The 144,179-nt window shown below is 41.3% G+C and overlaps 3 protein-coding genes across 11 annotated transcripts; 1 reads left to right on the forward strand and 2 right to left on the reverse strand.

Annotated features, from left to right (window-relative positions):
* The first annotated feature begins 43,421 nt into the window (after positions 1-43,421).
* On the forward strand, positions 43,422-75,206 carry LOC101163147 (ATP-binding cassette sub-family A member 1). Of its 4 annotated transcripts, none has more exons than XM_004066268.4 (49): positions 43,422-43,557; positions 46,421-46,528; positions 47,603-47,696; positions 48,030-48,171; positions 48,467-48,585; positions 51,906-52,027; positions 53,054-53,245; positions 54,477-54,566; positions 59,352-59,595; positions 59,678-59,817; positions 59,899-60,015; positions 60,674-60,868; positions 61,751-61,959; positions 62,045-62,221; positions 62,305-62,527; positions 62,671-62,892; positions 62,986-63,190; positions 63,302-63,415; positions 63,502-63,676; positions 63,774-63,905; positions 64,005-64,144; positions 64,246-64,383; positions 64,470-64,699; positions 64,781-64,853; positions 64,973-65,175; positions 65,306-65,357; positions 66,101-66,214; positions 66,360-66,508; positions 66,668-66,792; positions 66,966-67,064; positions 67,190-67,379; positions 67,869-67,963; positions 68,072-68,104; positions 68,199-68,304; positions 68,444-68,518; positions 69,388-69,557; positions 69,644-69,821; positions 69,943-70,058; positions 70,143-70,287; positions 70,376-70,499; positions 70,593-70,722; positions 70,811-70,994; positions 71,380-71,486; positions 71,595-71,736; positions 72,229-72,363; positions 72,446-72,549; positions 72,637-72,729; positions 72,820-73,063; positions 73,145-75,206. In XM_004066268.4, exons 2-49 carry the CDS (start codon positions 46,463-46,465, stop codon positions 73,286-73,288), a joined length of 6,816 nt encoding a protein of 2,271 aa, XP_004066316.1. In that variant the 5' UTR covers positions 43,422-43,557; positions 46,421-46,462; the 3' UTR covers positions 73,289-75,206. The 4 variants fall into 4 exon arrangements, with proteins under 4 accessions (XP_004066316.1, XP_011478558.1, XP_011478552.1 ...); XM_011480256.3 differs by having other exon boundaries at positions 66,101-66,205; XM_011480250.3 differs by having other exon boundaries at positions 63,505-63,676.
* Positions 75,207-79,653: 4,447 nt separating this feature from the next.
* Positions 79,654-87,921, reverse strand: LOC101163390 (myosin-10). Its single transcript, XM_023960596.1, has 13 exons — positions 87,770-87,921; positions 84,950-85,062; positions 83,583-83,648; positions 83,346-83,507; positions 83,169-83,270; positions 81,900-82,025; positions 81,544-81,675; positions 81,259-81,396; positions 81,028-81,188; positions 80,798-80,954; positions 80,545-80,694; positions 79,908-80,001; positions 79,654-79,824 (listed from the first exon to the last, which is right to left on the reverse strand). The coding sequence occupies exons 1-13, from the start codon at positions 87,858-87,860 to the stop codon at positions 79,703-79,705; spliced, it is 1,614 nt and encodes a 537-aa protein (XP_023816364.1). The 5' UTR covers positions 87,861-87,921; the 3' UTR covers positions 79,654-79,702.
* Positions 87,922-90,462: 2,541 nt separating this feature from the next.
* On the reverse strand, positions 90,463-108,665 carry LOC105354911 (paramyosin). Of its 6 annotated transcripts, none has more exons than XM_023960602.1 (43): positions 108,469-108,661; positions 108,085-108,174; positions 107,075-107,134; positions 106,480-106,554; positions 106,253-106,321; positions 106,099-106,155; positions 105,909-105,977; positions 105,705-105,761; positions 105,088-105,156; positions 104,904-104,960; positions 104,203-104,265; positions 102,963-103,031; positions 102,614-102,670; positions 102,442-102,510; positions 101,974-102,030; positions 101,803-101,871; positions 101,640-101,696; positions 101,411-101,479; positions 101,175-101,237; positions 100,567-100,623; positions 99,901-99,969; positions 99,515-99,571; positions 99,344-99,412; positions 99,035-99,091; positions 98,809-98,877; positions 98,573-98,635; positions 97,965-98,021; positions 97,299-97,367; positions 96,913-96,969; positions 96,742-96,810; positions 96,579-96,635; positions 96,353-96,421; positions 96,117-96,179; positions 95,509-95,565; positions 94,839-94,907; positions 94,453-94,509; positions 94,282-94,350; positions 94,119-94,175; positions 93,893-93,961; positions 93,657-93,719; positions 93,249-93,391; positions 91,190-91,290; positions 90,463-91,069 (listed from the first exon to the last, which is right to left on the reverse strand). In XM_023960602.1, exons 1-43 carry the CDS (start codon positions 108,575-108,577, stop codon positions 90,922-90,924), a joined length of 3,000 nt encoding a protein of 999 aa, XP_023816370.1. In that variant the 5' UTR covers positions 108,578-108,661; the 3' UTR covers positions 90,463-90,921. The 6 variants fall into 6 exon arrangements, 5 of the variants coding, with proteins under 5 accessions (XP_023816370.1, XP_023816375.1, XP_023816385.1 ...); XR_002874259.1 differs by having other exon boundaries at positions 91,015-91,069; positions 91,190-91,294; positions 108,469-108,662; XM_023960607.1 differs by lacking the exons at positions 106,480-106,554; positions 107,075-107,134; positions 108,085-108,174; positions 108,469-108,661 and having other exon boundaries at positions 106,234-106,321.
* Between the last annotated feature and the right edge of the window lie 35,514 nt (positions 108,666-144,179).

The following is a 144,179-nucleotide window of genomic DNA, read 5'->3' on the forward strand; positions in this document are numbered from 1 at the left end:
TTTCAATATGTTCAGTTCCAGCCATGGATGAAGTTTACTGCAATATTTGCTTCAGATTTTGTCATAACAAGGCCACCAACAATAGGTTGTGTCGACATCCCATAATGATTTCTAAACGTATTTTATAGTCCAAAGCCTTGTGATCATTTTAATGTTTGAACGGTGTCTCTAGCTACAAGTATGTTGAAGTTATATTCGTTTAAAGAAACAAAGGCTTCTGATTTGAAAAACACAAAATGGCTGCCAAACAGGCTCCATCCCATAATGACTTCAAACTTTGATGTTGTAATCCAAAGCACTGATCATTTGACAGTAAAAGTGGAGTCACATCCAGCAGCAGGGGACATTCTGGCAAATGCTGAGCCTCAACATTAGTTCTCTCAACAAAGCATGTGCCATCATTGTAAGCACAGTCATCCACATATAATGAATGTGATATATGGATCATCAACTAGCTAGATGAATGACACAGCATTATTTTTGTCTTATAACCACCAACACGTATGGTGTAACAACATGATAGTCACTTCTCGTAACAGCCATCTAACTCATGGTGTGGGAATCAACACTTCCCATGAGCCGTATAGGCCGTGGGCGGGGCTAGGATTTTCAATGTGTTTCAATGAAGCAAAAAATCCTGAAATATCCTAAAATATCTTAAAAAGTACAAGGATTTGAAAAGCCAAAAGTCATAGCAGTAATAAAATGAAAGAGTTGAACATTTTAAAAGTTGAACGATTAAAATAAGTTAAAAATTGTAGAAGGAGTTAAGTGCCGAAAAACGGCGGAAGATAGCATAAGAGGAAAACAAATGTAACACTAGAAGGAGCTGCATTTCCAGAAGAAAATGCAGGGTTGAATGCTGTACTGCTGAATGAAAGCTAAATTTGCTGAAGAAATGTCTGAACTGTACTGGAAAAACCTTGAAAAGTTAAATGATCAAAAGTCCTAGTAGGAATAAGCTGAAAAAGGTGAACATTGTAATAGTAGAATGTCTAAAATAGGTTAAAATTTGTAGAAGGAGTTAAGCATTAAAGCTGAAATTGTTGAAAAAATGGCTGAACTGTTGAAAATTTGAAGATGTTGCTAAAAAAGCTAAAAGTGCTAGCATTGGAATCAGCATCAATAACCGACTCAAAAAAACACATTGTTTGAGAGTATCATATTGGTAAAAGCTACATGTCTAAGTTGATAGAAAATCCACTTTTTTCAAAATGGCGGCTTTTCTATTAATTCTATCTCCATAGCAACCATTTTATGTTTGGGTCGCCTGGGGATGACGAACCAATCGACGTCAGTTTCAGACAAATCAGAAAAAGTAAACCTTTGGACGTCCATAGCAACGAAGTTTGTTTGCTAACCACGCCCACATTCCTTATATGTCCAGATCCAGTGAATTTCAATATGTTCAGTTCCAGCCATGGATGAAGTTAAATGCAATATTTGCTTCAGATTTGGTCAAAAAATGGCCACCAAACAGTAGGTTGTGTCGACATCCCATAATGAATTCTAAACCTATTTTATAGTCCAAAGCCTTGTGATCAATTTAACGTTTGAACGGTATCTCTAGCTAAAGGCATGTTGAAGTTACAATGGTTGAAAGAACCAAAGGTTTTCAAGGATTCTCAATGTATTTAAATGGAGCGAAAATCTTGGAAAATCCTGTAATGTCTTGAAAAGTTCAAAGATTTGAAGGACCAAAAGTAATAGCTGAAAGGAATAAGCTGAAGGAGTTGAACATTGAAATAGTAGAATGATTGAAATAGGTGAAAGTTTGAAGAAGTTTAAAATTGCCTCACATTTTGGCAAAAAATGGCCGCCAAACTGTAGGTGGTGTTGCCATCCCATAATAATTTTGAGCCTTATATTGAAATCCAAAACCTTGTGAACATTTCAATGTTTGAACAGTGTCTCTAGCCAAAAGAATGTTAAAGTTACAATTGTTCAAAGAAGCAAAGGTGTGGCCAATGGAGCAAAAATATTGGAAAATCCGGGAATAACCGGGACTATCTGGAAAAGTTCAAGGATTTGAAGGACAAAATGTCATAGCTGGAATAAGATGAAAGAGCTGAACATTTTAATAGTTGAATGGTTAAAATAGGTGAAAAATTGTAGAAGAAGTTTAACTGTGAACTTCTGCACGAAAAATTCTCCATGTATTTCAATGGAGAAAAAATCATGGAAAATCCTGGAATATCTTAAAAAGTTCAAGGATTTGAAAAACCAAAAGTCATAGCAGTAATAAGCTGAAAGAGCTGAACAGTTTAATAGTTGAATGATTAAAATAGGTTGAAAATTGTAGAAGGAGTTAAGTGCCGAAAAACGGTGGAAGATAGCGTAAGAGGAAAACAAAGGGTTGAATGCTATACAGCATTCAACCAACTAGAAGGAGCTGCATTTCCAGAAGAAAATGCAGGGTTGAATGCTGTAGTGCTGAATGAAAGCTGAATTAGCTGAAGAAATGGCTGAACTGTACTGGAAAACCTTGAAAAGGTAAAGGTACAAAACTCCTAGCAGGAATAAGCTGAAAAAGTTGAACATTGTAATAGTAGAATGGCTAAAATAGGTCAAAGTTTGTAGATGGAGTTAAGCATTAAAGCTGAAATTGTTGAAAAAATGGCTAAACTTTTGAAAATGTGAAGATGTTGCTAATATGGCTAAAAGTGCTAGCACTGAAATCAGCATCATCAACTGACTCAAAAAAACACATTGTTTAAGAGTATCATATTGGTAAAACTACATGTTCTAAGTTGACAGAAAATCCACTTTTTTGAAAATGGCGGCTTTTCTATTAATTTTATCTCCATAGCAACCATTTTATGTTTGGGTCGCCTGGGGATGACGAACAAATCGACATTAGTTTCAGACAAATTGGAAAAAGTAAACCTTTGGACGTCCTTAGCAACAAAGTTTGTTTGCTAACCACACCCACATTCCTTATATGTCCAGATCCAGTGAATTTCAATATGTTCGGTTCTAGCCATGGATGAAGTTTATTGCAATATTTGCTTCAGATTTTGTAATGAAATTGCCACCAAACAGTAGGTTGTGTCGACATCCCATAATGATTTATAAACGTATTTTATATTCCAAAGCCTTGTGATCAATTTAATGTTTGAACAGTGTCTGTAGCTAAAGGCATGTTGAAGTTATGATGGTTGAAAGAACCAAAGGTTTTCAAGGATTCTCAATGTATTTTAATGGAGGAAAAATCTTGGAAAATCCTGGAAAACCTTGAAAGGTTCAAGGATTTGAAAGACCAAAAGTAATAGCTGAAAGGATTAGGCTGAAAGATCTTAACATAGCAACAGTAAAATGGTTAAAATAGGTTTAAAAAAACAGTTTAAAATCGCCTCACATTTAGGCACAAAATGGCCGCAAAACCGTAGTTGGTGTTGCCATCCCATAATAATTTCAAAACTAATATTGAAATACAAAGTCTTATGAGCAGTTTAATGTTTGAACGGTGTTTCTAGCTAAAGGCATGTCAAAGGTAGGAAAGTTAAAAGCAACAAAGGTATCAAATTTGAAAACACAAAAAGGCTGCCAAACCCTCCCTATCTCTTAATGATTTCAAACCTTGATGGTACAGTCTAATGCATTGATCATTTAAAACTAAAGTAGACATACAGTAAAATCATCCGGTAGGGGGCACCATGTACAATTCTGTGTCACATGATTAAATTTCCCAACTGTGCATGTATCATCAATCATAGCACAGTTATCCATGTATAGTGGAGAGACACATTGATCATCAGCTAGCTAGCTGAATGACACAGCATTATATTGTCATTTAACCAGTAACATATGTGGAGTAACAACATGATAGTCACTTCTCGTAACAGCCGCCTAACTCATGGGGTGGGAATCAACACTTCCCATGAGCCTTAGCGGCCGTGGGCGGGGCTAAGGCCAGGGTCCTGACGTTTGTTCACAAGATGGCTGGAGCACATGTTTGAACTGCAGCTTCCAGCTACGAGGAGGAAAATAAAAAATACATCAAAACTAACTTAGATTTGCTCCCACTGTTTTTTCTAACATACATCGAGTGTTTGTGTGTGTGCTTTAAGCTGCTCTGATCATTTTAACGTTTGAATGGTGTCTCTAGCTAAAATTGTGTGGAAGTTGTAAGGGTTGGAAGAATCAAAGGTTGTCAAAGATTGAATGCAGTACTGCTTAATGAAAGCTGAACTTGCTGATGAAATGGCTGAACTGTCCTGGAAAATCCCTAAAAGTTAAAGGATAAAAAGTCAAAACTTATGAGTAATACCACCTGAAAGAAAATTCTTCCATGTAACGAAATATATTTAAGTGAGTGGAACTGAATCTCATCAAGAAAGGCAAGGTAAAAAACCATGCAGAAAAAGTCGAATGCCAGAATCGAACTCAGAACCTCAGTATGATAAACCGTTCACCTTAGCCACTGAGCTAACACTTTAGTTACAATACAATGCAGCCGGTGTAAATAAATAAGGCTTGTCGTGTACAGTTCCAGTGGGCAAAGCCGAGTTGAAACGGTTTCATGCCACAGTTCGTATTTTACGTGGAAAAACGAACAAAAGTTTTCCCTTTTGAAAGGTAAAAGGATTTGAATGACCAAAATTGATGGTAAAAAAATTGTGGAGGTAAAAAAATTGTAGAAGGAGATGCATTTCCAGAAGAAAATACAGGATTCAATGCTGTATTGCTAGAAGAAAGTTTAATTTGTTAAAGACATGGCTGAACTGAGCTGAAAGAGCTCAACATTTTAAAAGTAAAATGGTTAAAAAGGGTAAAAACCTGTAAAAGAGGTTAAGCACAAGAATTCCCTATGTATTTTAATGGAGCAAAAATCCTGGAATATCTTAAAAAGTTCAATGATTTGAATGACCAAAAGTAATAACTGTAATAAGTTGAAAGAGTTGAACATTTTAAAAGTTGGTTGGAAGAAAATTTTAAGGGTCCAAACCGGGTGTCGAACAGGGCGCCTCGTGCACCATAACTTCCCAATGCATTTTAATAGGGCAAAAATTCCCGGAAAAACTGGAATATCTTAAAAAGTACAAGGAGTAGAAGTACCAAAAGTCATAGCAATAATGAGCTGAAAGAGCTGAACATTTTAAAAGTTGAATGGTTAAAATCGGTTAAAAATTGTAGAAGGAGTTAAGTGCCGAAAAACGGCGGAAGATGAGCGTAATAAAGAATAACTAGAAGGAGCTGCATTTCCAGAAGAAAATGCAGGGTTGAATGCTGTATTGCTGAAAGAAAGCTTAATTTGTAAAAGAAATGGCTGAACTGAGCTGAAAGAGATCAACATTTTAAAAGTAAAATGGTTAAAAAAGGTGAAAACCTGTAAAAAAGGTTAAGCACAAGAATTCCCTATGTATTTAAAGGAGCAAAAATCCTGCAAAATCTTGGAATGTCTTAAAAATTTTAATGATTTGAATGACCAAAAGTAATATCTGTAATAAGTTGAAAGAGTTGAACATTTAAAAAAGTGAATGGTAGAAAAATTTCAAGTGTCCGAACCTGGTGTCGATCCGGGAACCTCTTGCACCATAACTTTCCAATGCATTTTAATAGGGCAAAAATTCCCGGAAAAACTGGAATATCTTAAAAAGTACAAGGAGTAGAAGTACCAAAAGTCATAGCAATAATAAGCTGAAAGAGCTGAACATTTTAAAAGTTGAATGGTAAAAATAGGTTAAAAATTGTAGAAGTAGTTAAGTGTCAAAAAACGGCGGAAGATAGTATAAATAATAATAATAACTAGAAGGAGCTGCATTTCCAGAAGAAAATGCAGGGTTGAATGCTGTATTGCTGAAAGAAAGCTTAATTTGTAAAAGGAATGGCTGAACTGAGCTGAAAGAGCTTAACATTTTAAAAGTAAAATGGTTAAAATAGGTGAAAACCTGTAAAAGAGGTTAAGCACAGTGATTCCCTATGTATTTTAATGGAGCAAAAAATCCTGGGACATCTTAAAAAGTTCAATGATTTGAATGACCAAAAGTAATAACTGTAATAAGTTGAAAGATTTGAATATTTTCAAAGTTGAAAGGTAGAAAATTTTGAAGCGTCCGAACCGGGTGTCGAACCGCGAACCTCATGTACCATAAGTTCCCAATGCATTTTAATAGGGCAAAAATTCCCGGAAAAACTGGAATATCTTAAAAAGTACAAGGATTTGAAAAACCAAAAGTCATAGCTGGAATAAGCTGAAGGAGCTGAACATTTTAAAAGTTGAATGGTTAAAATAGGTTAAAAATTGTAGAAGTAGTTAAGTGTCAAAAAACGGCGGAAGATAGTGTAAATAATAATAATAATAAGAAATAAAGAGAAACAGGAAAACAAAGGGTTGAATGCTTTACAGCATTCAACCAATAAATAAAGAGAAACAGGAAAACAAAGGGTTGAATGCTTTACAGCATTCAACCAAATAAAGAGAAACAGGAAAACAAAGGGTTGAATGCTTTATAGCATTCAACCAATAAAGAAATAAAGAGAAACAGGAAAACAAAGGGTTGAATGCTTTACAGCATTCAACCAATGAATGCTTTACAGCATTCAACCAATAAAGAGAAACAGGAAAACAAAGGGTTGAATGCTTTACAGCATTCAACCAATAATAATAAATAAAGAGAAACAGGAAAACAAAGGGTTGAATGCTTTACAGCATTCAACCAATAAAATAGGTAATAGTAAGATAAAAATAGTAGTTAAAATAGTAAACATGGTAAAATAAATAAATAAATAAAACATATTAATAATAAAATAGGTAATAGTAAGATAAAAAATTAGTAGTTAAAATAGTAAACATGGTAAAATAAATGAATAAATAAAACATATTAATAATAAAATAGGTAATAGTAAGATAAAAAATTAGTAGTTAAAATAGTAAACATGGTAAAATAAATAAATAAATAAAACATATTAATAATAAAATAGGTAATAGTAAGATAAAATATTAGTTAAAATAGTAAACATGGTAAAATAAATAAATAAATAAAACATATTAATAATAAAATAGGTAATAGTAAGATAAAAATAGTAGTTAAAATAGAAAACATGGTAAAAAAAATTCCAGGGCGGCTGTTCCACGGCGAGCCCCACGGTGCTGAAATGAGGCCTCGTCGTGGGTTTTTGTCCTGACTTTTGGGACCACCAGCAGACCTGCACTTGCGGACTTGAGGGCTCTTGGAGAGTCACAAATTAAAAGTAAATCTAATAAAAATGAGGGGCCAGTTTCATTTAAATTATTTAAAAAATCATTAAAGTCATAAACGTTGTGGAATGGAAGACCAGCAAATAGAGATAACATTCATGTCCTCAAATAACAAATACAAACAATAACCTCACAAATTGGTTAAAGCTTGTGGATTCGAGAAAATTTCCCCGATAGTCATATTCTACAGCACTGTGATGTTGGAAGGCGACTCAAACCCTTAGAGAAGAAAGATTTAGCAGGATGATATGTCAGCACACAGTGTGACATTTGAACCTTCCAGTGGAATTCGGGAAAATGCCAATGATTTTTCAGCAACAGAAAACCAACTTGTCAACGGCTTCATGAGAAAGTTTGGACTTGATTGATGAAGCGTTTTAGCCTTTGCGAGAGTCAAAGTCCATGAATCCAAGAATTGTCGAAACAGCCCGAGGAAGTGCAGCAAAAACAGATTACTGCCCTTTGTTTCTCTGATGCTGTTTTTTCTCCTTTTGAATGAATCCCGTCACTTTTTCTTTTTCATCCATGGCCCTGGAACAAAATGACCTTAACCACTTGTGCTTTATTACATTTCTAAAGGTAAATGAAAAAAATAATAATAATATTGAAATAAGGATACTTACATCCTAAAATACAGCTTTTGTTATGCTGTCAATAAAACTAAAAGCTTCTTGAGAACTTGTTTTACAAACACTATTTTGTTACATTTGTCTTTTTGTAATAAAAAGCTTCAAACTTCTTTGTGTTGAGGTAAGAGTGTTGGGTGCGGAGTTGCTGTCAGTAGCCGCGGTTACGTGTGCAAAACATCTTGACTGAATCAAAGATCGGATTAAAATTTAACCGTGTACATGGGCGCAGAAAAACATTTTCCTATTAGAAGAAACGTTTACATGCGCAGCACTTTCGGTCGGAATCAATCGTTTTGACATGTGCAGAACTGTTTAATAAACTGGAAATGGGCGTGGAATAAGAACAAGCGGATATCTGTTGCCGTTAAACAAACATGGCTGTGGTTGGCCTGGAGCGTGACGAGCTGCTGAGCGTTCTTTTGGTTTTTCTGGACATAATTTAACATGCTCAAGCTAAACATTATTCATTTTAGCATTTTTTGATTTGGGCAAGAGGATAATTTAAGTCCTATTTTTTTACTTGTCCTGTCCAACAGCTGAGCAGACAGATGAGAGCTGAAAGCCTCTTGTGGTGGACATATGTTATGTTATTGGACCAAAGAAAGGAGGGGAAGAAGATAGAGGGATGCCCGGGGGGGGGGGGGTAGGAGGGTGATTAAAGAGGAGGCGGGGTAGAACCGTGAAACAGCATAAAGCAACAAGTTGCTGGATGTTTACAAACATTACAGTCAGGCTTTTAAGCAATGTAAATCCAAAAGGGGGCGGGGCCCGTGCACACATACACCCAAATGCCTCATCCATACCTGTGGGCTCCAGGAGAGCACCGCCAGCCCCAGACAAGCAACCCACCACCACCCAGGAGTTCTGGGCATCCCCCGACCCCTGTTATGTCCAGACCCCCCCAAGAGAGACCCGCCCCACACTCCGGACAATCACCCACCCAGTCCACGGTTGGTCCAGGTGAGAGCAAGGCAGGGGCCAGCCACCCCTGCCCAGGAGGAAGACGCCCCAGAGCGGTGGGGTCCACAAGGAGTGTTGTTACCATGGCCCAACCAGGCTCACCCATCGATGGAACTTGGAGAAGGCCAGCGCTTGAGAGTTAGGACCAGAACCCACACCACAGAGACACGGACACCCCCAGGCTCAGATGTAATTTGAACTCCGGCCCCCTGTCTTGCCAGAGAGCACAGGGATCCCTGTCCCCACGTGGGGTGAGGGTCGCCGGGCTCAGGAAGCCAACACCCAAGGAACACGGCCGCCGTTGCCCAGGGCCTGGTACCCCTTACCAGGGATGAGGTAGAGGACAGATGGTCCAAGGGCCCACCTCCCTTGTATAATGTATATGTGTGTGTTTGTAAGCATGTGTGTGTGCTCGCATGTATGTGTGTTGGACGGTATTAAAATTCGGATAATTTAATCCACCTGCTATCACTTTAGTCCACCCTCCTCTGCCACAGACAAGGATCAACTGGATGAAGGTGAGGAGTAAAGACTGGTGGGAGGGGGTGGTACTTCTAGAGATCAACAATGAAGAATGGAAGCAGAATTTCCGCATGACACGGCTGTTGTTCATGAAGCTTTGCTCATTAATGGAGAGTCATTTGGCCCCAGAAGACTTGACCGTGCGAGCTCCAGTTCCTCTCATCATGCGGGTTGCAGTATGGCTGCATAAACTGGGCAGCTGTGCAGAATATAGAGTTGTGGCAAACCAATTCAGAATAAGCAGAAGTAGCGTCAAGAAGTTTGTTTTTCTGGTAAAAAAAAGACTTTATATATATATATATATATATATATATATATATATATATATATATATATATATATATATATATATATATATATATATATATATATATATATATATATATATATATATATATGTATATGTATATATATATATATACATATATATATATGTATATATATAAAGTCTTATATATAATATTATTATGTATGACTATGCAAATTGTAGATTCACATTGAAGGCATCAAGACTATGAATTATCACATGTGGAATTATATACATAACAAAAAAGTGTAAAACAACTGAAAATATGTCATATTGTAGGTTCTTTAAAGTTGCCAGCTTTTGATTTGATTACTGCGTTGCACACTCTTGGCATTCTCTTGATGAGCGGTAGTCATCTGAAATGGATCTTCCAACAGTCTTGAAGGAGTTCCCAGAGATGCTTAGCACTTGTTGGCCCTTTTGCCTTCACAATGCGGTCCAGCTCACCCCAAACCATCTCGATGGTGCAGCCCCCCATCACTCTCTTTCTTGGTCAAATAGCCCTTACACAGCCTGGAGGTGTGTTCGGGACCATTGTCCTGTTGAAAAATAAATGATGGTCCAACTAAACACGTACCGATGAAATAGCATGCCGCTGCAAGATGCTGTGGTAGCCATACTGGTTCAGTATGCCTTCAATTTGGAATAAATCCCCAACAGCATCACCAGCACAGCACCCCCACACCATCACACCTCCTCCTCCATGCTTCACGGTGGGAACCAGGAATGTAGAGTCATCCGTTCACCTTTTCTGTGTCGCACAAAGACACGGTGGTTGGAACCAAAAATCTCTTTGGACTCATCAGACCAAAGCACAGATTTCCACTGATCTAATGTCCATTCCTTGTGTTCTTTAGCCCAAACAAGTCTCTTCTGCTTGTTGCCTTTCTTTAGCAGTGGTTTCCTAGCAGATATTCAACCATGAAGGCCTGATTCACACTGTCTCCTTTGAACAGCTGTTGTAGAGATGTGTCTGCTGCTAGAACTCTGTGTCCCATTGACCTGCTCTCTAATCTGAGCTGCTGTTAACCTGCCATTTCTGAGGCTGGTGACTCGGATGAACTTATCCTCTGCAGCAGAGGTGACTCTTGGTCTTCCTTTACTGGGGCGGTCCGCATGTGCGCCAGTTATTTGTAGCGCTTGATGGTTTTGTGACTGCACTTGGGGACACTTTCAAAGTTTTCCCAATTTTTCAGGCTGACTGACTTTCATTTCTTAAAGTAATGATGGCCACTCGTTTTTCACCTGTGAAGTGAAAAACATTTCAGGTGACTACCTCTTGAAGCTCATCAAGAGAACCTAGAATATGACATTTTTTCAGTTTTTTCACACTTTTTTGTTATGTATATAATTCCACATGTGTTACTTCACAGTTTTGATGCCTTCAGTGTGAATCTACAATTTTCATAGTCGTGAAAATAAAGAAAACTCTGAATGAGAAGGTGTGTCCAAGCTTTTGGTCTGTACTGTACATTTCCTTTTTCTAAGAACATCCCATGCTTAATAAAGCTATGTTACATTTGTTTCACCTATTTCATGCCTCTCTATATGGCCGCTGCGTTCCCACTCCAAGGCACGAGCACTAAATCTTTCTTGCTTTCACGTTCACCAAAAAAATGTTCACCTTACTTTCTTTGGAGTTCTTTTCACAAATGCAATTGAGGGTGTTAATAATCAGGTTTGTAAATATCAGCAATAAAAGAACAGAGCCTTGTTTTGTGCATCAAGGAAAGTTTAAAAAAATGAAATTCAAAGAAATGAACAATTTGATTTTTTGTAGATGTATGCAAATGTGTGGCTACAACTGTTCCACGTATGTCTTATGGACTTTTCATGCATGTACCACCAATGTGTAACTTTATATTGCGTATATGGCACACATATTCCATTAAAATGACGTAATTGAGGCATAAATCACTACTGAATTGCATACAAAAGGCGTTGAGATCACGCACACAATTCATGTTCTTTGTAGATTTGCGTGTTCTTTTCGTGGTTTATTCTAATTCTGTGGTTTTAGGGTGGTTCATTCGTGATAAATCTGAAAATTTCCTGTAAAGACAACAACTTTTGTTGCTTTTTCAACGTATATTCACATATGACTCATTTTCACCAATATGTACTGAATGTACGTAGTGGCTGTATGACACAACCTTTAGAAATGACAAAGTTTACATCAAAAATCAAAATGTTTGCAGTCTGGATGACCAGAAAACGTGTTTTAATGTTTATTGCTATACTTTAATTTACAGCAATTTAAGCACAATGATGACTTTTAAGCCAAAGTTGTCTGTTTATCTGAGCCATGCTTGCAGATGAAAGATGTGGAGCATTTTTATGAAGCTTTATTTCCAGATAGGTTTCAAAAACAAAGAAATTCTGAACCTTTTGGTGACTCAAAATCAAATTCTTGTTGGTTTAGCCAGTTTTATCGGGGTTCGGTGTCGGTAATGCGGTATTTCATATGGACTGGTTCTTTATCCTCCCTTTTCATTCAAATACCTAGAAGTCCATTTTTCATCTTAAGTCATGACCCGGTCATGTGTTGAAGAAACACCAAAGGGGAAGGAAAACAGTGTTACTACATCCCTTCCTTCAGATGAAACGTCTCGTTTCAACAAAAAACAACAAAGAGGAATGAAAATGGTCTGTTTTATTATAAGAATGTTGAAAATGCCAAAAAAGTGCTCTTACTTAGACGGAAGCATCACACAGACTTAGGTATCTTGTTTTTGGTGGAGGAAGAAAGAATTGAAGTAGACATCTGCAGGGATATTCTGACAAATATGACTGACTAATAGTTGTTCATTTCTCTACAGAATTCTAAGATTTTCCCTTCTTGGAACCAGCAGGTTCTTCCTGTTTGGAACGTGAGGGGAAGGGGTCAGTCACTCAGTCCAGGAGGACAAAACACTTCCAAATGATCAATCTTATGCCATTTCAGGGATTTGGGGTGTTAGGCGTAACAAATGAGCACTTGGAGGAAAACGACAGATATTTGATTATCATCAACAGTTCTTATCTAATAAAATACACAGATTGAAGGGCCACGACATGTTTTCATCTTTAAAAAAGAAAAGAAAACCTTTTTAACCCTTGTGCTATCCATGTCCATGGATTACATGAAATCCTTCCACCTTTATCCACCTTTGTCATGGTAGGGATAACACGTCAATGTAAGGGTGGGGTCATCTAAGATAGCACAAGGGTTAAAAATGAACTGCTTCAAAAGTACAATAATGAACCATGTTGCTTAATTCCTTGAATGACATAGTGGTGGCTGGATAGCACAGTTGGTTAAATGCAGGACTGGCATAAAGGAAATCAGGATCCTTGGGCAAGACCTAAAAATCTACTACCTATACCTCCCTATACCTATAGACCTATAAGAACAAGTAGACAACATGGAGCCAAAGCGTGGTACCCGGTGGTCATCTGACTATAGACCACGTCAGGAGGCAATAGAATGCATTCTCTGCCCTTCTCTGCCCTTTTCACTTTCTAAAGCTCATCTCGACAGGCCGGCTATGACAACCTAAACCAATCCTTGTCTTCGCTGGCTTTTTTTTCTCCCACAGATGTTCTAACCACCTATGTTGAGTCTTTGCAGAGTTTAGGAACGGTTCCTTCTAAACACGTTCCTCTCAGATCCCTTTACCCAAAAAGGAAACTAAGATACTTTTTGAGGAAAGATGATGTGAAGTACAGCCTTGTCATTTTGCTCAGTTCTCTGTTCTCACCAACACTCGGCCTGCGTGTTCTGCTGCTCAACGGGAAGTGGGCATCCTAACCTCCTCTGACTCCCAGGGATGAGGTTTAATTTAGAAACTGCCAAATGGATGACTGGACTATGAAGGAGATTTGGTTGTGGGTAAAATCCTTTGCTTTGTAAAAAGCTCTCCGACATGAATGGACTTTTCTATCTAACGAAATATGACCATCTGGACATGACAGAAAAGAGACGTTTTAACTGTATGTGTGTTGTTTTCCAAGCAGATTTTTTTTTAATTAAACCATTGTGATATCCTATGCGTCCCGGTGACCTGATCCTTATATTGACGTGTTCTCCCTACCATGACAAAGGTGGATAAAGGTGAAGAGGATTTCATGTAATAAATGGACACCAGTGAAGATTAAACACAAATCATTGAAGAAAAAAGGTTTAGCGCACTGTCTAGTGGGTCTAGATGACCCAACTCCCAACGTTAAAGTGCCTAGGATAGCACAAGGGTTCAAAAGAATATTCATTTCAAAGATTTTTGATGAATTTCACACAACAGATAAATTATTTCATGTTAAAGGCAGTGATTGTGTTCCAGGAACAAAACAATTTTTATTTTGGCTTAAGTTTAACAAATAATTTTTCCTCCATTTGAGAGTTGTAGCATCATTTTTTTATTTTATTTTATTTACGTCTTTACAATGTTTTAATTTGGTTTTATGCTTTGAATTCTTTTATGTTTTGTTCTTCATGTGTACAGCACTTTGGGTCTCCTTGGCTGGTGGTGGAAGGTGGTTTTTTAAATAAATAAATAATGGTGACGATTAAAATATATATATTTTTTAATATAGCTACTTTTTCACACACACTAGAATGAAGGAGGGAAGAAGAGGATGAATATAAATTGTAAGGTAATATAAACCAAGTGGCCTCATGTTTTAAATCACAGTTGCATTTCTCCACTAGATGGTGGTAGAATCCAGTTTTTAAAGGAGCAGCTGCAGGTCGTGTTGATGGGCTGCCAGAAGAGGGTGAGTCACTACCATGATGCTGACCTTCATAAGATTTTGCCACGAGAAAAAAAAACTGACTTCAAGAGAGAGCATAGAGCTCATAAGTGTGACTTTTTTTAAGTTTTTTTTAAAGATCACACATTCAGTTTCATCACACAAAAACAAAACGAAACTAAACAGCAGAAATATATATCCAAACACAGATATATAAGGATAATTAGTCATTAGAAAATACATATACATACGCATATACTTGTAAATAATTGCTACTCTTAAACATAAAAAGACGCGATAAATGTTAATATTAATATTTTATATTAATATTATAATAATATTAAATATAAAGTTTCTCAAAAGGAGTTTCATTACAGTATAATTGCTTGAAAAGAGGTGGGAGGAAGCAAATTAATATAAATACACCCCAATTGTTGCTTTATTGATTATAAAGGTTGTTTAATCAATTATTTTTCTGTATTTGTCTTTCTTTTTCTCTGAGTGTTATTCATTTTATAAATCTATTGTATTGTCTTGCTATTCAAGCCCCGTCTATACGTGTATACACAGTCATCGGCATTACCAATGAAGCATGCAGTCCGGTTCCTCATGCTTTAAAATTCCTATTACACTGAAACATCAGCCTGATGGTGTGTTTGCATCTTGACCTAAAATCTGTGGCGTTTCATGCACATCGCCATGTTTATACAGCGGAAACCACATGATGTGAATCAATTTGTACCAGAAAAAGACGAATTTCATTAACATTAGCCGACTGAATGGCTCTGAAGCGGTGCTGCTTCTTTCCCCGCTCCCTGGGCCGGTGCCATCCCATAACAGATTTAATTCCATCTCCAAAATCCCAAACTCATTAAAATGAAGATCACCCAACCAGCTTACCCTGCTTCTCCATAAACTCTGACTCCAAGCACGTGTGTTTGGTTGTGGACGTTGGTCTGCACGCGTGTGCTTGAATGTGTTTCTGTGCTCGTGGCGTTATTTTTTATTAATTCACCTTCCACTCATTTTTTAACTTTAGGCTTAATGAAGAAAATTACACTTTTCTCTGTTTTTTTTAGCTGTCATGTAAATACAGTGTTCTTTAAATTCTATTGACCTGTTCCACTTTACACCTTTCTTAAAAACAAATGGAGCGGGTGAATTTTAGAAAAGGAGTCAGCTGTGCTCCTCTTCCTCATGTCTCTGCCCAACTTGTCAGCCTCCTCCCCTCCTCTCTTTCTGTCTCACGTGGATGCAGCATTAGCCACATGAGGAGGAACGTAAAGGAGGCTCATCTCTTCTGTTCTGGGGCATTCGCTCCCGCTTGCTCTGCCCCATTTGTCTCCGTCCTGCATTCTTTCCTTCATACATCTCTGTTCTTGGTTTTTCTTTTTTCTTTTAAATCAGTGTCTTCTTGCTCTTTCCCTCCCCATTTAGAGGCATCTCCTGTTCTTTATTTTCATTTCTTTTGACCGTAAAACAGATGAAATCATATATTTCTGGGAAATGATTGTATCATACTGTTTATTACTGTAACTACTTTGTTTCTCTTTTCCATTATATCAGCGCTGCAGTAAGTTATGATCCATGTTTTTCAGGTTGTAGCAAGATTTTGTGCTTTTGTGCTTCCCTTCCCAGTTGTTGCCACAGAGCTTGAAGACATTTACAAAGACGGTTATCCTCTCCTGATATTTGGACATTACATTTCTCTGAGAAACACAGCAAAGCTGCTGAACCTTTCTTTGGAAAGACTGTTGTCGTGCAATAGGAGCAGCAGCAAATCTGGCTCCCACTCAGTCCACCGAGAAGATGTCTGCTGTTATTCAATCCTCTCCTCTTCCTCTCTCCCCCAGTATTAAGTCCTTTGCGCTGCCAAAAATAGCAGTGGGTTCCTCTTTGGGAATTACAGCTCAGCTTTTTTGTAAGAATCTCAATGTCTGTGTGTGGTTAGGAGCGTCTCTCCATTACATGACTTCACAAAAATCAATTTTAGTCTAAACCTGAAACTATATCTTTCCTTTGATGCTTTGCTGCAACAGTAAGAACAGGTGTGTCCTGCACCCGGAGACATCTTTAATCCTTATGGAATATGAATGAAAATGTTTGAGTCCCAGACTGTTAGAAATGAATGAAATGTATTTCTGAGCCCAGCGTGGAGCAAAGAGATAGCTCCGTGTTCTGTGGTGTGTACCGGTGTATGTGATGTGTGCATGTGTGTGTGTGGGGGGGGGTGTTGTATGATCAACTTGCACGGGCCATGAAATAATGCTTGATCAGCAGAAGCAGAGAAAAGCCTATGGGCAGGAGAAAAAAAAAACAACCGCCGCCGCAGCAGAAAGACAAAAAATGTTGGGCCCAGCTCATGCAGGACCCAGCCTGAGAAATGCAACAACACAAAGGAAAGGAATATTTCACAAACAGAAGTCAGCATATCTAAGCTTCAGACCGTTGTGGTTCTTTAAGCAGAGGCCGAAACTGTCAAAGAAACAAGACTTTTGTCAAAACCTATTGTCTAATTTTGTCCATTGTTCTGTGATGAGAGATTGCGATTACAGTATATTCAGTCAAATCTCAACAAGTGCCCCTGACACACACACACGCAGACACAATAAAGAAGCACTTCTGCTCACAAGCCCCCACTGTCATCAGCTGCTTCGATATCAGAGAGCATGTGCCACAATCTCCCTCACTTGTTATGAGTGCGCTGTTACATTCGGTCCTTGGCTGCAACACAAGTCACATTCCCACATGAATCTCTCATCTCTCTCACTGCTGGGGGGGGGCAACCTTCATGCCTTTTCTGTGTGAACTGTGACTTATTTTGTCTCCTGAGACTGAAAAAACAAACCTGCCCACATTTGTAATGCAATAGATGAAGGACAGCGTCAGAGAAACACCCCGACACCACAAAAACCATTTAGAATCTGCTCACTGGACACAGTGTTTTCTCAAAATAACATCCATGGTTGTCTTTCTAAATTGTTACGATCTATTCTCCTTCTTTTACATCGAATCCGGCTTTCAAAAGTATGATACCTTTTTCAATTCTTTCACAAGTTTATCCAAAGAAGCATCTTTAACAAAATAATAAAAAATAAAAAAAAGCTGTGGGAGTGAACAGAACAGCAAAAAGACAGTTGGAAAGAATTCACAGAGTCAGCATGGCCGCCAGCTGTTGGAAATGAATAGACCATTATGGTGAACAGAGGGCAGCAGATGGCTAGTCAGCACACAAATGCACTTGCACACAGATACAATTTCAAAAGGTTTGCTAAGGTCAGTCATATGACCAAGCAAGGAAATAATCTGCTTGGATGATAAGCTCTCATTTCTTTCGACTGGGTAATGATGACTTCATGAGGGGGAAACCTAAATGAAACCATTTTAAGAATATTTCAGGCTTTGTTGATTATGTTTAATCCTTGTGCTATCCTATGACATTGACATGTTTATCCCTACCTTGACAAAGGTGAAGAAGATTTCATGTAATCCATGGACACCAGTGAAGATCACAAATCATTGAAGAAAAAAGGTTCAGCGCACTGTCTAGTGGGTCTAAATGACCCAACTCCCAATATTAAAGTGCCTAGGATAGCACAAGGGTCAACCATGTGCATGGATGTCTGCATGTCAAAGACATTTTTAACTTTTTTTAAAAATCTTCAGTTCTTACGACAGAGTATTAGGGCCACAAGAATAAAATATTAATAGATTTATGTGATTAAAGTCATAAATTTATAAGAAAAAAATGTGTAGTTTACAGAATAAAGTTGTATCACCAAGAATTTCCTGAATCGATTCGATTTGATTAACCAGAGCCTGGATCGATTTGATTTTTCGATTCGTTTGATCTGCTCAATTCGATTGGATTTAAGTTTGAATTTACACAGTTTATGCATTTAAAATTTATTTGTATTGAAATAAATGATTAATCTATATGTTTTGAAGATATTCATCTTTGATCAGCATAGTATTTTTAGCGCCGTCCTGTGGGAAATTCCATTATATGCCAGCATCAAGTGAGCATACTTCAGCTTTCCTGTTACTAAGCGTTAGGTCACCAGAAAAGGAAAATCAGAAAAGATCAATCTCTACTTTAATAGATCGATTGTTGATTTATTAAGCGCGGATCAATTCAGATTGATTTAAAAATTTTATCAACCCTGCCCTAAAAAGTTATGAGAAAAAGTTGCAATTTGACAAAGGCCATGCCTTTTTTAATATGCTTCATAAATGTAAGAAATTAAATTTGTAAATTCTCAACTTATAAGAAATTATAAGTTTATCATTGTAAAATATCGACTCTTATACTACAAGCTTATCTCATAAAATTAAGACTTTTTTGTCATAGTTGTATGACTCTATTCTCGTAAATTTATTATTTTTTCTATTTTTATCGGGACCCTAACTCCGTCGTAAATTCTAGTTCTGTGACTTGCTTTGAAAAAGTACATAAAATTAAAGAGCAAATATTTAAGAATATTTGCTATTATGATGTATTTTTTTAATCCACAAATGGAATACCATAGAAACCATCACAAACGCGTCACCAGGCCTTTCAACATCATTCCGTTTATTTAAATCTAAAAGATATTCAGGTCCAACAAAAACACACATTAACCTGCCCCACACAAACAACACAGGTCCCTTCAGGCATACATTTATGATGTCCTTCCACTGTTACATGAAAGGGTGTTACGCAACAATCCACGTTCAAAACAATTCTGCTAGTCAACACTGTTTGTTTTGGATCCGGTCCCTTCAATTCCTTTGTTTCAAATCACTCCTGTGTTTTGGGGCTTTAGTTAGAGCTACTTGCGATGCGCAATTTGAGATAGTAGAACAAAGGGATTTCTGTCATGATCCTGCCTCCTGTCTCTACCTGTGAGGAGCTGAAAGGTAGTCTGCACAATCAATCCTTCCCCTGTCACTGTCCATTTATGCAGGCTCTCTCCAGAGGCCCTCTGCCAACCATTTACAAAGACACCATCACCAAGTATGAATGAGGAGTGAATAAGTAATGGATACAATGGAAGCGTTTTGAGCGTCTGGAAAAGCGCAGATGAATCCAATACAATATTATTATTATTATTATTATTACTCAAGATACACTGGGATTTACTGGAACTTCCTTCCTCTCAGCCTCAGATCTGTAGACTCAGTGTTTTCTTTTGAAAAGCAGCTAAAACATATCTTTTTAAAATTGCTTTTTCAGAATCATTTTTTATATTCTGTGTTTACTGTGAAGCACTTTGTGATTTTTATCTTGAAAAGTGCTAATAAAGTTTATTATTATTATTACTATTATTATTATTATATTATGTAGTCAAGCTGCTTATGATTTTTTTATAAACAAGTTGGGCATAATTTAGGTGCAGGATTAAAAAAGGTATTATAGGGCTTAATATATTTAGGCCTAAACTCTAGTATGGGACATAGTATAGCTCTCCTGATCCTCACTCCAGACCAGGTGGTTGCCGTATCTGCACCAACCAGTTGTTTGCCAACTGCCAAATAAAAGCTAATAAAAATTCATCTGCTGCCGGTGACTCTCCAGCTGCCTGCTTTCAAGCACTTGTCGGTTTCCTGCTTTTGAGCTTTAATTCTGACTTTGAATCACGGTTATTGCCAGCCACGTCCCTGCACCTGAGATTCTTCTGAAGCTCCTCCCCTCGCTGTACACCTGACAACCTCTTTTGGATCAAAGACAGATCATACCAGATTCATTAGTTTGAGACTCTTAAATAAACCCTTGTGAACTCCTGGGATCTGTTTCTCACACCCTGACAATTTCCTTTAGACGTTTAAAAAAACCTCTTTGTCAGATTATTTTTATTTGAACTGTGTTCTCAGAAAATACCAGAATGTTCTATTTTCTTTAGCTCTACGTTCAGTAAACTGTCACAAAGGTTCTGTAACCGCTACTCTGGGGATTATTTTGATTATCATTCCTACTTTTATTCTAAATGCTAATATTTATTTTTAATATTAGAGACTGACATCATCTTTTCCAGAAATTCATATTGGCAAATTAAGGATTTGCATTTCCTAAGAATACGTTTGCAGAAGTGAAAATCGTTCAGCTAGCCCAAAAGAAAAAATGGGCGGACAAAAAATCAAATCAAAAGTCTGAAGCGCATTTGACAGACACCGGGACATTTCCAAGACAACATCTGCAAAAGGTGTTAGGTAATCATTATCTCATGCACATGTGAGTCACATCCACAGCAGAAACTGGTCATGTGCTTGAGTCTTATTTGAGTTTGAAGAGAAATAAAATGCCTTCCACAGCTTGTGTCAATAAAGCTACAGACTTTAGATGATATTGTTGGTTTGAATGGTGTGTCGTCACAAACAGCTACAGTCATGTGTCTTTGGCGTGACTTTGTTAATGTATCCCGTGTGGCTTACATGAATTTCCATCAGTTTTTGTGTTTGGTTGCACTTAAATTATTGCAAATTACATCATCGTCACTGAAATAAAGCTAAAAAAAATTAAATTCCATAGGTTGGTGAGTTTTTAAACATTATCCATATATTTGTTTTGTTTGCGGATTCAAACATTTTCACACCATAAGGATCTTGAGATGGCCTTCAAAAGAAGACAAACTCAGTGGAAAACAAGGTTTATTAACGACTCAGGGAAACTTCTCAGGGCAACTGGGAATAGACCACTGCAATAGGAGTAGGAGCAGTCAGTTAATATATGTACATCAATCCAGGGAGCATGAGGTGGACGTCCCAACGGGAGACTTAAATTAGAGCAGGAGGGCGGAATCCAACCAAATCCAGGCTCAATAAGCTTAGCAGGGGCCATAACACACATCCACCCCAAGAGGCGATTATTTGATCCATAATTCAAAAACCGGAGCAAAGTGCAGACACTTGGTCAGGACGTGAACAGGCAGGCTTGAAGACAGACAGGTGAACTAGTCTTTGACTAATAGTTTACTGAACCAATCTGGCAGAGACTGAATGAATGCAGACTCAGTATTAATCTCCCAGGTGTCTCTTATATGGCCTCAACCAGAACCAACTGATGAAGAAGAGCAGTTAATGAAACACATGGCCTTACATCAACATGGATGTCTGTTGTTTAAAATGTAGTTAGGTATTTTCTCATATATGCATGCTTAACCGAACCTCAATTGATTGGTCTTGTTTTTTTAAATTGGTACTGGTCAAAAAAGAACACTGTGTTTAAACAATATTTTATTAATAATATTTAAGTAAGGGTTAATGGCCGACAAAATATGCATTATCACTTTTTAACACACGTCGTGGAAGCCTGAACCGTCCTCCGTGTGCTTCTGCGAAGTGCGCTAACCCTTGTGTTATCTTAGATGACCCCACTCTTACATTGACGTGTTCTCCCTACCATGACAAAGGTGAATAAAGGTGGAAAAATTTAATGTAATCCATGGACACCAGTGAAGATCACAAATCATTGAAGAAAAAAAGGTTCAGCGCACCGTCTGGTGGGTCTAGATGACCCAACTCCCAATGTGAAAGTGCCTAGGATAGCACAAGGGTTACAAAGTGATGATGCATACTTCGAAGGCCATTAACCCGCTTATACCATGGTCACTTACAAAAGAAATTAATAGTAACCACTTTTTGGTCCTTAATTCTTGTAATTTTTTTTATTGCTTTTTTCACGAAAAGCAGACAATTTGTTAACGTGGTGCGTGACAAGGCACAGCACTACCGCTGCAGTCAAGATTTGGCAATATAAAGCGATGTGTATATGCTGATCTTTCTGATGGGTTGAATAAAGCATCAGTTCAGAGAGAAAGTTCACCTCTTACCGCTTGTTTTTGTCCAAATGATGAAGCAAAAGGATGTTTTAAAGAAGCTGGCACAGTGATACAGTACATAAGATTTAAGATAGGTAACCGGAACTTCTTTTTGGGGCATTCGGGTTCTCACTGTGCCTCATCACTTTTTAATGCACACCCAGCAGCCAATCAGAATCGAGTATTCCCCCGGACGATCGTATAATATTAAATATTTAATATTAACAACAAACACATCTCCTCTGTTTCAGTGGTTATTGCTTTGTCCTCCAACAGTTGCAGGACTAAGTTGAATTCAAATGAACAATACTGTGAGGATTATGAATTTTGGTTGGGTTTTGTCATCTATCTTGTGGTTTTGATCATGCTCTGTTTTAAATTGTCCTTCAGTCACACCAGTTTCAGGTTTTTCATGATTCACAGCTGTTTTCATTTCAGTTAATTACCCTCAGTCTATTTCTGGTCTGGTTTTCAGTTCTTCCTTGTCTGGTCATCTGCTCTGTTGTTGCTCCCAGGGCAATTTATTTAAAAAATTATTGTATTAAATGTTATAAGTTTCTGTCACCAAGCCTGGTCTCCTGCATTTTGGGTTCTCCAGCAGTTCCTGACAAACTTGCCCTGTTTGTCATATAACTGGTGCTATTTTCAGGTGATTATAGGATTGGGTGCTTCCTCTTTGTCATTTCCATTCATTAATTCATTCATTCATTCATTCATTCATTCATTCATTCATTCATTCATTCATTCATTCATTCATTCATTTTCTTCCGTTTTGTCCCTTACGGGGCCGAGGCCTAACCCTGGTCACTTACGGGCGAAGGCAGGGGACACCATGGACAGATCGCCAGGGCTGTCATTTCCATGGTAACTAAATTTACCTGTCTTGCTTGTAACAGATATACCTTTTCTTTCTGTTTTTGTAATGTGGCTGCAAACTCAGGAAGTCGTTCTAATTGAGAAATGGTTCTCAATCAACCTACCTAGATAAATGAGAATTCAACAACCAGTGTTTCTCAGTTTCTCTTTTTAATGGCCCCTTAGACCCCTGTCTTGTTTTTATTTCTGCTCTATTTCATCAATGAACCACCAGAGGCGGTCCTTCAAACACTGAAAAATCCGTCATGTACATGCGAAGTTTGAGAATTTACTGGCAACAAAGTCACCTGTGACCTCAGTGACCCACATGAGGCTATAAAGTCATGTGGCACCTGTGGCGTGGCCCCTAACTCTTCTCATGAGAACGCACGAAACCCAAGGAACTGGGAACTCTGGCGGTCATCTGGGATTCATGGAACTGTAGTTGTATACTGTACGTAACTCTTGTGTCCACTCTTTCCTTTTCACTGTCTAGTCTAGGGGTGGGAAAACTGGGGCCCAGTCAAACTATTTAATTTGGTCGCTAAATTAAAATAAATTACATTGAAGATCCTAATTAATGCTTTATTTTCCCTGTAATTCTAGTGTCTCCCTATAGATGGTGCACTACAGATAAATTGGCCTACGTTTAGATGCAAAAAGTTATTCTGCATTCATATGGTGTTGGAAGATTTGTTGTTTTTCTGACGTTTCCGTGTTCATCCGATAATTCCAACACCACATGAAAGGAGCATTTAACATATGCATTTTCCACTGAGGGACATCAACCCATTGGTGGAATTGGTACTATGAGAACAAAAGCCACAGTTTTCAAATTTATTTTCAATCAAAATTAAAGCATGTTTTCATCCAAATACCATGTTATTTCTTTTTATTATTAGGTGGTTCTTGGTGGTTGTTCTTGGTCCGGCCCTTCTGTCAAATTTTAGAATCCATTGTGGCCCAACGAATCAAAAAGGTGGCCCGCTTAGGTCCAGTCCAAGGTACTTTGACACATATGGGCGGGCAGAGTACAGAGTCCATCTTTGATCCCCTGACCAAAGGTGGACCGCTGTACCTCTGCGCCAAGCATTGTAATTCATTGGTCACAGCAGTCATAATTAAGCCACTCTGGCCTAGTTGGAATAATCTGGACTGAACTGAATTAGAATGAGCTGGAATGTTTGGAATCACTTGAGGATTTATAATGGCCAGACTTGATCTTTCTTTCTATGCAGCACATTGAGACCGCCTTGGATGTGAATTGGCGCTTTATGTTTAAAAAAATGGAATGGAATTGAACAGAATGAGTTCTCCTGGTTTCTGCTAAATCAGATGTACTTTGCCTTAATCTGTGAGCATTTGGGTATGACTAAAAGAGAGAGTACCTCACTCTTTTTTTTCAGGGGACCGTCAGAAAAGACATTTAGAGAATACTGGTTTACTGGTGCAGCTTTTGCATGTTTTTTTAGCCTCATTCTGCTGACTTACTTGTTGGCAGCAAAGCTTATCAATCCTGCTGTGACTTAGATTAGACTAGTTGTCTAAACTATGAAGAGAATGACCATTGGAGCCATTTAGTGCACCTAAACAGCTCAGACTTTCCCCGCCGTCTGAGGCTTTCTAGGAAAAGTGTGCTGAGGCCCCAGGCTTAACGGGACATACTTGATGGATTACAGTTGACTCGCCAGAGGACTCGTTATGAGTAACTGAAGAAAACTTAAGAGGCGTTAAAATCTGATGCTTCTCCCATATTTCAAGTGTTAAACTAAAGCCCTTTTCTCTGTTGGCTGAACTAGGTTAGCTTAGTTCCTTGCGTTGGCAGCTTGCAACCTCTGTGTGTGAGACGATTTGTTGGAACATTGAAAAATTCACATAAATCAGTAAAGTTGATGATCTTTATTCCAGGACCAAAGACTAATAACCATTAATTCATTCATCTTCTAAACCTTACAGGGTCACGGGACTGCTGGAGCCTGTCCCGGCCACTTATGGGCGATGGCTGAGGACAGGTCGCCAGTCTGTCGCAGTGCCACAATCGCACACCCACGCACTCTCACATTCACACTCACGGACAATTTAGACCAGAGTAACCTAAGCGTGTTTTTGGATGGTGGAAGGAAGCCGGCGTCCTCGGAGAAAACCCAAGCCTGCACGGGGGAGAACATGCAAACTCCACACAGAAAGTTCCCCCATTGGTGTTTTGTCCCCCAGCTTTGACTTGAACCGGGGGCCTTCTAGGCAAGAGCGCTAATCACTGTGGCACCATGCAGCCAAGTAGTACCGGTACTAGTTAAACTCTTAAAAAACCCTTGCAGCCTTAAAGAAATGAAGAAACCAAATGAATAAGTCGTACATGGCAATACAACATTAACATGACAGAAAATGAAACTAAACTATAAACTAAGTGAACGTTTGCCCTCAGGAAGGAACAGTGAACGGCTCTAGAGCAAGTTAGTTCACTCGCCTGAATTCTTGACTGTCACCCAGTCCTAAACACCGCCGCACCAGCAGCAACAATAACATCAGGGAACATAATGTGTACAGTTATGACATTCAACTTCACTAACATCAAAGCAGAGAAGACACAAAATGGGCTTTAGGAGCACTTTGTGCAAGCCTGTTTAGGTTTCCTCTGTCAGACATTAGAGCAGGAGTCCTGTGGGGAGGAATACCAATGGACTGAAATAGTAAACATTTCAGTATTTAAGGTCATAAAACAAGGTCATAAAGATGGAAAATGTGTTCTAAGATAGGTCACAGACGTGTATCTGCAGGGCTAACAGCAATGCTCTCATACACCGACTGCAAGGATCTGGGTCACTTCTATGGGAAGAGACATTCATCGCTGGCTCATGGGAAATCATTATTCACTGAGGGCTATTGCTCACACCAGTGATGTGGGCAAGGTAGAACAACTGCCACAGATGTAGAACTGCTGGGAGCATTAGATTTATTCTATAAAAAAAAAACCTTTTAGTCACAAAAGTCCAAACATTTGAAGTCATCTACAGATTTCTCTCAATGTCCTTCTTATAATTTAGTTTAATTTAGTTTAGTTTGTGTTTTGTAAATACAGACGTCACAATCACTTTTGTTCTTTTAGATTATAAGCAATAACCTTGATCATTTCACAAATCAGTTTGAGATTTTTTTCGAAAAACTAATATTTTTATTACTAGTTCTAGCCACAATAAGTTAGATCTAAAAATGTTACACAAAATTAAGAATTATTATTATTGTTTAATAAAGGTCTTGTTTAATCTGGGACAGCATTATTCTTTTCAGAAGAACAGTTTTTCTTCATATGGATCATACAGTATAAATTGAGAATCAATAAAAACACTTGTATAAATCGTTTTCTTAAATAAGTCAATGTGAGACATCACTACAGGAGTGATGCTTGAGCCTTTTAGTCCATATGACGGAAATCAGGTTTTCTTCGTCAAGCCTTTTGCTTTCTCAGCAGATCTTCTCTTTCTTGCCCTACAGATTTCTCGCAGCTTCCGCGCGGGTTTTGCACTCAGACAGGCTGTGACATCATTCCCCTTTCACCCAGTTCTCCGAGGGCTGCAGCGCGAGGTAACTCGCGGTCAAACCGTGCTGCGTTCAAAGGCTCCTACAAAGTTCCGTTACTCTAAGAACTACGGCAACATGAGAGAAAAACCGTCGGTTGGCTCTCTTTTTCTTTGAAATATTGTTACTATTCACCTTTTGATTTAACATTCAGAGTTAATCTGGGTAAAAAAAAAAAATTCTATAACGTTGTTTAATATTTTGTATTTTATTTTATAAATATCTCCGACTAGATGAACGCCACAGCAGTGTCGACGTTGCAAACTGGGTTGGAAATGTTTGCATGACACCTTGTCTGTATTCTAGAGCTTCAGTTTTTCTTTTACCGTCTTGATATTTTTATGTTGTTTTTTGACATTCAGCCAGTTCTATGCATTAATCTGTGTTTTCATATTTAGTGTTAGACTATTGAATTAGCCAAAGGAAAAATGAACCGTCACGACTCAAGAGACTGACATGGTGTTAAACCAGATGTGCCCTGAGGACAAGAACTTCAGTGTTCAGATGTAGGTCTAACACACTTTAGCAGTTAAATATAGGTGGTGTAATCTCTGCACAACCTCCCCCTCCCAGCTTGCTTTTCTCCTTCGTGCTGAGGTTACTATCGGACAAAGCTTCTCCTTCTCAGCGCGGGGTTACTCTAGGGCAAAACCATCCATGCTGCCCCCCCACATTATTCCTGCTGATCCACATCCACATTTCTCAAAAGGTGCAGTGGCCCACATATGATCACATAATACCATGAAACAGTGCTGCTGTTGTTTTACAGTTTGCTCCGACAGCTGATGCTCCTCTGCAGCTTTCAGAAATTGCTCCACATACATTTCTAGCAATAGCCAAAAAAAGTGCTGCGGCTTAATTAGCCTCGTTTCTCATTTTTACAATCTGAAAAGTCAAACCTTCTGATGTTTAAAAGGTCTCTGCAGCAGCACTGACTGAGCACAGGACCACACACAGATTAGATTCCAGTGGCAGGCTTTATCTTACGTTTCCTTTTGGCCAGCGGTAACAACTTCCTCTTTGCAAATTCTGCTTACATTTCTGCAACTCCATCTCACGATATGTTAACTCCAAAGGCAGTTCAACGATTCCATCTGAACAAATCTGTCCTCCCTCTCAGCAGCTCCGTGCTCATCAACAGGGTCAGTAAAACCAGCAGTTAATTGATGAAGACCAAATGTTCGTCTTTTCCCACACTTTTCACAAACACTTTTCAGATCCCACTATCTAATACAATATATTAAAAAATAATAATATGTTACACAATTTCTGTTGTTTGTTGTTTTGTTTCTTTGAGAGTACACAACGACACACAAAATGCATTCAACACAACCTCCAAAGCTGGCCCTGGGACAGAATGTCCTGTTGACGATGGATGGATGGATGGATGGATGGATGGATGGATGGATGGATGGATGGATGGATGGATGGATGGATGGATGGATGGATGGATGGATGGATGGATGGATGGATGGATGGATTATCAAAATGACTAGTTTCTGCAGTGAACACAACAGCATTACATTGGTTTTATAGGTTTTACCCTACACTTCTACTCAAAACTAAAACAAGGCAACATGACTGAGCAGCATGCTATTCTTATTGTGTAACTAGATAGAAAAGAGCGTGTGAAGCAATGTACCCAAAATGTGGAACAACCACCAAATGAAGGAAGGGGCTGTAACAAAGACTCCCTTTCTGCAAACAAGTGTCAGCGTTTCATCAGGAAATTTGCTGCAGAAACGACGGATGTGGAGAGTGCAGATGTACAGTTTGATTCGTGGTTGAAGTTTAAATGAAACTGTGTCTGAAAATTGCCACTTCTCTCTTACCACAATCAGATTTATGGATTGCTGTGTGGAATTAAGAAAAAACAATTTAAATAAAAACTAGACTTTGACAGACAACTAAAGACTATAAATATACAATTTATTTTACATTACGATTGGAATATTATAAAACGTTTTATATGTTTAGCTTTTTAAAAAGGCATGAAAACATTGAAATCATCGGTTTTCCCAAAGGAATCAGTGGTGCAAGAAGGCATTATTTTCCCTGGTAAAGGAAACAATCAGATAAAATATCAGCAAAAAATAAATTTGAAAGAAATGAAGATTTCAAATGAGTCATTCTCATTTTCTTAATGCTTTTAGAATTTCTCAACCAAACCCAATTTCTTCATGAACACAAGCAAACTTACTTACAGTGACCTAAAGGGTTTCAATTCCTCTTTGTTATTTGATAAAGGTTATAATCAAAGGCAAAAAATGTTGCAGCTAAAACACATAACTGAAGTTCTCTTATGGCATTTGTGGTAAATTGAAAACCTTTGAATTTTGTGTAATCGTCTTAAAACAAAAATACTGATGAGCAACATTGTTTTGTTTATTTTTGGAATTGGCAGGAATGGAGACGTTTTTTTTTTCCCCTTAAAATTCAACCTTTACTTATTTTGTAATGCCTTGTAGTTACCTGGACCAAATTAGTTGTATTCAGACTGGAAAAATGTTCTGGATCAAGTCCTGAACCTCGCATGTGGTCTGTAATCAGGCTGGGATCCAGTGGCCCATTCTGATACTGATCAAATGTTGTAAACAAAACCACGTGACTAAAGATCTCTTCAGTCATTGGCCAGGAACTATGAGGGTGGGTCAAAAGAGAAAGACAGACATAATGCACTTTGCAATCCTTATCAGGACAGGTAGCTGACCTACTTTAACTCAGAGGATGCTAGCAACTACAGTGACGATGAGGCGTCGGGGAAAGGTACACTGTTAAGTATTTATGACGTTGTCAGAAAAACGTTGTGTGGCGCAATAAAAATTGTTTTGATGAGCCCGCATTCATCCAAATTTCAATGAGTTGCTGTGTCTCATCGTTGTGATGTTATGGGATTATTTTGGAATTCTGTTGAGGAACTACAAGGTGGCTTTTACGGTGTTTTCAGCTGTGTTAAAATAAATGTTCTAACAAGTAAGGAGTTGGACTCTTTTTTTTCTGTTTGATAACACGACAATCGTTGCTTTATATTTGTCTGCGGCTCATCTCTTCCTTCATTCCTACTCTGTTTACCTCGGCTACGGTGGCCGATTTGGTTTAGTTGCTCCGCTCCGAGGACTAATTGTTCTCAGACTGAGGAATCTCAGAGCGAACCGAAGCTCAGTCCGATTGAAAAGAAACTGAGAACACCTTGAAAGATGGGTCCGAGAGTGGTTCCTGGTCCTGGACCAGGGTCCACTTGGCTGTAAAATTTGTTCCAGACTATCGGGGGAAAGGAACTCTGGTTCACTTAAAGCGGACCAAATGTGTTCCATCTGAGTCCACCCTTAGATTTTATTTTTAACTATAGAGCATTTTATCGAATGCTAATTCTAAAGTGAATGTTTTAGGAAGTTGGAAGAAAATAGTTTTCTGAGTTTTAAATTTAAATTTGAGACAGTAGACAGTAGATTAGGTCCAGATATAATGAGCTCAGTGCAGAGCTTAAGTATGCTGTGGTTGATTGAGTGAATTAGAGTCAGGTATGTGGCTAGCAGGAAGTGCATGCTGGGAGATGAAGTGCTTTCAGTACTCTGTAAACTGCTCCTGCCAGTGACCAGAGGGGGTGACAGAGTTCTGACTTCTGACAGAGCCCCCCTCTTGCGACCACCTCCGGAAAGAAAGGGCCCTCCGACGGCGAGGTCGGTTCGAGGTGCCGTACCCCTCACAATCCACCAGATACTAAAGACGGGAATTTAGGACCTCCCTAACGAGGTAGCGGCCTTGTCTTCGACCATCAAGGGAGGCGTGCCGACGTCAGAGGGCGCAGACCGCGACCCTCTATCTGAAGATCCACTGGCAGACTTCAGCAATGAGACGTAGAAGGTGGGACAGATGCGATATTAAGGGGTAACTGCAGATGGTAGGAGACAGGGGTGATCTGTTTAATTATCTGGAACGGACCCACATACCTGGGACTGAGTTTCTTGCGGGGGAGTTGTAGACGGAGGTCTCGGGTCAAAAGCCAGACCCACTGACCGTGACCTTATTGGGACCCTCTCGTCTGTGCCTATCAGCCAACTCTCGTGTTAGGCAAACGGCTTGCCGGAGCTGCTCATGAGCAGCCTCCCATGTCTTCTCACAATGACAGAACCACTTGTCCACTGCTGGCAGTGGGTTCACCTGCCCAGGGAAAGAACGGGGATTGAGCCCCCAGCACATACTGAAAGGGTGAAAGCCCCGTGGCCACCTTCTTTAAGGAATTCTGGGCATATTTGGCCCAAACTAGGAATCGGTTCCAGTCCTCCTGATGTTGACTGCATTGGGTTCGGAGGAAACGAGAGACCTCCTGGTCGAGGCGACTTAGCTATTTGGCAGGATGCACACTGGGTTACAACCTGACCTACGTCAGCCTGTAGCGTGAGCCACCAAAAAGAAGATGACGTTAGTGTTTGTGTGCTGGCCATACCTGGGTGTCTAGCTGCAGGTAAATTGTGCACAAAGTGGAGAACCCATTGCAGATAGAACAGGGGAACGTATACCCTCTCAGCCGGGCAGGACGGCGGGGATGGCTCTGTGGTAGTGATTTCAGACAACTCTATCATTATGCCCCACTGAACAGGAGCTAGGATCAATGATGAGGGCAAGACGGGTTCAGGTGCGATAGGTCGATAGGTCCTTCTGTAGAGGCAATGAGACAGGAAAATGAGACAGTGCATCAGTCTTTCTGTTCTTGGACCCTGGGCGATATGTGATCTGAAAATTGAAGTGTGAGAAAAACAGGGACCAACATGCCGGTCGTGGGTTCAACCGCTTGGCGGATTTAATGTACTCCAGGTTCTTGTGGTTTGTGAGAACCAGAAAGGGTTGAGCCGACACTTCAAGCCAAAGTCTCCACTCGGAAAATGCCCCAACCCCTGAGTTGGAGGCGTTCACCTCCACGATAAATTCTATGGGCGGGTCTGAGTGATGGAGGATGGGCGCCTGGATAAAACGGTGTTTAAGCCTCCGGATTGCTATTGTGGCTGCTGGAGTCCAAAGCAGGCATTTGGGAGTGCCCTTTAGCAGGGAGGTGAGAGGAGCCGCCACCATGCTGAAAGCCGCGAATGAAACGCAGGTAGAAATTGGCAAATCATGGAAACGGCTGAAGCTCCTTCACTGTGGTCAGCTGGTGTACTGGACCCTTGGCAACGGCGGCCGTCTCCCCTGGGTACTGGTTTCCTGGGCCCGGCGTCCCTCTCTCCACGCAGGGAGGGGGATCCCTGCGTGGGGGTGGGGCTGCTCTCCTTGTTGGGCTGGGGCAGCGCTCTCTTTCCCCCCATGCCTCCCTGCTCTCTGACTCTGGGGGCCTCGCGGCGTTCCTGCTGGCCCTGGCCTGGGTGGCGGATGTGGTCGCCCGGGGGCCGTTGTTCTCTGCCTGCTGCTGTGTTCCCTTGGGGGTTTTGGCTGCGGCGGCTGCGGCGGCTGCGGCGGCGGGGTTCTTTGTGTGGTGGTGGCTGGGCACTCTCCTTCCTTATTTTCTCATTCCACCATCCATTTTAGAAGAACATAAACAATCACTTAAGCACAGGTGTTAGCTCACCTTTGCACTAATAGTTTGCGTGATTGATTGAATAAAATATCTCACACTAGTTGTTTTGAAGGCATAAGTATGCATGTGTGGACACTATCTGAATTGTGTACATGTTGACATGTGGACATTTTTGCAGCTAGCAGGTGTGTTTATAACATTTGAGTGTATGTGTGGACAGGCCTTGCCCTTTGAGATTTGTATTACATCTGAACCTTACCGTAATGATAAACATCCAGTAGCTTGTTGCTTTATGCTGCTTCATGGTTTTATCCCCCCCCCTTCCCCCCTCCTATTATCATCCTCTTACCCCCCCCTCTCTAACATCCCTCTCTCTTCTTCCATTCTTTACTTTTCCGTCCGGTCCAACACAAAAGATTTTCAAATATGATTAAAATGAACAAAGTTTGGCCTCGAATACAAAAGGGGTTTATTCAGACATACCTTTGGTTTGTCTGAAGATTAATAACCCCTGTTGTTAAAGTAAAATATGTCCAACACAAGAGGCCTTTAGCTGTCTGCCCAGCTGTTGGACAGGACAAGTTAAAAAAAAGTATTTAAACCCGTGGTCCACAGCCAATCAGGTGCTCCAGAAGATTTGGGATCCAATCTGCACACCACTATAGGAGGGGAAGAAAAGGAAAGACAGAACCTCCCACTGCATCAGAAAACAAAAGAAAACAGACAGAAAAACATTCAAAAAATACAAACAAAACAATATTAAGGCCATAGCCGTAACATACAGTCACATCATTAAAGCTGCAGTAGTCAACACACGGCATCAGACCACCATCTTTCTTCTTGGGAAAGAAGAAGACGGCTGAGGCTGGGGATGTAGATGGTCTGATGAATCCCTTTGCTAACTCCTCTTGGATGTAGGCCTGCATGGCCTCAGACTCAGGCTGAGAAAGCGGGAACACCCGACCTCGGGTGGGCATAGCTGATGTTTTTATCTTTCTGAATACTTTTGCTTTTAAAAACATAAAAAGTCATGCAATACAAGCATAAAAAACAGTTGTTTCTAGAAATTTTAATGTTTTTAAATGTAAAAAATAGTCCAGACATTATGCAAGAGTTAACAATAGACGCTCACTGCAATTAATTAAAAGGAGTGGATAAGCTGAAAAATAAATGGTAGACTTCATAATCCTTTGCTGAACAAACATGGCAGAGGATGCAGGAAAATATTGCCTTTAGCAGGAGCCTTTTAGTGTAAATAAACTGTACCAGTTATTTGTGAAACAACTCGAAAAGAGTCATAGAAAAAAAAAGCTGTTCCAGACTTTTGCAGACAATGTTTTTGGCCATAGCAAAGCCTGGGGCAATATTTTCTTTAGTTTTTGTTAGTGTAGTAGAAACATATTTTCCAATTTGATGACTTGTCATTTTGTTGTTGCTTTCCTCTTGAAAACTTCAAATACAAAATGTATCACAGAAGTGTTGTTGTGGGCAGGTGAACATCTCTTCCAGAAATTAAACAAATTTGTTCTTTGTGGCTGGGGAAGGAAAACAAAAACAAAAAAACATTAAAAAATGAGTTACTCTGTTTGAACTTTTAAGTTGAATCAGAATTTTCTTTTGCATGTTTGCTCATATTGTAATTCAAATGCAACCATCAGACTCTTACTTGAACAGCATTAAACATTACAGTGACCTGCACAAGTGATTAAAGATGAAGAATTGTAGAGTTCTGTGTTTTCTTCCAGCGTCTGCTGCATAGAAGGGATAAAACGGAACGAAATTCGGCTCGATGGAGTATAAAACATCTCATGGTGGTCAAAGATGAACCAGTTTTATCTGCAGTGTAAATGTAGCCTTAAGCCCTTTAAGCAGATCCCATTCATTTCACTTCTCAGACCTCACAAACCAGAAAATTGTTCATTAATGGAAGAAAATGTTGCAAGACAAAACAGTCAAAATGACAAAAAAAAAAGTCGAATTTAATGAATCCAAGCAGAATACTGGGACCTTACAAATCTGTTATACAAAAACATAAATATTTGCTGAAATAAGAGTTATTTTCACAGCCAATTTTTCTACCTGGAAGTAAGATGACTTCTTTAAAAGATGGCTTCTTTTAGAGCAGGCCTCTTTGAGGCTCCAACTTTCCCTCCTTGTGGGTGCTGCCCAAATCATGACGTCAACTTAGATCCAACCTCTGCAGCGTGTCTGCGTTTTGCGAACAAAAACAAACAAAATTCAAACTTTTGCAAAGATGTTTGTGCATATAAAAGTAAAACGTTGAGCCAATCACCGTTAGGCTCGTGGAAAAATTACGTGTGTTACCCTGGGGCGGTGCTGACGACGCAGACTCTTCCTGGGTGGGGCTGTTCCTCACTTTGTGATGTCACAATGTGAGGATCCGGTAATTTTCGTGGATAGGGAGGGGCTGGTGCTCAGAGAGCAGGGTTTTAGAGGAATGCTCAGAGATGCATGAGTGGATCAAAATACCGCTTTGGGGTTGTTTGTAGTGAGAAATGAACATTAAAATACACTTAAAAGCCCTAAAAAGTTGGTTTTGCAGGACAAAGGCCCTTCAGATAAGTATGTTGTGTCTCTCTCCACATTTACTTTGTGCTGATGAACCCCACATTCACCATTTTCTTCCAATCCAGTTTTCTGTTTCATATATTTCAGTTACAACTCCTGATTTAGGAGAGTTCAAAACATTTAAACTCCCGATTGGTTTTAATCTAATCATCACATCAGGCCTAAAGACTTGAGCCGGCTCATGCTGCGCTAGCCATAACAAAAGCTTCTTCCTCACTCGGTGGGAATAATGTCTCCTGACAACTGGCTGCTCATAATTAATGTAAAAGTTCTGTCCTTCTAAATGCCATGATAAACACAGATGTTAACTTTTTACATACTTTTGCTATTCTGCTCCAAGAATGAAGCTGGTCTTTTAAAACTTTCTTTTAATTCTATCTTGGGAAATAATCAAGTTTTGAAAATGTTTCTTTGTTTAGATAATTTTCCTTCAAATAATTACTTTATTCTTGCAGTCTCAAAGTAAAGAACATTTTTAGTATGCCACTTGATGCTACAATTAGGAACCTGGAAAAGATGCTGTTAAAGTTAGAGATCACAGAAGCACATTTAATACAATGAAACATTTTTCTCCTGGCTAATTAATTGCAACCCTTTAACATGGCTCCAATGGCGTGTTTTGTTGCGTTTTTCCCCTCTCTTCATTCTTTAGTCTTAACTGAGTTAGATTAATTTTTATATGTAATCATTTAAAACATGCTTTTTTCTAAAGTAATTTTAGTTAAACCAATTTCTAACACAAACATATTGCAGTTAACTTTATCTCCCTAAAAACGTGTTTTGTAACTGATATTAATATTTCACTTTTTTCCCCTTTTAACTAAATTTGTGTCTCTATTGTCTTAATAAAAAAGTATAACTTCAAATAAGTTCACTCTCTCAAAATGAAAAAGGATTTCTCTGCTCTCAACTGACAATAAAGCTCATGGCAAAAGTGAAAATTAAACGCATTAACATTGGTAGAACACTAAAGCAGGCACTAATTGCAAGCAGTCAAAATCTGTCAAATTAACTTCTTAGGTTGGCACCAGTTAAATGATTCACTGTTCTGGTGTGGGAATTATTTGGAGAATCTTTAGAAATTCAAAAATAACTGGATGCACACTTACCAAGAATTTTATGAATAATCTTCACTGACTGTGATAATGTGCCGTCGTTTAAGTCGTAAACTCTGATTGACATAGCTTTGAAGTAATTATAAAAAAAAGAGGAAGCATCACTGCAGGTCGTATGATCGATTTACTGACTAATTCTTCTGATGACTCCTCAGTTTTAATGTGACCTCCTGCTGTGAAACTTTACTGTACATTATCTTGACTGAGCGAAAGAACAATTCTCAGTGAGCGACACTAATCTCTACATCAGTTGAAGTTAGCGCTCTTGCCTTACAGCAAGAAGGCCCCTGGTTCAAGTCCTGGCTGGGGGACCTGAACCAGAACACTAATGGGACTTTTCTGCAGGGTGTTTGCATGTTCTCCCCTTGCATGGGTGGGTTTTCTCCGGGGCATCCGGCTACATCCCACTGTCCAAAAACATGATTGATATCATAATTGGTTACTCTAAATTATCCTTAAGTGCGAATGCGAGTGTGTATGGATGTGTGAATGTGGCCCTGTGACAGACTGGCAACCTGTCCAGGATGTCCCCTGCCTTCACCCACGGGTGGCCAGGATAGTCCTGCAGCTGGACTGCAGTCCTATCTTCATCACATGAACTGGTAAATAGGAGTCTGGGAAAGATGTGATTGCACCTTTGGGTCATAAAAACGCTAATATATGGTTTTTATGTTCATATTTTTAACTCATCCAACAAATTAGCTCTGAACTCTACCAGTCAGCTGTGTAGATCTAAAAAGGATTTTGGCATTATTTGGTTGAAAAGATCAGGTTGTCTGGAGTTCTTGAGTTGGATATAAATTTCACATGCAGTACATGTGTAGTGCATATGTAATATACATATAGAAACAGCCCCCCCCCTCCCCCTCCGCAGGTGGTTACTCATACAAGCTCGGGTCCTCTACCAGAGGTCTAGGAGCTTGAGGGTCCTTCGCAGTATCTTAGCTGTTCCTAGCACTGCGCTTTTCCGGACTGAGAGGTCTGAGGTCTTTCCAGGGATCTGCTGTAGCCACTCCTCCAGCTTGGGGTTTACTGCCCTGAGTGGTTCAGTTACCACGGGCACCACTGTCACCTTCAACTTCCATGCTTTCTCCAGTTCTTCTCTGAGTTCCTGGTATTTCTCTTGTTTCTTACGTTTTCTCACCCCTTCTGTGTGGAGTACCTTACCATTCTTTGTCACCATCCGACTGCATTTCTCGAGCCCGAATGGCATCCCACTGTCAGTGCAGTAGATCCTGATGGTGTGAATCAGGGAGTCAATGTCACGCTCACGTTTAGCGTATAGCCTGATGTCATCCATGTAAAGGAGGTGACTGACGGTGGCTCCATTTCTGAGTCTGTATCCATAGCCGATCTTGTTGATTATTTGGCTGAGGGGGTTCAGACCTATGCAGAACAGCAGTGGGAACAGAGCGAGTTGGTGTTTGGCTCTCTGGTATCTACCACTGCCCATCTGTGCGTTGCTCATATTTTGATCCATGTGCCTATTTATCTTGGTTGCAATGATGCCTGACATGAGCTTGTGGAGAGACAGGTAATTGGCCGTTGAGCGCACACTTTCGCAGGTTAAGTTGCAAACAGCCTGTTTATTCGTCTGGCTTCATTGTCTCTTGTGTACTTCTCTAGGCGGCAACTCAAGGCCAGAAGCCTTTGTTTGGCAGTTTCCAGTGCTACAGGTATAGGCATCTGCCTGTATCTCTTAGGTACTTGCTTTTTCCTTGCACTTCTTTGAGCCTTTGTCAGCTGACTGACATCCCTCCAAGCTGCCTTGATTTTGGCCTCCAACCGTTGCTTCCATGGCAGGTATTGTTTTCTCCCATGGTTGCTTTTATAGCCTACCATCTTAAGGGATCACTGCTGCTGAAGTGTAGACCAGTTTATTGGTTCCTGTGATTGTTGTGGTAGGGATTGCCTTCAACGCTTCATTCACAGTTTCCAGGAGACCTTTGGGTGGTACATCACCTAATCGTTGTAGGTGGTGTCTGGGTTGCCTGGTGTTCATTCTAGACAGGATCTTGTTTTTCAGGTCAGTTGCTGCCTCGCTCAGCGTATCTGTAGTTATTGGGGCTGTATACCCAAGCTCAGGGTTGGAGTGTGGTACAGCCTCCTTTCTGACCTGGTGTTCTGGCTCTCACGTGGTGTTACAATTGTGTTGTACGGCTTCAATCTCAAGTTGTGATAGGAGTTGCCATTTGTGGATGTTAGAAGATTGAGCCACTAGTTGCTTGGGAGTTAGCCTTGACTGCGGGTTTCGAAGCATCCATTTACTACACATTCTCTGCATGTAACCTCTCTGAGTAGGATTATCTGAGTAGCATTCCAACAGAACCTTATTCTTACAACTAGTCCATTCCAGTCGTGTTGCAGTAGCTCAATTTCCATCAGGGTGGTCTGGTTCCCCAGCACCTGACACAGACCTTGTTTGGCGATGGTCTGACCCATGAGTAGGGCAAGACTATTGGCTGGACACACGTGAACCAGGTAATCACCCATGAGTAGGGCAAGACTATCTGGAAATCATGCAGACACACCGGCCCTCGAGGCCTGGAGTTGCCCATCCCTCGTGTGTGTGTGTGTATATATATATATATATATATATATATATATATATATATATATATATAATATACATATATATACATATATATATATATATATATATATATATATATATATATATATATATATATATATATATATATATATATATAATATACATATATATATATATATATATATATATATATATATATATATATATATATATATATATATATATATATATATATATATATATATATATATATATGTATATATAAAATGCCCCTCTCACCCTCCGCGGGTGGTTTCTCCTCCAAGCTCGGGTCCTCTACCAGAAGCCTGGGAGCTTGAGGGTCCTGCACAGTATGCGCTTTTCTGGACTGAGAGGTCTGAGGTCTTTCCAGGGATCTGTTGCAGCCACTCCTTTAGCTTGGGGGTTACTGCCCCAAGTGCTCCAAATACCACAGGCACCACTGTCACCTTCACTTTCCAGGCTTTCTCCAGTTCTTCTCTGATTCCCTGGTATTTCTCCAGTTTCTCATGTTCCTTCTTCCTGATGTTCCCATCGCTTGGCACTGCCACATCCACCACAACGGCTTTCCTCTGTTCTTTATCCACCACTACAATGTCTGGTTGGTTCCCCATTACCATCCTATCATTCTCTCTCCCATTTTGACCTTGGGGTTTCCAGTTCACATTCTGCACACATGTTCCTGTATATTATTCCAGCCACTTGAATACTCTCTATGATGTAAATTTAAAAATAATTCTGGCATTTTTTAGTTGAAGATATCAGACTTTCTTGAGTCGGCTATAAATGTTGCATGTGTAGTAAATATACATTTTTATATCTACATAAATACATACATGTGTGCATTGTGTTAGACTTAGAAAGGGTTTATGAAAACACTATATAGGTGATGTTTTAAGGAGCACAGTCAAGAAGCCTGCTACTAGTCTGTGATGGCTTTAGAGGACTGGGTTTTTCCAGTCAGAAAATCTACTCAAAATACTGTTTTAAATTGATCTGAAACTTTTTGAAGATCTGTAAAAGGAGGAATTGGTCTCTCACTTTTAACTGAGAATTTGCACAAATATGTTAAAGGTCATATCCATGTACATTCTTGGAAACTGAATAACTAACAACGTTATTAAGGAGGGAAAGGTCAAGACCACAACAACAGATATTTAGCACTTTGGAGATAAGACAAAAACATGTTTTTCTTTGTATTGTTTTTTCTTTTTGTTTGATTCTTCTTGCAATCCCCCCCTTTAAAATTGAGTTGGTTGTTTACACTTTACTCTGTTTCGAACTTCAAAAAAAATTGTCTGTATTTTATAACTCTTTAGTTTAATTGATAATGTTGTCACCACAAAGTGAATCAAACTTAGTAATTTGTGCTGCAAAAACGTTAGCCATTTTATTAACAAATTTTATTTTCTATGCAATTTTGTTAAGACTAGTTCTACATGTAATTTGTAAATGTGAAATATGAAAGGAAAAAACAAAACAAAAGGACAAACATGCACAATCATGAGATACCTGTTTTTTCTTGGGGTGAGGAACAGTTAGAAAATATTAAATTAAATTCAATTGACCTTATCATGACAGTATGACCCACGGGTCACTAACTAGCAGACCTCGGTCCGGATCCAGACGCTAGGTCATGTGGATCTGAACTAATACGATGGGTGCCTTTGTTTTAAATGGTGCAGCTCTTGTCATTGCAACCAGCACATTCTCTCTCTCCACTCATCATATATAGACGTATTTTTGGGGCCCCTTCCGCGCCACTTTTTGATGTTTTGGTGTCCCCAACTCCTCGTGTTTTGACGTGCTGCCTGTTCTCATTAAATTGGGGTCCCCAATCCCCGGCCCGCGAGCCAGTACTGGTCAACGGTCCGAGGGTCGCTTGTTACCGGGCTGCAGACAGGAAAAAAATGCATGTCTAACTTTGATTCTTTCCGTTTTTTTGGTTACTGATTCAGCAGGAAGATTTATTTTTGGATTCTGTTCACCACATCTGCCTGTCTTCCCGCATAGCGTGACATAAACCGGCTTCTCGCTCGGAGAGCTAGCTAAGTTATAACCCCAAAGCTAAAGGTTAACAAAATTGGGAAATCTTGTCATCACGGTCTTTGGAGAGAGGAGTTATACTCCCCAACACTGTCATATAGAAGTGGAAGCATCATGAAGAAATCATGGAGAAATTGTTTTTATAAGAACTCAATTGGTCAGAAAAGGCCAAAGAAATATTGAAAATTTCAACAAAATAACCAGATTTTTCACATGAACGTAAAAAGAGGATTCATAACTGACTCAAGATGTTATTTTTTCACTGCAAGGTTTTTTCCAACCTCTTTGGCTTCTTTTGTGACCCTGCATCTGCTGTGAATTTTGCTAAGTTGCAGAACTGAAGTACACAAAAGAGGTCTGCAAAGAAATGACAGGAGATGACTTTTTAGGATACAATAGGAATACTCTCAATAAATTAGGGATATTACTATTTGCTCATTTTCCTACATGGTCTGAATTTTAATTAAATACATAAATGTTCAATTTGAGTACTAATAATGAATGAGAATACATTTTCATTAGTTTGATTAACCCCAAAATTAAGACAATATTAAACATATTCCCAAATAGCAAAAATAGACCATGCCAATAGCAGGTATTTCCACCATTTGCTGCAGTGACAGCTTGACAACAATGCTCCTCACTAATCTCATAAGGTTGTTCTGAGGCAATGCATCTAACTCTTCCACAAGTGTCACATGCAGTTCTGCCAGGTCACTTGGGGGTCTGATCATCCAGTCTCTGCTTCAGCTGATCCCAGACGTGCTCTATGGGGTTCAGGTCAGGGGTCATTGCTGGCCGAACCAAATGAGGCACTCTGCATTCTTAAAGTCCAGCTGTGACAATTCTGGCACCATGTGGTGGAGTTTCATCCTCCATGAACAGAATGTTGGGTCTGTTCTGGTGGAATTGGGAGATGATGATGGTATCTATGATGTCTCTGAGGTGAGAATGTGCAGTGACTGGGCCATCTACCCTAACCAAATCGGTTTTGCACTGACTGGTGTTGCCTGTCCAGATCCCTGAGGGCCATGTTGACCTCTGCGAATCACTCATCTCGCCTTCAATGCTGACGACCATCATTTATGGGCAAGGTGACTCGACAGTCATCAGTAAACAGGACAGTGGGCTATTGCTGCATTGTCCAGGTCACATAGTCCAATGCAAACTTCACTGCAGTGTCTTGCTGTCAGTGGAGTCACCTGCAATGGTCATCTGCCATTCAAGTCAAAATGCTAGAGTTGGTTGCAAATAGTGTGGAATGACTTACCAGCAAAAAAACGGTTTTTATACACACAGAATCTTGAAACTAATGCCACACTGAAAAGGTTTTTCTTTTAGAATTCTTTGGTTTTGGCCTGCTGTACACATTAAGACCATTATGTTGAAAACACAAAATGAGATGTGTGTATCACCGCAATACAATTGCTTGTTGTTTATCCAGTTAAGAGTCGTGGAAAGCTGTGAGCCACATGTGGACAGGGCCTTTAATCCCTGCTAATAAATAATTTAGGAGTCGGCAAGAGAAGAAACTTAGCTCCATTTGTTTTCAGAGGAATCAGAAAATAGAACAGCATTTCAAAAATTAGGTATTCGATAACATTTAGATGTTTGGAGTGAATTGAAGTGTGCATCCGCTTCACATAAAACACGTGAAAAAATAAATATGTAGAGCACAGACTGAACAAGCAGCTGGGGAAAGCAATGGGCATTTTATCAGCATGAGTGGCCTTCAAATGGCCTTCTTCTTGTACAGAAATAGCAAGTTCCGTTGTAAACACACGAAGCTGCTGCAAAGAGCGAGATGATCTTCTAAACGTGATTTTAATATTGTTATGATTGTTATGATGTTATGAAGTGCCTGTTCACCTATGATTTTCTTAATATGTGCGGTCAGTGCTTTATTCTTGGCCGCACGTACCCGGAAGAAGTGTTAAGCTATCATGTGCCAACAACATTTAGCCGAGGATGAACTTAAAATCCATGCAATGTGCAGTTTGGCTGCACGTAAATATGTGGGAATGACATCAGCCTTTATTTTGTCTGGACACGATTAGAGACACACAAATTCACGATTCCGCAGGACTGTGCTGAGCGGCATTTCTGCGTTCAAAAGCCGCCTCCGGCAGATAACACATTGTCCCAAAGCCGCTGCTCTGCTTGGAGACACAGTTCTCCCAGGAGAGATGACGGACTGCGAAGTACCCTCCTTTGCCCGCTATCACGAAGCTACGAGTCCGGGTGCTCCGCTCAGAGACATTATTCGCTCGCGCGGAGCAGCCGGTCGGTGTCTGTTGGTGCGCCAAAACCTCCTCTGGAGCTCCAACACCATCTACGCATGACGTAAAAGCAAGCACAATAGTGACCCACAATTGGAATAAACTGTTTATATGCACGATCGGATCAATAATTGGCATAACTCACCTATCTCGATCGGAAGGAAATTTTGATCCGAATGCGCCTGATCGGGGCAGAGTATTCCGAACGGCATCTTTACATGAAACATTTTTCATTCTGATTAGCCGTTTATTCTGATCACTTTTGTCCATTGAACCCCAGCTATAGTTTCTGACACTTTTAGAAGACGAGGGTATATTCCTTTATATATTTCCAAGAGAAATGTTTTTAACGCCGTTGAGAAGATTTTAAAAAAGTAATATTTTCCCTGGTGACAAAATTTTGATTCATTGTTGGATTCTGGTCTTTTGAGCGAGATATACGATTATTATCTTTTGGGCATTAATGTGCATTTATTGACATAAACTAAACCATTTTAATGTCTTTTATTTTATTACTGGTGTGTTTTTTTATCAATTAGTTTTTAATGCCATTGGTATTAAATCCTCTTCAGCTTCACGGAGAGTTGAAGGAGCAGAGAGCAGCTGAGGTGGCGCTGGCCCTTTAAGAGATGTTTTTCCTGCGCACGTGCTTGCCTAATATGGGGGCAGCAACAAACGATGACCGTTAGTTACCTCTGCGCTGCTGCTCTCCGCATCGAGCGGAGCTATAAAACCTGGCGGAGGAGAAAAAACTGTTTTGTCACAACACACTGAGATAGACGAGCGAGACTCACCGCGAGTCCCGACAAGGGAAGTTTATTCCTCGTTTTTCTGGGACACCCTATGACACGAACAAGAGTGGATAGAAAAAAGGTAAAGTGGCTTTTTTGAAGGTTTTGTTTTGTTTTGGTTTTTAGAATTGTGTATGAATGTCTTTGTTAAACCATGACTTGTCTCTGAAAAAAAAAACATTTAGAACGTATTAACAATACTGTTATACGTTTTAAATCCGATTTTCCCTCTTTTTTTAACAAGCAAACAATGTCAAGACATTATATATTTTGGATAATTTCAGTATCAGCCAGTTGTCTAAAAAACAAACACAACAGTCATATTTGCAAGTTTTAACAGAAACAATATATAGCAGTTCGTTTACTGATATGTTTTTGGTTATACTTTTGTGCTAATAGACATCTAATGATGATTTTCTTTGTTTTTGCCTATTTTTGTTCTGTCTGGATCGGGCTGGTCTACTGATGGCAGCTAAGCTAGCAACTGTTAATATGTGAGCTTCCGGTACAGGTTAAAAAAATAAAAGTCTGCTAGTTGCAGCAGCTTCTTGTGCCCATGAACTAGAATCGTATACTTTTAGATTAAAAACAAATGTTTTCGTACAAATAATATTATTGGATTTCTGCGTATGTGAGTACCACAATAACGCGTAAAGCTGCAAATGGGTGTTCAAGCAGTTGGTGGGGAAGATTGTTGTAACAGAGCCTGCTTTTATTCTGAAGGTCTCTTCCAATTGTTGGTAGTTATAAATGTGCGGGCTTGACTCCTGCTCTGTGTTTCTAAAACGAATGACCGATGGTAACCCCTCATCAATAGAACAATGAAGCAGGATGAAAGTCAGACTCGAGGACTTTTAACAGCTTTTAGATGAAGTTTGATGCCCACGTTAAACAAGTATCCTAAAAAACAACAGTTGTCGCCCTGGCTTGTCGTGCATATTGTCTTGGTGAAAATGTTTTGCGGTTTTTTTTCAAATGTATTTTTAATACACATTAATACATGTCAGGAGACATCTATTGATGTTGACAAAATATCCCTTTCTCTCTTCATTTCAAATGTAAAAGCATTTCGTGCGAAAGACTATTCTTTTTTAAAGCGACCTTTCTTTGTCATGACTGCAGAAATGTTCTGCGCATTTAGTCTGCAGCTCATTTTGGGTCTAAAAAGCGAAACAGCGATGCATTTTGAAAGAGAAAGGAAGACAAAAGAGTTGAGGGGAAAATGGACCTGAGTGTGATGTAACACGTGAGCCAGAATTTGATAAACAACTTCATAAATGGGATTTTTGTGATTTTGCCACTAGGGGGCGCATGTGGTACTCTGCACCATTTGACTGGCTCAGAGAGAACCCCTTGTTTTCTGAACGTAGTGTTCAAATTGATCATGTTGTCCACATTCAGCAGATCTTGTGATTTATTAGTCCACCCAGCTTATTAAATATACATATAGATCTATATGATTGAAAATAGATATAGGTCTAAATCTATATTTAGTAACTGGACAATTGTGTTCATTTAAAATGTGCGTTTCCAAACGAGTGAGAGCATCTCTCAGCAAGAGAGAGGTCGTCTTACTGCTTTGTTTGCTGCTTGCTGCCAATAAATGGTGTGACTCACAGAGAAAACAGATGTACTTCGGGGTATTTGCAGGGGTCAGGGTGTTCTATGCTTATCCCAGCCCCACGCTCTTGTTCCAATTCTATTTCGACATTTTGAATACTCCAGTTAGGTTTGTTGCGCAAAAACATGTGTTGGGTATTAACTTTTTTTTTTTTGCGCAAAATCCCAACAGGCAATCTTTAAAAAGAAGATGCTTGCAGAGTAAAACCTAACCCAACATCTAGCAGCTTGGTTTTGAGGGAGATTGTTTAACTTCTTTGGTATTTCAGGGAGGTGAATAATTAAATTCCACAGCAGCTATCCAGGCAGCCTGGAGCCCGTGAAATGGGATGTTTAGACGTATCTTTTTAGGGTAAATGTGGTCAGAAGCCAAACAGAACAGGACTGACTGATTTGGGTTTTGTTTTTGGTACGGATGTCGTGTTTGAACATCACACTCCTTGACTTTGTTGCGTTCTCTCGTCTTCCCACGACGACCCGATCCAGAGTTTGTCTGTATAAAGGTCGTTCAGGGTAGCCTCTATTCTACTTTTCTTTCTCTGAAGACACTCAGATGCTTTTCAGAACCATTTCACTACATGGTAGAACATTTTTAGAAAGTAATGTTGCCTGATATTTACGTGCTTTTATGCCGCTGCAGTCCCTTAAATCTAAAAAAGCTTTAACAGAGACCACTGCTGAGGTCTTAGCAATTTTTAAGGGTGACACAGTTCTTTCATAAAATTAAGTATCTGTAATTGCGTTATCTACTGTCTTGCTGGAGTTAGTGCAAATGAGTGAATCAGCAGACACTTTCCCCACATCAGACCTTGGCTGCCCACGTCCACCCAGATGAAGTGTAGCCTGAACTTTGGCCAGATTGCATGAAGCTGCTCTGAATTGGTTGCAGTCGTCCTCAGTCAGAAGACAACTTTAGTTGCTGAGTGCTGCCGTTAATTTGTCTCGTCTGCAGTTCAGATCCAAACACTTTAACAGGTGAATATCATACAATTGTTTTTGGTAGTTTTTTTTATCCAAGGAATAATTCTTTTTCCTGAAATTACATAGGAAGCCAAATAATGGCTTTTTGCATGATGCTTTTACCGTTTTTTGCTTTAAAAAGATCTCATTGACTCCTCGTTGTATTTGCCACTATATTTGGCGCAGTTTTACTTGGTTTGGGTTTATCCACGTCACCAGTTTCTGTTCTGTTTTCAAATAATGTTCAGATGCTTAAGAAAAACCCTTCTGCCAACCACAGGTCAGCACGTCCAGAGGGTTGGGTCTGTGGCTTTTGCCCCACTTGCGTGGAGCAACTACTGATCTGGTCTTTTTGGGCTTTTCAGTGAGGATCAGGAGTTTGCTTGTGAAGGTGGGGAGAAGACAACATGGCAGTCTCCACTCAGTTGGGTTTGCTGCTGTGGAAGAACTTTACCTACCGACGGAGACAAACTGTAAGTGATCATAATGTTCCTTTAGCCATAACTGATCTGCATTTGCCATGTTGATTTCTAGAATGGTTATTTTTACATAATAATTAAGTAATTCATCTTTTTTATGTGCTTTATTGATACCTAAGGATTCTTAATTCTGTCTGATAAAAGCTAGGAACCGGATATTGATAAATCATGTAATAAAATGGTTACGGTATGACGGGGTGGGATTATATAAGTTCGCTTCCTTCCACTCCCTTTCAAGCAATATTTATTAATCAGTTTGATTCGTCATTGTATGAATGTATAACTGATGATTATATTGTTTTTGTGTATTACTCTTATTTGATTGCTTGAAATAAACCATTTCAAATCAAATAAAAAAAATCAAAAACTTACAGATTTGTATATTTATTTTTGAAATATTACATGTTTGTGGAACAATATTGTTTTATCTAAACTTTTTGCTGGGGGTTTAAGGTTTCATTTGTGGCCCATATGTCAGAGATTTAATGAAGTTACTGTCCTCCTTTGTGTTTGTTCTCCCAGTCAAAGTGATGCTAATGACATTCAGTCTGGCACTGCAGCACTGGGCTTCTTTATGTGTAGCTCATCTGCATACAATCAGGCTGTTTGTCCTCCAAGTGGTTGCGGTTCCTCAAAGTGACGCTGTGGCTGCTCGACTTTCAGTCTAGTGACTTCCAACCGAAGGACACTGAGAGTCTCTAAGACAGTAGCTTTATTCTTAATCCCCCACAATGCACGTCTGTCCTGCTGTTTCAGGCTGAGACAGGGTCAGCAGAACTGCACAGACGATGAGAAGGTGCAGACGGAAAAGCTTGTAATCATTTAAACCCAGCAGATCCGTCTCACTCGGTTACAAGTCCTTCACCGAAATGCTTTACCCAGAATTCACATGGGCTCGCGATAGGGCCATTTTTGATTAGTAAAACATTGCTACTAAAAAGTGTAGCATTCAAAACATTGGAGTAAATAAGAAAGTGTTGACTTTAGTGCACTAATTCTTGTGCATTTGATGCATTTGTGTGTCAAGAATGTTGTGTAAATCAGTGTTTCTTCTCCTCTGTGCCACAGATCCAGCTGCTCATTGAGATCATCTGGCCCCTGTTCATTTTCTTTATTTTGATATCAGTCCGGATGTATTACCCACCCTATGAACAACATGAATGTAAGTCCTTGTGTTTCAGAAAACAAACCTTTTTCAGTAGAGATTGGTAGAAACTGATAGAGTTCCAATACACCATCTATATTTAGGCGCAGTGTTTGGCACAAAGTCTCAGGAAAGATCAACATGCTTTTTACCAAAGGTCCTTTTGACTGACAAACAGTGTTGATGTGTTGAATTTGTCAATATTAGAACTGTGACTTAGTGATATCACCTCACGTCCTGGAAAATGATTTTCTGGTGCAGCTGGTTTGTGCAGCGCGCCTGCGAATGGCAACTTATTTGTTTTGAACCCGAAGGGCGTTATGAAAACCGGATTCTTCTCTGTTTTTCCAGGCCACTTCCCCAACAAAGCCATGCCCTCTGCAGGCACCCTGCCATGGGTTCAAGGCATCATCTGTAACGCCAACAACCCCTGCTTCCGTCATCCCACTCCGGGAGAGAGTCCAGGAGTTGTGGGGAATTTTAATGACTCAATGTGAGTGAAATGCTTTTTTCATGGATGAATATTCACGAGTTCCATTCTGTTCTAATCATCGTCATTTTGGCTTTGAGTCATCGTTCTCTTTTTGCATTTACTCAGGTAAACAGGTCTGAAACAGAAAATGCACAAAGCTGATACCAATGTTGTGTTTCAGGCTTCAAAACCAGAGTAGAAACAGGCACCTATTCCAGGAGAAAAAATCTAGCTTGTCTAAATCAAAATGAAACAAAACAGCTTTGTGAAACCTTCTGCTTGATGAATTTCTTCTTTTCTTTCTTAACATCACCAGAATCTCTCGTTTATTGACTGATGCCAAGAAGATCCTGCTCTACTCTCAGAACGATAAGAGCTACGAAGGCTACAAAGGACTGCTGAGGGCCCTCAGGAAACTTCAGAAGAACACTGCCCGTAAGAACAACCCTTTCAGTAAAACTGGAATTCTCATTCAGTTTTCTTCACTTTTAGCAAATTTATCAAATAAAATAAAATAAAGGAAAACAACAATAGAAAAACAAAAAGTACAGTACACACAGTACACACAGTACACACAGTGCACACACACTTTAAGAAGCTAGAAAAAAAATCCTGCTCATTTAAAACATGCTCAACCGTTCTGCTTTGTTTAAAGCGTCACTCCAGTTGTCTTTTGAAGTGTTCCCAGTGGTTTTTTAATTATGATTATGCCAGTTTTAGGCAAAACCCAAAAGCCTGTGTCGTATTCTAGGACATAGTTTCTGCAGAGCGACAGGGAACCCGCCTCTGAAATGTGGGCGGGGACTGTTTTGTGCAGATTCATGAGACTGGAGAACTTGAATGATGTTCCATGTTTTTACGTAACACTGCATGAACACATTCAGGTGCCATAAAGTACAGCATGAGGTTTTGCTGATTCCTTGATGCTGAATCCAGATATAGTTTGTTCTGTGAAAGCTAATGTCGCTCATCTTATCAGCAGTTAGGAAGTGATAAGATGGCGTCCCCTGTACATGGCCTTTGTGATTAGTTGCACAAGATGGGAACAAATGGGGTTAGCGCTGGTAGAATCAAAGAGACGTTTTTTATCTACTGCCTGTTTTTCTGGTCCTGTATTCAGACGTTTTCTCTGTATTTCAATTGTCTTAAGTGATTTGCCAAAAGGTTTTAGTTATTTTATTTCAGGTGCAGAGTTGTTGGGCAGTAATTTCAGATCCTCAGACCTCAGGTGGTAAAATGCAGAGAGTGTTGAAGCAAACAGCTGACGTCTCTTCAATACCGGCTTGAATTAAAAAGCTGAAAATGGACTCCCTCTTGTGTTGCTTGATAATGTGGTGATTATCAGGATGAGCAATGAGGTTTAAATAGGAAAGCCAGGGGAGTTGGTGCAGAGAAGGCAACCTTTACATAGGCAGAGAACCCAATGCACGTCCCTGCTTTATCAGATGAAAGAGGGCAGAGTTCATATAGGTAAAAGTCAGCAGAAATATGGAGAAGGAGAAGTCATTACTTGCTTTTTGCGTCCATCACAGCATCATGGAGGCGAGATTCCATTCCTGCAAACTGCAGCCGCAGCTGACACTTGCTGATTTGAATGTATGTCAGCACTTCCTGTTCTTTGGGATAAAGTTGCTGTCGATTCTGGAATTTTCAGCCCCTTGGGCCAGTTTTCCCAGAGATCACGCTGGTGTCTGTTGTTTGTCACGTCAGGATGGTTAAATGACTAATGACAGACAAAAGGTTGCATGTTCAGACTGGTGTTGATGAAGGGCTCAGCTGTTGACAGACAAGTAAACATGAAAGAATACTGTCCAACTCAGCACAGCTCCAGATGAGACAAATAAGGACATAAAACGCAAACATTTCACACAATCCATTTATTTGTTGCAGTCGCTGCTGGTCTTTCAGTTTGAACACTTATGCGTGACAGTTTTGTATTTCCTCAAGAGGATTTGAGCTCATGTCCGTGGGGCTTTAAAGTCTGGCTGGGAGACTTCTTTAATTCTATTTAGTAATCCCTGCAGTAAAACCCCCTGATAGTTGAAGTTGTATAGAAAACCGCAGAGGACGGCAGACGCACAAAGGTGAAAACAGAATATCAAAACGTCCACGTTTAACTCAATTTGTACAAATGGTTCTTTCCAAGAAGATAAACAAGTGCTGGTATTAAAACCCCCAAAAACAAGCAGCGTGACTTTTGAGCAAACAGAAACGCACTGTTCTCTTTCACTTCCTCCTAAGGGATGTTCAGCTGAAGTGTGTTTCCTGTGGCTGTAGATGTCATCTGGTACTGAGCAAAAAGACACAAGGATACACTTTAATGAAGGGGAACAGCAAGAAAACACCACTATAGCTGTGATAGTAAAAAACTTTCCAGATCTAACTCATTGATGGCAAAGTTAGAGCCCCCTTCAGGGATCCAGAGGAAGACAGTAGTCAGGTGCACGGTTGGAAGGATGCACATTAGATGGAAAAGCATAGAGGAGATTATTGATATTTGCAATTGGTCTTTGTTTGGAAAATGTATTTACTGAAGATTAGGGTCATTGACAGAATGCTACAGTATCCTGGGTCTCAGAAAAATCAATACAGTTCCATGCATCAAGCTGTGCGGACGCAAAGCACATGCGGTCTCTTTGGAACCGCTAATCTTTTTCGGGTTCACAGAAAGTTTAAGAAAGGTTTTCCTGACAGAGATAAAGGATAAGTTGAAGCAAAAAGCAGGTGTGAGACAGATAGGGAGCAGTATCCGGGTTAAGGTTGAACGCTCTGTTGTAACCTCTGCTGACAAGAACAGCTACAGTAACAGTGCAGATGTAGAACTGGAACTGGAACAGCAGCCACTTTATGCAATGGCTTCAGTGCAATGCAGACAGCAGACACGGCTGTTATTAGTGCTCCCAGTGATTCAGGATCCGTCATTTAATGAGACGCTTTATGTCAAACGACTGTGAGACACTCGCACGAAGGGTTTTTCCTCAAAGTGTCTGCAGGGGAGGTTCCAGGGGAAAAAGAAGAATTCTACGATTATTTGGGCAGGTTGTCGGCACAACCTACGCTGAGTTTGGTAAAGCAAGGGATGATGGCTGATCATGGTGTTCGTTATCAGAAATCAACAGACGCCACAGAGCCCTGAAGGCTGCTTTCGCAAAGTGCGTTCATTTCTGATAATGTACACTTCTTATATACCACTGTAACTTACTACAGAAATAAATATTTGATCAATGTTTAGTATTTTAATCTTTTTTAGTTTAAATGGTTTATTCACAAAAAGAAGACTATTTGATATGCGGTGCCGTGCGTTGTCATGGCACGATCTTTGCTGATCGTCATGATGGGTTAAGGAAAGCATCGGTTCAGAAAGAAAGTTTACCTCTTACAGCTTGTTTTTTCCAGATGATGAAGCTAAAGTTTGTTTTATAGAAGTGATGTAGAACATTTAAGCGATGTGACTGGAACTTCTTTCTTAGGTGTACATTATCACTTTTTTTTAATCCACGCCCAGCAGCCAATCAGAATCGAGTTTTCACCTGGACCGTGTTATAATGTCTTTAAAGGGGCTACAAACCAACGACATTTACGACACAACCCTCTCTGCTTGTGTATTGCTGCCCATCAAACACACACTTTGCTAAACTGCAGAAACTAAGTCTGATGCCAGGAATCCATCACTGAAGACGCAGCCTCCTCGTTTGTTCTGATCTTCTTGAAAACCTCTGTTCCTGAATGATTGAACATCTGTTTTTTTTCTCCAGGTTTCAAGCTGAAGGACTTCTTACAAGACAATGAAACTCTTTCCCATTTTCTGCACCACAATGCATCTCTTCCTCACCACACGCTAAGGCACATTGTGGAGGCCGAAGTCAATCTTGAAAAGGTACGAAATTCCATTCCTAAAGTATCTATGGGGACGTATGATGAAATCCTCTGAGGCCTCCTGGTTGTGTCCATTTCATCCAGGAGATAATCGTATTCCCCCGGCCAACGTGCCTGTTCATAAATCTGATGACCTTGGCTTCACAGTCTCTGTTGGACCAAAGGATTTTTCTGTAGCACAGCTAAGCCGTTAATACCCAGCAGTAGAATCACAGAGGGTGGGGGTTGTGGCTGCACACTGTACCGGGCACTGACCCCTGTCCCATCTGTCTTTATATTGTTTGTTTGGATTTTTCCCTCTTTGAAATAACAGGATTTATTGTTCCCAACACATTAGGTGTATTTTTGTTTTAGTCAACTCCTCTCCTGATCATAGAACCTTCTTCTAAACTGACAAAGTGATGGTTTCTACACGGACCCTCCTGAACATTCTCCTTCCAGATGAAGTGTATCACATCCCCACAGCCTCCATTTCATCGCTGCTGCCTTACAGTTTCAAGGCTATCATCCACTCATTTCTCCTTTTTGCACTTCCCCCTCCCCCCCCTCACATTGCTCCTCACGTGCAGAGCCAGAGGCTCCAAGTCAAAAACATGTTACGCCATCTAATGCTGCGCCGCTCTCCCCGTCCGCTGGACGTCTATTGATCAGAGAGCAACATTCCCCCCACCAACATTTCAGGGCAAAAAGGAAAATAATGGGATTCCTAATCCCACTCTATCAGTGTCTTAAGTTAGTATTTTTCATCATTGAGAAAAACACTGACTAAGAATGAATGAATGAAGTTCCATTAAAATAGTTTCTAGGTTTTTATTGAACGAGTGCTTGAAATAAAAATTTGTGTCACATTTGTGAAACAAATAAAGTTGTCTCCTCTGCAAAAGCAAAGGTCGTCAACAAAAAGTGCCTTTACAAAAAGACTCAGCCTTTTTCCTCTAACTCTGTTCTTTCATAGCTTCCAGCACATTGTCATAACCCTGGAAAGTATTTCTTAATGTTTTTTCTCTGTTTATCTACAACCATTTAGGTGCTCACCAAAGGTTTTGGGTTCCATCTTCGCGACCTCTGCAACACCACCTCTCTGGAGGAGTTTGTCGTGATTGCTGACCCTAATGTTTCCCGTTTAACTCAACAAATAATCTGCAACTCATCAAGTGACTGGCTGAACAAAGCTCAAAGCCACTTCCTCTCCAACTTGGATTTCCTCAAACCCATCCGGGTAAGTCTGAGCACAGGAATGGACGGGGTTCACCCTGACAGTCAGTCATTTGTTTGTGGACGCTATCACAAGATGCTTTTGGACCAGAAGTACTCACAACCCTTTCCATTCCGCTTTAATCAAAGAGCGTGTGAACCACTTGTGACACAAACGCTCCGCGATTAACTGTAACTTTGTGTCGACCGGAGGAAAAAAAACCAAAAAAAACCTGCCATAACCCCCAGAGGTTGAAGCGGTTATACATACGACCAAAATACTCAAACGCGCCATCAAAAGTATGATTACATTCTGGGTAAAAGTACAGTTTATCAATAATATTTCCTAATAATTGCAGCATTTAGAGTGAATTATCAAAAGTACAAAAATAAGTTTTTATGCGACTGCGGGGGACTTGATATCAAAATAAATTCAGGAGTCAACCCCCTGCTCTCTGTCTTTGTATTTCAATCGTTCTTTTTTTTTAGTCCCTGATCCTGTCCTGATCCTTTACTAGTCAGGATCCCTGTCCTCTGCATGCATGCTTCTACCCGTAAAACCCATTCGCTGAATGTGAGTCACTGCAGCAAGAGGTGGACAGAATATTCGGAAGCATAAGACTTTCCTGGAATAAACTACCAAACAAAAAAAAAAGAAGACGTCAGGACTTTTCATGAAACATTTGTCTTAACATCCGCAATTTGCTGGCCAGCAGTTCTAATATGTTACAGCCTTGAAGCAATTGTGGAAATTCTCTGCAATCCAGTCCAAAGTTTAGGACTAAGAACTATTGCAAAACTTAGTTCCTGCCTTCTGTCCTGTGTGAGGAGGAGAAATAGTTAGGAAAGAAGTGGATAATAGAGAAACGGATGTAGCTGATGAGTAAATCTGTTCTCTCTTCAACAACACAAACGTCAGGCCTTCCAGCAGCCGACAGCTCAGTCTGTGATAAATGAGAACCCACACAGATAAACACTGACGGACCCACACAGCACTTTGACAAGAACATTGGATATCAACATTTATTTTCTCAACTCCCTCCTACCTTCCAGAACCACAATGTTTTATTTTCCCTCAACTCCCCAGTGACTTTTTTCACTCCACACGTTTATATGGGTTTAGAAAGCTGAGGTTCATTGTGGCATAAGGGTTGCACGAACAGAAAAGAACAAATCCTAAACTCCACCTAAAGACAATAGTGATGTCTGGTTTGTTGATTTTAATGTTTTTTTTTTGTTTGTTTGTTTTTTGACAGAGGGATGTGAAGTCAGACCCCAAAGTTGTTCAGGAAGTCTCCGCTGCAACTGACAACCTTCTGGAGAGCCTGGGAGCGTTGGCCGTGGAGGTAAACGATGCATGCAAATATGTTTTCTAGGGTCATGCCATTCAAAGTTCAGCCACCATGTTTGTGAGGAAAATCAATTCTTTCTCAGAATTGGATACATTGAGGTAATAAAACGTGTTGCATAGCAGGTAGAAGTCCAAGCGGGGGTGCCCAGGGTCAGGGCTTTATTGACTATACATAAGTGCACATACTGTATTTGTGCACAGTTTCACGCCACTTTGCGGACTTTCTGATTTTCCTTTGTGATGCAAGCTGTTGGTTTTTAGAAAAAAATAGACAAAAAAAATTGTTCTGAAATATTTTCTGAGCATTCAGGCGCATTTATTTTGGATTTATACCTTCATTCCACATTTCTAACCTGGTTTGCAGCAACGTAGAAGTTCCTGTTAGTTCTGTTTCACTGGAAGAGCTCATCCATCCATCCATCCATCCATACATCCATCCATCCATCCCTCCCTCCCTCGCTCCCTCCCTCCATCCATCCCTCCATCCATCCATCACAGGGTTGTCAGAGCCCAACCTGGCGTAGTACACCCTGGACGGGTCGCCAGCCTGTCACAAAGCCACACACTCTCAGTCACCCTTAGGGACAATGAAGTGAAGAACTCTTTTGGACTGTGGGAGGAATGGATTGCACAGAAAAAAACCCAACTGTATTTTTATAGATTTTTTAAAATATATTTTCTATATATGTATATAGTTTATATACAAAGTGTGACTCAGGAAATCCCAGTGCAATGCCCTCATTCTTTTCATTTTCACCCGCGGTACATGATCGCACACATACAGTACACACTAACACATTGGCCTGACTTAAGCTAATGTTACTCCGTCTACACTGCTGGAATGCACTGAGAAATCAGAGATGCAGCATTTGGTTGTGTTTCTGAAAAGCACACCACAGCTCCCTCTCTCTGAGGCGGGAGTTTTGATGACTCGGCAAAAAAGAAAAAGATCCAGCTGCATGTGTGTGCGTGTGTGCATGCATGTGTGTGCACGGGCGGCTGAAGGTTTCCTGTCCACATTTCATTTGTTTTCGACCAGTTTTCGTTTTGATTCAGCTTTTCAAAGCCTCAACACGGTTCTGATTGCTGCTGCAAAGTCAGGGCAGCTGTTGGAAAACATCCTCTCACGATAAATCTTCGAGCAAGAACAGAAATCTGTTTCTTGTTCATGTGAATTATTCTTGCCACGCTAAATGGCTGTTGATGATTGAGGAGCAACATGTAATCATGCTCAGATGTTAAGTGAAGCGTTCGGCGAGCGAGCAGCAGCTGGCACAGAGGCTCCGCTGTTTGGTTGCTGACAAAATCCCGCTGGCAGAATGAAAACATGCAACCCCGAAAGGACTGTGTTGGAATCTCAAACTCCTGAGAAGATCGTCAATGGAAGAAAATGTGCATTACCAGAAAACAAGGCAGAGCATAGAAGCTTGATTTTGTGTCTATAATAACATGTAACATATCTATAATGACTACAATAGAGCACGCATGATCTGAACTATGTCGGGTTGAAGTATGTCTGCACATTAGATTCACTATTCACCTAAATTGAGAGTGAACACACCAGCCTGCTTACAGGGATGCAGAACACGACTGGATAAATTAGTCTATTTTCTCTCCAGGCTCCTTTTTTTCTGTTTGTCAGAAGTTGTTTTGTTTTTTTAACATTACAAGTCTGACACTGCAGAGGTGGGAATGTGAATTTCCCTTAAATTTGCATTTAGAATAGTCATCATGCACACATATACGCTGTGTAATAATTCGTTTATATTTTAGCATGATCATAGTCATCTTCATGGAAGAAAATGTAGAAAAAACAGGGCATAAAAATATTTTTGCTTTATCTAAATTACTTGAGCAGTTGCTGAGAAAAGCAAAGGAGAACGTGTTTCCCCTCGGTCTAAACTGTACTGCAAATAAGTCCTACTCCAAGTGTTTGACTATCTGGAGTTTTATTTCCAAAAGAGAAAGCATGCATTAGGGAAAGCACGCACTTGGTGTAAACTCTTGGTATGTTTCTTTCTGTAGCCAGCTTACAACAGGCTCTGAGCAGAACAGCTGTGTGTCTCAGCAGAGACTTGAACTATAGTAACCTCACCTGGCTCTGCTGGGAGGTTACCCACGGCCAATCCTCTTCTACTGCCTGCCAGCGACTGTGTTACAGGAATCGGCTTGTCTCACAGGTTAACTTGAGGGAAAAAACAGGATCATCTCAGGACAGAAACCTGTACGATTCATAAACTCGGCGTATTTGAGGCAAGGCTGAGAGTTAGAGGAGATGGGGATGAACAACTTGACTCATTCAGCACAATTAAAGTATCACAAGACGTTTATGCAATGAAGACACACATATCATTAGAGTAGAATGATAAACAAGAATGCACAATGAAAGCCTCACAGCCAAACCTCCCACACAAAGAGCTAGCAATAAACACCACTGTGCACACAGAAGCCCTCAGATGTTTGCAGAGACAGCAGGAAAACGGGTCATAAATGCAGCTGCAACACGTGAAAGAAAAAAACCCACGCATCTCACTTTTCTGTTTCAAAACACGGCGAGAATCCTGCATTTCATTGATGTTCAAGAGGAAAAACTAAAACTGCATAGTTGAAACGACACAATGATGTTGTCCTTCAGAAGAAGAACAGATGGACCTGCTCTGAGGCGGTCCTCTCCTCTGCTGTTTGCGTGTCATCTTGCCTGTTTACGTCTGTATTGTCAGTTAGGGCGTATTTACCTTTAAATGTCGGAACATCGCCTCATTAGCTGGAGCATGTGTCAGCTTTCCTGGCACGAGAACGACCGATGATCATAACCCCTCTCTGTCCTGGCACCCTCCTCCCCCCGTTTACATTTCCTGCTCTAATTTCTAACTACAGCAGCCGCACAAAACTCTGCAAGTCCTTCAATTTGAGTTTTCCTGTTTAAGTATGCCATTGTGTCAAGGAAAGTAATAGAAATCCATCAAAATCTGTGAATTATGTTGGGGAAAATTGATATGTCATCAGGAAGAAAGCACCGAAAGCTACAAGTTAATAGTTTTCTCATCACTTTACCTTAATTTTGGTTAAATATTCTTACTGTTTCATGGTCTTCATATGTTTGACCAGCTTATGCTTACATTGCACTGTATTCAGAAAGGATCTTCTAGTCCAAACTCATTTTCACAGAGGGCCACATCAGCATAGTGGCTGTCCTCAAAGGGCCAGATATAACGTATACATGTAACTAAATGTAATGAAAATAAATGTAACTACTCCTTGATGTTGAATAACTCATTTATTTATTAATCTAACTTTTTAAAGTGACAATTACGGTTGCATAGAAAACATATTTATGCTTGTTACTCATATTACTTGTTACTCTTGTCACTCACTCTGCATGAATCCTTTTAAATTTTGTCTGCTTATTAAAACCCACATAACTCCATTAATGAAGGATCAAACTGTCCAAGTGAATAAAGAAAAATAACTTAAACTGAGCTGCAAAGAAGATGTATCACACGTGTAACATTTGACTAAAAAAGGCTGCACACAGCTTTGCATCCAACTGATGTTTTGATGACAACAATGTCTGCATACACACATAAGACCTGCAAACATTGAACAATTGCAACTGCAGCTACACATAAGTAATATGTACTCAACTAAAAAAAATGTATTTTAAGAAACTAAAAACTTTTATGCTCTCGCAGAGTCGTGGGCCACATAAAATGGCATGGCGGGCCACGGGCCTTGAGTTTGACACACACGTGTCTCATCAGCCTAATAAAACAAAAGCATTTTTTGTGACCCACAGTTTTTAAGCCTTGCCTCTATAAAAACAAAGCCCCCCCTCCTTTATTTCTCTGCTGTCACAAAGTAGCAGCACATTTGCGTAGATGTAACGTTCTTTGATAAAGAACTTGTTTCCTGACCGCCATTTACCTTGGTTTGAACCGCAGTAAACTTCCTCAATGATGTCATCATTCATATGACTGGAATCACAAAACCAGCCGCACAATTCCTCCTTTTTGCTGGTTTCTCTGGAGAGAAGAAGGAAATGGTCAGATGTTTTTTAATTCCTTCTGGGGGCATCATTAAATCCTAAAACAAAGAGCAGAGCTGTGGGGAGTTGTGTTGCTAAAAATCATTGTTGTGTCGACTCAAAGTGTGGCCGTTTGTGTACAAGGATTTGACCTTTTTATTACAAATTTCAAACAAAAGCGCTGCGACTACCCAGCAGCCACTGGGGAAAAGGGTTGGGCAGGGCATCCTGCTGCTCCATATGTATGTCACACGTGAGAAGCTGCCTCCTCTGCACTGTGATGCCCCCCCCCCCCCCCCCCCCCCCCACACACACACACACACATACGCACTCAGAGGTAGAACAACAGGACTGGGATCAGCAGTTAAATTTATCTTAGTCTAGCAGGCGCCAAGTGCTAAGTGCCTCCACCCCACCAGAGCAGCGCCTCACTTCCACGTATAGAATATCACTCGTGCCACAGATGTCGGCCTTGAATTTCTTCAGCGATCAAGGACTTTGTATTTAGTGCCAAAGTAATTTGCTGCTATTAACACAAGACACCCTTTCCCTAATTAAATGAGAATTCTAGAATTTCCTAGAAGAAGAAAAAAAGTTCCAAAGTGAAATCCTTCATACCTTCATAAAAAAGGAGATACTTCATAATATTTGACTTTATTATTTAAAAACAATATTCAATATTAGTAAGACTTTTTTGTTGCTTTTATCTGCTTTCAGCTGTAGTAACAGAGTTTTTTTCTACCTTTATCTTAACAGTTTTCCAGCATGAAGAGTTGGAAGGACATGAGGAAGGAGATCCTTTATCTGACTGCAAACCCCACGGGGTCTCCAAACCAAATGTACCAGGCCGTGTCCCGGATTGTGTGTGGACACCCAGAGGGAGGGGGCCTCAAAATCAAGTCTCTCAACTGGTACGAAGACAACAACTACAAGGCCCTGTTTGGAAACCACGGCAACGACAGTGACATCGAGCCAATGTCCATTTACGATAACTCCTCCAGTAAGCACCCAACAATCTGCAGCTTTTGCAAAACAGCATTTTTTACTTGAGTTAACTCTGGTCAACACTCTTATCCTTTCAGCCCCTTACTGTAACAACTTGATGAAGAGCCTGGAATCCAGCCCCATCTCCAGAATGATCTGGCGAGCACTAAAGCCTTTGCTCATGGGGAAGATTCTGTACACCCCAGACACTCCAGCGACACAGAGGATCATCCACGAGGTACAGAGAGGCCCCACACGGCAGAAAGCATCTTCACCTTATGACGGGAGAGGAATTATTGAACGTGTGTGTCTTTTTCAGGTTAATAAGACCTTCCAGGAGCTGGGCGTTCTGAGGGACCTGGGGGGAATGTGGGAAGAAATGAAGCCCCAATTCTGGAACTTCATGGAGAACAGTGAGGAAATGGACATGGTCAGGGTGAGTGACGTCATTCCATCAGACTAAACAGGACTGTGCTTACAGTACGGATCCTGTTTACATGGGAGGTTCACACGAGGGTGTCTTTGTTATGCCATCACTTATCAGAAGCGACCCTGACGAAGACAGAAAATTGTGTGGCTGATAAAAGTTCAAGGAAGAGACGAGCACAAACAGATAATTCAGCTTTAACCGGTCAAGATTTTTCTTGAAGAATAGGTCGACTCTCTTTATTAGAAAACGCAGCAGGAACAAGCACAAGACTGCATTAGTTGTTTGGGTTAAGGAGGCCTTAAAACACTACCACCTAGTGGTAAAGAACAGTTACTGTCAAACTGGAGACGTTTTGGTTTCCTACGTGTAAATTTGACCTTAGGAATGATTGTTTTTTGAGAGAAAAGCAGAAAATCAGAAGATAAGATAACTTAAAGTCAGAGAGAAGCTTTTAAAAAATGTGACAAAGCTATAAAATTAGGTCAAACCACTGGGACACTTCACCACCTCTGATATCAGTCAAAAACCAAACTGCACTGCATGCAGGTTTCTTTCCGCCCAGTTGAATGATTGACTTTTAATTTAGACGTTGCTTTGTTTTGGGCCATTTTTTCTTTCGGTGTCTGTGTAAACAGAGACATAAGAACTGGTGTTTTGATTGCAGAACTTGCTTCAGAGTAATGTCGGCGCTGCGTTCCTGAATGCACAGCTCAGTGGGACTGAGTGGCGCGTCTCAGATGTGGCAAACTTCCTGTCGAAAGCCTCAGAGGACAAAAGACCTGCAGGGACTGCATACACCTGGAGAGATGCCTTCAATGAGAGCGACCACGCCATCCAGACCATTTCCCGCTTCATGGAGGTTAGTGTGCGGCTGAAAAATATAGAGATTACCCAGAAGAGTTTCTGCCTTTGACTGTTTGCATCTCCACTGATAATAAGAGAGAGAAAAAACTGTGGAAAATTAGGATAAAGATTACTTGATCATCTAGGTCAGTAGGTTCCAATCCTTAAATCAAATGTTCTTTCTCTTTCCATGCTTAATATGTTTAACTTGTTGACATTCTGAAGTGCTTCGTTTCGGTCCAAGAGAGAAAAGGAAAATGTTCTGCTGCTAATTTTTAATCTATCTGTTTGAAAGCGTAACTTCAGAGGATTCTGGAAGAAAAGCAGGATTCATAGATCAGTAATTAGCGTTGTTATGTACATTAATGTCAAAGGCAAATGAGATGTTTTCATTTTGACAAACTCATTAGATCAAAAGCCGTTCTGACACCAATAGAAACAGACTCATATGATCAGATTTAAGTGGATTATGTGTTGTACAAATCTACTAAAAAGTTCAATAATTTACCAACTTCACAGAAAAACCAAACACTTTCAAACGTCTAACTAATGTTTAATAGACAACTACTGATGGACTTGCAGAGTAAGGACATCATGAATGTGTAAACCGATGTTTAAATCAGTGTTAAATCAGCATTTCTGTTACTTTTCTGGCATTTCCCGCATTTGGCAGCCAGTATCTCTCCTCCTCCCCCCGTTTACAACGCACCAACCCATCGGAGGCTCGTCTGTGGGAAGTCTTCAAATGTCACAAAAACAAGACCAGATTGCTTACTCCTTGTTCTAACTAGAACTGTTGGACTTTTTTGTTTTTGTTTGGAACAGCTTTTGAAACAAGTAAACGCTTCTTCTCATTCCGATTTTTAAAGACATACTCGACCCTCTCTGTCCTCTTCAGTGTGTGAACCTGGATAAACTGGAGCCGGTGGCAAACGAGGAGCGTTTGGTCAACAAGTCCATGAGTCTCCTGGACAACCAGAAGTTCTGGGCAGGAATTGTGTTTCCTGACATTGTGCACAGCGACAACAGCGACCTGCCCCCCAATGTCAACTACAAGATCCGCATGGACATCGACAACGTGGAGAGAACCAACAAGATTAAAGATGGGTAAGTGATTGCCCTCTCTGTCAATCCATTGTGGACCAAAATCTGCTCTTTTACCGACATTGGTGTCTTTTCTGAATATTTGCAGATATTGGGACCCCGGTCCCAGGGCAGACCCTTTCGAGGACCTTCGGTACGTCTGGGGCGGGTTCTCGTACCTGCAGGACGTCATAGAGCAGGGAATCATCAGAGCTGTCACTGGCTCAAAGGAGAAGACAGGCATCTACATTCAGCAGATGCCGTACCCGTGCTACGTTGACGACATGTAAGCCGGCTCTTTGTAGAACGAAACGTCTTTGAGCACAAATACCTCTGGAGGGTCACCCAAACATTTGATGGCCTTTTCAGTTTCTTGCGAGTGATGAGTCGCTCCATGCCGCTCTTCATGACTCTGGCCTGGATGTACTCGGTGGCCATCATAATCAAAGGCGTGGTGTACGAGAAGGAGGCCCGCCTGAAGGAGACCATGAGGATCATGGGGCTGAACAACGGCACCCTGTGGCTGAGCTGGTTCATCAGCAGCTTAATCCCGCTGCTGATCAGCGCAGGGCTGCTGGTGATGCTACTGAAGGTTGGTCTCAGCTCTGCCATCATGTGAGAGTGTCTGTGTTGGCTTTGGTATTCATGTCAAGTGTTTCTCTGTGACTTCAGCGAGTGAATTGTAGCTGTGGAAAACAGGTGATCTCACTCACTTTGGCCCCACTCTCTTCTCAGATGGGCAACCTGCTCCCGTACAGCGATCCTGGAGTAGTTTTCCTGTTCCTGGGATCCTTCGGCGTCGTAACCATCATGCAGTGCTTCCTCATCAGCACGCTGTTTTCTCGTGCCAACCTGGCGGCGGCGTGCGGTGGCATCATATACTTCACTCTCTACTTGCCTTACGTTCTGTGTGTGGCCTGGCAAGACTACGTGGGATTTGGAGCTAAAGTTTTAGTGGTATGCTCAAGAAGTTACATCTACACACAGTACATGTACGTACGTCAGCACCATTGCATTCACTAAACGGCAGGTGCTCTGTTTTTCTCCCAGAGTCTGCTGTCTCCAGTGGCTTTTGGCTTCGGCTGCGAGTACTTTGCCTTGTTTGAAGAGCAAGGAGTGGGAATCCAGTGGTCCAACTTGCTGGCAAGCCCCTTAGAGGAGGACAGCTACAACCTAACCACATCCATCTGCCTCATGCTGTTCGATGCCGTGTTGTACGGAATCATGACCTGGTACATTGAATCTGTTTTCCCTGGTAAGTCATTCAAATAGATCACAACATGTTTCCTTGCTTTTTTCAGACGGGTTATCTGAAAATTGATTTATAAGAAGGTATTTATGGTTGGTTATTTTTCGTGAATTACAGGTCAGTATGGGATCCCCAGGCCCTGGTATTTCCCTTTCACCAAATCCTATTGGTGTGGAGAAAAAGAAAATAAAAACATGTCTGCGTTGCTTTCAAAGAAGGGGAATGCTGAGGGTAAGAATCCTGTTTGGTACTATGAGTGTGTGCATTGGCATTTTCTGCTTATTGCAAAAACTGATTTTGCTTTATATTATGCATAGCAGTGTGCATTGAGGAGGAACCCGGCCACATTGAACCTGGTGTTTACATCGAGAACCTTGTGAAGGTCTACAGTCACGGAAACAAGCTGGCCGTCGATGGGCTGAGCCTGAAATTCTACGAAGGACAGATCACCTCCTTCCTGGGTCACAACGGAGCCGGCAAGACCACAACCATGTACGACAAGAATCATGCCATCAGTGATTACTCACACTTATTGAATCGCACCACAATACAGTGAATGTCATGTGTTGTCCCGCCTGGTTTCTGATAGGTCTATTCTGACTGGGTTGTTCCCACCCACCTCTGGCACCGCTTACATCCTCGGGAAGGACATCCGCTCCGAACTCAGCACCATCCGACAGAACCTGGGCATGTGCCCACAGCACAACGTGCTTTTCAGCATGTACGTTTGCAGTGTCAGCATCAGCTGTTAAGCCTCTTACTTCATTCGGTAGCTGGGAATATCTGATGGAATTGGGTGTGTGTGCTTGATCTAATCCAGGTTGACAGTAGAGGAACACATCTGGTTCTATGCTCGCCTGAAAGGGCTCTCAGAGGAGAAAGTAAAGGCGGAAATGGAACAGATTGTGAATGACGTTGGCCTTCCTCACAAACGAAAGTCTCGCACAAACACCCTGTCAGGTCAGAGTCTTTACCTCACTTTTTCTTATCACACAACTCTCCTTGTATGTTAAATTGTGGGAGATTTTGAATTTGCATTTGTGACTCTGTTTCCGTGTTAGGTGGGATGCAGAGGAAGCTGTCAGTGGCTCTAGCTTTTGTCGGGGGCTCCAAAGTTGTGATTCTTGATGAACCCACAGCTGGTGTTGACCCCTATGCTCGGAGGGGAATCTGGGACCTGTTGCTAAAGTACAGACAGGGTAAAGAGTCACAGAAAAATCATTGTTCCTTTCTTTTATTTGAAACCTTAACCTTTTTCTTCAATGTTTTGCCTTAACTCTTTCAGGCCGTACAATCATTCTGTCCACTCATCACATGGATGAGGCTGACATACTGGGGGACAGAATTGCTATCATTTCCCATGGTAAGCTCTGCTGCGTGGGCTCCTCCCTCTTCCTGAAGACTCACCTTGGTACAGGCTACTACCTGACGATGGTTAAAAGGGACTACGACTTGGCTCTGCAGTCCTGCAGGAACTCCGCCAGCACCGTTTCCTACAGCAAGAAAACAGAGAAGGTAGGACAGATTCAGCAACATCAACCGTAGCATTGGAGAGAGCATCTGGTGTCAGATTCACTGAGTCTTTCTGTTCTGTAGGAGGACAGCATATCCGAGAGCAGTTCAGATGCAGGCCTGGGCAGTGAACCTGACAGTGAAACCACCACTATTGGTGAGAAATGACATGTTACTGGATTAAAAATATCCTTTAACTAATTTTTGGGAAAACATGGTGTGAGCTTCAGAAATTCACTGACACCTTGTACGCTTTATCTTCGTTCTTTCCTACAGACGTTTCTCTCATCTCTAACGTGATTTTCAAACATGTCCGGGAGGCTCGCCTGGTGGAGGATCTTGGACACGAACTCACCTACGTCTTGCCCTACCAGTCAGCTAAAGATGGAGCCTTTGTGGAGCTCTTCCATGAGCTTGATGACCGGCTTACTGATTTGGGAATATCGAGTTATGGAATTTCCGATACCACTCTGGAAGAGGTAGGATTCCCATCTATGATGAATGTAGTTTATGTTGAAAAAAACAGGGAAAAGCAGTTTTCTGTTGAATTTTTTGTTAGAAAGCGGCAGACTTGTGAGTGTGAGTGTCTTCTCTCCTTGTGTGTTGCAGATCTTTCTGAAGGTGGCAGAAGACAGCGGAGTTGATGCTGTTGAGCTTTCAGGTGAGGTTTGGGACATTTTGAGTGTGGTGTTGGCTCCACCATCGCTTACCTAAAGGCCTTGTCACACAGCCACTACGTACCTTTTGCGCATTTTCTGCGTAGGAAATTTCTGTCTTTGGTGACACATGCGTGATATTCGTAATTCATGTTTTTCTTACGTTCGTCTTTCCTCGATGTGCGCAGATGCCGGTCGAGGGTTTTGGTCGACGGGTCTTTACATGAATTTGGTTTTAGGTTGTTGAAAACTTTTGGTCGGTTGAGAATTACGGGGTTCGTGCGTATTGTGAGTATTTTATACACAGTTGTGCGTGATTTTTGCAAGATGCACACGCACATTTATAGCTTTCCACGACTGTTCCACATTTGTATAACAGACTTTTCACGGACGAACCACCGATGTGTAACTGCACAAATCACAAATGAATTGCATAAAAACAGCTCAAACAACGGTTTATGTTCCACATTGATTTACTTGTGCTTTGCGTGGTTTACTTGCATTTCTTTTGTGGTTTTACCGTTCATTCCTGATACACTTTTGTCACGTATATTCACATATGACAAGTTTTCATCCATGCAATATGTGCAAAATGTACGTAGTGGCTGTGCGACACAGTGCCTTAGCCTCTGGTGCTATAGCTTTATTATTTAGTCTATGCTAGTTTGAAAGCTCTTGAAAGAGTAGCTGCAGACGGCAAAGAGGAAAAAGGCAGACATGAAGTCTTGTTGTTGTTTTCTGTTTGCAGACGGAGTCGTACCGACTCGGACTCGTCGACGTCATGCTTTTGGAGATCACCAGAGCTGCCTGAAACCCTTCACTGAGGACGAATTTGACTTCAACGACTCTGAAGGTGATCCAGGTAGAGCTGCACCACCTGCCATGCAGTGCAATGACAACAATTGTCTTATTGCTGTCATTCGTGGGGCGTTACATTTGAAAATGGAACAGTGAAACCTAAAAACCTGAGCGGCTCATTGTGTTGCTCATTGTGTTGTGTCGTCTAGAATCCCGTGAGACGGACTGGCTTGGTGGGGCAGACGGCAAAGGTTCCTTCCAGGTTAAAGGCTGGAGTCTGAAGAGGCAGCAGTTCGTTGCTCTGCTGTGGAAACGCTTTCTCTACGCCCGGCGCTCCAGGAAAGGCTTCTTTGCTCAGGTGTGACATTGCTTATGGTGTATGTGCCTACAGTCTTAGCCTGTCTACACTTTCATTTTTTTGCTTTTCAATAATAATACTGGAGGCATGAAATTAGGAACTCATTGTGATTGTGTGTGTTTTTTATGAGTTATTTTAAAAAAAGGTATTTTTTTCTAGATTGTCCTCCCAGCAGTGTTTGTGTGCATCGCCCTGGTATTCAGCCTGATCGTTCCCCCCTTTGGAAAGTACCCCAGCTTGGCTCTGCATCCCAGCATGTATGGAGAACAATTTTCTTTCATCAGGTGAGAGTCTTCTCTTTGGCCTCTTTGTTCGTTTTTGATCTAAAAATGTTACTAATCTTTAAAGCAGGTCTTTACTGGGTCTAACTGTCTTATGAAGAATAAAAAAAGACCTTTATTTTGGTATTTTTCACACTGCCCACACAGCTAAAGGCAAAGGTCTGTATGTTTTGCAGCAATGACATGCCTGACGACCCTCACACCAACAAACTGCTGGGAGCTCTGATGGAAAAACCCGGCTTTGGATCTCGCTGCATGAAGGGAGAGCCCATACCGTAAGTACTCAGGAGAAGTTTGACTTATTTTGATTCAAATAAAATGTCTTTATCCCTTTTTGCAATCTTTAAAAATCTAGAAAAAACAGTCAAGATCTTTTCTGAAATTATGCTTTCACCCTCAGCAACACCCCCTGTACTGCTGTTGAAGATGAGTGGGCAGTCCCTGAAGTCTCTGAGAGTTTGAGGGACATTTTCGCCAAGGGCAACTGGACCAGGGAGAACCCTTCTCCCTTGTGTCAGTGCAGCTGTGAGGGGCGTAAGAGGATGCTGCCGGAGTGTCCTGATGGGGCTGGTGGACTCCCACCACCACAGGTCAGTGAGTCTAATCAGAACCCAGGTGAAGCCATATCCCTTGTGCTATCTTGTGGGGTCCAGATAACCCAACGTTCCCAACGTTCACGTGCCTCCGAGGCACGTGAACGTTGGGAACGTTGGGTTATCTGGACCCCACAAGTCAGTGCACTAAACCTTTTTTCTTCAATGATTTGTGATCTTCACTGGTGTCCATGGATTCCATAAAATCCTCTTCACCTTTATCCACCTTTGTCATGATAGGGAGAACACGTCAATGCAAGGGTGGGGTCATCTGGACCCCATAAGATAGCACAATTGTTAAGAGTGTTCACTACAACCTGACGCAAGCAGCGTGGCCCTAGAAAAAAGAAACATTTTCCGGTTGTCTACGATCCTAAATCTTGTATTCTGCACAGATTTGCCCACTTTTCAGCCGCATAAAGTCAGTATCCCCCCTTAAAGGCAGTTGTGACTAAGGTTTGATCAGTTTCCTGCTTTGGTCTCCAGATGAGGATCAGTGACAAAGACACCCTGCAGAACCTGACGGGCAGAAATGTATCAGACTATCTGGTTAAAACCTACGCACAGATCATTGGAAAAAGGTATTCCTCGTCTAAAGTTTCACTTTAATCCGGTGCAACATAATGTTTGAGTTCCTCACCTTCCATCACAGTTACCCATGTAGTGAAATGTTTCTGTCTGTTTTCCAGCCTGAAAAACAAGATTTGGGTCAACGAGTTCAGGTCAGTGTTCACGACTCACTCTTAGTTGTCCATCAATAATCTTCTGGGTGCTTTTTTCATCTCTGACACTCCACTATGTTTGGCTCTTCAATAGGTATGGTGGATTCTCACTGGGTGCAAGGAGCTCCCAGTTTCTGTCTCACAAAGATGACATTGATGTTGCAATTGCTCAGCTGAGGAGGCGCTTCCATCTTGAAAGAGTAAGACATCTGTTGTTGGGCCACTCAGAAACATTCACTTGTAGTCGGTTGTGGTGTTATTCCAACTCCAGTCTTACTTTAGAATTCTTGTTCAAAGGTTTGGTTAAAATAACATTTCTTTTCTGTTCTTACCTTTCAGGGAACTGCAGCTGATCGGTTTTTCCACAGCCTCTCCAGTTTTATCCAGGGATTGGACTCCAAGAATAATGTCAAGGTTAGCATGCAAAGACAAATGTACACCACCTGGTCTGTGGAAAATCATCACCTTATAGCATGCTCCGGGGGAATACTCGATTCCGATTGGCTGCTGGGTGTGCATTAAAAAGTGATATACCACAGGGTAACCGCGCGGTGAAAAAAGTAGTTCCGGTCACCTAACTTAAATGTTTTGTATCACTGCGTCGGCTTCTTTAAAACAACCTTTAGCTTCATCGTCTGGACAAAAACAAGCGGTAAGAGGTGAACTTTCTCTCTGAACTGGTGCTTCATTCAACCCATCGGAAAGATCAGCATATATATATATCGCTTTGTATCGCAGAGTCTTGACTGCAGCGGTGGTGCGGCGCGACGCAGACTATTGGCTACGTGATGCACCGCGCCGCACCACATAGCAAATAGGTCCCTTTTGGGGGGAAAAGTGATCCAAATTGGAAAAAAACAAAACAATTAAGTACTAAAAACTGGTTACTATTTATTTCTTTTGTAAGTGACCATGGTATAAGTGGGTTAATGGCCTTTGAAGTGTGCATTGTCACTTTTTAACGCACTTCGCGGAAGCAACGGCGTGCATTAAAAAGTGAAAATGCATACTTCGTCGGCCATTAAACCTTACATAATCAACTCTTACATCATCAACACTGTCAAAAATACAGTTTAAGCCAATTTTCTAATTCAATCCCTAATTTTTGTTTCCTCTATTACTGAGGACAGAGATTCAGAAGAAAGATACCACGGAAAATGTTTTCATTCATAATATCTGTTGTTTGGCACGGTTGAACACCTGTTACAGTTCTTAGAACACCCAGTGGTTCTCCAACCTTTTCCGTTCTTTCATGTGTCTGACATCCGTCCCTCTCATTCCAGATCTGGTTCAACAACAAGGGCTGGCACAGCATCAGCTCCTTCCTCAATGTGATGAACAACGGCATCCTGCGCGCCAGTCTGCCAGCTGGAAAAGACCCCACCAAGTTTGGCATCACAGCCTACAACCACCCGCTGAACCTCACCAAGGAGCAGCTGTCACAGGTGGCATTGTGAGTGTCACAGCCAGTGTGGGCGGTCACAGGACGGGAAATATCTGCTGTGGGATTCCTACGATCACGCCCTCTCTGCTTCACAGGATGACGACGTCGGTGGACGTGCTGGTGTCGATTTGCGTGATCTTCGCCATGTCCTTTGTCCCGGCCAGTTTTGTGGTCTTTCTCATCCAGGAGCGAGTGAACAAGGCCAAACACATGCAGTTCATCAGTGGAGTGCAGCCCTTCCTCTACTGGCTGGCCAACTTTGTGTGGGATATGGTGAGGCGTTTGTCAGCCAGTTTGACTCCCTTTTCTGATTGAATCTTTGCAGGAAATTCAAATTGGAGGAAATGTTGGAAAATCTCTGTATTTAGACCCGCCTTTCCTCCCTCCTTTGCAGTGTAATTACATCGTTCCAGCCACACTGGTGATCATCATATTTGTGTGTTTCCAACAAGACGCCTACGTCTCCTCGACCAATCTGCCAGTGCTGGCCCTGCTGCTCCTGCTTTATGGGTAATTTGGACAAATTCTTTGTTTTTTTTCTTGTGATTCCTCCATGTGTGTTCACAAATATAAACTGTTTCGGTTTTTTTGCAGATGGTCGATCACCCCTTTGATGTACCCAGCCTCTTTCTTCTTCAAGATCCCCAGCACTGCCTACGTGGTTCTAACCAGTGTCAACATACTGATAGGAATCAATGGCAGCGTGTCAACGTTTGTCCTGGAGCTGTTTGGAAGTAACGTGAGTAGCTCCTCAGAGCAGCAAGCTGCGTTTCTGCCATTTCTTTGATGAAAGAAATACAGATCAAAACCCAGTTTTTCCCTTGTAGGAGATCGGAGGGATCAATGACATCCTGAAGAATGTTTTCCTCATCTTCCCTCACTTTTGCTTGGGCAGAGGACTGATCGACATGGTGAAGAATCAGGCCATGGCTGATGCTTTGGAGCGATTCGGTAAAAACGGAATTTCCCTTCATTGTCACACGTCATTGCTTCAGTCGAGAGTGTTTTTTTTTTTAAATGAATCGTAAATTTTTTGTGTTGCAGGTGAAAATCGGTTCCGCTCGCCGCTCGCCTGGGACATGGTGGGAAAAAACCTGTTTGCAATGGCCGTAGAAGGGGTGGTGTTCTTCTGCATCACAGTCCTCATTCAGTATCGCTTCTGCATCACCACTCGGTTTGTGAAACATCCACCTTCAAACCCTCCTCCGCTCTCCTCAAATGTCCTGTGTGGGATGTGACACCGTCTCTCTGTCTCCCTGCAGGTCTTCCATCAGCCACCTGAAGCCCATTGGAGAGGAAGATGAGGACGTGGCCAGAGAGCGCCAGAGGGTCCTGAGCGGGTCGGGCCAGTCAGACATCCTGGAGCTGAGGGAGCTCACCAAGATTTACAAACGGAAGCAGAAGCCAGCCGTTGACCGGCTGTGCGTTGGCATCCCTCCTGGAGAGGTGAGCTCACCTTCTGCCTGAACACCTGTGTCACGCAGCTCTGCGTGCAAACCCATCGCTTTACCTGATGAAGCAGATTCCAACGGCCCCTTAAACATTAATCTTGCCTTTTTGCAAATGTCAGCAAAAAATTCTTTTTGTAGTTAAAAAATTCTGTTTCCAAATAATATCAAATGAATGCTTTATTCTGTTTTTAAAAGGTGTCAGTGTTTAAAACACTCCTGCAATAAACTCCATTACATTTTTGACTAAATTAAAAAAATCGATGGAAAAAGTTCTTAGACCACATCAAACCCTGGAGGGACTGACAAACATCTGTAATTTCACACCTAAGCGTAACGTTTCTCCCCCACATTCAATAACCTTTTTTCCCTCCTTCTGTCAGTGTTTCGGTCTGCTTGGAGTGAACGGAGCAGGAAAGACGAGCACCTTCAAAATGCTGACGGGAGACTCCCTGGTCACCAGTGGGGAGGCGTACTTGGCAGGCAAAAGGTAAAAACAACAAAACAGAGAATAACGGAACGGCACTCGGCGTCCAAAATGTAATATTTGCCGACCGTTACACTTATAAACCCTTACATCTGCTTTCTTTCATTGCAGTGTAACTACTGAGATAGATGAGGTGCATCAGAACATGGGCTACTGTCCTCAGTTTGATGCCATCAACGACCTGCTGACCGGCAGAGAGCATCTTGAATTCTATGCCATTCTGAGAGGAGTACCCGAGAAGGAAGTCTGCGAGGTAAACACCTGAGATGATATGAATTCAACTTATGTTTTGGTTTTTGGAAGTCTGCAGTGGAAGAGAAGTACATGGGATTTTTTCAGGACATGTATGTGATGGGACTGAGTGGGGGAAGGGTGCAGGTGGGATGTGTGACCACTGAGTGTCAGCGAGAATGAAGCAGAGATGAAGAAGACTGTGGTGAGAGCAGCCATGTTGTCTAGAGCTGGAGGTAGCAGAGAGGAAGATGCTGAGGTTCTCCTTAGGAATGTATAGAACCAGGATCGATAGGTCAGAGGAACAGATCTGGTGAAAGGATGCTGAGGATGGAGCTACCAGGGAAAAAGAGGAGTAGAGGAAGACCAAGGAGAAAGTTCATGGATGTAGTTTTCCTGTCATTCCAAAGTGGTTGGAGTGAGAAGAAAATGATGGATGGAAACAGTGACAACCTGGAAAGATCATCATTTTGTTGCACTGAAAACATTTTTACATGCAAAATCTCTCCACTAGGTGGCAGAGTGGGGCATCCGGAAACTGGGATTGGTCAAATATGTTGACAAATCGGCCGGGAGCTACAGCGGAGGAAACATGAGGAAGCTGTCCACCGCCATCGCTCTCATTGGAGGACCTCCTGTTGTGTTTCTGGTCAGCGAGACTCCATCAGTTTCAGGTCAGACGAGGCCAGTTGGGCGCAGAAACTAACTTTTTGTTTCTAAAATGTTTTCAGGATGAGCCCACTACGGGCATGGACCCGAAGGCACGCCGAGCCCTCTGGAACGCCATCCTGAGCATCATCAAAGAGGGACGCTCCGTGGTTCTGACGTCTCACAGGTTAGACGGCATTTTTTTCCCGCCCGGCCTTCTGCTCCTCCCCCTTCTCCACCCGTCACAAACTGGTGTGCTCCTGTCTTTGCGCAGCATGGAGGAGTGTGAAGCTCTGTGCACCAGGATGGCCATCATGGTCAACGGCAGGTTCCGCTGCCTGGGCAGCGTGCAGCACCTGAAGAACAGGTAGGAAACCTTCCAGAGACAAAAAAAAAAAAACGGTGCCTTCATGTCAGAACGTCTGCCGGAGCAACAACCCTGCACTCTCCTGGTCAGGTTTGGCGACGGCTACACCATCATCCTGCGAGTGGCGGGGCCAGACCCAGACCTTCGGCCGGTGATGGGCTTCATCGAGCGGGAGCTTCCAGGGAGCACGCTGAAGGAGAAGCACCGCAACATGCTGCAGTACCAGCTCCCCTCATCCCTCACCTCCCTAGCCCGCATCTTCTCCCTCCTGTCCAAGAACAAGGAGACGCTCTGCATAGAAGACTATTCTGTGTCCCAGACCACCTTAGACCAAGTAAGCAGACGTCACCGGACAAAGAAATGCCTTTCCCCTGCTCAGTCTTTGACGGCGTCTCTCCTCTCTGTCTTTCTAAAGGTGTTTGTAAATTTCGCCAAGGACCAAAGTGACGAGGACCACTTGAAAGACGTCCACCTGAGCAAGCGGGACGCCGTCGTCGTGGACCTTTCACAGCTCAACTCTTTCCTCGTAGACAGCAAGAGCAGGGAGAGCTGCGTCTGATTCCACCAGTGGGAGGTGCTTCACCCACTCCCCCCACCCCACCCAGTTTGAAAAATATGGACCACAAACGTGTGGGGGAGGGAGGGGGGAACCATTTTTTTGTTTGTTTTAGTCTTTTATTCTTCTCATTTTTCAGTGAACCTGCACCTGAGCGCACAGCCTGAAAAGGCAAAAGCTGCAGGCTTTGTGAAAGACACTGACTAAATGAAAACTCAATGCAAATCAATGCAAGAAAACGTGTACACATATATTTAAGAGGAAGATGAGCCCGCGGGTGTTGGAGACAGTTACAGATGCAGGCTCTGTGTTCCACTGGAGAGCAGGAAGCAAACGTCTTGGATTCGTTATTCCCATTCCTCGGAGGATCTCACTGCTGTGGATCATTCACTGCCAGCTTTTGAAACATGGACTGACCACTTTTTTTATTCAGGGTCAAACTTCTTCAGCTTATCTTTGTTACCAGCGACAGTTTTATAATCAAAACGAAAGTTGAAAGACAAAAAAAAAAAAAGATCAATCTCAGTGACAAAAGTGCAATCTATGTGATTATTTCATTGACCAACGTAGACCTGCGTTCCCTCTACAGAGTTCTTTTCTTCTGTTTTAACATGTGGGACTGCTGTCCTTGCTGGTTACCTTAACATTGTTCAGCCCAGTGCCTGCAGACGGGGAGCACTCCATCCCAAACCCCAGCACACGTATGCTGCCAAGGAATGTAGAGCATGGACGGCACGCATCCAGAGCCTGGAGAGAAACGCCCGGCCGCATCCGCGCCCAAACAAAGAGGCCGGATGTTTGTTCCGGTTCTTCAGCCGGTGGTGTTGCTCTGCGTTTTCCTCCCGATCCCAATCGGACGGAGGGTTCTCGGAGGCTGTTTCGGAAAGATGGCTTTATGTTTGCGACCGCATGCTTCCTGCCAGCCACGCACTTTGAACATCCGTGTCCGTGTGTGTAGACCAACGCATGCCAGTAGATCTGTGTTCACTGCAGTGGAGACAACTACCGTCTCCTTCATTACTGTTGGGTTGTTTTGCATGGCGTCAAATGTTGAGATGAAAAAAAAACAACTAAAAGTGGAGATAAGTTATGGGACTGATGGGATTCTATCAACCTATTTCTGTGGATGTAATGTACAGTAATTCGATGTCATCAGTAATCTATCAGTATCTGTGCCAAATGGAGACGTATCTTTGATCAAACTATGTAATCCTACTGAGGCAAAGGATTTTTCCGCTTTTGCTCCGCCACTCGATCGATCAGCTGCTGGAAACAACGCAGGCTCACATGTGAGGTTTGTTCCATCTTTACCTTTAAAGCTCTGGTGACTTTGCCAAATCTCAAACTTGTCACAATCACAGGCGTCAAGACAGAAATATTCCGTTTGGAGTCAGCCAGACTGAACACGACGAGCTGCTTTCTATCTACAAATCCAGGGTTTGAACTGAAGACAGAATCTGTTCAAAAGTGTTTTATAGTTATTCAAGAACTGACCCTTCAAAACCTTTTTATTTTATTTCCCCCCTTACCTAAAAGAATTTTGAGCACTTTATGGGCGTAGCAGCCTTTGGTTTTCACCGTGTAGGATTAAGCTTTTTCAAAACCCAAACCAAATGTCTGCACTGAAAAACAGACACATACAGCTACATCACTGCAGATTTGTTTGAAACTTGAAACCGAGATCAAAGGCTCTTGTGAGTTAGACAAATTAGTCAAACTGTGAAAATATTAGACTAGAAGTTGTTAAGAGCAATGCAGGACATTACTTAAGTGGTCATTTTCTTCTCTTCTCGATCTCAATATTACTATTTGTTTACATTTGAAAGTATTACAAATGTTTGTGTTGGTTAACCGTTGTGTATAAATATTCTCTACATTGATAAAAATTCATACATTTTCAAATAAAGGACTTTGGACTGAACTATTTCCTTGTTTTTAAACTGGATATTTAAAAAAGCAAGTACAGTTGTGTTATATGGAAAGCTTAATCCAGTGTGGGTCCTTAGGTAAGAAGACCCTTCCTGCTGCGGCCTATTCGGGTCTCCCTGTGCCTCAAACATACAGGATTGTGTCAGGAAGGCATCTGGCCTAAAAACGATGGGTGAACCAAAGTCAAAATGATAGAAAATCCTATGCTGACAAAACCTGAAGTGAGATTTGGATAATATCCAAAGAGAACTTATGGACGACACTGAAGCGTGAACTGTCCGATGTGTAGCAAGATGTAAAGCACCACCTCAATCATCTTTGGATTGGTTGTACAAGGACTTTTGATTATGATCATGTTGTTTTAACCAAAATCCAAAAACCTGTGTTGTTTTCTAGGACATAACACTTTATATTAAGATTCCTTAACAAGCTTTGTTAACACATTAACAAGCATTATAAATGAATTTATAGGGTGTTAGTAAGACATTTATTAGTACAATAAGTCTAATGAGGTTTATTAAATTACTTAGTTAACACATTTACAAGCATTATTATTAGGATGTTTTCAAGATGCTAATGATGCATTTATTGATATTATAGGTGCCTAACAAATGTGTCAGTGTTAATAAGCTTAATAAGATTTATTAACAACCTTTGTTAACAAATTAATAAGTATTATTATTGTTTGGGGTTCTAGTAAGATATTTATTAGCATTATAGATGCCTGACACAAGCCTAAGTGTTCATAAGCTTAATAAGTTTTATTAACTAACGTAACAAATTAATAGGCTTTATTAATGTGTCAGATGCTAGGAAGATATTTATTAGCATTATAGATGTCTTGCAAATACCTGAAAGTGTTAATAAGATTTATTAACATCTAAAGTCAGACCATTGTCTTCTAAATCCATATTACTAAACTGCTTATAAGCTTTACAAATGTATTAATTAACTCTGTTAATAGTTTATTAATTGTTTTGCAGCACCTCAACTAAAGTGTGGATGTTTTTTAGCACAAACAACCACAAAGCATAAAGATTGTAAAAAGAACTTTATGACATTAAAACAGACTAAACATACACAAATCGTTCTGTAAAAGATATATAATAATTTAATTCAGATAAATAATTTTTTTTTAAAAACAGACTGCTGTTGGATGACTAGCATCATAGCTAATAAGGATAAAGTATTAGCATCTATCCTGAGTGAAACATTCATTGCAAATCCCATCACCAGCAGACAGTTCTCTGCATTCAATGCCAACTGCATTCAACCACTGTTGCCTTGCTTCAAAGTCCACAAGAAAGTTGCACAAGCCAGTAATTTTTGAAGAACGAAGACAATAAACCCACAGGAGCCATGCTAAAGCTAACACGCTAACGACCGACCGGTACAGAATCAAAGATGGGCGGGGCTTTTTTCGTCACCTGTGTGAAAGCAAAGTCTAAGAGGCCATTCAATTGGCTGAAAGTAAGCACGCCTAGTTTGCTGATGAGTTTGATTGACAGATTCATTAGCCAATGGGGACATTAGTTAACCTGCCCATCTTTGATTCCTTTCATAATCAAAGATGGGCAGGTTAGCGTGTTAGCTTTAGCATGGCTCCTGTAGATTTATTAAATGGTCTTCGTTCTTCAAAAATGACTGGCTTGTGCAACTTTCTTGTGGACTTTGAAGCAAGGCAACAGTGGTTGAATGCAGTTGGCATTGAATGCAGAGAACTGTCTGCTGGTGATGGGATTTGCAATGAATGTTTCACTCAGGATAGATGCTAATACTTTATCCTTATTAGCTATGATGCTATTCATCCAACACCAGTATATGTTTTTAAAAAAAAATTATTTGTCTGAATTAAATTATTATATATCTTTTACAGAACGATTTGTGTATGTTTAGTCTGTTTTAATGTCATAAAGTTCTTTTTACAATCTTTATGCTTTGTGGTTGTTTGTGCTAAAAAACATCCACACTTTAGATGAGGTGCTGCAAAACAATTAATAAACTATTAACAAAGTTAATTAATACATTTGTAAAGCTTATAAGCAGTTTAGTAATATGGATTTAGAAGACAATGGTCTGACTTTAGATGTTAATAAATCTTATTAACACTTTCAGGTATTTGCAAGACATCTATAATGCTAATAAATATCTTCCTAGCATCTGACACATTAATAAAGCCTATTAATTTGTTACGTTAGTTAATAAAACTTATTAAGCTTATGAACACTTAGGCTTGTGTCAGGCATCTATAATGCTAATAAATATCTTACAAGAGCCCCAAACAATAATAATACTTCTTAATTTGTTAACAAAGGTTGTTAATAAATCTTATTAAGCTTATTAACACTGACACATTTGTTAGGCACCTATAATATCAATAAATGCATCATTAGCATTTTGAAAACATCCTAATAATAATGCTTGTAAATGTGTTAACTAAGTAATTTAATAAACCTTATTAGACTTATTGTACTAATAAATGTCTTACTAACACCCTATAAATTAATTTATAATGCTTGTAAATGTGTTAACAAAGCTTGTTAAGGAATCTTAATATAAAGTGTTACCCATACTTAATTAGAAATTCACCTTTTGAGTTGTGGGCAGGACTGTTGGTGGGGAGTAAGCCCATCCCCATTTCCCATCATCAGTTTGTTTACTCTCTGTCTCACTGGTTTCGGAGTCTGCATCCCCTATCGGAGCTATCCAGCCGTACAGTTCTGTTCCAGATTCCAGCTCAGACGAGGAAAACAAAGACGTTCATGGATCTATTTGTCTACAAGTGGATGCATCAGAATAGAGCGGACCGGGGGGCTTATGGCCCCCTGATTGTATTTTAAGGACTACAAGCTTTCTTCTGCAGCTCTTTTTCATCTGCTCTGGATTCACCACAATTTGAATAAAGAAATACCCAGATCTATCTTCCAAGTGTCTGTTGTTCAGACCACTAACTTGTTCTAAAGCCTGGGCAATAGAACATTCTAGGTGAACTTCTTTTTTAGGCAGCCAATCAGGATGGAAGACTGGAAGACCATGGTCTAAGCCAGGGGTCGGCAATCCATGGCTCCGGAGCCACATGTGGCTCTTTCATCCATCTGTTGTGGCTCCCTGTGACTTTGGAAAATAATGAGTATTTTATAATAATTAAATTTTATTTTATTTTGTTCATTTTAATGGCATTTCAAAGGCGCTGATGGCTCAGTACCGAAGCGCGAGCCACGTAAAAAACAGCTCCGTAATGAGTTTGTATTTATCGGGTGAGAACTGCAGAGCTGATACCAAGGGGAGACACGCGGGGCGGCTTCAATAAACACTCCGATCTTGTGCGTGCTGCGGGGCAGAGACCAACTCGCTGATGACAGACTCAGAGTTCGCGCCAGTGTTGCCAGATAGAGTTACAGTTTTCCAGCCCAAAAGTCACCTGAAAACCACCAGACCCAGCCAAAAACTGCCCAACATAACTTTTGTTGATGTTTTTTTTTCGTACTGGACTGATAAAATAAAAGATTTATCTAAATATAAAGGAAAGTTCAGACTAATAATAAAATGTGTACACTATTGAATATTTCTTCAGCGGGCCGCCTTCTTCCATTCATTTTCTTAACCCACTCTATCCCCACTATAACCTGCGTCCGGCTCTTTCATCCTTGTGCTGAGCTGGAGCGCCCCGACTACCGTATTTTGTGCTCTCTGTGTAGGACACACTGAGGAGCACGGGGGAAACAAATCTCAGCTGCAGAGGATGTGAACAGGTGAACAGGTAGAGAGGAAAAGCAGGTAAAGAGGCGGAGGAGGGGCTTTGGCTTCAAACTCTGTCAGAGAGATGAAAACACAGGCGTCAGATTGAGACGCAGCTTTCACAGCGGGAGTTGAAGCAGAGACTTTCTCTGGGATGATTTTATAAACCCAAACATGGAAACATGATTACCATGTAGAACTCTTCAAAATAATAAACCTGATCTCTCCACATTCTCCGTGTCTACCATGCATTGACAAACACATCCCTCCATGCAGCGATCAGACCAGAACCAGTAGCTCCTCCCACACGCGGCCGCGGTATCATCCTTTAAAGAACATAATGTGCATTTGCAGAGACGAATGCTTCAGACGATGTCCGATTGGCCAATCTACATGTCAATCAAGTCCCGTACTTCTCAGTGAGGATTTTGGTGGATTTTAAAGAAGTACTTTTTTTTTTTCTTTAATCTTTTCTGGCCCGCGATCTACACTCCTGTCATTGAAAATCGACCGGTCGATCGTGATCGACGTAATGAGCACCTTTGAATAATATATACATGCATAATATATATAATGATATCAAAACGGGTTGTGGCTCCGGGGGCTTTCTTTTTTATTAGGGGCGGTCCCAAATGGCTCTTTGAGTAAAAAAGGTTGCCGACCCCTGGTCTAAACCTCTTAAAATAAATCCATTTTACTGATTCATTCTTCAAAAGATTTATCGTCAAACACTGAAGCAGACGGTTCTTTTCACATCCTGGTCGTCTTCTTCTTCCATGGGTTCTTCTTGGCGTTGGACTCAGCGATCAGCTGAGACTTCTTCTTCAAAGTTTCCCGGGAGGCGATGGTGTCCTCGTCCACGCCGCGAACGTCTTTATACACCAACAGGAAACACAAAGTGGGCACGTGCTGCTGCCTGTGTGTGTATATGTGCATGTGTGTGCGCGTCACTCACCTCCATCCTTGGTCTGCTCTGGAGTTTGTCTACCAGGCCGCTGGATTCTGACGTTGCTCTCAGACAGGTTCCTCTCCAGGAAGTCCTGGAAATTCTAGGAGCAACAGGAATCCCACAGTGAGTTTCCCTGCAGTTTAACCGACACAGTCAGGTTTTGGAGGAACTATCGTGACGTTAATAATCAGCTTCTGTCAAACTTTGTTAGTTTTTCTCCCTGTTGTGTCTCTACTGTCCTCCTACATGTAACGCAAACACAGAGACGTCCAATCATAAGCTTGCTTCAAGCAAGTCAGTTATGTTGGGTCAAACACAGTGAAATAATGCTGCAAACAATACCTGAATAAATTCATATGAGACACGTTCGTAAGCACGACTAACAAAATAGTCTAAAAGACCCAAAGTTTCAAGTTTTCATGTTTGAAGCTGTTGAGCCGTTTATTGATTGTTCTCCCAGGAAGTTTTACATCATTCATTTTTTAACTTCAGTTCAAATTCTGCTGTAATTCTTGCTTTTATTTTTATTTCCCGACTTGATTCTGCATAAATGCAAACTGAAAATGAGCCAATCAGATTCAAAGTGAATGAAGCTCTGACGGCGGCGGCGTTCCTCTGTGGCTGACCTTCAGCTCTTTCTCACCTTGTCTTTCTTCATCTCCTTCATGATGGCATCCAGGTCTTTGCCCTCCAGCTGCTCGTATAACAGCTGCAGTTTCCGTGTACACGTGGTCAGAAGCTCCAGGATGAACTCTGGTGAATCTGGAGGAACTTCATTGGCGGTCTGCTCACTCTGGAGGAACACAGAAAAAGGTTAACTCTTCTGGTGTCATGAATCCAGAAACTTTAGGGAAGCCTTTCGTGTTTGTTTTTTTTTCCAGCCAGGATGGTTTTACCAGCTCAATGTGCTGCAATTTCTGCGCCAGACACTCCACGCCGTTCCTCGCAGTACTGAGGGTTATCTCCAGCGAGTCCAGGCGCCTTTTGGTAACATCGCACCTCTGCTGCAGAGCCTCCAGCTGACGCCTGCGCTCCTCCTGGTGCTCTTCCTCACTAGCAGAAGCCCAGCGTCAGCTGCTTCCACCTTGCTCTCCTGTAGCATGAATCTGATGACAGCAGGCCTCACCTGAACAGTAGAGCTGCCCCCTGGTGTTTCACCTCCTCCAGCTCTTTCTCCAGAAGTGTCAGCTGCTCCGCCAGCTCCAGCTCCTCCTTCTTCTCCTTCATCATCAAACTCTCCAAAGTGTTCAGAGTGTCCCTCTGTGAGACGAAGCACTCCACTAAATCCTGCAAAGACAAGTGTCAAATAAGGGCCACTTCATGCTGGTTTTTTGAATTTGCGTGTGTGCGCCCTCGCCTCTACGTCTGTGATTCCCGTGCAGTCCTTGATGAGCCTGAAGGCCTCCTCATAGGCCGAGGCGACCGTCTTCTCCTCGTCTGCCAGGCTGCTGCTGCTGCTGTCCTGGGCCTCAATGCTCATCTCATCTGGCTGCAGCTGGGAACATGTTAATGACAATTCAGATATGCTGCCTTTGACCTGACCGTAATCACACCCAACGCCTAAAAACAACATTTTAGGCAGCAGGAAATACGAGTATCAGACTACAAGAACATCAATAAACATTCTAGGGGAAAAACCTACTTTTTTCTCAGTTTTTTCAGCTTTTCCATTAACGTCTTCAAGCTTCTTGATGTAATTTTCTAATCTCTGCTCTGTCTCCTTGAGGTCTTTGAGAAGAAGTTGGTCCTCCTGCTCCTGCTGCTGTTGTTCAGCCTGATGGAAGGGCATTAACAACAACAACGCTCAATAAAAAATCGCTAAAACATTAAAACGTTGGAGTCTCATTGTTAGAAAGGTGTGGACATTCTGCTGCTATTACCAAGATCTGTAATGAGCTTCAATAAGTTGAAATTAAACAATGTCAGGCCTGAAAAACCTCCTTGGGGCTCCTGTCCTTGATGGTGAGTCTCCCACCAGGCATTCCCTTTTCAGCTCACCTGACAGCCGTCTTTGAGAAGCTGAGCGTTGCGTTTCCTGATCTGCAGCTTCTGAAGCTTCCCTCTTTCCTTCAGGATCTCAGTTTCAAGCGCATCCAGCTGGCCCTCATGAGTCAGGCTCTGGTCCTGGAGAAGACAGTGATGGAAATGCGAAGAGCGCAGATTAAGGGAGCTGTGCTCTCCAGAGAAGCTGGACAGACCATCTGCAGAGGGAGCACGATTTTAGCATCACTGTACTAAAGAGACATCTTCATTCTGCTCTTTTTTACAACTTGGCAGATTTTATCTTGTGAGTTTTCTCTCAAATCTAATCTTTTCTAAAGATTCCATCCTGCTGGTCGACTGCAGCTTTTTTGAGGTCAGTTTAAAAGCAACTAGAAATTTGTTTGTTTCTTTCTAACAGGACTATATTTAACCCATAAGAACCCATGGTGACATCAGTGTATCGGATTGTGTTGTCCACTTGGTTTGTGGTAAAATAAACACAATTCTGTTTTAAGAAAACATTTGTCTGGGTTCTTATGGGTTAATTTACACTACTTTGATTATTTTGGCTCGTTAAACACAAACTTCATTTAAAGTCCCACTCCAATCTTTTGATCTTTTTGCAAAACCTTCCTGGTGGTTTTAATGATGATGATGATGCCATTTTTGGCCAGGATTTAAAAACCTGTGTTGTTTTCTAGGACAGTTTCTGCAGAGCGGCAGGAGTTCATTAGAAAATTCCCCCGTGACTTGTGGACATAACTGTTGGCACAGAGCAACTCCGCCCCTGTTCCAGTCACCTATTGTTTAACCCTTGTGCTATCCTAAGCACTTTATCATTGGGAGCTGGGTCATCTAGACCCACTAGACAGTGCGCTAAACCTTTTTTCTTCAATGATTTGTGATCTTCACTGGTGTCCATGGATTACATGAAATCTTTCCACCTTTATCCACCTTTGTCATGGTAGGGAGAACACGTCAATGTGAGGGAGGGGTCATAGGATAGCACAAGAGTTACACTCTCTCCTGCTAGCTTACAGCCCCTCACACCCCAAACCTAACATTAGAGTTGCAACAAACATGGCAGGCAGTGTCTGAGCTGTCCAGACGTACACTTTAGATCCAGATTCCAGCTCCAGTTCACAATTTCAATAATGAAAAACTCAGAAAGGCAGTTTTAAGCGTTTGTCCTCGATCATGACATAAATGCCACAAAAACGTGTTAAAAATAGAATTTTCATCAGACTGGGTCTTTAAGTGTGTTATCGTTTGGGCTGCACTAACCTGAAAGTGATTTATCAGTTTCTGGGTTGAAGCCATGATGCTCTGGGCCAACCTCAACTTGAGGCGTGGAGTCTCCAGACTGTTCTCCAGTCTACGCAGTGTCTGTGGAGAGGACACACCGTGTGGCATCAGCTTCCTCAGACCCGTGAGCCTCTGACATATGGGAGCGCTAGCTACCACGGCATCCTCCTCTGCTTCACTGCTGCGCTGCTGCTTCAGCCTCTCGTGTTCCGTCTTCAGCTCGTCGAGGCGCTGCTGGAGAGTTTTCGTAGTGTGCTTCAGGGAATTGAGGCGCTTTGTCTTGGAAAAAACCTGCTGCTGTAATGTTGCATGGGTTGCCTGATAATGGGGACAGCAGTTATTAAACCGTCGTCATGCATGCATGTCGTGCTGCACATGGATGGATGAGAATACCTTTCCTTGCATCCTGATGCAGGTCTCCTTATCCGTGAGCGCCATACTTCTCATAGGGTCCCCTTCCTGACAGGTGAGACACCAAACACATCTGAATGCTGTTGTTTGGTTTAGATTTCAGGATGCTTTCAGCCAACCAGCACATAGAAACTGTGTTTGTACAGAAATTCAGAAAGACTCTCCAAAGAGACAGACCTCCCATCCACCCTCCTTTGTCCCACAGCCTCCCTGTCACAACTGAACTAGCTCAACTTCCACATCAGTGTTGGATCTTAAGCTTGAAGCATTGTCTCCAACATCTGATGGTTCTCAGATTTCTTTTTCCATGATCAAAGAAATCTCCTCCATCTGACCTGAAGAACACAGAAACAAAGTCTTGGAGAAACTCCGATACACTAAAGTGAGCAAACGAGCTTCTTGTTCCAGTTTGGTTATCGTCGTAGCATTGGAGCTGAAGACGCTGTCAAAACAGCTCCTTCACCGCTGTCATCTGGACCATCCTCTCCTGACAAGGATCGTGTTCTTTGATTCCTCAAGTCCATTTAACAAACTGCATATTTTTAGTAAGTAATGAATTCCAGGAGACACAGCTGTCAGATTCAATGAGTAGGTGTACCACAGGGCACTGTCCTTTCACCCTTCCTTTTCAGCATCATGTTTGACTTTACTTACAGTAAAAGTCCTGTCACCTGCTGAAATACTCAGATTACTTTACGGTTGTTGGGTGTGTCACAGATGGACAGGAGGACCTCTGTGTGAAGAAACAACAGCATCTAATCCTGAATGTAGGGAGGACAGAGGACATGAATGTGGCTTTTGGAAGGTGGAGCACCATTCCGAACCCTCTCTCCACCAAAGCATAAGAGGTGGAGGTGGTACAGGGGTATAAGCTGGTGTCAACCTTGACAACAGATTGGACTGGGGACTCAACAGCGATACTGTTTTCAAGAAGAGACAGAACAGATTGAGTGTCTTAAGAAAATCAAGTCTTGTTCCATATCTTCTATAAGTCTGTTTTGGAGAGCGTAATAATGACAGCTGTACTACCTGCTGGATTCGCAGCATCATAGCAAGAGGCACAAAGTGGCAGAAGAAGTCTGGATCTGCTCTGAAGTCTCTAGACTGATAGTTTAAAGAAAGACCTTCACGGGATAAAACCATCATGGAAGACTTCAGCCAGAGGCTTCTTCAGATCCATAGTACCACTGATGGCAAATCCTTCCTGCCCACAGCTACTGTAGAACCACCTACCACGAGTCTATGAAGAATCTAAGATGACTCACTTTCCGTGTTTGTTTTCCTCTTGTCTTTGAATGATGTTGACTTTGACTGAATGAAGATGGGGATTTACACACAGATGCACTCACAGTCTGAGCTGCCGTCAGTTTTCTGCTCCGTCTCCTGCTCTCCTCTCTCTGCTGGCAGGTGGTCTCAGGGCTCTTCTTGATGGTGGCCTCAGAGTTTTGGTCCCTGATGCTTCCTGGAGGACAAATGGGATTTGACACTAGTATTACTGCAATGCTGAAGACAAAGAGGAAAAAGCAGTGCTCCGCATACAGATTTAAGGCTTTTGGAGATTTTTAACACATCTGTCCTTTTTACTCTGTGTTAAAAGTTATCTGAAGTAATCATCGGTGATACAGAAAGCTTCTTTCTTTATCAAATACACAGGTTGTGATGTTACAGAAATGAAGAGCAAAAGCATCTTCAGCAGCAGTAGAAACTTCAGCAGTTGTATCCTGAAGAACTCTTTAGTCTTATTGTTTTAAAAAGAATTTCATTCATTTAAGCATTAGCTTAGCTGGCATTAGCTTAAGGTCATGTCACACAGACACTATGTACATTTTGCAAATATCGCACAAATGAAATTGGTCTCATCTGAATAAACGTGGAAAAAGTGAGGAAAGTTCTTCAAGTGAAATTTTCACAGATGTATCACGAGTGAACCACGTTAAAACCACAGGAGTACGAATAAGCCACCGAAAGAGCACGCATATCAACATAGAGCATAAATGACATTTTTGCAGTGTTTATATGTAAATCAGAAATGATTCTGTAAGGAGTCAGAGCTCTGTCTCCCCCTTTGGTCATCGGCAGGAACCGTCTCCAGAGTTCTAAACACACTTCATCTCCCAGCAAACCCGGCGCACACTTCCTGGAGATCTCGCACAGAAAACTTAAGCACTGCACTGAGCCTCACTCAGTGCGAAGTGTTGTTTGTCTCACTCTGCCTGCATTACTGAGCGTTACATCCAGACCTGATCTTCTGATTTCCTGACCCTGTTTTGTCTCTGACTCCGTTTGCCTGCCCCAAATTTTGCTTGGATCCTGACTACTCTAGTTTCTTCTCTGATGCTCGTTATTGACCTCTGCCTGTCTGACCCTGATTTAGCTTTGTGGACTTTTAGCTAATAAAATCTGCTGCAATTGGAACCAGCCGTCTGCCCGTTATTGTGACATATTTGTGTGTCAATTGTGTAATTTGAATGTGATACGTGCGCCATATATGGGATATAAAAGTTATACATTAGTGGTAAATGGGTGAAAAATGTGGAACATGGAACAGTCCTGGAAATCCACAAAATTGCTTATTTATCTTGCACAATTGCATTAGATTTATGTAATGATTCTGCATAAACTATGTAACATATGGATAAAACAGATGCATAAACTGCATAATACTGAACCGACCAGAAATTTTAACAGCTCAGAACCGAATTAACGTGAAGAACAGTCGGTCGAAACCCTCCACTAACAGCTGCGCGCATCAATGAATTACTTATATCATGTATGTACCATGAAAGACTTTTATACGTGGAAAATGTAAAGCATGTACGTAGTGTCTGTGTGACACGGTGATAACCAACTCAGCTGTTACAGTGATCCGCTCCTCAGTGTTTCTGTTCAGTCTTCTGTCTGGTCAACCCTTTCTGTTGTTGTTCCGTGTCTGAAGTTCTAGTCATATTTGTTTTCTAGTTTTTAGAGCTGTGTCTTTAAAGCTGTAACCTTTACCAACTAAATCAGGTGATCTCCTGGTAACAGGTACAGTATTTCCATGCAGGAAGTGATACAGATGTTTGATTTTTGATTCTGCAGATCATCGGGTGGGAGAAGTCTGAACTGAACTCAGAGTTTCTCCAGGTACTGTGAAGGTTGCCTATTGCTGACAGATTAGGTTGACAGATGAGGTTACCATGGCAACCAGCATGTGCTAGAACCTGTCCATCTCACTGCAAGTCCAAGTTTCCATCATTTCAATCTGAACTTTGTCAGGATTTTCACTTGACCTAATTAAAATGTAAAAAAGTTTAATAAATTATGGGTTTATAAGTGTCTTTAAGTAACGTTCCAGCAGATGTAACAGCTCCTAATGTTCATTAATGTACAGAAGTTAAGGTGGTAATAAGTGTCAGTTACTGAAGAGGCAGCCAAGAGTCACTAAACTGTGCCTAGGATCCATATTAAGGTGGTCAGTGCTATGCTTTCTCCTTAACTGGGACAAAAACAGAAACAGTGGCTTTCAACCGGCTGCTACATAGAAACTAACATATGAAACCAGACACTAAAGTTCCAAATGCAGTTCCTACAAAGACCACTGGAGGGAGACTACAGAAGGACACTTTCTCCACTGATTCCCAAGATTCAAATTCCAATCTACCAAAGCACACTCTGTTTTTTTTTTTTTACCTTTATTACTTTATTTTTATTCATGAAGATTCCATTGGGGCCTTTTTTATTTTAAATAATTTTACTAAAGACCATCGTATTTTAAAGTACAGAGTGCAAAAGAACCCATTAAGGTGAACAGGCATATATAAATATGATTATACTAATTTATAGCCACGTTTTAACAAATGATTTTTTTACTGTGATATTCAGGGTTTCGTAGTTTTTAAGTCAAAAAGGTTTTGGAAGGAAAAAGGATAATTCGTAATATTGAGTACACTAGTAGTAGCAATAATAATAATAATAATAATAATAATAATAATAATAATAATAATAATAATAATAATAATAATAATAATGAAACAAACAAACAGTCTTAATTCATCGTAACAGTTCCAGCAGGGAAGCCTTCAGATCAACAGGAAGCGGCGCGTGCTAACAGACTGCTGCATCCTTAGCCGCGCACAGCCTCAAAAAAAAGAGTCCCGCGTGGCGCTCAGACCGTCAGAAAACGAACTCACCTCTGTCCTGGATGTTCTGATGAAACAGTCCGGTTCGGTCGTTTAGAGACGGTCCAGTGTTTCTGGCAGAGAGACGCATTTTTTGCTCCATGTTTGCTACCCACTCTCCTCCGAAGCGTGCCGTTTAGTACAGACGTTGCCTAGCAACCACCGGAAACTCCAGGAACCAATGGCGAGCAACATTTGTTTGTTTTTATTTGTCTCCTGAACTGTTTAACCTGAGAAGACCAATCAGATTCTTACTGAGAATACAGGTCACCCTGGATGCTTTCTGGACTGTCGTAAAGTTAATTATAAAACAAAATTGATCTTTTCTTTATATTCCAATCTAAACTCTTGTGTATCCGGTTTTAAATCCCCATTACAAACATTACAGGCAATCAGTGATATATTTGTAACATTGTGTCTAAATGTATACATATGTTAAACTGAAGACTTTATGGCACCATTTAAAATCTAACTTAAGACCATGTGTACAAGAAAATGAACATCACGTCTAGTATACTTGCAAACACCAAATACTGCAAGAATATGCTAAAATAATAAACCAGCTTATGGCATTTCTCAAATATTACACTATTAAGAAAGTGATACACTATCATTTTTCTAAATCAGTGGTGCTGATTATGGAGACTGATGGTCAATCGTGAAGGACATGTGGGAAGATCATGCAAGATGAATAAACAAAGAATATAAATGTATATTTTTTTTAAATCCATGAGTGAATACTCAGTGGCACCGTGAAGTACATCACTCGATTGACATGCAGAACAGCTAATCGAACATCCTCTGATAAGTACATCCTGCACATGCGGGTTTAAATATAATGAGCACACATTCTGCCTCTCATCACAAAGTCGCTATCAGCTCTGACAAAGCTTTTTTTCTTTTCTTCTACTAGTCTTGTTGTAAATCAAGAAATATATATGTTTGTGATTATGGGGGACAGAACTGAAGAGCCTATAGAAATGTTTCTTCCTTTTCCTCCAAATATTAAGGATATATATATATATATATATATATATATATACATATATATGCCTTGCACTATCTTGTGGGGTCCAGTTGACCCCCAATATCTTGTGGGGTCCAGTTGACCCCCACCCTTACATCGTGGTATTATCTCTATCATGACAAAGGTGGGTAAAGGTGGAGAAGATTTCATGTAATCATGGACACCAGTGAAGATAAAAAAATCATTGAAGAAAAATGGTTCAGCGCACTGTCTAGTGGGTCCTAGATGACCCCACTCCCAACGTTAACGTGCCTTGGAGGCGTTAATATGCCTCCAAGGCCCGTTAACATTGGGACCGGGGTCATCTGGACCCCAGAAAATAGCACAAAGGTTAAATATAAACGTCAAATTGAAAATGTAGGCATTAGGCTGTGACAGTAGAATGGAGACTTACAGAAATTAGGTTCCTGAAAGGTGTTACGGCTGTGGCCGTATTTGATTTTGTTTTGTTTGTTCTGTGTTTTGTGTATTTTTGTATCGGAGTGGGACTTCTGTGTTTTGTGGATCTTTGGGTTTGTATGTCTTTGTTTGTGATTATTTTCAGGTGTGGTGGAAAGGGTGTGGCCTCCCATTGGACTAGCTGGTGGAGGCAGCCTTTAAAGCCACCACTTGGACTTCCACACGGTGGGAAGGGAGCCTTGCTGCAACAGTCTCCACTGCAGCTTGGCCCTCTTCTCCATCTTGTTTTTGATTTCACCTCTTGTTTAGTTGTGTGTTGCACTTTAGTATTTTGTATTCGTAGTTCTTTGTAGTTTGTATTGTTTGTGCCCACTCTGATTAGTCTTTTGGTTTATAGTTAAGTGAAGCTGTAGGGGTGAACCGCCATTTTGTTTAGTACATGTTTTCTCCTGTTTTTGTTAGGTTAAGGAGGTTAGTTTTTGTCTTTATTTTCCTTTTCCTTTGTACAGGTAAGATTACATGTTTCAGTTAGTTGGGGTTTTGTTTGTTATTTTGGCCTGGGTTCACCCTGAAGCCTTTTAGCTTCACTTTTAGTTCTTGTTGGTTGTTTATTTGTAAATAAATTTGACATATTTTTATGGAGACATTTGTTTGGTGTTTTTGTTACAGTTAAATTATTAGCCAAAACTTTACTTTTATTATGTTACGCCCCCTTTGTGTTACAGATTTAGTAAAATAATACAGAAAGTTCAAAGCAGCCTGCAAGCATAAAAATACAGTTTCATCAGAATCCAACTCTTTTTTTTTTTTTACATTGAATATACAACTTGAATCCTGCATAATTTTGTACATGATTTTTTTTCTCTTAAACAGAGATAGTTACTGAACGCAAAGTACCAATCGAAAGTCTAAACAATAATGATCACATTACAAATATATAATCAGTGTGTTTGTTATTAATTAACTTTGTAGCTCAGAAAAGGAGGAAAGGTTTTAATCATTAGTTGAATCTTCACCCTCACCCCGCTGGTTGGGTGGTTTTTGGCTGGGTCTGGCAGTTTTCAGATGTCTTTTGGGCTGGAAAACTGTGACTATCTGGCAACACTGTTCCCTCTGCTGACAATAATGAGGGTTGGTAGCTGTAGAGATCTTCATTCGTGTATCATTCCTTTAAATTAAAATCAACAATGAATAAAAACACGTTATTTCATTATCAGTTTTTAAATGATTAATTTGTCTCAGTTACATATCGTATGAAAAATGGAGTAAACACATCATGAGCGTTTAAATTCATTTATTGCGATTTCTCTAGGGACACAAGGATCACTTGAAGGTTGTTCAGTGAGGACCTACGAATAGAAGACATGGAAGTGAGACAAAGTGAACTCATAAAGGCCATAGGAAGAGTCATGGTGACAAGGTGACAAATATCAACCACCATGCATCAGCCACAGGGCTGAAAAAGTTTTCAGAAATGTCTGTGAGAAGACTTCAAGAAGACAAACTGATTGTAAATATTCTTTATTCAGCTGAAAAGATTCACATTTGGCTGCAACCATAAAATCATAGGTCTTTTTTCCCTGCTTGGAAATCAAAACTGAACTTGTACAAAAGCTTATTAATTTCTCGATTCAAATTTGCTAATCTATGTAAAAACAATTAAAGCAGAGATAACATATTTCAGTAGAAGGTGCTTAACATTTTTAACCTCCATGTAACACAGAAGCATTTTGTTTGTTTAAACACCAGTTTTCTTTTCACACATCCAGAAGTTTGCATTTGTGCACTCAACATCATTCCAGCTGTTTTCATAGTCATAATACTTTGTTTCTGCACAGTCTTCTTCTGTGCCTCTAAAATTGTTGGGTTCTCCTGGGTACCAAAAGCTGAAACACACAAACAACATTTCTTTTTTAAATGGTGTGGAAATCAACTACGACAACTTGTTTTTTTTATACACTTAAGTATTACATTCTGATCATTTTATAGCAATAAGAAATGTGAACCTTGTCCTTAATGGAGTTCCATCTTGCCAGATCCAGCTGCCTTCCCTCAGTCTGTCACTCAGACCGATCCACAGCTTCTTCTGAAACTTCCTTACAAATGCCTTGCTTTCCAAAACAGATCATTCATCGGTTAGAGGGCAGACAGGGCAGTTTAAACATTTAAATTGTTTTTTTAGAGTGTTTATCACAACAATGTGAATCTGCTTGGTTTATCAGCTAATTATGGGATCAAGGAACTTGGTGTTAAACATGTTTCCTCAGAAAAACAACAGAAAAGACTTAAATGCTCCAAACCCAGGACTTGGACAACATTTTTGAAATGTATTTGTTGCATTTTGCTGGTTTTCTTATAACTTTAAATAGTATTTATGATAAAATCTTTAGTGTAAAGCTTCTGAACACATAGACCCTTTCCAAAAATATAATGAAAAAGTGTATTCATATCCATATATCCATACAAAAAAAATTCAACTTTCATAGAATAATAATATATAATTATAATAATAAAGAAGGCCCACTAAAACTTGTCTTTTATAACTTGATAAAAAGTACCTATATGATGCTATTCTTAAGTATTTCAGAGCAGACTATATCCATCTATATAACATTATCTTTGGCACACTAAATAACAAATTTTTAATGAAAAATGAAAGCTTAACTTATTTTTACAAACTAATTTTCCTACCCTGAAGTAAAGCAACACAATCTCTGAGGCTCCGCCTTTTGCTCTTTGTGGGTACCGCCCATTTCCTCGTGTCATCCTAGAGCTCGTGTAGGTTCCAAAACTGTTCGACCTGCAATAAGTGTTCAGGCGCCTACGACTAATGATGACATTCCATTATGTGATTGACTGTCCGTTGGTGCGATGACGTGTCAGATAAAGATTGGTCCGGACAAATTACGGTAGTACCAAAGAAGAAGAAATTATGAGTTCTGTTGTAAACAAACAACGCTCCGACATGGAGCGAGATGATCTTCTAAACGGGCTTTTATGATTGTTATGATTCTTAGTAAAGTGCATGTTCGCTTATAGTTATTTTTACGTGCTTTATTATTGGCAAAACGGACGCGGAAGAAGGGTTAGGATGAGGTTAATACATGCTAACAACAATTAGCTGCGAATGAACTTAAACTGGAATAACATCAGCCTTTATTTTGTCTGGACCCGACTAATAACCCAGACATTCACATGATGGTTTGCTCTGTTTCTCAGGACTGTTGGTTCAAAAGCCGCCTCCGCCAGCGCACACACCGTCCCAAAGCCGCTTCTCTGCTTGGAGACGAAATCTCCCGGGAGAGACGGTTCTCCTGAGTCCGGCAGCTCGCTCACGCAGAGCAGCAGAACGGACTGCGGTCCGAACCCTTCTCTGGACCACACACCCTAACAAAGCACGCTTCCCTGCCGGGCAAACAACACGAAGCTACGAGTCCGGCTGCTCTGCTCAGAGAAACGGTCGCTCGCATGGTGCAGCAGTTTCATTCTAACTCCCACAGATCTTTTACAAAGTGGGTTGTAAAAAAATCATTGCCTGAGCAGATCTCGATGCTACATAGTTTGTCCAAGTGGGGCTACCGTTGTGTGATGTCATCATTAGTGTCCGGCCCTCAAACACTTATTGCAGGACGAACAGTTTTTGTACCAACACCAGCCCCGGCAGCATGTCTGCGGTTTTCTCACGAAAACAAACATCCAAACTTTTGCAAAGATGGACGTGCATACTGTGCATTTAAAAAGAAAGCCTTTAGCCGATCAACACTAGCTCCACGGAGACGTGGGTGTGTGTGTTAGCCTGGGGCGGAGCTGACACCGCAGACTCTTCCTGGAAGATGCTGTTACTCACTTTGTGATGTCAGAATATGAGAACCCGCTCGATTTCATGGATTATTAGAGGGTGGTGCACAGGGAGCAGAGTTTAAAGGAATACTCAGAGATACGTACATATATATTAATATTATAATACACTCAAATGATTAAACAGTTGATTTGGCATGATTAGACCCTTTAAATGTACCGGGGACTTGGACGATGCCCTAGTATTACAAAACCATAAATACTCACATTTTCTTCCTTGTTGTCAATGATGACCAAATCTGCACCTTTTCCCCAACAGTCATATTGACTGTCACGCCACGATTTCTTGGTTGTAGAAATATAATAAAAGCTTCCACTAAAATAGGTCCAACTTTGTTTTGAGTAGCGTTCTGTTGACACAATCAAACCCAATTGTTCAACAAAGTATAAAGTTTCTGCACATAAGAGCAAAATTGATGGTTTGTTAATGAAAAGAAATCTCTTACAAAAAATCTAAAATACAAAACTGAAAGCAGACTTTGCTGCTGAACTTTTAGCTCGACACAAAAACAAGAATAAAGCAACAAAAAAAGTCTGAACAAAAATGACAATAACACTAATATGATTCCAACCTAAAAACACTTTATCTAAGCCTGCAGTTCTGCTGTCACTCACCAAAGACAGTCAGTTTGGTCTGCAGTTCATCTCTCTCACGTCTCAAACCTGTAAGCTGCAAAGCTGCAAAGTAACATCATCAAGCAAATGTTATGAAGCCCTTTCTCCAGAAAGAACCACAAAGTGATCAACAACAAAAACCATATCAACAAAATGAAATAAAGATAAACATTCTAACAAGAAAAGCTTCTATTCTCATCTAAAAAGCCACTTTTAGCTAAAAGCTACACACTTACTGTTTGAGTGAAGCTCTGCTCTCTGCTTGGTAAATTCTGACTGAAGTCTTGTCAATTTCTCCTGGGTGTCTGCAAAACAACACAAACTAAAGGTTTGATTCAACTTTCTCCCTTTTTTTGATCTGGTTGACTAAAATTGAACCTTTTCACCTCATTTCACATTTAAAAAACATTAAGAACCGTCATCAAAATGACAAATGCTGTCATTAAAAATGAAAACATTTACCCGTGTTTGTCCTCTTCAGTGAGTCTCTCTCTGCAGTCAGAGCAGTTTTCTGTGAAGCTGGAAATGAACTTCAATTATTTCCAGCAGAGACTGTCTGATGTTTGTCTGATTCAAATCTTGTGTTTATTTAAATTACAAATGAGGTCAATTCTCATAGACTCACTGCATGAATTCAGCCTCCTGCTCAAATCCTCTTTTTCCGACGTTAGCCTTTTGGATTTTTCCTCAATAGCTTAAACATAATAAAAAGCCACATATTAATGAAGATAATGAAATAACAGAATGTATTACATTTGAGGATGATCTCATTCAGCAGATAAAACAAAGAACTGACCAGAGTTTGTCCTCTTCAGTGAGTCTCTCTCTGTGCTCAGTGCAGTTTTCTGTGAAGCTGGAAGTCAAGAAGTTTTTATTTACAGCAGGATGAGTGTTTGTTTGGACGGGAAAATCCTTTTAATCTTTCAATTTAGATTTTTGAAAGCTTGTTATGCATGAGAAGATTTGTTAAGATTCACATTTTAGTGACTTGAATCTGAAGAAAATCACTCATTCTACAATTCCCACAAACAAAATGTAAATGAGAACATCTCATGCTTTTTGTCACTCAGATTTAAAAACAATCTAAGTAACTAAATGATTTCTAAACAGGACTTTTGCATTTCAGTCATTTATATTTCCTTAATCACAGGTTTCAAAAAGTGGATCTGTCTTCAAACTCACTGCAGGTTTTCAGGCTCCCCATCATCTCGTCTCGTTCAGCTTTCAGACTTTTGGACTTGGCCTCCATCACTGCAACAGAACATACATGTTCTAGTGCAATAATCTATCAGAGTTCACTGCAGTCTGCTGTCTTTTGGCTGTAGCTGGAGTCAACATGGAAACTAACACGGATTGACCTTTAACCCTAATCTGAACAGTTTTAATTAAGAGACGAACGGATGATAAACAGTTTGTTTCTTCATAATAATAAAGAAAATGCAGTTTCTGTCTAAAAGTTTCGTTTTTTTAATTATCTTTTCGGTTTCATTTTTTCCAACCATCACAGATGATCATTCTAAAAGAAACTCTCCTTGCTGTGAACCGTTGTGTTTCTGAACATCATGTAGGCAGAAGAATCTGAGCTGAGAACTGTTTGCTTTAAGGAGACAAATGTCTGCAGCTTCAGAAAGAGACAAACATCTAACTGGGACCTAAACAGAGATGTTGTTCACTCAGGTAAAGCTTTACATTTCAAAAATCAACAACAACAAACACATTTACAGCTCAATCCAATGAATTAGAGGATTACAGTATAGGGAATCAGAGAAGAACAAGTGAGACACCATGAAAAAGATGAAACTCACAATAGAAAAACACATGCAGCAAATGAAAAGAACATGAAGAATTTTACCGGTGATGGTCTGGTTCAGTTCATCTTTCACTTTAGTCAGAGAAATTTCCTGTGCAGCTATTGGAAATGAAAGTCAGCATACAGATTTTTATTTGAACATTTCTCTTTACAAACAGAGATGCAGTTCAGGTCAGAGCTTGAAGGTATTTTTCATTGGTGAGGTTTTCAGGAAGAAGACTTTTATACTGCATTTCAAAAATCCTCTGTCCCCATTTATCATCCTGATGGAGGTGTTGAGTTTTTCTAGAATAAAGAAATAGTTTTGCTCTTCTTTTTCAGAGATCAAACATTCAACCAGGATCATTTCAATCACACAGAGCTGTTCTGTGTTCACACTAAGACTCTAACTTGTATTTCTAGTCTTTGATTTAAACCTCATCTTTGATCAAAACTGCTAATATCTGACTTGTAATTTTCTAAATGTGACAAAAAAGTATCCTTGACTAAAAGTAATCCAATGAAAAACTGAAAATCAGACTCAGTTTGTTCAAAGGAACTAAATACAAATTTAAAGCAACAAAAAAGGTCTGAACAAAAATGACAATAACACTAATATGATTCCAACCTAAAAACACTTTATCTAAGCCTGCAGTTCTGCTGTCACTCACCAAAGACAGTCAGTTTGGTCTGCAGTTCATCTCTCTCACGTCTCAAAGCTGTAAGCTGCAAAGCTGCAAAGTAACATCATCAAGCAAATGTTATGAAGCCCTTTCTCCAGAAAGAACCACAAAGTGATCAACAACAAAAACCACATCAACAAAATGAAATAAAGATAAACATTCTAACAAGAAAAGCTTCTATTCTCATCTAAAAAGCCACTTTTAGCTAAAAGCTACACACTTACTGTTTGAGTGAAGCTCTGCTCTCTGCTTGGTAAATTCTGACTGAAGTCTTGTCAATTTCTCCTGGGTGTCTGCAGAACAACACAAACTAAAGGTGTGATTCAACTTTCTCCCTTTTTTTGATCTGGTTGACTAAAATTGAACCTTTTCACCTCATTTCACATTTAAAAAACATTAAGAACCGTCATCAAAATGACAAATGCTGTCATTAAAAATGAAAACATTTACCCGTGTTTGTCCTCTTCAGTGAGTCTCTCTCTGCAGTCAGAGCAGTTTTCTGTGAAGCTGGAAATGAACTTCAATTATTTCCAGCAGAGACTGTCTGATGTTTGTCTGATTCAAATCTTGTGTTTATTCAGATTACAAATGAGGTCAATTCTCATAGACTCACTGCATGAATTCAGCCTCCTGCTCAAATCCTCTTTTTCCGACGTTAGCCTTTTGGATTTTTCCTCAATAGCTTAAACATAATAAAAAGCCACATATTAATGAAGATAATGAAATAACAGAATGTATTACATTTGAGGATGATCTCATTCAGCAGATAAAACAAAGAACTGACCAGAGTTTGTCCTCTTCAGTGAGTCTCTCTCTGTGCTCAGTGCAGTTTTCTGTGAAGCTGGAAGTCAAGAAGTTTTTATTTACAGCAGGATGAGTGTTTGTTTGGACGGGAAAATCCTTTTAATCTTTCAATTTAGATTTTTGAAAGCTTGTTATGCATGAGAAGATTTGTTAAGTTTCACATTTTAGTGACTTGAATCTGAAGAAAATCACTCATTCTACAATTCCCACAAACAAAATGTAAATGAGAACATCTCATGCTTTTTGTCACTCAGATTTAAAAACAATCTAAGTAACTAAATGATTTCTAAACAGGACTTTTGCATTTCAGTCATTTATATTTCCTTAATCACAGGTTTCAAAAAGTGGATCTGTCTTCAAACTCACTGCAGGTTTTCAGGCTCCCCATCATCTCGTCTCGTTCAGCTTTCAGACTTTTGGACTTGGCCTCCATCACTGCAACAGAACATACATGTTCTAGTGCAATAATCTATCAGAGTTCACTGCAGTCTGCTGTCTTTTGGCTGTAGCTGGAGTCAACATGGAAACTAACACGGATTGACCTTTAACCCTAATCTGAACAGTTTTAATTAAAAGACAAACGGATGATAAACAGTTTGTTTCTTCATAATAATAAAGAAAATGCAGTTTCTGTCTAAAAGTTTCGTTTTTTTAATTATCTTTTCGGTTTCATTTTTTCCAACCATCACAGATGATCATTCTAAAAGAAACTCTCCTTGCTGTGAACCGTTGTGTTTCTGAACATCATGTAGGCAGAAGAATAGAGAGACCTGTTTGCTTTAAGGAGACAAATGTCTGCAGCTTCAGAAAGAGACAAACATCTAACTGGGACCTAAACAGAGATGTTGTTCACTCAGGTAAAGCTTTACATTTCAAAAATCAACAACAACAAACACATTTACAGCTCAATCCAATGAATTAGAGGATTACAGTATAGGGAATCAGAGAAGAACAAGTGAGACACCATGAAAAAGATGAAACTCACAATAGAAAAACACATGCAGCAAATGAAAAGAACATGAAGAATTTTACCGGTGATGGTCTGGTTCAGTTCATCTTTCACTTTAGTCAGAGAAATTTCCTGTGCAGCTATTGGAAATGAAAGTCAGCATACAGATTTTTATTTGAACATTTCTCTTTACAAACAGAGATGCAGTTCAGGTCAGAGCTTGAAGGTATTTTTCATTGGTGAGGTTTTCAGGAAGAAGACTTTTATACTGCATTTCAAAAATCCTCTGTCCCCATTTATCATCCTGATGGAGGTGTTGAGTTTTTCTAGAATAAAGAAATAGTTTTGCTCTTCTTTTTCAGAGATCAAACATTCAACCAGGATCATTTCAATCACACAGAGCTGTTCTGTGTTCACACTAAGACTCTAACTTGTATTTCTAGTCTTTGATTTAAACCTCATCTTTGATCAAAACTGCTAATATCTGACTTGTAATTTTCTAAATGTGACAAAAAAGTATCCTTGACTAAAAGTAATCCAATGAAAAACTGAAAATCAGACTCAGTTTGTTCAAAGGAACTAAATACAAATTTAAAGCAACAAAAAAGGTCTGAACAAAAATGACAATAACACTAATATGATTCCAACCTAAAAACACTTTATCTAAGCCTGCAGTTCTGCTGTCACTCACCAAAGACAGTCAGTTTGGTCTGCAGTTCATCTCTCTCACGTCTCAAACCTGTAAGCTGCAAAGCTGCGAAGTAACATCATCAAGCAAATGTTATGAAGCCCTTTCTCCAGAAAGAACCACAAAGTGATCAACAACAAAAACCACATCAACAAAATGAAATAAAGATAAACATTCTAACAAGAAAAGCTTCTATTCTCATCTAAAAAGCCACTTTTAGCTAAAAGCTACACACTTACTGTTTGAGTGAAGCTCTGCTCTCTGCTTGGTAAATTCTGACTGAAGTCTTGTCAATTTCTCCTGGGTGTCTGCAAAACAACACAAACTAAAGGTTTGATTCAACTTTCTCCCTTTTTTTGATCTGGTTGACTAAAATTGAACCTTTTCACCTCATTTCACATTTAAAAAACATTAAGAACCGTCATCAAAATGACAAATGCTGTCATTAAAAATGAAAACATTTACCCGTGTTTGTCCTCTTCAGTGAGTCTCTCTCTGCAGTCAGAGCAGTTTTCTGTGAAGCTGGAAATGAACTTACAATTATTTCCAGCAGAGACTTTCTGTTCACCGGACGATTATACATTTCTATGTGGTGGCTAAAACTGCCTTCTATGTGTTTTTGAACAAATATATAAATATAAAAACTTAACACTAAATTCATGATGCTGCAGTTTCACAGTAGGATGCATAATAAACTACATTTGTCTGATGTTTGTCTGATTCAAATCTTGTGTTTATTTAAATTACAAATGAGGTCAATTCTCATAGACTCACTGCATGAATTCAGCCTCCTGCTCAAATCCTCTTTTTCTGAAGTTAGCCTTTTGGATTTTTCCTCAATAGCTTAAACATAATAAAAAGCCACATATTAATGAAGATAATGAAATAACAGAATATATTACATTTGAGGATGATCTCATTCAGCAGATAAAACAAAGAACTGACCAGAGTTTGTCCTCTTCAGTGAGTCTCTCTCTGTGCTCAGCGCAGTTTTCTGTGAAGCTGGAAGTCAAGCAGTTTTTATTTACAGCAGGATGAGTGTTTGTTTGGACGGGAAAATCCTTTTAATCTTTCAATTTAGATTTTTGAAAGCTTGTTATGCATGAGAAGATTTGTTAAGTTTCACATTTTAGTGACTTGAATCTGAAGAAAATCACTCATTCTACAATTCCCACAAACAAAATGTAAATGAGAACATCTCATGCTTTTTGTCACTCAGATTTAAAAACAATCTAAGTAACTAAATGATTTCTAAACAGGACTTTTGCATTTCAGTCATTTATATTTCCTTAATCACAGGTTTCAAAAAGTGGATCTGTCTTCAAACTCACTGCAGGTTTTCAGGCTCCCCATCATCTCGTCTCGTTCAGCTGTCAGACTTTTGGACTTGGCCTCCATCACTGCAACAGAACATACATGTTCTAGTGCAATAATCTATCAGAGTTCACTGCAGTCTGCTGTCTTTTGGCTGTAGCTGGAGTCAACATGGAAACTAACACGGATTGACCTTTAACCCTAATCTGAACAGTTTTAATTAAAAGACAAACGGATGATAAACAGTTTGTTTCTTCATAATAATAAAGAAAATGCAGTTTCTGTCTAAAAGTTTCGTTTTTTTAATTATCTTTTCGGTTTCATTTTTTCCAACCATCACAGATGATCATTCTAAAAGAAACTCTCCTTGCTGTGAACCGTTGTGTTTCTGAACATCATGTAGGCAGAAGAATAGAGAGACCTGTTTGCTTTAAGGAGACAAATGTCTGCAGCTTCAGAAAGAGACAAACATCTAACTGGGACCTAAACAGAGATGTTGTTCACTCAGGTAAAGCTTTACATTTCAAAAATCAACAACAACAAACACATTTACAGCTCAATCCAATGAATTAGAGGATTACAGTATAGGGAATCAGAGAAGAACAAGTGAGACACCATGAAAAAGATGAAACTCACAATAGAAAAACACATGCAGCAAATGAAAAGAACATGAAGAATTTTACCGGTGATGGTCTGGTTCAGTTCATCTTTCACTTTAGTCAGAGAAATTTCCTGTGCAGCTATTGGAAATGAAAGTCAGCATACAGATTTTTATTTGAACATTTCTCTTTACAAACAGAGATGCAGTTCAGGTCAGAGCTTGAAGGTATTTTTCATTGGTGAGGTTTTCAGGAAGAAGACTTTTATACTGCATTTCAAAAATCCTCTGTCCCCATTTATCATCCTGATGGAGGTGTTGAGTTTTTCTAGAATAAAGAAATAGTTTTGCTCTTCTTTTTCAGAGATCAAACATTCAACCAGGATCATTTCAATCACACAGAGCTGTTCTGTGTTCACACTAAGACTCTAACTTGTATTTCTAGTCTTTGATTTAAACCTCATCTTTGATCAAAACTGCTAATATCTGACTTGTAATTTTCTAAATGTGACAAAAAAGTATCCTTGACTAAAAGTAATCCAATGAAAAACTGAAAATCAGACTCAGTTTGTTCAAAGGAACTAAATACAAATTTAAAGCAACAAAAAAGGTCTGAACAAAAATGAGGGTAACACTAATATGATTCCAACCTAAAAACACTTTATCTAAGCCTGCAGTTCTGCTGTCACTCACCAAAGACAGTCAGTTTGGTCTGCAGTTCATCTCTCTCACGTCTCAAAGCTGTAAGCTGCAAAGCTGCAAAGTAACATCATCAAGCAAATGTTATGAAGCCCTTTCTCCAGAAAGAACCACAAAGTGATCAACAACAAAAACCACATCAACAAAATGACATAAAGATAAACATTCTAACAAGAAAAGCTTCTATTCTCATCTAAAAAGCCACTTTTAGCTAAAAGCTACACACTTACTGTTTGAGTGAAGCTCTGCTCTCTGCTTGGTAAATTCTGACTGAAGTCTTGTCAATTTCTCCTGGGTGTCTGCAGAACAACACAAACTAAAGGTTTGATTCAACTTTCTCCCTTTTTTTGATCTGGTTGACTAAAATTGAACCTTTTCACCTTATTTCAAATAAAAAAAAAAACATTAAGAACCGTCATCAAAATGACAAATGCTGTAATTAAAAATGAAAACATTTACCCGTGTTTGTCCTCTTCAGTGAGTCTCTCTCTGCAGTCAGAGCAGTTTTCTGTGAAGCTGGAAATGAACTTCAATTATTTCCAGCAGAGACTTTCTGATGTTTGTCTGATTCAAATCTTGTGTTTATTTAAATTACAAATGAGGTCAATTCTCATAGACTCACTGCATGAATTCAGCCTCCTGCTCAAATCCTCTTTTTCCGACGTTAGCCTTTTGGATTTTTCCTCAATAGCTCAAACATAATAAAAAGCCACATATTAATGAAGATAATGAAATAACAGAATGTATTACATTTGAGGATGATCTCATTCAGCAGATAAAACAAAGAACTGACCAGAGTTTGTCCTCTTCAGTGAGTCTCTCTCTGTGCTCAGTGCAGTTTTCTGTGAAGCTGGAAGTCAAGCAGTTTTTATTTACAGCGGGACGAGTGTTTGTTTGGGAAAATCCTCGTGCCTCGAGGGCCGGTGTCCGACATGTTTTCCATCCAACCTGCCATTGAATATCTTTATTGGCTAAACACACCTGATCCAGGTAATCAGGAGCAGATAAGGCAGGATGTCTGGAAAACCAGCAGGAGTCCGGCCTTTAAGGTCTGGATTTGGACATCCCTGCCCTAAACAATCTAGCAGCAGAGAAACTGGCTCAGGACCAGGAACAATTCCCTGTAAAGCAGGTGATCCCTTTTCAGTCTAACCTTTTACAGGATGTGGACAAAAGAAAGGTTTTTTTTCTATTTCTGAACATAAATGTCCATTCAGGAGTTGACACACTGAGTGATCTTTTGAGTTAGAGTGATGCTCACTGCTGGTGTTCAGCATCGTCTGCAGAGCGTCTCTTTCCTCCATCAGGACCTTTGACTTCATCTCCAAATCTAAAACGTATTTGGATAATTTTGTGACTTCTAGAGGAACAATTGAAAATCGGAAAAATCAAAAATTATCGTTTTTTTCAAGTCTTGTTGTTTTTGAACCTACCTGCAACCGTCCTCTTCAAGTCGTCTCTTTGTACGGTCAAGGAATTGTGCAGAAAAACTAGAATTTGAATGAGATAGTTGGTCAACCGCATGATGTTTGATCCTTAAAGTAATATTTGAGGTGTTGGTTTCATGGCAGAGTAAAAACATGACATGTCTGACGGTAAAGGTCTTAAGGCAGAAGTAAGTAGTCCTTCCTGCTCTGATGTCACGTTGACATGATGCTATCTGGGCCTGTGTCATTACACAGATGTCTAGTGCCTTCCTGAGGCAGACGACACGGATCGTCGTAACTTTAGCTCAGACTGTCTTTTTGATGTTCATTGATGTTCAGCCATGACCCTGTTTACCAAAGTCATTCAACTTCCTCTGCAGTTCACTCTTTTCCACAGTTGTGTTCTTATACTTGTCTTCCACATCTGCAAAAAAACCACAAATGTGTTATCATGAGTGTGTGAGATTTGCTTCTTCAATACAAAAGCATGCAATACCAAAGAAGGAATAACAAAGAAAACAAATGATTTCATTAAAAAATGGTATTTGTGGAATACAGTGATCCCTCGCTATAACGCGGTTTACTTTTCATGGTTTCGCTACTTCACGGATTTGCATCGTGCATTGTGTTCTGCATTCTGATTGGCTTAAAAGTCACTCCGCTTCTTCTCTACCTGTGCCTCAATAACTTTGCAGTTTAATATGTACACGTACGTAAAACAGCTTGCCAAATTTAAATTAGATACGTGCAAATTCTCTAGCAATTTCGAGTTTCTCTAAAACCCATAGAAAAAGAGCAACAACTGCCTATCTCTATGTTCTTCTCCCGAACACACACACCTGCACCGCGGGCTTCAAAAGAAGAAAACACTGCAGAGCGGAGTCAGGATGCAGCAGCTCAGTCTAAAGACCAGTGAACTACACCTGAGTCACCATTTGTCCGACTTTGTATTTTTTTCATAATCATTTTAAATTTTCTCCCGTTTAATCCAATACTCGGGTCGCGGTGGGCGGGGCTTATCTCCGCGATTTGAAGCCTTCTGTTCACATCGATGATTCAAATTATTATTTGACAGTACAGTACAGAAGTTATTTGTTGAAAAAAACGTTTCTCAGAGTACTTTTATTTGTGAAACAAATGCTTGAGCCTGTAAAATGGTTTGTTCTTTCTTTTCAATGTATAATAGAGGATTTAAATGTATAATAATTATTTTAAAAAAATAGAGGTTTCTACTTCACAGATTTTGCTTATCACGGGTTCTTTTTGGAACATAACCCCCGCGAAAAACAAGGGTTTGCTGTATTCAATTTAATTTTATTCATATAGCCCAATATTTACAACAATGGTCATCTCAATGGGCTTCATACCGTTAAAAGTGTAACAAAAATGAATCACAAAGAACATAAAGTCAAAGAATTCAACAGGTATTGGCTAAACTAAACTAAACTGGGCATTCCTGCCCTTAGACCCTCCTTGATTATGGTAGGTTGTCCATGAAGAAAACCCAGTTTTGTTTTTTCTGGTTTAACTTTACAGATTCTTTACACCCTTGCTGTCCTTCAGTACATTACTATCGCCTTGGTTATTTTACCCACCGTTCAAGGTTCTGTTGAGCTTGTCTCTCTCTTCAGTCAGGTTTTTCACTCTAACCTCTGTTCCTAAAATGGAAAGAAATCTTCATCTTTGGCTCTGCATCTTCTTCTCCCACACCTCACTGACAACAAGGTGTCTCAATCCTTTTAAAATAACATTTTTAAAGGGCCTATATCATGCTTTCTTAAACCTTTCAGTGTAAACTATATCAATATTTATGACAATATATTACCTTTGGGACACTAAAGAACGGTTTTAAAGGGTTTTTGCTCCTTGTGGTTGCAAACCATTTTATGACCTCATCGTAGAGTCGGCCTCGGCAGCGTGTCTGTGTTTCACCCACGAAATAAAAAACATCTGAACTTTTGTAAAGAGGGATGTGCGTATTGGACATATAAGAAGAAAATGTGTTTAGCCGATCACCGCTAGCTACATGGAGACAGTGGGCGGTTCCTCTTTATGACGTCACAATGTGAAAACCCGCCTTTTTTGTGGATTGGGAGAGGCTGGTTCTCAGAGAGCAGGTGGACAGAAGAATACTCAGAGATGTGTGAATGGGTCAAAATACTGCTTTGTTTTTGGTCAGGAATAAACAAACTACACTGAAAACCTCAAAAAGTTGATTTAGCATCTTATAGGCCCTTTAACTTGTTTCATTTGGATCTGGTTACAGTTACAGGAATATATTTAGTGTTTTACTCACTAGAATTGTTCATCTTTAACTTGTTGTTTTCTTCTGTCAGGGAGTTAAGCTGCAATTCTTTCATGAAAAATTAAAAGCATAAGTGAGAACTCAAACAAAGTGCATCTCTACTTGGTTCTAGGTAAAGTGTAAAAATTACAAACAACTCCATAAATGTGTTTTTTCTGAATTCTTTACTTCTTACCAAAGTCTTTCATCTTCTTTTCCAGCTCTTCTCTTTCATCAGTCAGATTCTTGTTGTTGGCCCTGATGTCTTAAAAAATGGTTCAGAAAATTAAAAACTGTTGTAGTAAATTATTAACGTTGCTAAACATCTGGTCAATGTTTAAAATGTAAAATATTTGACATATTCAACCGTTTTCTCGTGCTTATTAATGTCAATCTTTTGGAAATGTACATTTTGGTCCAACTACATTCTATGAAGCATTGGAATGGGTACATTATGGGATTGTGGTGTTATCCTTGCCTTTGGGCTTCACACCCAACAGGCTTTGCAGTTGCTATGGGCGTGGTCTAATTCTGTGTTCATAAATAAGATGATTTGCCCGCCTTATTTCAGTTTGGCATGGGAGTGAATAAAGATTCACGTATTGAAATCCATATGTGTCTCCTCATCATTGCCACAGGATGTTTCTAACTTTTCATACCATTTCAAGAATTGCTAGCAATGTTTCTTTTGTTATGGAACAGAAGAATGTGTTCTGATTGGACATTTGCACTGGAATCTTGATATTTATGAAATAAAGTCACAATAAAGAGAAATCAACATTTTGAAACAAGTCTTAGACTGTCAGGACTCACCAGAGTTTATGGTCTTAAGCCCATCTCGCTCTTCTGTCAGGGAAATATGCTGTAAAACTGTCAGATTCAGAGATCATATTTTTATTCATGACAACCATATTTATTATATATTGCATAAATATTACATTAAAAATGTACAGCTACGTTTTTTTTCTACAGCTGAGCTTTCTGAGATCTCATTTAACATTTAGTGTATTCACTAACCTAAATCCTTCAACTGTGTCTTCAGGTCATTTTTCTCTTGAGTCAGGTTTTTATTAACGTCCTTGGTCTCTGACACAAGCAGAGAAGAACAAGAGGGAATTAAATAACCAACATTTTCAAACTTTACTTGAGTTTATGTTCAATTTATAATATATTTAACATTAGAAAGCATCTTCAAAATCATGTTTACCCAAATTGAGCCTCTTTAAGTCGTCTCTTGCTGCAGTCATTACATGATACTCCGAGACTGTCGTTTATGTGGAAAAAACTGTCAGTATGCATCTTGTAAAGTAATTCATTTTAAATAACAATCAAACAAACCAACATTTTGACACATTTCTCACTTAAGACCGTCAGTTTCCTCTTCAGCTCGTCGTTCTCCTTAGTCAGATTCTGGTTTTGGGCCTTCAGTTCTAAAACATATAATATTAAAAAAATCTGTTGTATCTTTTTGTGGTTCCTGTGGCCTTCATAATAATAAAAGATAGAATAACAGTCCATACTCCTTTCTGAAGTTATAGAAAACATTTAGAGTAACTTCTCACAACAATGTCTTCCTTCTGACACTCACCATGGACAGCAGTCTTCCAGTTTCCTCCTTCTTCAAGACGGTTTGTCAGTCCACATGCACAACCAGAGCCTAAGCCTAGTTTGGAGTTTAATAGCTTTAGAAATCATTCTTTTAAATGAGACTTTATAGAGTATTTGCTCATGACCATAGAGAATAATCATCTATCTATATCTATATCTATATCTATATCTATATCTATATCTATATCTATATCTCTCTCTCTCTCTCTCTCTCTCTCTCTCTCTCTCTCTCTCTCTCTCTCTCTCTCTCTCTCTCTCTCTCTCTCTCTCTCTCTCTCTCTCTCTCTCTCTCTCTCTCTCTCTCTCTCTCTCTCTCTCTCTCTCTCTCTCTCTCTCTCTCTCTCTCTCTCTCTCTCTCTCTCTCTCTCTCTCTCTCTCTCTCTCTCTCTCTCTCTCTCTCTCTCTCTCTCTCTCTCTCTCTATCTACCTATATATATATATATATAGATATATATATATATAGATATATAAATATATATATGTGTAAATATATATATACACAAGATCTGCTTATCCTGCTTGAACTAAATATACAGATTTAGTTTTGGTTATTAAAAAGTCATTTTACTACTTACCAATGCTGGCCATCAGCTCATTTACCTCCTGTGTTAGAGTTTTGTTATTGACTCTAACATCTGAAATGGAGACGCCAGAAAAAGTTGTTTAATGTTTGACTTACGCTTAAACTTTATCATAAAAATATGATTAATCTCTTGTGGCCCTCATACTGCCCGCATTTCCAGCACACATATGCGCAAAACTTTATCCAAATTCTAGTAATGTCGGAAAAACACAATTTTGGAATTAAACTGTTTTCAAAAAATCATTATGTGAATAAACACAAATCAACTCATGTAATAAGTCATACAAAAACATGGAGACTGTTGTGAACAATACTTTAATGTACAGCAGATACATTCTAATTTCTGCCACGGCACTAAAGCTCATCATCATCTATTAAAGGAGACGTCGGCGTCTTATTCGGGCCATGAAGCAGCAAGCTCCTTAAAGGTGGTGGGGGCTATAGATGAAGCCGTGCTGTGGAACCAACAATTCTGCACGACACGCTCAACTTTTGTGTTAATGTGTGACCTTTGGTGTGCAGTGCCCAAAGCAGCCAGTGTTGGTCACATGGATCATTGTTTCCATGACAGTTTTGCAAAATATGCCAGTTTCGTTACCAAAAACAATCTCCTTCAAGCGCAAAACGTTTTTGTGATAAATTTGAGGGTTTTTTTTAGTTGTTGTGTCTCCATTAGGCATATTTAACTTTTTTGCTAGCTACGTTTATGTTTGTTAAACATTTTACATTTTGTTCCTCAACACATTATGTACTTTAGCCTCAAGGGTTTGAACCAAAAATGTAGCTGTTTTTTAAAGAATGAATTCAGAATTTAGTAATTTTTTTTCTTGCATGATAACATTCCTGCTTCTTAGGATCTATCATCCTGTTTGTTTTCTAAAAATCCATCTCCTGTCCGCTGCAAAAAATCTGAATCGAGGCGGGTGGATCTTGAAGATCAGGATTGAAGAGCACTGGTAGATTTCCAGACTTTGGAGAATCAGGATGTAGGAAGTTACTCACAGAGAGCAAAGCCCAGAGAAATGTTCAGAGCTGCTTGAAGAGCACACATGAGTCCAACAGTGATGGCGATCAGCCTATACACATCCACTCCTGCATGGAGAAATAATCATGTCTCCATCATTTCTGAGCTTTAAACTTTTGTGTTTTTACTTCATGAAAAAGATGAAATAATGTTTCTGTTAAACATGAGCAGATGGAACTTTAAATTCAATTTGAAACCAACAAGGGTCCAACAAAAAATGAAAAGTTAGATCGCATATGTTAACATATTCGGACTCTTAAAATCTCTACAGAAACATTTGCAGAATGCTACTATATCTTTTGTTGTTCTTGTTCTGTAATAAAGTACTTAATTACCACAGAAAGAGATTACTTTTGCCTTACTTGGTGCAGCTGGAGTCTGTTTAGTGTCTTGATGGGCTTGTCCAGAATCCTTGCATGGAGCAACATAATCATTTTTATGTAACAGAGACATTTCATGTTCTTGTTCCATGTCTTGGTTTCAGTCGCTGCATTTCCAACAAGTCCCAACAGCGTCCTCTGTGATTCACCTTTTATATTTCCCTCTTCCTTTCACTGCTGTGGTTAAAGGCACTAAAGCTGTGGTCCCTTAGGTTCCTCTTATTTATCCTTAGTCAGGTCACATGTTTGAACTGTTCAATATCAGACACCAGACTGTAATGACAATCCTTTAAGTCCATCTTGTAAACTTTTCGAAAATCCATTCTAAAACAGTTTTTACAAAAAATACAAATAACTTTGAGTTCCAAAACTCTTGCTATTGGTTCCATAAAATGTCCCATTCTTTCCAAACCCAGACAAAAACTGGCTATTCACTGAGAACTTTAGAGAACAGTCAGTCATCAGACGGACACCTGTCTCAGACAGCAGTTTAGCAGCCAGTGCAGCCAAAGCAACGATTTCCCTGACTGAAGACTAAAATATTTACGTCAAGCATGAGCCACATAACCTTTGGAGTAAACAAACTGGTTATGCACACAATTATCCAAAAGTGTTCACTCGTCTTATTTTACATGAGACATGATATTTATAAATCATAGGGTTTAACATGATGGTGTAAGCCAGGGGTGGGCAATTCCAGGCCTCGAGGGCCGGTGTGTCTGCATGATTTCCAGATAGTCTCGCCGTACTCATGGCTGATTACCTGGTTCAGGTGTGTCCAGCCAATTAGAACATGCCAGAGCAGGGTATGCTGGAAAACATGCAGGAATGCGGCCCTCAGTGCCCACCTCTGGTAAGCTCTTCTGGAAAGGCAATGGGCAGTGGGATGTCCTCTGTCCACATGCCTGTGATGGACAATAGGACATTATGTAACACCGGAGTTTCAAGGCTGGACCTGTATTCCTGGAAACCTTATTTAAAGTCAATTTCCTGATTTTCTTTTTGATTTTTTCAGTTCAAATGAACCAAAGGATGACAGACTGTATTAGTGGGCAAACCTGCAAAATCAGCAAGAGATCAATACTTGTTTCATCCACTGTACGCTGCAAAAGCATATTTTGAATGAGCTTCTGAGAGCTCCTATTCTCTTACAAGTACAGCTCTGGTGTAATTTTAAAAAGTAAGATTCATTGTTTTTACCCCTTTTGCTATTCTAGGCACTTTAACGTGAGAGTGGGGTCATCTAGACCCACAAGATTCATTGTTTTTAAAGCATCAGTTCCATGACCACCATCTACGTTTGGCTTCTTTTCTAATCTGATGCCGAGCCTGACAGGTTGTGTTCCAGAGTCTGATTGCCAAAATACTTTTAACAAGATGATATTCAATATCATCTTGTTCCATAAATCCTCTCTCCACAGTCGCCCCTTACTGAAATGTTTGCAGAAGTTGTCGACATGATAGGAGCCTTTAAATTTAAGATAATGGAATAAACTAAAATAACGGTGAAGCTACAAGTTTGAAGATGTAAAAAGGTTTCAGTTTCTCTCCATTCAGCAGAAGTGTTGTTTCTCACACATACACAGGGTGTGGCAAAATCCTTTCCTCTATAAAACTGCTTTGTTTTTACTTTTAAATGCTGGTCAAACAGTTTTTGTGGCTGAAGTTGCCTCTTTTATTTTGGTCCCACTGACCTTTACTGTAACTTTTTTGTGGTAAATTTCACATAAAAGCTAGAATTAGTATTCTCTCCTCCTTCTTCACTATATGATATATTTAAAAAAAAAGTATAGTTTTGTTCTAGTAAGCTAATAGAATAAAAGTAGCTATTTTATACTCCAAACGAAGTCTGGCAATATTTTATACACACAAAAAAAAACAAGTATTATTTATAGTATTTATTTTCTCATGCTGTTCATTTATCTACGGATACACAAATAACAGTTAACCATTATCTACTAATAAAAACAGTTAACTGTTATCTAGTAAAATAATTATAATTCATTAATTATGTGATAGTTAACACAGCAGCTTGGCTTAAAAGACCCAGGAAATAAGAAAACAAAAGTGCAAAAGTTTCATAAAAGAATGCCAGTAATGTGTTGTATAGAAGTGTCCTTTAAATTCTTAGTGTATTTTTCTGGCTTAGAGGATAAAATGCATGGTTTATTTTGAAAATCTGCCCCTCTACCTTGTCTGATTTGAGCCTGTTCCTATTCCATCAATGTTTTATGTCAGGAACTGGTGGTGTTGGACCCCCCCCACACACACACTGTCCCCCCTCTTCGTCCCCTTTAATAAAAAGAATATGTATATGTACTTAAAACGCAAAATGTAACAAATCAAAAAGAGGTTCATACAAATTTACACCCTGGTTATCCGAAGATTCATAACCCCTTTTTGTAATAAGGGGGAATGGGTTGAGGGACTATCCAAATGCCGAGAGGAGGCAGGAGTTTCAGGTGAACGAGATCTTTAATAAAGTAAACAAACTAAAAACCAAAAACCCCTGCTTAAGAAGGCAAACCAAGAATCGAAAATTCAAAACACTCAAAAAAGGGGAAGAGCATAATACACGAAACAGGGGGGACAGCATGATATGGACCAGCATAGGAGGAAGGGAAAGACAGGACTTAAATACATACAGAACAGACGAGACACAGGTGGAAACAATGAGGGCAGATGGGGACCAAAAGTAAAACTCGAAACAACGACAACAAAACAGGAAACCTTTCAAAATAAAACAGTAAACTGAACACAAAACATGCCAGAAACAAACTAGAACCAGAACCCAAAAGCAAGGAAGCTATTTTATGGAATAAGCTCCCAGCTCATTTAAGCGAGGCCAACACAGTTTCTACATTCAAAGTTAGACTGAAAACATTCCTCTTTGGACAGGCTTGTTGCCAGACTAGCTAGAAATCAGAGAACATATAACTTATTGCTCTCCCTACCTCACCTACTGTAATAAAGTTTGGGGGAATAATTACAATTTTCACTACATCCATGACACAAATTTCTCTGCGGATTTAAGCAGAGGGGAGATGATTTCATAAACTTGGCCAGAGCAGCCCATTCCCCTTACTTGGATTAATGTTATGTTGTACGGTGGCCCAGAAGGGTCACAACACTTTAACTTTACACACAACACATTAACTTTACACACAACACATTAACTTAACACACAACACATTAACTTAACACACAACACATTAACTTAACACACAACACATTAACTTAACACACAACACATTAACTTTACACACAACACATTAACTTTACACACAACACATTAACTTAACACACAACACATTAACTTTACACACAACACATTAACTCACAACACATTAACTCACAACACAACACAATAACTCACAACACAACAAAATAACTCACAACACATTAACTCATGGCGCAGAAAGGTCACAACACAACACATTAACTTACTTCACAACACTAACTCACAACGGAAGGAAAGCAGCAATGGAAGTGCTTTTATTCTGAAATTTGAGCGGCTAACTACCTAACAGAAAGTAACGTCACAGTGAGCTGTGGAGGGAGCATGATTTTTCTACAAGAGAAGCTAGCAGTGTTGCCAGATTGGGCGGTTTTAGTTCTAAATTTGCGGGCAAAAATGGCTTTGGCCGGGTTTTCATAATTTGGGCGGTTTTAGGGTCGGTTCGGCGGGTTTATTTTCCCCTCATGAATATATAATAGCGGACTACGTTAGGCCGTGTGGCTGTTGAACTTCTATGTACTGAAGCTCAGTAAACGAACCAGGCAGAGACGCTTAACGGGCTCTGTCATCTAACCTGTTGTTGGGGGGGTTCAACGCCCCGCCTCTTAGAAATTGTGTTCTTTAAAGCCTGACACTGCGGCTGCGTGTAGGAGGAGATACCAGCTAAAGTTATGGTCCGATCGCTACATGGATCGGTGTCTGTGTTTATCAATCCTTTTATTATTAGTCTGAACTATCTTTTATTTTGAAAAATCATCGGATCGGGTTTTTAATCACTCCAGTAGGGGGAAAAACTCAACGAAAGCTGTGTATTCTTCTTTCTCCTGATTTAATAAAAGGAGGACAGTATCTAATATTTCTTCAGCGGACCGGTATTCTTTCATTCATTTTCTTAACCTGCTCTATCCCCTCTATTTGCGGCTCTTTCTTCTGTGTGTGTGTGTGTGTGTGTGTTAGGGACCCCACGTGCCTGTGTGAGAGGAGGGAGCGGAAGAAAGGAGATGAGAGGAGCGCTCGTGCAGCGACAGAGAGGGGTGCGAGAGCGTTGGGAGGAGTGTGCGTTCATATTGTGTGTGTTTAGAGGAAGGAGAACCGTAATAAAGAGAAAGTTTCTGGCAACACTGCTGCTAGCTGCTCCTTTAAAAAAATCATGCTCCCTCCACAGCTCACTGTGACGTTACTTTCTGTTAGGTAGTTAGCCGCTCAAATTTCAGAATAAAAGCACTTCAATTTGTTTGAATGCGTATTTGAATGCCTGCCAAGTGTTGCAGTTAGAGTGGCAGTTGCCTCACTGTTTGGTCTTAAATACAACCTAAATCTAGATTACCATCCTCATCCCCTCTTTTATTTTGATGTGTACTATTGGCATAGCTGTTAACATATTGTCAAGTTTAAGTGATAAAAAATTTCAACCTTATTAACTTTTGTTCAGTGTCATATATTTATTGCATGGTCATTAATGCATGAGGTTCGACAAGAACATGTCGGCTTTTTGATTAAAAAAAATGCAATTGCTATAGGATCTGCTTTATCATCTGCAATTTCAATTTTTTTAAATTCAATTTAAATTTGATTAAAATTATTTATTGACTTAAATGAAATATTTTGTTAATTGCAAACAAATAGTAGTGTTGCTAAAACATTTTGTTGTTTGTTAAATGTTAGAAAAATGTTAAATTGCATAATAAAATCTTGTTTGTTCATCTAGAATTCTTAGGTGTAGTAAAAAAGAAGCATTCATTACGGTAGAACATGATTTTTTTATGTACAATCTTCATGTTGGCATATTTTTTTTATGTTAATCCAACAGATATTTTTTTTCCAGTGCGGCTATGTTAAGCTTAGCTGCTGTTTTCATTGACTAAAAATGTAAAAATAACAGTTTCTTGTTTTTACTTGACTGTTCGAGTTACGTCAAAGAGATGTACACTATTAAGTGTTAAATGATAAAAAAAGGTGCACAACATTTTTAAAAAGGGAAAACCTTGATTTCCTTTTTTGCATTTATTCATTTTTAAAAGTTGTGTCATGAAAGTATCAGAATGGGACTCGGTATTGGCAAGATTGGTTTGGAATTGGATTGGGGCTGAAAAATCTTAATAGGGACATCAGTACTGTAAACCAAGCAGGAAAAATGTCATCAGTCACATTCTAAGCAACAGAACTCGGGCTTCCTGTGACGTCATTTCCGGGTGAGCTATTCCCAGTACTAGTCGTGTGTGACTGCTGTCCTCTTGTTTGGCATTAGCCTGACTACTATTGCTTACTCTAAGGGTTATCTGGGTTAATATTCACATCTAGTACCTTTTATTAGCGAATACATCACTGTTAAACCGCTTGCTGTTCACTTTCTCATTCTGCTAAATAAACCACTTCTCTTTACCTAAACACCGCTAGCCTTAGCTTAGAACCTACCATGGCCACTACTTTTTCTGCCTCTCCTCCTCTCTCCTGCCCCATGTGCCATATGTTTAGTGATGATCCTGCCTCCTTTAGTGAAGATAGCGGTAGGTGTGTTAAGTGTAGTCTTGTGTTAGACTTGGAGGCCAGGCTGGAGCAGTTAGAAGCGCGGCTCCGCACAGTGGAAGCTAAGCCGGCTAGCCAGGTCGTTACTCGTAGCGCGGGCCGCGCTACCAGGGCTAACTTAGTTAGCACCCCAGCGCCCTCCCAACAGCCGGGAGACAGTCAGGGGTTTGTACCGGTTGGGAGGAAACATAGTGCTAAACGCAAAAACTTAGAGCACCCGAGACTCCACGTTAGTAATAGGTTCTCCCCCCTCAGAACACTCAACTCTGGTTATAGGCTCTTCTGAAGTTAGAAACGTGGAGCTCCCAGCGGCTACTGTCAGGTGTTATCCGGGGGCCAGAGTTGGTGACATAGAGGGGAACCTTAGGATGTTAGCTCAGAGTAAGTCCAGGTTCCATCGAGTCGTGATTCACGCAGGCGGTAATGATGCCCGACGGAGACAGTCAGAGGTGGTTAAGTTAAACGTAACTTCGGTGTGTAAACTGGCTAAGACGATGTCCGACACTGTAATTTTCTCTGGTCCCCTGCCGAACTTAGTCAGTGATGAAATGTACAACCGCTTTTCATCATTTAACCGCTGGCTTTCTAGATGGTGCCCAGAAAACGGCGTTGGTTTTGTGGATAACTGGAGCGCGTTTTGGGGGAAGCCCGGTCTCATGCGGAGAGACGGCGTCCATCCCACCCGGGACGGTGCCGCTCTTCTTTCTAGAAACATTTCTGCTAGCCTTAGTCTGTTAACCTGACAATCCAGAGACGAGACCCGGGCGCAGAGCAGCAGTGTAAAACGCTCCTCTAAGCCTCCCTTAGGGTTAGTGCCGGTGCAAAACCCATGCAGGGAAAGTCAAGCAGGTCCTAGCTTTAGCTTATGTGCTGAAAGACAAATGATAGAAGCGCGTCATAGAAACCTTAAAGTGACAGACAGCAGTTCAGCAGACAAAACCGAGTAGCACCGTGGTTTAACGCTGAAACTCGTTCTCTTAAACAAGAAACCCGTAAGCTGGAAAGAGAATGGCGCCGCTCCGGTTCAGAGCAGTCTCTGGATTTCTGGAAACATAGCCTATTATAATATAAAAGCTTTTTAGCACTATTGCTAAATTAACTCGCAGTCAGAGCTCAGTAGAACCACATGTTCCTGTTTCTCTCAGCTCTGATGATTTTCTTACATTTTTCGATAGTAAAATCTCAAATGTTAAACATAAGTTAAATCAAGTTATTCCTACTATCAGCCCAGAACAGGCTGAAGTGGTAGAAATGGAGGCATCCATAGAAACTTCTGTAACATTAGACTGCTTCACTGCTGTGGATCAAGCGGAAATAACATCAATTATTACGTCCTCCAAATCCTCAACGTGTCTGTTAGACCCAATTCCCACTAGACTTTTTAAAGAAACTTTTCCCCTAATTAATGATCCCATATTAACAATGATAAATGCCTCTCTGGAAACGGGTTACGTGCCACAGTCTTTTAAATATGCAGTTGTTAAACCTCTTCTGAAAAAGCCCAGTTTGGATCCTAGCATCTTGGCCAACTATAGACCGATATCAAACCTGCCCTTTATTTCTAAAATCCTAGAAAGAGTTGTAGTTAAGCAGCTTTACTGCCACCTACAGGACAACAGCCACTTTGAAGACTTTCAGTCGGGGTTTAGACCCCACCACAGTACGGAAACTGCACTAGTTAGAGTCTCTAATGACTTGTTATTGGCCTCAGAAAAGGGACTACTTTCTATTCTGGTCCTGTTGGACCTCAGTGCAGCCTTTGACACCATCGACCACAGTATTTTACTCCATAGATTAGAGCAGGACATAGGGATCAGAGGATCTGCTCTCCAGTCTAACATTCAAAGTTAGACTGAAAATATTTCTCTTTGGACAGGCTTATTGTCCGACTAGTTAGTATTCAGAGATTATTTAACTTAATGTTAATTTGTTTAAATTAAACTTAATAACTATTTCTTTTAAAAGGCTGCTAGAAGTTGAAGCTGGGGTAACTATGGTGCACTGGGGTTTATGTCCTCTTTTCTTTTCTACTTCTACCCTTCCTCTCCTCTTTTCTTGATCATAATTTATCATTTAGTTCTCCTTGCCTCTGTTTGGTGCAGTGCGATTCATGTATTGTCCCTCTTTTCCTCTCCCCTCCTGGGGAGTGGGAGTGCTTCCAGACCCCAGTTGGCTCATCCGTGCTCCTGTTCCTGACCGAGTACCTCGTCTCTGCTCCTGCTCCTACACCTGGCTGTGGTTCCTGTCTCTGGCTCATCTCTGGCTCGTCTCTGCTCTGTACCTGACCGTGTACCTCGTCTCTGCTCCTGCTCCTACACCTGGCTGTGGTTCCTGCCTCTGGCTCATCTCTGGCTCGTCTCTGCTCTGTACCTGACCGAGTACCTCGTCTCTGCTCCTGCTCCTACACCTGGCTGTGGTTCCTGTCTCCGGCTCGACTCGCGCCTTTGACTGTCCCCACAACCACGGCTGGATGAAGCTCGTCTGCTGGACTTTTATATATGTAGTTGTAGATTTAGATAAGTTAATTCTTCTCTAAGAGTTCTGGTAAATCGCCTGTCCGTCCTGGGGGAGGATCCCTCCTTCATGTGGGCACCCCTGAGGTTTCTTCGTTTTTTCCGGAATCCGTTTTTTTTGGGAGTTTTTCCTTACCGCGAAGGGGGGTCTAAGGGCAGGGATGCCAGCATTTTAGTTTTTCTATTGAACTCTTTGTATTCGTGATCCTTTTGAGTTCATGTTTTACTTCGAAGCCCATCGAGATGACTGTTGTTGTGATTTTGGGCTATACAAATAAAATTGAATTGAATTGAATTGAACTGATAAAAGATCTTTTCTGTTTAAAAATCCTTCAGGTTTTTCCACCGCATGCACTTTAAAATGTCATTTCTATTTTGATTGATTGGCATCTTTGATTGATTTGTAAGTGTCTGTTTCTTTAAAAGGTTTGGTTTATCGATTTCGTCTGTGGTTGTCCAATGTTGCCTCTAACCCAGCAACCCATAATTCCAACTCGTCATTTGTGTGTCTGTAGATAAATGTACAACACCACTAAATAAATACACCACTAAATAAATACTATAAATAATACATAGTTTTATTTATGTGTATAAAATGTTGCCAGACTTCTTTTGGAGTACCAAATAACTACTTTATCATTAGTTTATTATTAGCTTACTAGAACCAAACTATACTTTTATTTGAAAATATATCATATAGTGAAGAAGGAGGAGAAAATACTACTTCTAGCTCTTGTGTGAAATTTACCACAAAAAAGTTACAGTAAAGGTCAGTGGGACCAAAATAAAAGAGGCAACTTCAGCCACAAAAACTGTTTGACCAGCATTTAAAAGTAAAAACAAAGCAGTTTTATAGAGGAAAGGATTTTGCCACACCCTGTGTATGTGTGAGAAACAACACTTCTGCTGAATGGAGAGAAACTGAAACCTTTTCACATCTTCAAACTTGTAGCTTCACCGTTATTTTATTTTATTCCATTAGCTTGAATTTAAAGGCTCCTCTCATGTCGACAACTACTGCTAACATTTCAGTAAGGAGAGATAAAAAGCGACTGTGGAGAGAGGATGTATGGAACAAGATGATATTGAATATCTTTTTATTTTATAAAGATGATTCAAAAAAGTATTTTGGCAATCAGACTCTGGAACACAACCTATCAGGCTCAGCATCAGATTAGAAAAGAAGCCAAACGCAGATGGTGGTCATGGAACTGATGCTTTGAAACCAGTGAATCTTGTGGGGTCTAGATGACCCCACTCCCATGTTAAAGTGCCTAGAATAGCAAAAGGGTTAAAAAAAATGAATCTTACTTTTTAAAATTACACCAAAGCTGCACTTTTCAAAGAATGGGAGCTCTCAGAAGCTCATTCAAAACATGTTGTCGCAGTGTACAGTGGAGGAAATAAGTATTGATCTCTCGCTGATTTTACGGGTTTCCCCACTTAAACAGTCTGTCATCCTAATGGTAGGTTCATTTGAAGAGAGACAATCAGAAAGAAAATGAGGAAATTGACTTTTAACAAAGTCCAGACTACAGGTCCAGCCTTGAAACTCCGGTGTTACATAACGTCACCTTCTTAAAACAATTGCCCAAGTCATTTTTTGACGACAATGATATTTTTTTTGCCTAAATCCTCTCCACATGATGCTAGCCACCTCTGGTAAAATTGCCTACATGTCATTCTATTCCATAAGTATAATTGCCTATGTCAAGAGTGTGACTTAGGCAGATTTATTTTGTCTATAAGTCACAAGTCAATGCGATTTAGGCAGTTTTAGAAGCATTTCATGATGGATGCTGATTCAAGAAATAGAATTGGTATTTTTTCAGATTTTGAGGTTATTTCCATTATTCAGGGTTCCTCCCTTATTAGTAGGTAAAAATGTTTACTATGCTAGTAAACACTAGGCTAAAAATATTTCATAAGATTTCATCTTTTGATTGTTTTTTCAAAGTTTCAGTCTAGGAAGTCAGCTTAAAAAACAAAAGAAGTAAAAATGGCTTTTAGAAGTGATATTATGTCTTATCAAACACTGTTTGAATGAACAGTGGGATTTTGATGACTCATTTTCTCAACAGTCCATAATCCAATTAACATTTTGATACTGTATTGCAATCTACAACCTAAAAAGAATCCCAAAGGACCTTCTTCATATTTGTGCTTTTTTATGAGTTATCATAACATAGTTCTCTGCTACTAGATTGTTTAGGGCAGGGTTGTCCAAATCCAGACCTCAAGGGCCGGCCTCCTGCTTGTTTTCCAGAAATCCTGTCTTATCTGCTGCTGATTACCTGGATCAGGTGTGTTTAGCCAATAAAGAGATTCGATTGACGGTTGGTTGGAAAACATGTCGGACACCGGCCCTCGAGGCTCGAGGAGTTTCCCGTCCAAACAAACATGTAATGTTCAGGCATAAGAAGACGGACGTTGGCGGTTAACAGAAGCTTTATATACGTTCAACAACAGTTCTCAATTTTATCCTTTCTTGCACTTCCTCATTTCCTCTTTCTCACATGTCTCTTCCAACGCCTCCTAGTGGCCTGAAGTAAATATGAACATAAACATGAACAGGACACATCTCCTCTCTCTGCAAAAGAAGATACTAATACAAAGTAATATTCACATTGTGAACTCTTCAATAGTGGGGTACTGTACTTAGCATCTTATGTAACCAAATCACTCGCTCCAATAACAAGTATTAAACCATTAAACAAAATCTGTAACATGTCGTTTCTCTGCTTGAAAATCTGAAATTTACTGAATATTCAGCTACAAACAAAATCAATTACATAATATAGTCCTTGGGCCACATAGATTTGGTTTTAGCACGGACTGGTTTCCATGCAGCTGGAGATGTGTCATCAGTATGCGATGATCAAGTAGCATTTTGTTCAGTCACCTTAGGAAAGTTGATAAAGATGTGTAGCGTTCCATATATTCCCGTCACTGAGTAGGAATGAGTTTGCTCCTTTGGCCCTCTCCGTTGCAGGGGCAGTAAACCTGGGGTGTGCTTCAGCAACATGATGTGGTTTTCTTATTCTCACTTTCTCTCCTGGCAGAAAGGATGGTGTACGTGCACCAAGTCTAGCGTTGGTGTAGCGTTGCATAGTGCTCTGCTGTTCTTGAACTGAATAACGTGCCATGTTCTCCAATGAAGACACAGCAGGGGGTATTGGAAGAATGGCGAGTTTGGTTTGTGTCTTCCTACCGTAGAGTAGTTCATAAGGAGAAATGGAGGTGGTTGCATGTGGAATTGCACGGTACACTTGGAGCCAGTCTGTCACAGTGTCTGTCCAAGGTATGGACTGCTGAATTGCAGTCTGGATACAGGACCTGAGACCAAGGTGAAATCTCTTAACCACCCCATTGGCAGCTTGGTAGACAGATGTTCTACTGTGTGTTATGCCTCAGAGAAGAAGAAAAGAATTGAGAACTTGAGAGGTCAACCGTGCACCATTATCGGTGACTATGTTTTTGGGGTTACCATGTCGACTAAAAACTCTAGACAAGGACCGAATGACATCATTAGCAGTAGCAGTGGGTGAAAAAGTAAGTTCAGACCACTTAGAATAGTAATCAGTCAGCGTGATGGTAAATCTGCAGGTAGGGTCAGCCGTCTAAAAAAGTCCAATAATGTCAACTCGCAGCTTCTCCCATGGTCCATCAGGAAGTGCAACAGGCTGCAGGGGAGCAGGATGTGTATGAGCTGGTCTGTCATTAGTCTGACAAATAACACATGAGGCTATAGCAGCCTGCATTTTGGGAGTCCATCTTTGGCCACCAATAAATGTCCTTCAAGCGCTGTTTAGTGTGCACAATTCCTTGATGACTTTAATGGGTAAGTGTAATAAGCATAGGTCTCACAGAAAGCGGCGCAACAATCCTCGAACCTTTGAGGATGAAGGTATCTAATGCTGAAAGTTCATCTTTAATATTGTAATCAGGAGCAAGTGCCTCACTGACTGACTTAATAGAAGCAGGCCATCCCTCTTCCATTTGAACGTAACGCAGACAGTTCAGGGCAAGAAGAACATGCTAACTCGAAGTCAGACACGGAAAGTGAAGACAAAGCAGAAGAAATCTGTGCTATCATTCCTAGTTCTGGACTCGGAATGAATGTATCAGCAACAGGCAAGGGAAGGCGGGAAATCAGCTGATTCTGAGAGCCTTGGAGTAATTGATGTTGTAATCAAAACAAAGTAGCCAAGCAGACTAGCGGACAATACGCATTCCAGGTCGACCCATCCCTTTTGTGGTCAGCAGGGTTGTCAATGGTTGGTGATCTGTGCAGAGGGTAAAACATTGTCCCCATAAATATGTTCGCCACTTCTCAGTTGCCCAGACACAAGCAAGTGCTTCTTTCTCAACAGTAGAGTGTTTCTGTGCTGTGGCAATCAATGTGCGGGAGGCAAAAGCCACCATCTTCTCAGTGCCATCACTTGGGCTAACACAGCACCCAGTCCACTGTCACTGGCATCAGTGGACACCACAGTATGTGGGCATGGATCAAAAGGTGCCAGAGCAGCACTAGTAACCTGGAGTTGTTTAACTTCCTCAAAACTGGTTTGTGCAGCCGAGGTCCAGGTACATGTGTTCTTTTCCTTGGCACAGATACGCGTAGGGTCACAAACGGATGCAAAATTGGGCAAGAATCTGGAGTACCAGAAAACCAAACCCACACAATAAAGAAAATAGCTGAAGCTGGCTTGCTTCCTCTGACACTGTGACATTTAAGCAGCCTACAACAGGAATTAACTCCCTTGTATTTGTCACCAGTTGAAGTTCTGGCGGGCATAATGATGTATCACAAAAATGCTGTTTGTAAATGTGGTATGGCAAAATAGAGAAAGCAGAGCCTGTATCAGCAGTACGTTCAATGTCTAGTACAGTCGGTTTATGTAGTTGATGCACCTGTCTGGTATTGGATGAATGACAGAAATGAGCAAAATGTCCCACTTTGTGACAAAGCTTACATGCAGCCTTATCAGTAGGGCAGTGAGACAAAGTGACAAGGTGTTTATCTGAATACACCTAAATCAGCTTTGAACAGGTTTTCGGGCTGCAGGAGGAAGAGGACTCCGCCGACTGTCCTGCTTTTACTTCGATTTAGGAAGGAGAAAATGAGGCTCTACGGCTTGGTCGGGGATACTGCAGTCTGCAGCTACTGCTTTAGCTTGCTGGACTGCAGATTCCAGTTGAGTTGCAAGAGTAATAGTTTTATCCAGGGTTAAATCTGGTTCAAGCATATGTCTTTCTCTTATGCTGGAGCTAGAGATGTGTTCGACGAGCTGGTTGTGGATCATTTCATCCGTCTTGTCATTGAATCGCATATGAAAGTAAGATCCCGTAATGCGGCAACATACTGCATAACTGTCTCGTGCTGACTGTGTACGCTACCCGAGAGCGTGTATTTCTACGACTTTGGGCGAAAAAAGTGCTTTCCATAGCAGCAACAGCTGAAGCAAAAGTGTAACCTGTATCTGGCAGAGAATAGAAAATCTGATGTGGCTCTCCCTCGGGCTTCCGGCTGCACATTCCCTGGGGCATTTATCATGAGCAAGTAGTTGTTGAACATACGCATCCACATGGCATATGGTAGCAGCGGTTCTCCGGGACACGGCAAAAACACTGGCGGGTGGCGCACGTTTGCAGCCATGTTGGACAGTTGAAAAATACGCCAGCAAAAACACGTAGGATAACTCGTCGGCAAAATGTAATGTTCAGGCGTAAGAAGACGAGTGTTGTCGGTTAACAACAGTTCTACATTTTATCCTTTCTTCCTGGTCCTCATTTTTTCCTCCTTACATCTCTTTTCCAGCGCGTCCTAGTGTCCTGAAGTTAACATGAACATAAACATGACAAAGACACAACAAAAAACTCATCCTGCTGTAAAAATAAAAACTTCTTGACTTCCAGCTTCACAGAAAACTGCAATGAGCACAGAGAGAGACTCACTGAAGAAGACAAACTCTGGTCAGTTCTTTGTTTTATCTGCTGAATGAAATTATCCTCAAATGTAATACATTCAGTTATTTCATTATCTTCATTAATACGTGGCTTTTTATTCTGTTTAAGCTACTGAGGAAAAATCCAAAAGGCTAACGTCAGAAAAAGAGGATTTGAGCAGGAGGCTGAATTCATGCAGTGAGTCTATGAGAATTGACCTCATTTGTAATCTAAATAAAAACAAGATTTGAATCAGACAAACATCAGACAAATGTAGTTTATTATGCATCCTACTGTTAAACTGTAGCATCATGAATTGAGTTTGAAGTTTTTATATTTATACATTTGTTCAAAAACACATAGAAGGCAGTTTTAGCCACCACATAGAAATGTATAATCTTCCAGTGAACAGAAAGTCTCTGCTGGAAATAATTGTAAATTCATTTCCAGCTTCACAGAAAACTGCTCTGACTGCAGAGAGAGACTCACTGAATAGGACAAACACGGGTAAATTTTTTCATTTTTTTAATGATAGCATTTGTCATTTTTATGAGGGTTCTTAATGTGTTTTTTTAGATGTGAAATGAAGTGAAAAAGGTCGTTGGATCCAAACCAAAACCGGATTTGTTGTTTTGTGATGGAGCCTTTGGTCACAAAGCACTTTTATCAGGGGTGGCGAACAAGTTTGACTCCAATAGCCGAAGTTTTTCACTGTGAGAGTCAAAGAGCCACACCACACACTGACCTGCCAAGACGCACACACACAAACACGCAATTAAAGCCATATTATTTTCTGTTGGAATAATGTACGATATTCCATGCCGTACGATAGCTCCTACTACTAGAGTAGTAGAGTAGAGTAGTACTACAAAATCTGTCGATTGTCCAAGGCTGGTATTCCTTCTTCTGCTGATTAACAGCCGTTCTTCTGGTTTTAAACAGAGTTTATAGGTCCCTTCGCTGTTATGTCTGCAGACATTAGATTAAGGTCCATATCCTTCTTCAGCTGATATCAGCGGCGCCTAAGAGTTGAGGTCAAGTTGTCTGCATGTCAGAGCTTAGCTGTTAATTAGGTCACTTCAGACGTATGGAGAAAGTGATGAATCAAGGCGTCATATTTCTTAAAATGATTTGACTCTTTGATTTATTACTGCATGTTGTTTCAGACGACCGTGATCAAACACTTTTCAAAGTCCTTCATGGTGTTCACAACCAGAACCTTGGCCCGGTCCGGTGGACCGTGTGGTTTGACGTAAATCCTGCAGCCTTTAACCCAAGTGTTCTCAATCTGCTTACGCTTCCTGAGGAGCCTGGCATGTTTAGCGATTTCAGCATTTCTTCTGGTCAGATGGTCGTTCAGATAAACAGCAGATCCTTTGAGATTTTTGCGTTGATTCATCAGAGCAAGCTTGTGTTTTTGATTCACAAACCTGATGAGGATCGCTGGTTTATCCGTCTCCTTTCTCCTGGGGAGCGGGTGGCAGGTCTCGATGGTGTTGAGATCGAGGGAAATCCCTTTAGATGTGAGAAATGATTCCACTTGGCGTTCCAGAGTCTCTCCACCGCTCTCCGTTTCAGAACTGCTAGCGCTATTAGCATTAGCAATGCTAACTCCAGCTGCATTTAGCTTTGCACGAGGTTTGATCGATACTCCAGTGAGAATGACATTTTTCTTCAATGATTTGTGATCTTCACTGGTGTCCATGGATTACATGAAATCTTTCCACCTTTATCCACCTTTGTCAGGGTAGGGAGAACGCATCAATGTAAGGGGTGGGGACATTTAAGATAGCACAAGGGTTAAAGGACTTTTCTCTTGGGTTGGTCCCCCGGCCCTGGGTGCTGAGTGGCAGTCGCAATGTGAAATGTGATTATTTGAAGACAAACTCCATCCTCCTCATCACAGTTTGATCATCCTGTCATGTTGATTATCTCGATTCAGTTCCGCCAAGAAGTCCTTTTCTATTCCATCAAGGCCAGTGCTGAGGGCGGAGTCAGTCCAGTTGTGTTTTTGCATAGTTTTTAATTCCCTTCAGACCCGAAACTGTCCGCCTGACAGACACACTGGACTTGGGGATGGCCAGCGCCAAATACACAAATCTGTACGGCTGTTTCATGATCCACTCAGATTTTTCTGAAGGGCATCAAGGAGATCAATGGGAAATTTTCCTGCAAAATCATCCATGGCGCACATTACGGTCCGCTTTGTTTTTAATTGAGACACATCAAAAAGTGCTCCCCGGCGAAAGAGGGGTGGCTGACGTGAAATTTCTAGCATAAATCCCATTCGGTATATTCACAGCATAAGAGTTTGATTCTCCCATTTTTTAGAGTTTATAGTCGTAACCTTTAATTTTTTTTTATTAGTTTAGTATTTGATATGGTAAATGAAAAAAAACAGTTAAATTGTATCTTATTACAGTCAGAACAAAGCAAACTTGCCACTGGAATAGAAAGAACTTTGCTTGAAAGAGGAAGGGTGGAAGAGTGAGGGACACAGATGAAGTTCTGGATAAGGAAGACAAAGTCTGTTTTCATTCCCTCCACAGATTTATGCATTGTTTATTTAAAAAAATGCTTTGTTTCATAATAGTTCCAAATGAAGCAGAGCAGTTGTGTTTTCATTCATTCCTGATTTTGATGAATTGTTCGTTTGAAGAGGAGGAGTGTGGAGGCCTGGACTGGAGTTCTGCCAGCAACTGCTTCTGGGTTCTTCTTCTACTCCTGCTTCTTGGTGGAGAAACAAGTTCCAAGCACTTCATCGTAAGATTTATGATGACTAGGCTTGCTGCTTTGCCATACAATAGCTCCTACTACTAGCTCCGCCGCGGAGCTCTTTTGCTTGTCATGCCGGCATTCGGGCAGCTGGCTGGCCGGTAGACAGCCAGCTGATATTGTAGTTTAGGTTCGAATAGGAATAATAATATTCAGGACTTGTCTTTTATTAACATACTCTTTAGCAGTCGCTTTACATTCGAAGGCTAGTACGCTACGTGCTAACTACTAGCCGACCATTTATCCTGTTATTCAAGTCATAGATTTACAGCAGATACCTTCACATTTCTGTCTGCGTGTCTCATTACATTGAATTGAATGCACGGAGGATGTTTAGAGATCAGATTTATATATTTTAAAAAGCACAAAAGCATCAGTAATCACGTTTTAATTTCTGGGTTCATTCACATCCTGGTACACTTTTCGTCCATCTTGCTGCAAAAACCGCTTTCTGCCGCTACTTCCGTTTTTCTGTTCCCACGAAATACTATTTTGTTCCCTCAAAATAATTAATTTGTGCGAACGAAATGATTTTAGGATGCCCAAGCTTGCTACAGCCGTTCATTGTTCCGGACATTGCTCCTAGCTTTGCTGCAGAGCTCTTTTGCTTGTCATGCCGGCATTCGGGAAGCTGGCTGGTCAGTGTAGGTACCACACCATTCGGCCTGCAATAACCGTTCGGGGTCCCTCGACTAGTGCTGACATCAAATTATTTAATTAACTGTCCGTGTCAGATAGTGATTGGTCTGGACAAATTACGATACCCCCATAGAGGAAGATATTATGCGGTCCAATGTAAACAAACAGAACTCCGACAGAGCGAGATTATCTTCTAAACATTTCAGATGTCTGGAGCAATGTCCAGTAAACCGCTGCAGCAAGCTTGGGCACCTTAAATCTTATATTTTTCTTATATTCATTGAGACAATAATAAATTGATCAATCTTGTTTTTATTTTTCCTTTTTTTTAAACGAATGTGGGTCACAGAGACAAGAAACAAAATAGTATTTTGTGGGAAAAGAACAAAACGTGTCCCGGAGAAAATGAAAAACTCTTCCTGATCTGACACAAATTGTCTCCTTTATTAAACAAGTTGAAGCTTTTCAAAGTGCACATTCAAAACAGCAATCATCCCACTTTCCTTCTTTGCGGAGCTCACAGCAGAAGGCTGCAATCCAAATGAATAAACCGCAGAACGTAACACTGCTTGCTGATCGGAAACTTTACTTTGTGGTTTGAGGACCTGCAGCAGAAACGACCACATCACTTTTCTCATTGACCCTTTACTGCAGAGACTGACTGCTTGAGATCCCTGCTTGTCACTGATGAGGCAGCGAGTGAACTGGAGATGATTGAGCTGAAATCTCTTTGAAAGAAGGCCCTGTTACATTTTGGAGAACGGAGAAATCCTCGTGTGTAAAAGAGCCGCTCTCAAGCTGCTGTTGATGTTCTCCTCAATATATGTCTGCGAGTCCCTGTCTATTACCTTGAAACACGTGAAATCAAGACATCGGTCAGTTCTGACCGACACTCACGTAAAGGCACTGATCAGGGAGGCTACAACTGAATTTAAACCTGATCTGCAGAGGATTACTAAAAACCAGAGAAATCCCACTGAGCTCATCATCCCATCACTGCAGCAAGGTAAGACTTTCTGAGATGTAGTTTGGAAAACACACCTGACTGAGCATGCTTGTGTGAATATTTTAATGTTCCATCAATTATCAGTTTTTCATGCAAAAAGTCAATCATTATTTTTTGAAATAAAAAGAAAGTTATGAAGGCAAAGGTTTTTAATGAAGGTTAAAATTAATGCATGCTACACACATCTGAAATGTAATGTATTTAATGTGTTTATGGTGAATATGTATTACTTAGACACCAAAAGGATGCTCTGTCCAGATGTTTGAGTATTTGTTGATGTGTCATTGAAAGAGGAATGTTGAGATACAGTACAAGGAATTACCAGTTAAATGCTGTTGGATGAATGGTGAAAATATTCAGTTTTCTTCATCGTAAATCTGACTTCAGAGGAGTCAGTGGCTCACCAGCATCAACTTCACTGCACGTCAGTGAGTAGTTGTGTGTGTGTGTGTGTGTGTGAGATGAGAGAGGTGTGCCTCAGGCTAAACTGCATTTGATGTGTGTATTGAGGTTGGACAGTTTCCTTGAAATAAACACAAGTACAATACTTGCTGTTGTATTGTAGGGAGTGGAGTGTTTTATAACAACCTGCAACCTAAAACAACCTACAACATCATAACAATTCAAAAAGGAAAGAAAGACAAACGGACAAAGGTACCTTTACGAGGAGATCAGACAGAGATCTACCCAGTAAACAATCTCCACTCTGGCGCAAATTCTGCTGCCTCCTCTTTTAATAAGTTGATTTGGGTTGTCCCTAAGTTACACATGTGCTGAGCTCTAAGGAGGGGAAACAGCTAAAAACACAGCTGCAGCGCTATCAGAAAGCATTTATTACAACATGTCCATCCTTCCACAGTCTTCTCAAATCATCTCTGGACCTGCAAAGCCGTTTCTCACTGATAAACTAACACAGAGCGTCCTTCGATTCATTTAAGACACAGCTAACACAGGTTCTCAGGAGAATGCTGAAAAGACGCAAAGATAAACATTTTCTCCCAAGGGTGTCACCTCCACCTTCCTGTGAAACAGATTTGGACACACACAGACACTTCTGCAAACATGATTAAATCACCTATATATATATAGCAAGGTGATGCATGAAATAAGCAAATATGAGATAACCTATATATATATACTGTCACGGTGTGGGGATGGCTCGAGAGCCGGTAGGACCCAGATGCAGAGGCGGAGGCACACGGTTCATGGACAAGGGGGTTTAATAACCAAAAGCGCTGCAGAGCAGGTTTACAAAACAAAACAAAACTTACTTGGCGTGGCTTGAGACATGGAACAAGGCAAGAAGGCAGGATGACAAAAACACCAAGACAAAGCTAATGGACCAGCACAGGAGGAAGGCAGAGACAAGACTTATATACAGACAGGGCAGACAAGACACAGGTGAACACGATCAGGGCAGATGGGGACAAAAGGAAGTAAAACTCAAGAAACAAGACAAGACAGGAACCCTTTCAAAATAAAACAGGAAACAGAAACAAACAAGACAGAACAAGAACTAAAATGAAAAACAAGACACAACAAACTCAAACCATGACATATACATTATTCCAACATAACTCCCCCCTGTTTATCCATATCTGCGCAAACCTAACATCACTATAGCCTATGTGCACAATAGAACTTCCGGTTAACTTCCGTGTTTCGAGTGTAAGGCCGACAACTTCCTGTTGGTCGTGTTATTGTTGTGGGGAGTTTTGTAGAGTTGCTAGTTTTGAGTAAATAGGAGCGGATTTCGGAAGAGAGGCGTTTGGTGTTTCAACGCGTGACAAAGACATCACAACATTGTTGTGTATATCCGTGTGCGAATTTGTCAAAGTACAACAGTACTAATATAAGCTTTCATAGCTTTCCAGTATATGTGTCGGTGAGAGCCGAATGGATGGTGAACACGGCAGGAGGACTTCACCCCAAGCAAGACGAGTCGTGTTTCGTATTTGCAGCAATCGGAAAGAAAATGCGTCATGTAAACACGCCGTTCGGAATACTTTGCCCCGGTCAGCCTCGTTCGGATCAAAATTTCTTTCCGATCGAGATAGCTGGGTTATACCGATCGTTGTTCATGTAAACGGTCATTCTGATCGTGTGTCACTACTGCTCTGGTTTACGTCATGCATAGACGGTGTTTCGCTGAGAGAAAGCTTTGGAGCGCATACAGGACCGACCAGCGGCTCTGCGGACACCCCGTGAAAAGCGCCGCTCCGCTCTCGCCCCGCTGGCTCTCCCCTCTCTTTCACCCCTCACGAGGGAGATGCGGGGGGATGCGTGTCCACTGACGTCTGGACCTGGCATCCGAGCTCTGCGTTCGGGCTCCGGAGCCAGTGGACCGAGTGAACCTCTCTGAGCAGAGCAGCTGGATTTATTGATGTGTTTGAGGGGAGGGTGCTTTGTTACGTGTGCGTTTTGTTGTTTTGTTATGTGTGAGAATTCGGACTGCGAGCCGAACCGCCGCTCTGGGTTAGCGGCTGCCGGACTCGCGAGGACAGAGCAGAGCTCGAGCGGCCAGCTTACACAGCCGTCACGGGGCAGTGTGTGAGCTTTTCAGAGCAGAAATGCCGCTCAGTCCAGAAACTGTTCACAAAAATCACGACACATGGAATTGTGTTTCTAATTGTGCCCCGACAAAATAAAGACTGATGTTATTCCCAGACATTTACGTGCAACCAGGATGCAGATTGCAGCGTTTCCGACATGGTTTGTCCTGGATTTTGTCTCCATCAAAAGGCTAATCTTGTTAGCCCGTGTTGTTAGCCTCTCCTAACACTGGGTTCTTCTTCAGTTCTGTTCTTCTTCCACAAAAAAAGCACTGACCACAAGGATTAAATATAAAATGATGAGCGAACAGGCACTTCATAATATTCATAAAATTAATAAAAGCACGTTTGGAAGATCGCCTCGTATATTACCGAGCTGCTGCATAAATACGTGACAGCAAAGGTTTGTTTACAACGGGACTCATTTCCTTTTCAGTATTTTCGACACTATATTTTTTCGACACGATATTTTGCCCATGTAACCACGCACTGGTCGACAATCCTGTAGATGTCTTTCACATCGATTTTCGGGAGACCTTGTAGAAAACGGGTGAAATATACCATCTTTCGCAATCAAAATCTGCCGTCTCGCTGCTACAGAATTCGCAAGCCGGAAATGGTCGGCCTCACACTCAAGGCGGCGGAAGTAGAACTCCTTACTTTCGTGCACGGAGCCTATTAGTCAGCCACTTTACAAGATTTCCAACTGTAAGATCAGGTTTACGAGCTCCAACACATTTACACTTGGAGGGTGTGTGTTGGAGACACATTCTTAATTCTGTCTGATAAAAGCTAGGAACCGGATAATGATAAATCATGTACTAAAATGGCTACGGTATAACGGGGTGGGATTATATAAGTTCGCTTCCTTCCACTCCCTTTCAAGCAATATTTATTAATATGTCAAATTACCCTAAGTCTGATTCGTCATTGTATGAATGTATAACTGATGATTGTATTGCTTTTGCGTATTCTAATTTGATTGCTTGAAATAAACCATTAAAAAAACAAACAAAGGTTCAGCGCACTGTCTAATGGGTCTAGATGACCCAACTCCCAATGTTATAGTGCCTAGGATAGCACAAGGGTTACACAGATTGTGTTGATTTCTTACTGGTTCCTATTTTGTTGTATCTGTCACTTTTTGAAGTGTTATCAGGTCATGTGACAGGATCAGCTGATGGGTTCTGGAGAACGACTGCTTATTCTATCAAAAAGTAGACCTAAGTTCACAGTGTTGTTGCTGCATGATTAGACAACCGATAACAATGACTCTGACAAAACAAAAAATTACTTCACTGCTAGAAAAACATGATATGACATTATTTAATATGACCTCAGTAATAACCAATTATTTTTAAATTAAAATATATGGCTTAGCCGTGTTTAATGGGACTCCACTCAGTCAGACAGAAGGATCTGCTGAGGTAGAGTGTTTCAGCCAAAGGATACTTCACTGACATTTCCATAAACATTTAACTTTCACTGAAATAAAATGACCAAAGTTGTTTCACACAGTCATTGAGTCATTGAGTCCTTGATAAAACACATCATACAGCGACCTCTCGTTCCACTCACAATCAGCAGAGAGCGTATGAAAGTCTATAGCATAGTCATCAACTGATCTGTTGCCCTGGAGCAGACGAGGCAACTGACGACAAGCAAAATGGGATGGAGTGAGTGGATTAAACACCCGTCTGAGGGCAGCAGCAAATCGAGGGAAGGAGGAACAGACATGAGACTGTCGTTCCCATTCAGCAGTACCCCATTGTCCAGCTCTCCCAGAGAGCAGCAACACAGCAAAAGCCACCTTGTAAAGCTCAGAACTAGACATGGACGGTTGTAAAGCAAAAAAAATCTCGCACTGGGCAATAAATGTCCGACAGTGTCCAGGATCACCTGAAAAACATTGGAGGGGAGGCATGCGGGGCTCTGGTGCGTCCTCCTGGGCTACCCTGACAGCTTCTGAGGAGATATCATTAAGACGTTGAAGTATGTCATTCATACCTGCAGATAGTCCCACAAACTGGTTCTCATAACCGGATAAGACCTCCTCTATGCCTGCTCTCCAATCCTGGGTGCCCTTGGGGTCCATTGTGGCCAGTTCGATCTGTTACAAGTTAATGAGGACCCAAGTTAAGGCACGCACAGGGTGTAAATAAAGTTTATTCGAAGAGTTCCATAAAGCCAAAAAAAGTTCCAAAATCCAAAGGAAGGATGCTGCTAGGTCCTGTAGAGCTTGAGAAGCAGCGTGACGTCACAGCCGAGGGGGGGAATTCCGTGAGGGGCGAAGACAGCAAGGTCCGTGCAGACAGCAGGCTCCGAGAGAGGAGAGAAGCAGACAGCCTTTGAAGAGCGTCGTGAGTTGGGAGGGGCGGCTCCTTACGTGGAAGTTGCGGTAGGCTCAGTGTGAGCGTCGAGGGGACCAGATTCACAGCACACGGTGCCAAAGGGGAGCGAAACGTTATCCTTGAGCTGTAACCTGAGTTTCAACAGGGAGAAGAATCTCGAACTGGCAAAGAGTGAGCAGACACACCCACCTCATATACCCCGCGCCACAGCTGGAGCCATTCAGTAATCAGGGAGCAGGTGAGAGGAGAACAGCAGAAATTATGAGACAGGACCAAAATCCTGACAGGTACACAGCAGGCCAGTCTGTCACAGTGTCTGTCCAAGGTATGGACTGCTGAATTGCAGTCTGGATACAGGACCTGAGACCAAGGTGAAATCTCTTAACCACCCCATTGGCAGCTAGGTAGACAGATGTTCTACTGTGTCTTATGCCTCAGAGAAGAAGAAAAGAATTGTGAACTTGAGAAGTCAACTGTGCATCATTATCGGTGACTATGTTTTCGGGTTTACCATGTCGACTAAAAACTCTAGACAGGCACCGAATGACATCATTAGCAGTAGCAGAGGGTGAAAAAGTCAGTTCAGACCACTTAGAATAGTAATCCGTCAGCGTGATGGTAAATCTGCAGGTAGGGTCAGCCGTCTAAAAAAGTCCAATAATGTCAACTCGCAGCTTCTCCCATGGTCCACCAGGAAGTGCAAAAGATGTGTATGAGCTGGTCTGTCATTAGTCTGACAAATAACACATGAGGCTATAGCAGCCTGCATTTTGGGAGTCCATCTTTGGCCACCAATAAATGTTCTTCAAGCGCTGTTTAGTGCGCACAATTCCTTGATGACTTTAATGGGGAAGTGTAATAAGCAAAGGTCTCACAGAAAGCGGCGCAACAATCCTCGAACCTTTGAGGATGAAGGTATCTAACACTGAAAGTTCATCTTTAATATTGTAATCAGGAGCAAGTGCCTCACTGACTGACTTAATAGAAGCAGGCCATCCCTCTTCCATTTGAACGTAACACAGACAGTTCAGGGCAAGAAGAACATGCTAACTCGAAGTCAGACATGGAAAGTGAAGACAAAGCAGAAGAAATCTGCGCTATCATTCCTAGTTCTGGACTCGGAATGAATGTATCAGCAACAGGCAAGGGAAGGCGGGAAATCAGCTGATTCTGAGAGCCTTGGGGTAAATGATGTTGTAATCAAAACAAAGTAGCCAAGCAGACCAGCGGACAATACGCATTCCAGGTCGACCCATCCCTTTTGTGGTCAGCAGGGTTGTACATGTGTTCTTTTCCTTGGCACAGATACGCGTAGGGTCACAAACGGATGCAAAATTGGGCATGAATCTGGAGCACCAGGAAACCAAACCCCGCAATAAAGATAATAGCTGAAGCTGGCTTGCTTCCTCTGACCACTGTGACATTTAAGCAGCCTACAACAGGAATTAACTCCCTTGTATTTGTCACCAGTTGAAGTTCTGGCGGGCATAATGATGTATCACAAAAATGCTGTTTGTAAATGTGGTATGGCAAAATAAAGAAAGCAGAGCCTGTATCAGCAGTACGTGCAATGTCTAGTACAGTCTGTTTACGTAGTTGATGCACCTGTCTGGTCTTGGATGAATGACAGACATGAGCAAAATGTCCCACTTAGTGACAAAGCTTACATGCAGCCTTAGCAGTAGGGCAGTGAGACAAAGTGACATGGTCAAAATGAGGCTCTACGGCTTGGTCGGGGATACTGCAGTCTGCAGCTACTGATTTAGCTTGCTGGACTGCAGATTCCAGTTGAGTTGCAAGAGTAATAGTTTTATCCAGAGTTAAATTTGGTTCAAGCATATGTCTTTCTCTTATGCTGGAGCTCATTTTTTCTTTCTTACATCTCTTTTCCAGCGTGTCCTAGTGTCCTGAAGTGAAAATGAACATAAACATGACAAAGACACAACAAAACACTCATCCTGCTGTAAAAATAAAAACTGCTTTACTTCCAGTTTCACAGAAAATTGATCTGAGCACAGAGAGAGACTCACTGAAGAGGACAAACACGGGTAAATGTTTTCATTTTTTTAATGACAGCATTTGTCATTTTGATGACGGTTCTTAATGTGTTTTTTTAGACGTGAAATGAAGTAAAAAAGGTCGTTGAAGCCTGCGCCCATTGGAGCGCCTTACCCCTGAGAGAGTTCACGATGAGGGTTATTTTGGTTTGATCGGCGTGGTAATGTCGCGGAGCCTGCTGGAAAATTAGCCGACATTGTAGGAGGAAACCCCCGCATGCTTCGACGTCACCATGGAAGACCTCGGGTTGAAGCCGGATGTTTTCGTTAGCTGCGTTAGCGATAGCGGGGCCCGGACTTCCGGTGGCGGAGAAGGAGGTGCTGGCTGTGGCGATGGAAGATTGTTGACCGGTAAGGTCCATTAGGGCATGAGATATTCCATCCAGCCGACGGAAAAGATCCTGCTGGACGGTGGCCATCTGGTTCAGTGATTCAGCTTGGCGTCCCAGAGCAATCCCCTGCTGCGTGACTGCGAAGCGGAGTCCTTCCGGGTCAGCTGGGTCTGGGCTATGGCCAGTCCGTTCTGTCATGGTCGAACACTATGGAGACCCAGTTGCTGGAACCCGGAAGAAACTCAGGAGACGAGGCAGAGTCAGAAGATTTAATCTGAGGGAAGATGCGAGTCGTGGACGAGGAGGAACGTCAGGGACAGCGTAGACAGCCGGTGACGAGGTGGAGCGCCGAGGACGGCGAGCACCGCTTGGAGCGAGTGGTGGAGCCGAGGACGGCGTAGACAGCCTGTGACGAGGAAGAACCAGCGGCACCCGTGGAGGAGCGGACCTGAAGGCGTAGAACAAGGCAAGGTAAGTGTGTGGCTTAACTTGGCAAAACTAGACTTAACTAGAGACCAGGCGTAGGCACCGGAGAGAGTGTAACGGACTGGCGTAGTATGCTGGGATGGATCTCCTTAAGAAGGTCTGCTGGTGAAGAGGTGATGAGGTGCAGCTGGTTCCAATGAGGAGTAGGGAGGAGGGAGGCAGCTGACGGCGGACCCGTGACAGTGCCCCCCCCTCAACGACCGCCTCCAGGCGGTCCAGGGCGGCGATCCGGATGAGCCCGATAAAAGTCATCGATGAGGGTACGGTCCAGAATAAGGGAGCGGGAGATCCAGGAGCGCTCCTCCGGACCGTAACCCTCCCAGTCCACCAAGAACTGACACCCACGGCCACGGCGGCGAACATCCAGCACTTTACTGGCCGTAAAAGCAGGAGCACCGTCGATGACCCGGGCGGGCGATGGGGAAGTGGACGGTGGGCACAACGGGCTTTCCTGAAAGGGCTTGAGTTGAGAGACATGGAAGGCGGGGTGTACCTTGAGGGCTGCCGGAAGCTTAAGGCGCACGCAGGTGGGGTTAATAATCTTCTCGACCGTGTAGGGACCGATGAACCGGGGGGCCAGTTTGCGTGAGGTGGCTTGGAGAGGGATATCACGGGAGGAAAGCCATACTTTCTGTCCCGGCTGGTAGGTCGGACCCTTCACTCTGCGGCGGTTAGCAATCCGGCAGTTGCTCTCCCTAGTGCGCAGGAGAGCGGCCCTGGCCTGCTGCCAGACGCGCTGAACCTTCTGGAGGTGGTGCTGAATGGAGGGCACGGCCAGGTCTAACTCCTGAGAGGGGAAAAGAGGGGGAGAGTAGCCCAAGGAAACCTCAAAAGGGGACATACCAGTGGCTGATGAGGGATGATTGTTGTGGGCATACTCTATCCAGACCAGAAACGAGGACCAGTTGGCCGGATTTTGAGCGGCCAGACAGCGCAGCGCAGCCTCAAGTTCCTGGTTGGCGCGCTCCGCCTGTCCGTTAGACTGGGGGTGATGTCCAGAAGTTAAACTGACCGTGGCCCCTAGAGCAGAACAAAAGGCTCTCCAGACCTGCGACACAAATTGAGGGCCACGGTCTGAAACAATGTCACTGGGAATGCCGTGGTGGCGGAATACGTTCTGGACCATGATATCGGCCATCTCTGTGGCTGTGGGTAGCTTGGGAAGAGGAATAAACTGAGCAGATTTAGAAAAACGGTCGATGATGGTGAGTATTACTGTGTTACCTTGTGAGGGGGGCAGACCAGTGACAAAGTCCATGGCGAGATGGGACCAAGGACGTTGAGGGACAGGCAGAGGATGGAGCAGACCGGCAGGAGGCGAGTGCGTGGACTTGGAGCGTGCACAGACTTCGCAGGCGGCGACGAACTTCCTGACATCGCGCTCCATGGTGGGCCAGAAAAACCTCCTTCGGAGGAGTTTTAGAGTCCTTTGAATGCCCCCATGACAGGAAATACGAGAGGTGTGCCCCCAGACCAAAACCGCAGAACGAAGCGAGGAGGGAACATAAAGGGTGTTGGCAGGAGCTGGAGGGTGATCGGGTTCTTCGTTTTGGGCCTGTAGGACCCGGGTCTCAATGTCCCACGTGAGTTGGCCAATAATACATGTGGGGGAAATAATGGGAGAGGGTTCCTGACTGTCACTGATGCTGGAGAGACGTGAAAGTGCATCAGGTTTTATATTTCTGCTGCCAGGCCTATAAGTAATAACGAAGGAAAAACGGTCGAAAAAAAGGCACCAACGGGCCTGACGTGAATTTAAACGTTTGGCGGATCGGAGGTAAGCTAAGTTTTTATGATCTGTCCAAACGATAAATTGTTGATCCGCACCCTCGAGCCAGTGGCGCCACTCCTCTAACGCGAGTTTTATAGCCAGAAGTTCTCGGTTACCCACGTCGTAATTACGCTCTGCAGCGGAGAGTTTGCGAGAGAAGAAGGCACAAGGTTTTAATTTGCCGGTCTCGCTCTCACGCTGGGAGAGAACCGCCCCGACCCCAGAGTCGGAGGCGTCAACCTCGACTATGAACTGGCGAAGAGGGTCGGGCTGAATGAGGATGGGAGCCGAGGTGAATAAGGCCTTGAGCTTGTCGAAAGCAGCCTGAGCCTCCGGAGTCCAAATAAAGGGGAACTTGACCGAAGTGAGCTTAGTGAGAGGGGCAGCAATGCTGCTGTAATTCCGGATAAACCGGCGGTAAAAATTGGCGAAACCGAGGAAACGTTGGAGCTGTTTTCTGGACTCAGGCGGTTCCCAATTAGCTACGGCAGAGAATTTAGCAGGATCAGGGCGGATGTTACCTGCCTCTATTATAAACCAGAGGAAAGAGACGGTGGGAACATGGAATTCACATTTTTCAGCTTTAACAAAAAGCTGGTTCTCGAGTAAACGCTCGAGTACCTGCCGGACATGGTGGGTGTGTTGGGCCTGGTCACGGGAGTAAATGAGAATGTCGTCTAAGTATACAAAAACAAAACGGTTGAGAAAATCACGAAGCACATCATTTACAAGATGTTGAAAAATGGCGGGTGCGTTAGTGAGCCCGAAAGGCATTACTAAATATTCAAAGTGTCCGAGGGGGGTGTTAAACGCCGTCTTCCATTCATCCCCCTCCCTCATACGGACGAGATGATAGGCATTATGAAGGTCCAGTTTAGTAAAGACCCGAGCCTCTTGGACGGAGTCAAGGGCGGAACTGATTAGCGGGAGAGGATACTTATTTTTAACAGTGATCTGATTAAGCTCTCGAAAATCGATGCAGGGGCGTAAGGTTTTGTCTTTCTTTTGGACAAAAAAGAACCCAGCCCCGACAGGAGAGGAGGAGGGACGTATGTGTCCGGAAGCGAGAGCTTCGTGGATGTATTTTTCCATTGCCTGCTTCTCAGGGCCTGATAAATTAAACAGACGACCCTTGGGAAGAGTAGCCCCTTTCAGAAGTTCTATGGAGCAGTCGTAAGGTCTGTGAGGTGGTAAAGCGCCAGCCCTGGCCTTACTAAAAACAGTCTTAAGGTCGTGATAGCCGGATGGTACCTTGGAAAGGTCGATGACCTCCGGAGTAGGACAGTGACTTGTGGGAACTGAAGGAATGGCAGAGCGAAGGCAATTAGCCATACAGGCAGTACTCCAGTTGGTGATGTGCCGGTTAACCCAGTCAAACTGCGGGTTATGAGTGCACAGCCAGGGAAACCCTAGGATGACCGGAGATTGGGAGGATTGAGTGACATAAAACTGCATGAATTCATGATGGTTACCAGAAGTGATTAGTTGTACGGGCTTGGTGCGGTGGGTGATGTGAGTAAGGAGTTGGCCTCCTAGTCCAGCCGCCTTGACAGGATGTTCCAACGGTTCTGTAGGAAGATTGAGCTCAGAGACCAGATGGTTATCAATAAAGCTCTGTTCGGAACCAGAATCAATGAGAGCCTTGCAAACATGGGTTCTTGACAGGTTACATAGCTTGACAGGGATGTACAAAAAGGTATTCTCAGTGGTGAGAGGAGGGTGACCCGCCCGCGGCCTGTCGTCTAGCGGGGGGTCTTGGCGTTTAAACGTAAAGTACATTGGTGAACGAGGTGACCCGACTGACCACAGTAGAAACAGGTACCTTCGTCTCTACGTCTCTGCCGCTCCTCAGGTGTAAGTTTGGAGTGTCCTATTTGCATAGGTTCCTCCGGGGGTCCTCTGATCTGTTCATGAGAAACGGGATGGAGAGATTCAGTGATTGATGTCGGAGGCAGGAGTTTGACCACCGTTTTCTTTTGATAGTGGTGACGCTCAGCCTGGCGTTCTCGGAGGCGAACGTCAGACCGCAAGGCCGCGGTGACGAGCTCCTCAAAAGTCTTGGCTTCGGGCTGAGAACATAAATGATCCTTGATGGAGTCATTGAGAGATTGGTAAAACACCCCCTTAAGAGCGATGTCCGGCCAACCTGCCTCCACCGCCAGGATACAAAAGTCAATTAAATGGTCACTCACTGATCTGCTGCGTTGCCTGAGAGCTAGTAGTCGGCGAGTAGCTTCTTCCTCCTTGCGGGGCTGGTCGAACACCAGACGAAACTCATTTATGAAACGCTCGAATGGAACCTGGTGTATGGGATTGGCAGTAAGAAAAGCCTGCGCCCATTGGAGCGCCTTACCCCTGAGAGAGTTCACGATGAGGGTTATTTTGGTTTGATCGGCGTGGTAATGTCGCGGAGCCTGCTGGAAAATTAGCCGACATTGTAGGAGGAAACCCCCGCATGCTTCGACGTCACCATGGAAGACCTCGGGTTGAAGCCGGATGTTTTCGTTAGCTGCGTTAGCGATAGCGGGGCCCGGACTTCCGGTGGCGGAGAAGGAGGTGCTGGCTGTGGCGATGGAAGATTGTTGACCGGTAAGGTCCATTAGGGCATGAGATATTCCATCCAGCCGACGGAAAAGATCCTGCTGGACGGTGGCCATCTGGTTCAGTGATTCAGCTTGGCGTCCCAGAGCAATCCCCTGCTGCGTGACTGCGAAGCGGAGTCCTTCCGGGTCAGCTGGGTCTGGGCTATGGCCAGTCCGTTCTGTCATGGTCGAACACTATGGAGACCCAGTTGCTGGAACCCGGAAGAAACTCAGGAGACGAGGCAGAGTCAGAAGATTTAATCTGAGGGAGGATGCGAGTCGTGGACGAGGAGGAACGTCAGGGACAGCGTAGACAGCCGGTGACGAGGTGGAGCGCCGAGGACGGCGAGCACCGCTTGGAGCGAGTGGTGGAGCCGAGGACGGCGTAGACAGCCTGTGACGAGGAAGAACCAGCGGCACCCGTGGAGGAGCGGACCTGAAGGCGTAGAACAAGGCAAGGTAAGTGTGTGGCTTAACTTGGCAAAACTAGACTTAACTAGAGACCAGGCGTAGGCACCGGAGAGAGTGTAACGGACTGGCGTAGTATGCTGGGATGGATCTCCTTAAGAAGGTCTGCTGGTGAAGAGGTGATGAGGTGCAGCTGGTTCCAATGAGGAGTAGGGAGGAGGGAGGCAGCTGACGGCGGACCCGTGACACTTTGGTCACAAAGCACTTTTATCAGGGGTGGCGAACACGTTTGACTCCAAGAGCCGAAGTTTTTCACTGTGAGAGTCAAAGAGTCACACCACACACTGACCTGCCAAGATATTATTTTCCATAAAACACTCTTCTCCCTACAATACAACAGTAAGTATTGTACTTATGTTTATTTCAAGGAAACTGTCCAACCTCAATACACACATCAGATGCAGTTTAGCCTGAGGCACCTGTCTCTCATCTCACACTCACACACACACTCGCACACACACCCACACACACACAAACACACACACACAACTACTCACTGACGTGCAGTGAAGTTGATGCTGGTGAGCCACTGACTCCTCTGAAGTCAGATTTACGATGAAAAAAACTGAATATTTTCACCATTCATCCAACAGCATTTAACTGGTAATTCCTTGTATCTCAACATTCCTCTTTCAATGACATATCAACAAATACTCAAACCTCTGGACAGAGCATCCTTCTGGTGTCTAAGTAATACATATTCACCATAAACACATTAAATACATTACATTTCAAATGTGTGTAGCATGCATTAATTTTAACCTTCATTAAAAACCTTTGCCTTCATAACTTTCTTTTTATTTCAAAAAATAATGATTGACTTTTTGCATGAAAAACTGATAATTGATGGAACATTAAAATATTCACACAAGCATGCTCAGTCAGGTGTGTTTTCCAAACTACATCTCAGAAAGTCTTACCTTGCTGCAGTGATGGGATGATGAGCTCAGTGGGATTTCTCTGGTTTTTAGTAATCCTCTGCAGATCAGGTTTAAATTCAGTTGTAGCCTCCCTGATCAGTGCCTTTACGTGAGTGTCGGTCAGAACTGACCGATGTCTTGATTTCACGTGTTTCAAGGTAATAGACAGGGACTCGCAGACATATATTGAGGAGAACATCAACAGCAGCTTGAGAGCGGCTCTTTTACACACGAGGATTTCTCCGTTCTCCAAAATGTAACAGGGCCTTCTTTCAAAGAGATTTCAGCTCAATCATCTCCAGTTCACTCGCTGCCTCATCAGTGACAAGCGGGGATCTCAGGCAGTCAGTCTTTGCAGTAAAGGGTTGATGAGAAAAGTGATCTGTGGTTGTTTCTGCTGCAGGTCCTCAAACCACAAAGTAAAGTTTCCGTCCAGCAAGCAGTGTTACGTTCTGTGGTTTACACAAAATCAGCTGGCTGTCTACCGGCCAGCCAGCTGCCCGAATGCCGGCATGACAAGCAAAAGAGCTGCGGCAAAGCTAGGAGCAATGTCTGGAACAATGAACCGCTGTAGCAAGCTTGGGCATCCTAAATCATTTCCTTCGCACAAATAAATTATTTCGAGGGAACAGAAAAACGGAAGTAGCGGCAGAAAGCGGTTTTTGCAGCAAGATGGACGGAAAGTGTACCAGGATGTGAATGAACCCAGAAATTAAAACGTGATTACTGATGCTTTTGTACTTTTTAAAATATTTCAATCTGATCTCTAAACATCCTCTGTGTCTTCAATTCAATGTAATCAGACACACAGACAGAAATGTGAAGGTATCTGCTGTAAATCTATGACGTGAATAACAGGATAAATGGTCGGCTAGTAGTTAGCATGTAGCATACTAGCCTTCGAATGTAAAGCGACTGCTAAAGAGTATGTTAATAAAAGACAAGTCCTGAATATTATTATTCCTATTCGAACCTAAACTACAATATCAGCTGTCTGTCTACCGGCCAGCCAGCTGCCCGAATGCCGGCATGACAAGCAAAAGAGCTCCGCGGCGGAGCTATAGTAGGAGCTATTGTATGGCAAAGCAGCAAGCCTAGTCATCCTAAGTCTTATGATGATGTGCTTGGAACTTGTTTCTCCAGCAAGAAGCAGGAGTAGAAGAAGAACCCAGAAGCAGTTGCTGGCAGAACTCCAGTCCAGGCCTCCACACTCCTCTTCAAACGAAACAATTCATCAAAATCAGGAATGAATGAAAACACCACTGCTCTGCTTCATTTGGAACTATTATGAAACAAAGCATTTTTTTAAATAAACAATGCATAAATCTGTGGAAAAATTTCAGTCAGAGTTAAACTACTGAATTCCTATCTTTAGTGTTTCTGTCATTTGTCTGTCTTCCCTGGAGCTGCATCTTTCTGCCTGCTGCTACTCCTGCTCTTTTTACACTCTAAAGATGGATTTGATCAGCTGGTCTTTGAATTCGATCGACAGAGTTTTTTCCACACTAAGGAACGGGAAAGCGGACCCTTCCTGCCCAGACGGCACCCACGCGGCTGGATACACCAACGATCCATGGGGCAAGTGGAGGCTGGTGTGCCTGGCCCAGCTGTCTGTGGAAGACGTTGAGGATGTGTACCTCTTTGGATTCATGATAATTGGATTCCTCATCATTGGGATCGGAGGATTTCTGATCTATCAGGCAGTCTGGAAGCAGAAGACGGAGAGAGGTGATTCGTCTGAGCTCTATGGAAGGATTCTTCGGGGAGGAGAGACTCAGTACGAGAAACTTTCACAAGTGGATCAAAAGCTCTGTGCTTGTCTTGCCCACTTAAGCAGGATGCTCTCGATCTTTGAACTTGTGCAGAAGATGGATACCAACTTGGAGCGCGTTTCTGCCCGAATTGAGGCTAGACTGGTCTAAATTGCCCACATTTTGAATCGAATCTGCCTCTCAGTGCAAGACCAGTCAAGGACACAGCCAGCAGAGCAAACAACCTGCTGGCGCCGGAAAATCTAATCTAATCGGACCCCCCCCGAGCTGAGACTCCTTGGCTCCAACCAAAACATCATTCGCTCTCAGAGTGTGAAAACCGCCGCTGTGCTGAAGGCCGATGCTGCTGCTTCCCCCCCCCTTGACCTCGACATTCCTCGGAACTCACCCCCCGCCCCCGAGTGAGCACTCCTGGAGACGCGAGCGCCCGTGAGGAGACCGGAGTGTAACACAGGGGGGGGCCCCCCTATCCAACCTTCCCAGTGATCCTTGTGTACTGCGTGGCTGTGAGAATATGTGCTTCTGTGTTCAGACGGTGTTTTTTTCTTGTACCTACACATTGTATCACAGTGTTGAGATACGACTTTTTTTGTCACCAATCATCACCCTACCCACCTATTGTAACCATCTTTACCCATCCTAAGAAAAAGGTGCGCAGTCGCTGCAGCTGCCTCAGTAAAACTCTAACTGTATGTGTATTTGTTGTATGTCTGATCTTGTTCGGGTTGCACTGGAAGTAATTTCGTATGTCGGTGTAAAAGCTGTGCGTATGACAATAAAAGGATTCTGATTCTGATTCTGAATGAAAACAGACTTTGTCTTCCTTATCCAGAACTTCATCTGTCCCTCACTCTTCCACCCTTCCTCTTTCAAGCGAAGTTCTTTCTATTCCAGTGGCAAGTTTGCTTTGTTCTGACTGTAGTAAGATACAATTTAACTGGTTTTATTCATTTACCATATCAAATACTAAACTAATAAAAAAACATTAAAGGTTACGACTATAAACTCTAAAAAATGGGAGAATCAAACTCTTATGCTGTGAATATACCGAATGGGCTTTATGCTAGAAATTTCACGTCAGCCACCCCTCTTTCGGCGGGGAGCACTTTTTGATGTGTCTCAATTAAAAACAAAGCGGACCGTAATGTGCGCCATGGATGATTTTGCAGGAAAATCTCCCACTGATCTCCTTGACGCCATTCATCAGAAAAATCTGAGTGAATCATGAAACAGCCGTACAGATTTGTGTATTTGGCGCTGGCCATCCCCATGTCCAGTGTGTCTGTCAGGCGGACAGTTTCGGGTCTGAAGGGAATTAAAAACTATGCAAAAACACAACTGGACAGACTCCGCTCTCAGCACTGGCCTTGATGGAATAGAAAAGGACTTCTTGGCGGAACTGAATCGAGATAATCAACATGACAGGATGATCAAACTGTGATGAGGATGATGGAGTTTGTCTTCAAATAATCACATTTCACATTGCGACTGCCACTCAGCACCCAGGGCCGGGGGACCAACCCAAGAGAAAAGGCCTTTAACCCTTGTGCTATCTTAAATGTCCCCACCCCTTACATTGATGCGTTCTCCCTACCCTGACAAAGGTGGATAAAGGTGGAAAGATTTCATGTAATCCATGGACACCAGTGAAGATCACAAATCATTGAATAAAAATGTCATTCTCATTGGAGTATCGATCAAACCTCGGGCAAAGCAAAATGCAGCTGGAGTTAGCATTGCTAATGCTAATAGCGCT

This window comes from Oryzias latipes, chromosome 1 (genome assembly GCF_002234675.1).
Source record: "Oryzias latipes chromosome 1, ASM223467v1".
NCBI lineage: Eukaryota > Metazoa > Chordata > Actinopteri > Beloniformes > Adrianichthyidae > Oryzias > Oryzias latipes.

What these genes read in the sequence shown, in the direction of transcription:
- LOC101163147 (XM_004066268.4), top strand. Translation starts at nt 46,463, where the DNA reads ATGGCAGTCTCCACTCAGTTGGGTTTGCTGCTGTGGAAGAACTTTACC. An exon ending in GCCGGCAAGACCACAACCAT is followed by an intron (nt 63,677 to 63,773) that starts GTACGACAAGAA and finishes GGTTTCTGATAG; the next exon opens with GTCTATTCTGACTGGGTTGT. An exon ending in TCGCACAAACACCCTGTCAG is followed by an intron (nt 64,145 to 64,245) that starts GTCAGAGTCTTT and finishes TTTCCGTGTTAG; the next exon opens with GTGGGATGCAGAGGAAGCTG.
- LOC101163390 (XM_023960596.1), bottom strand. Translation starts at nt 87,860, where the DNA reads ATGGAGCAAAAAATGCGTCTCTCTGCCAGAAACACTGGACCGTCTCTA. An exon ending in AAGCAGAGGAGGATGCCGTG is followed by an intron (nt 83,271 to 83,345) that starts GTAGCTAGCGCT and finishes TCCTCTCCACAG; the next exon opens with ACACTGCGTAGACTGGAGAA. An exon ending in AATTGCAGCACATTGAGCTG is followed by an intron (nt 80,695 to 80,797) that starts GTAAAACCATCC and finishes GTGTTCCTCCAG; the next exon opens with AGTGAGCAGACCGCCAATGA.
- LOC105354911 (XM_023960602.1), bottom strand. Translation starts at nt 108,577, where the DNA reads ATGGAACAAGAACATGAAATGTCTCTGTTACATAAAAATGATTATGTT. An exon ending in ACTGAACCAGACCATCACCG is followed by an intron (nt 99,970 to 100,566) that starts GTAAAATTCTTC and finishes GTTCTGTTGCAG; the next exon opens with TGATGGAGGCCAAGTCCAAA. An exon ending in GACCAAACTGACTGTCTTTG is followed by an intron (nt 95,566 to 96,116) that starts GTGAGTGACAGC and finishes CATTTCCAATAG; the next exon opens with CTGCACAGGAAATTTCTCTG.